This window comes from Strongylocentrotus purpuratus, unplaced genomic scaffold (genome assembly GCF_000002235.5).
Source record: "Strongylocentrotus purpuratus isolate Spur 01 unplaced genomic scaffold, Spur_5.0 spur5_scaffold_8, whole genome shotgun sequence".
Lineage (NCBI taxonomy): Eukaryota > Metazoa > Echinodermata > Echinoidea > Camarodonta > Strongylocentrotidae > Strongylocentrotus > Strongylocentrotus purpuratus.
Genome location: NW_022145614.1, coordinates 24,102,457 through 24,226,799, shown reverse-complemented (window position 1 = coordinate 24,226,799; position 124,343 = coordinate 24,102,457). Strand labels below are relative to the sequence as shown.

Genomic DNA, 124,343 nt, shown 5'->3' with positions numbered 1-124,343 from the left:
ATTGAAATTACGTAAGGTTAATTTTTTGTAAGTTTATGCTATAGGGCAATGATCAACATGATCAAATTGGTATGGTCTCCACAGCTTCCTTCTTATGGTTGGGGCAACCCAGCACATTGGCCCCAAACCATTCCCAACTGAGTTACAGTGACGTATGTATGAAGTGAAGACGAATCTCAAATGATTCAATGAGGTGTGGTCCGTCTCAGTGCGCCCCCTTTGGCGTCATCAAAGAACCCTCCGCCCATGAAGCCCTTGATCATCGTCGGGATCACCCCTATTCGACGAAGACAAAAACAACATAGACGTCTCCCATGGGAATAGAGGCGTCTCTGCAGGGCAGCGATGTACGTCTTGTGCACCACATCCATCGATATAACGTACCCAATCCCGATACAATACGGAGGGTAACTATCATCTTCGTCACCGAGTACGGCACGTAGAATTTGTCGTACACGTTCGAATGATGTCGAAGTTGAAGGCGGCTTTGCCGGCGACGAAATTCCTTGAGGGCGCTGTTCGGAGGTACACCAACATCTTCATGGTATTCACAGCCATGTCGTCGTCTGTCTTCATAACGAACTTGGCGTTCTGGCAGTACCTACTGGCCCACTTTATTCCCATCACGGTCTTGATCGTGAGGTTGAGGTAGGAATCGATGAAATCCTCTTGCACGATGTCGCCGTAGTTGACGAGCTCACGCCTGAGGTCATCGGTGACTTGCCTGTTGGACACAGCACCAATCAGGAAGACTGTTTCGAGATGCATGGCGGTGCTCCGTGCTGCCATACCCACGTCCGTCTTATCGCGTCGCGCCGATCGAAATTCTTCGGCGCCGAGGCAACAATCATCAGTAGAGATATACGCTTATAGGTCCCTTCGTCTGTCATGCATTTTCCTTTGATTTAAGATGTACTGTACTCGTGTAAATCTATATACGACTTCCAAACTGTTGAATTTAACATTCCAGGTGTTTTTATCATCTTAGCCCTCTTCAACTTTTCTCGATGCGGTCGATCTGGTCGTACCATCTGTTCGTATCCACGCCTAGTTCTCTGGATTCGTCTGTTTCTTTGAATTCCTTAGCAAAATCAAGCATAGGTCCCAGATATGTTTCATCGGTCGGTAACACATGTGGCTTGGTAACCAAGACCTTGGTTTCTCCTCGCTTGTTCTTGGCAACGACCGTGCCCTTCTTGGACGAGATGTTGTACTTCTTGTAGGCTTCTTCGTAGATGTTGATTCGTTGTGCCTTCGACATCGTGGGTAAAACTGAGATGACCTTTTCTTTTTTCTCCAGTTTCTCAGCAAGCTTGGCGTAAAACTCCCTCGCGATCTCGTCTATCTCTCCTGGGAGAAGTATTGAGGAATTTCTCATTAGCCTCTTGGAGGCATACTCATTGTTATTAACCCTCACTGGCATTATTCACATCCTGAACATTTAACTCGACAACGCCATGTTTCCAACTGTCAAGGGCCTCGTCTCGCGGCTGCCATTGATGCGAAGCAAGCGCAGAAATGCCATTTTTCTTTAGTTCATATAACCGCTCGAGTGGTACCCCCTCTTGGACCTTGCCATCCTGCTCCACCCCTTTGAGTTGCCTACTACTGCCGAAGCTGGTGGCGTGGTAGTTCTTCTGAAATAGGAGGTAGAACTGACAGAGAACCGTCACGGTCATCGACGAGATGATGAGGATAAAGAAGGACCGGACGATCTCCGTCATACGCATGGTCGTAACCCTGTTCGAAGTCCTCAACACTTTATAGCGACTTGGGCTGCTTCATGTGATGGAGTCATGTTGAGGGCGTGGAAGCAGAGGGTGGGGTACGTCTTCTCATCTATTCAATGTCAGACCTGAGAGCCTGTGGAGAGAATTAAGAGTGGAAAGTAATCCCAAAATAAAGTTGTCATGGTAGGCCTATATCATGTAGTATAATTTGTTGTTATCTGAGTTAAGTTTATTAGCATTGAATTTATGATGCACCTTCCATTGAACCTGTCGAACAATGTGTAACGTATATAAACATCAATGCAGGCGCGTACGCAGGGGGGGGTTAACTCCCCCCCCCCCCCCTTGAGGTTTTTTCTGTGTATGTCTTGTGTATGTTTTTTTGGAGGGAAAAAAAAAACCTTCTTGATTTTTTTTTATTTTTTATTTTTTAAATAATTAAAAAAAAAAACCTTACCCCCCCCCCCCCCAACGGAACAAAATGTCAAATTTTCAAATTTCGAGACCAAAAAAAAAAAAAAGTGTCCTCTTACCTATTATTCTTATCCGATCCTACAAGAACCAATGAACAGTGGTTACTGGAGCAACTCGCCGAAGGGGAATAAAATAAAATTGACCCTCAGAGAAAAGGCATAAAAATAGGTGTAATAGATCATTGGAGAATGCCTGTTAAGATTCATTGAGCACTTAAGGAACATTACATGTCGGCTTCTGACTGTATTACATAACTATGTTTAAAGGAGAGAAAGTTTCAGTTTGGAATTGAAACAAATTAATGATGAGATGTGATTTTAGTTCATTCCAATACTTTGGACCCGAAGAAGTAACAGTTTTCTTTGCAAATGATGTTCGAGTTCGTGGCAAATGAAAGAAGTTACATTGACGTGTGAGGTATATAGGGCCTATGGGTGGATAGCATTATTTTTAACAAACAGTAAAGAAGCAATCGCGGCTCAAACATTCATAGAATTTATTCTTTAAAAAAGAATTGCTAAATGAATCCAGCATTGTTGATACATCTGACGGCTCGTTTGATGACTATCTTTTCAAGTTAAATTTTGGTCCCATTCCCCTACGGAAAAATAACGTAATTGAGAATTAGAGTCAGTGGTATCCAAGGATAATAAGATTTTGGAATGGAACTCATGTTCGAGTTTATTTAAGGTACATGTTTAAGGTACCTGTTTAAGGTACAATTTACATACATGATTTACGTGTACCAGGCGCGGATCCAGGATTTCTTAGTCGCTCAGTGGGGGGGGGGGGGGGGGGGGGGGGGGGGGGGGGGGGGGGGGGGGGGGGGGGGGGGGGGGGGGGGGGTAGCGGGAAGCGGACACATTTTTTTTTTTTTGTCCTGGAAAATTTTAAAATTTGCACCCCCCCCCCTTGAGCGCCAGGGGGGGGGGGGCCCATTCCCCCAAAAGGTACAAATCGCGTGATTTTACATGATTTTTTCTCAAGGGAGGGGGGGGGGGGGGGGGGGCCGGGCCCCCCGGGCCCCCCTGGATCCGCCACTGGTACTTTCCATGACAAGTCACTGTCATGTAGATACCATGAAACTTAGTAGATTCAACATGAATTCCTTGTAAGGATTTGATAGAACTAATGAACAACACAAGGGGTCCGTTGCATAAAAACTTACCATTGATGGTAACTTTGCCATTAATGGCAACTACCATGGTAACAGGGCTCAACAAGCCAATCAAAATCAAGGTTTTCCATGGTAGTTACCGTTGACGCAAAGTTACCATCAATGGTAAGTTTTGTGCAACGGGGCCAAGGTCTTTATAATATTCAAATGATTTGTTTGTACTTTCCCAAGCTTGGACCAGTTTCAGTTCGTCGACCACAATTTCTCATTTCCAGATATGGGTAGTTTCTTATATTTTCGACAATGAACACATATCGACTGTGAGAACTTAGATACCAAATAAATTCCAAACTATTGGGAGTTTTGTATGAATTTATCCACCGTAAAAAAATCGGGCCATTTTCGATGTTGACTTTCTAAATAATAATTATTGTCAAAGAGCAGCCGTACAAGTCGTGGTTAGGGCAAGTTAATTCTTCTGTTTGATTTGAGTACACAGTAATTGCACTTTGTATACAAATAAAAATACAAGGTCAATCTGGGTAGGAGAGATTCTGATTAAATGATATCTTGACGCAATGGGGTTTGTGAGAGGGTTACTGAATAGTTGATCATCTGCTAGCAAAGCGTGATCGTCACAGGGAACGTCGAGGTCGTGACATCCAGTAACGTCCTGGTCATCATCCTTTCGTAGCTCAATTTGATTGGAAGTTCCTTATTGGACGAGGAGCATCGATATTGGTGAGGATTAGGTAAGTAAGTGGTTCATTTTGTCTGCTTGTTTCATGAATCACCTTTGAGTGATTCTGTGATTACAGTAGTTTAGTTTTCGAATGAAAGTTCAAATACATATCGACATAAAATATACCCAAATGTATAGAATTGAAATATGTTGGTTAGCTCCGCTGATGATTTTGTTTTTACCGACTTCTCTAAAAGCAAGTATTTCCGTGTAGGTAATAAGAAACCAGAAGGACCTACGGTTTTACATCATGTCCAAGGGACTTATATCAAAGGGTAGGCCTACTTACCCTGATAGCAGAGACTGGTAAATATCACGTCATATTTACGTCTTGTACTACGTCTTTAAGACGACATAACACGACGTCAAAAACATGATTTTGCACCCGCGCACGTCGTCACGAGGACGTCATATTTTGACGTGATTTTTACGTCTTATTAGTCAAAGAAAGACGTCTTTAAGACGTCAACTTGTACTATAGGAAGACGTCATATGGACGTCATATTTACGTCTTTTAGTTAAAGAAAGACGTCTTTAAGACGACGTAACACGACGTCAAAAAGACTTGATTTTGCACCCGCGCACGTCGTCACGAGGACGTCATATTTTGACGTGATTTTTACGTCTTATTAGTCAAAGAAAGACGTCTTTAAGACGTCAAGTTGTACTATAGGAAGACGTCATATGGACGTCATATTTACGTCTTTTAGTTAAAGAAAGACGTCTTTAAGACGACATAACACGACGTCAAAAAGACTTGATTTTGCACCCGCGCACGTCGTCACGAGGACGTTATATTTTGACGTGATTTTTACGTCTTATTAGTTAAAGAAAGACGTCTTTAAGACGTCAACTTGTGCCATAGAAAGACGTTGTATGGACGTCATATTTACGTCTTTTTAGTAAAAAAAAGACGTCAACTTGTACCATAGGAAGACGTCGTATGGACGTCATATTTTGTCGTGATTTTAACGTCTTATTAGTCAAAGAAAGACGTCTTTAAGACGTCAACTTGTACCATATAAAGACGTTGTATGGACGTCATATTTTCTTTTTAGGTCTTATTGGTTAAATAAAGACGTCTTTAAGACGTCAACTTTCACCCAAGAAAGACCTGTATATGTTGTATGGACATCAAATTTTGACGTGATATTTACACCTTACTGGTCATTTCGATGTACCTTTTATCCTTACATGATCTTTACGTCTTTGTTGTCCTCTAAATAACATCTATACGACCACCTGATCAAGGAAGAAAGTGTAAAAGTCACTTCATGTACACATTCTGAACAATCACACATAAAATCAAAGCAACAAATATTGCATCACATAATATATATATACATGCCAAACAGAAAGTAATTTTCATATTTTTAATGTACACGTATATGGTATGAAAATGGATAACAAAATATAAAATACGTATTTCTATACCTTCTTATTCTATCTAACTTTGTTTTCCATTGGTACAAAATCTTTTCATCACTATCCTGACACTTCTTCCAAAACATGCTGTATAAATACCTAGTGTATTTCTGTCAGTCTCATAATTTATTTTAAGAAAGTTAACAGGCCATCACAAAGATATCTGTTTCGTTATAAATGTGCTACAAGAAACTATGACATATTGGCTAAACTTATAAGTCTTACGGTTGTGGGAAGCAGGTTAGCAGCATAGAGACTAGGTAAAGCTATACTGATACCCGCAGTATTTTAGTAGACAAGCAAACAGCACACTGGGGAAGTTCCTCATATTCAGCAAAACAGCATAGTGGAAAGCTAGGCATTCATCAGTGCAGCTCTACCTCCTCGTCTCCATGCTGCAAAACCGCTCCTGACAACCCCAAGACTTTAATGCAGATAAAGACTATCACATAAAACAAAAGGTTGTTGGAAAGAATTTCTGAGCATGAAAGATCAATTCTTGTTACATACAAGGGGAATATCTAAGTTCATGGCAAGAATTCAGTATAAAGTATAAAACTATACAATCTAAATCACACACAGGAGAAAAATGGCACAAATGATAAACACATGGCTTAGCTAAGTTATTTCTTACACTCAAAGGAACAAGTTGGCAGCAAGGGGAACAGGGAGAGCTTCACTGATACCTGCAGAGTTTTCTGATGATGGTTGCTTGCCCGTCAAAACCATGATGTTCACATTTGGCGATACAGCATATTAGAAAACTGTGCAGAAATCAGCTCAACTGTACCTATTCTCTCTGTGCTAGAAACCTGCTTCTTACGGGCACATGACTTAAATATAAGAAAAGGCATTAGTGGCAACATTCATCTTTATAAATATCAAAAAATTAGTTTTGTTGCAAATACAGAAGCTGAAGTTCCAGTATAAAATACAATTTATATCAGATAACATTCCCGCCAGTACGATTGGCTCAGTTGGGCAATTCCAAGGTGACGGTGGAATAATTATTCAGAAGATATTTCCCAGTTTAAGATAAAATAGCAAACATGCTGAAAAAGTTTAGCACAAAGAGATATATTCCATTGCTAATGTCACAACATTCATTTGGCAAGTCCCAGGAGTTTCACAAAAGAATTAAAATTTAACTTAAATTTTAACAGCAAATTCAATATACATGTAGGTAAGCCATATTGTGCTTTCAAAATCACAGATACAATCCAAGAATTTTATACTTTTAACTACCAATTTTTTTTCAAACCACAAGGTATTTATGGTTTTCATTGAAGGCGCTACTGTGTGTCACTCTTTAACAGTTAATTCTCCCAACAAAATTTTCAATTTTCCCCAACCGTTTTTCCATGAAAATACGATATAAAACAGGCCTTTAAAAATCTTTCAACGCCTAAATTTGGAAAAGGTATTGGAGCTAATTCGTTGCTTTGTGTGATGATTTACACTCACTTCAATTTAATCAAATTATAAAAATATAGTTGGGAGAATTAAGGAATGGATTAGATCAGTTTTCCCAATTTTAATCATCAATAGTGGTCTATTTTTAACTCAAATGTTCAGATTATCTTTAAGTGTACATACAGTATAGCATTGAAGTCAATACCTTAGCATCATTTTCTCTCATATGAACAATGTTACCAAGTCCCTTTAAGGCTCGTTCAGATATGATGCTGCAAAACAAAATCTCAGATTTTTTTAATGTTGACATAGAGTTCAATATGCTTTACATTTCTGTATATTATTTTTAAAAAAAGAGCTCACTGAATATGCGCAGTCCAAACATACAAAGACTTGTTGCCATTCGCTTTACACATAAAACCAAACTGCATCATTTTCGAAAATTGTTGGCGGTTCACGTTCCGTATCTGAACAAGTCTTAGTTGCTTAATAATGGAATCGATTTGTATTGTATTTAACTCACTCAATTTTTCTCTATTACCAACTTATATATAATTTGCAACAGGTTTTAAGAACTGATAAGAAGTGGATGGGGGGTGGGGGTGAGCATGAGACTGAGCATATCAAGTCTACTACATTTAAGCATTATGAAACAGGTCAACCTCATAAATATTAATTACAAATATATGCAAAATACTGGAATCTTTTACTCAAACTGTTATTATGTCAGTTCGTACACCCTGTAATTCATTAAAATTGTAAGTGACATGAATGGGAATTTCAGTTCCACAGCTTAGCAATTCAGGTTTGTGGCTACACCTCACCTCTCCCCCTCCCCTAATCTCTCTCTATAAATTATAATGAAGTGAAAAAAAAAAACCTTTTTCTAGCAGTTTAACTATCGGGTGAGTGTAGATCTACATGTAATTTTGGACATATTCCTCTTCAGCTTGGACTCATGGGTTAGCTTTTGGGTGGAATCTCTGGCATTATGCACTGCTTTCAGATCCAGGGAACATAGACGCAAGGAATTCTAGTGCATGAATAAAGCAAAAAGAAAGGAATACAATTTGAGACAAACTTTTATATATTTTAAAACTGGAACGTAAACAATGAATTAAATAATGAATTATGTCAGAAAAGTACTGCTTGGTAAGATTTATCAGAAATAATTTCTTATTGCTCACAAACATAAAGTCAACACACCTTTGATTTTAAACATTTGTGGGCAATGCAAAACGTGATTCAGGATTTCGTTTGGTAAATTATCAATACAATTGTAGTTTGCTGATGAGGGCCATGACTCACCAATCGGATTAGTGGAGCCATCGATTTGGAAATATTCCTCTTCAGCTTGGACTCATGGGTTAGCTTTTGGGTGGAATCTCTGGCATTATGCTTTGCTTTCAGATCCAGAAAACATAGACGCAAGGAATTCTAGTGCATGAATAAAGCAAAAAGAAAGGAATACAATTTAAGACAAACTTTTATATATTTTAAAACTGGAACGTAAACAATGAATTAAATAATGAATTATGTCAGAAAAGTACTGCTTGGTAAGATTTATCAGAAATAATTTCTCATTGCTCACAAACATAAAGTCAACACACACTTTGGATTTTAAACATTTGTGGGCAATGCAAAATGTGATTCAGGATTTTGTTTGGTAAATTATCAATACAATTGTAGTTTCAGGGATGCCAGTTAGAATTGATCAGAGGGCCTGAAAAATCACCTAGAATGTGCTAGCTTGTACACAAAAAACCTAAACTATGGTATGAAAATAACTCGCCAGGGCCTGAATTCAGGCTATTGCCTGAAAACTGGCATTCCTGTAGTTTGCTGATGAGGGTAGAATGAAAGCTCCTTGACCTATGCTGAAGGGTAAAAAAACACTGTTTGAAACTCACATAATATTGTCGGTTATTGCAACATACCTGCAGGTTTTAGTGATCTAAAATTAATTGAATTATAAATATATTTGAAACTCATGACAAATAACTGAAATAAGCCTTTCAAATGAAATGAACCATTATGTAGTGTCTAATTGGTCAGTGTCTCAGTGATCATGCACAATATGACAAATAAATGTACAGAAATAATACAAGTACATGTACACATTTACCGATGATGGCTTCAACTGTTTCAAGAGGCTGCTGATCCTTAGGGAAGTAGGGAACATCCACAAGGTTGAGAGAGAGTAGCATTTTCTGCATGGTTTCACATCAATATACTGAGGCCACAATGTGCTTTGAATCCACTTCTTTGACGAAAGATGTTAAAAAAGGATGCCTACAAATAAATGAGAAAATGAATAAAGAACAAAATGAATGGTTGATAATGTATGCATGTGCAACACATATACTACAAACTTCTTTGAACAGCCTGTGGGGAAAGAATTTTGTTTACCATTTACAGGTCTAAACCGATTATTTCCAGATAAAGATTTCTGTATACGCGGTAGCCTATAAGATAAATTTGCTGTCTAAAGACTATAGAAACGACTTGTTTAAGGTTACATGTTTGTGACACAAGTCACTGCTTTATTCCTCTACGTATCGACACGTAATGCTCAATTTCCAGACATCTGGGCCCGGGCCGGTAGTACACTTTCTCACAGGTTTCACTTTCACTGCAAACCGCTGCACATTACAAGTGCATACCGATGGTGGTTGCGGGCGGGCGCACGCCTGTGTGAAGTTATCTACCGTACAATGAGGAGGTAGATCACTTCACGCAGACTTACGTGCCCCCGCAACCCTCGATCTGTATGCACTTGTATTGTGCAGCGGTTTGCCATGCAACCTGTGAGAAAGTGTATACTACTATCAATGTTTTTCCGAAAAAATACTCCCCCCCCAAATAAGAAAATTGACCAGAAACAGGTTGGAAACATAACGACTTTTAAATCATGACCGGCATTATTTGAACATTTCATGAATATTTGCTTGATTTGGGGTAGGCCTAGACCGAATTTTCCGTCTCTTTCGTTCGTTAGCCTCTTATTGGGGTAGGGTCGGCCGGCTCTCTCTTTAGAGACGGAAACCGTCTATACACATTCCCTTGATAACGCCACGGCCATTTCAGGTCGTAGGGTTATGCCCCCAAAATCCCCCAAATGTCATTTTACCTCGTCCATATCCAATTGTAAATTAGGCCTAGGCTATAATACATCGGTTCCACTTACTAACTTGATTGAAATAATCCGTTTAATGGTCCCTTTTAAGGAAATTATGGGTCAAAATCGACATCCATGTTGAAAATCTTGCAAGCCGTGTTAAACTCTCGCTGCCGGAGTCATCTAAATCAATCTCATCCTTTCTAGTCTACGCCGAAGGCAAAATGATTATGAAGGAAAAACTGTGCGCCATCTACACGTTCGTAATGGCGTTAATTTACATCTGATTTAGAAATCAGGAAATTAGATCTAAAAGTAAACAAAGAAAATCGGGGAGAAAATGTCGTGGACGAAAATATGTACATAGCCACCCCCACGGTACGAGATCTCTGGGTTGCCATCTGTATTGGGGAATGACAACAAATGTCAGTTTTATTAAAGAAATGACCCAATGAGATGGCTATTGCTGTCTAATCTAGACGAGTCTACCTACATTGTAGATCTAGTGCCAAAGCTTTCATCAGTTTGCTTCTCTTATTTTTCTGCTTTCTTTTAGTTTTAGTCTTTTAGAGCAGTTGTATATTCGAGTTAGATTTCCCTTTAAAGCCATGCAGCCCATGTGTAGGCAAATGAGTAAACTGTTTTGCTTTAAATGATGCCCCATGCCATGCATACCTTCAATCAAGACCCTACATAAAAATACATATATGGGATCATACATTCCAAATCTTGTCACCAAGTGTTGAAAGTCCGAGCTCACTATCACTGACATTATAGTGACATAAGATCATACATTGAGTCTACATATCAACTTTTCAGAACAAAAAACAGTAACTATAGATTTATGTACTTTTTGTAAATAAATTAGGTAATTCTAGGACTTACCCATACTGTAAATTTGCAGGAGAAAACGAGAGTATTCAGGAGGATGATACTTGATGCAACGGCTTTTTTACTCTGAATTCAAATACATTACATACACATCGCATAGTGCATGTAGTCCTACGCCTTGCATGCCTTGAGTACTATGCATCTGTACACACACGTACACACTCCCGTTTGAACTAGATGCGAGCATGTTTAGTCTTGATCGATATTGCAGACCTTGGTGCGTGTTAAGATGTTGCACAATCTATAATGACTAATGACATTTGAGGGGGGGGGGGGGGAGTTGTTCCCTAATTTCAATTCTGATAATTGCCCTATTTACTTTGACTTATGCTCATATTAGATGTTGTAGTCTTTACTCCGATTATTATCTTGGAAATGATTAGGTTATTAGAGACGTCATAATGACGTCGTTATAACGTCGTCCTTACGACAAAAAATATCTTGGAAAATATAGTCTTTAAAAGAGGTCATAATGACAAAAAATATTTGAAAAAATAGTCTTTTAAAGACGTCGTAATGACGTCGTCGATACGACAACAAGTATCTTGGAAAAAATAGTATTTTAAAGAGGTCATAATGACGTCGTAATGACGTCGTCAATACGACAAAATTACATTGGAAAAAATAGTCTTTTAAAGACGTCATAATGACATCGTTATCACGTCGTCAATACGACAACATTACATTGGAAAAATAAGTCTTTTAAAGTCGTCATAATGACGTCGTTAGCACGTCGTCAATACGACAACATTACATTGGAAAAATAAGTCTTTTAAAGTCGTCATAATGACGTCGTTAGCACGTCATCAATACGAAAACATTACATTGGAAAAATTAGTCTTTTAAAGACGTCATAATGACGTCGTCGATACGACAAAAATTAGCTTGGAAAAAATAGTCTTTTAAAGACGTCATAATGACGTCGTTATCACGTCGTCAATACGACAACATTACATTGGAAAATAAGTCTTTTAAAGTTTAAAGTCGTCATAATGACGTCGTTAGCACGTCGTCAATACGACAACATTACATTGGAAAAATTAGTCTTTTAAAGACGTCATAATGACGTCGTCGATACGACAAAAATTAGCTTGGAAAAAATAGTCTTTTAAAGACGTCAAAATGACGTCTTTATGACGTCGTTAATACGACAAAAATTATCTTGGAAAAAATAGTCTTTTAAAGACGTCATAATGACGTCGTCGAGAAGACAAAAAATATCTTGAAAAAATTAGTCTTTTAAAGACGTCATTATGACGTAATCACGTCGTCAATACGACAAAAATTAGCTTGGAAAAATAGTCTTTTAAAGACGTCAAAATGACGTCTTTATGACGTCGTTAATACGACAAAAATTATCTTGGAAAAAAGAGTCTTTTAAAGACGTCATTATGACGTCGTCGAGAAGACAAAAAATATCTTGAAAAAATTAGTCCTTTAAAGACGTCATTATGACGTCGTTATGACGTCGTCAATGCGACAAAAATTATCTTGGAAAAAATAGTCTTTTGAAGACGTCATAATGACGTCATAATTACGTCGTCCATACGACGTACGACGTGTTTACCACTTTACGACCAATTTATGACGTCTTTAAGACGTCAGTCTGCTATCAGGGTAAGTGCATCAACATGGTATAAACCTGGGACCTTCCGGTTAAGAGACTGCTACTCTCCCACTGACCGAATATATCGGCGTAGCCTGGAACTTCTTTCAGCTGAAATACACTGTTGGTCATAATGGTGGAATAATTTTTTTACCCCAGTTTAGGGAAGGATTTAAAAAATTATTTATTTCTAATAGATCTAGATAATGGCATACATTCTCAGATTTTATTGAATATTAATTTGAGAGTGTTCGTTTTTCGTGACTGCTAAATCATATATGTGCTACTATGCTAATCAGCTAGGGAACCTACGTCCTTAATCATAATTGACAGTAATGAGGATTAATGCCTCACAAAAGGGCACTAATATAGCTGATCGACACGATTTATATCCTGGGGCCTCACAGTAACGAGGCCATTGCTTAGCCCCTGAATCATGACTGTACGCAGTGTTTGCTAGGGTACGCGGCCCCTTCCACAAATCCCCCAAAATGAAGAAAATGCAATAAATTGTCAAAAATTAATTGCATTTTTTCCCCGGCCCCCAACAGGAAAAATTCCTCTGTGTGGCCATGCCTTGAACCATAATGCATGGCCCTACAGAGAAGTTTTTCCTGTTGGGGGCCGGGGAAAATGCATTGAATTTTTGACAATTTATTGCATTTTCTTCGTTTTGGGGGATTTGTGGAAGGGGCCGCGTACCCTAGCAAACACTGCGTACAGTCATGATTCAGGGGCTAAGCAATGGCCTCGTTACTGTGAGGCCCCGGGATAAAAATCGAGTCGATCAGCTATATATAAGTGCCCTTTTGTGAGGCATTAATCCTCATTACTGTCAATTATGACTTAAGGACGTAGGTCCCTTAGCTGATTAGCATAGTAGCACAATTATGATTAAGCAGTCACGCAAAACAAACACTCTCAAATTAATATTCAATAAAATCTGAGAATGTATGCCATTATCTAGATCTATTAGAAATAAATAATTTTTTAAATCCTTCCCTAAACTGGGGTAAAAATAGATATTCCACCATTATGACCAACAGTGTACAACACCACCCCTCCTGCTCCTTCGACCCCCACTTCCCAAACTCTTCCTACTCACTCCTCCTTCTACTCCTCCTCCTCCTCCTTTTCCTCCTCCTTCTCCTCCTCCTTCTCCTCCTTCTCCTCCCCCTCCTCCTCCTCCTCCCTCCTCCCCCTCCTCCTCCTCCTCCTCCTCCCTCCTAACCTACCCTTTCTCCGGCCATGCTTCTCATCATCTACCACCCAATCTCATGAGTTGCTCTGTTTTTATTATTTAGTTTAAAATATTACCTTTGTTTCTTTCTATTTGTCTGTTTCTTTTGTGTGTGTCTTCTTTGGGTGTAATATGGGTTCTGTTTTCTTTTTATTCTGACTTGTACATTTTCAAACTAAGGTGAAAAATAATGCTCTTGGTTCAGTTGTGTATGTGTGTGTGTGTGTATTACAGACCATAGTCAGATTTTGATTATCTTGTCAAGATTAAAAATGTAAGCCTATACTAATTATCAGAATCCACAAAGTATGCTCCTCTGCCAAATATGTTGGTATTTTATTTTTACCCCAATTTATGGAATGATTTTGACAATGATTTTATTCCTAATAGATCGAGATAATAGTATACATTCTCAGATTTTATTGAATAATAATTTGCGAGTGTTTGTTTTACGTAACTGCTAAAGCATATGTGTGCTACTATGCTAATCAACTAGGGGACCTACGTCATTAAGTCATAACTGACAGTAATGAGGCTTAATGCCTCACAAAAGGACACTAATATAACACATCGACACGGTTTTGATCGTTGGGGCTCACAGTTACGAGGCCGTACGCGGTCGCCCCCACAAATACAACAACAAAAAAAACGAAAATGCAATAAATTATCAATCAATCATTGCATTTTGCCCCGATCCCCAACAGAAAAAAATCCTATGTGTGGTCATGCCTTGAACCATAATGCATGGTCCTAACTACAATACAATAATCAACAGGCAAATGTCTATAAAAGGAAATAAATATAGTTTTCCATAAATAATTAAATACGGGAGAAAGGATTCCTTTTTATATTTTGATCAAAGTTTCACTAAAAATCGTGAAAAAGAAATTCACATATTCCAATGATGATTGCATCAACAAAAGCATAGGTCTACGAACACAATATTTAGTATTTCGTCCAAAAGGTATATTCTATTTTATATTTAAAAAAATGAATATCAGAGACTTATAGAATACACACTGTAACATTCATTGTCCAGACATGTGGATCTCGTGACTATGGAATTTAGCAAGTCGGATTTAAAGAAACCAATAATCTGATAAGCCAGCATCAAGACGTCTTTGAAATAAAATTGTCTGCTTTTAATGATTATCACAAGAGGAATGCTTTTCATTATTTAGATAAGATACGTGACAAATAAGTGGCATAAAATCAGATGCTTGTTTATTATGTTGACCAAAGGTTTAACATAAACATCGCTGGAAACACGTATGAAAGAAAAAGATGAATCAAAACATGAAAAACGTACGTACCTTCTCAAATAGTTATGTCGATCCTCCAACTTGAAAACGCAAAAGAAATCATTTCTTGATGGAATAAACTATGAACATAATACCGTTATACTAGCTTCCTCATAACAAGCATTGTGTAATAGGCAAGTATGTATATATACGGCCAAGCATACATGGCACGGCGATGAAGGAGGGGGAAATCGATATCAGTCGTTGTTCGATTTCTTCATTGTGTTTGTTTGGAATTTTAGGGGAGGTGGTCGATTCATTGATATAGTTGGTCCACCCATCAGTTTACCAGGCCCTATAAGGTAACAAAGCGTGGCATATTATCTGGTGTATAGGCATGGACGGGTTGGGGGAAGGGGAAGGGGGTGAGCTTAGGGAAGCAGCCACCCTTTTAAAATTACCGATGTTCTGTCATCCGCCACCTTATATTTGGGTAACGAGTTATGCTATATTGGTCTCTTGTACATCTGCAATTATGCAGTTCTTTTACCTATTCACAGAAATTATACAGTTTTTTTTTCAACTTCCCCGTCCCTCTCTTTTCCACATCTTGTGCTTTCTCTCTTCAGTCATCGGATTCAGGCTTGCCAGCGCACAACGTAATATGCACATTCTCTACTCCCTGAGGAGCATTCCCGTCAGGCGCCTTTTTACAGACGCCACGCTCACAATACTAACCGACACCTCAATGACTCTCGCATCCTACCCGGAACCACTTTAAACCGTGGGTGGAGAGAAGTACATTTTAATTTACAAAATGTCGCTTTTTTAATCTTGCCTCGGAATGCACACATCTTTTCTATCAGAATCATGTCCCTATTAACATAATGGTCCAAAAATGGCATATTTTGTGTCATTCTGAAGAAGAAAAAAGTTTTTTGTGATTTATTTGAGGGACTATACGCAATCTCGATTTTCTTTTTTTTTTATCGTTAGCTTGACATGATGAAAGGGCATCCACACACAAAAAACAAGAACTCCCTGTTTCGAGTAAAACCCTTAACAAACTCATATAGTCGGGTGAATTGCAGTCGAAAATATGTATTTTTACACCTAAACTGGAGTACATGACCAAGCATCACATTTGTTACCGCCTTTGGTGAGTTTCATTTTACTCGATGTTATATAAACAAAATCAATTGAACGAGTATTCTCAACTGGTGTAGAAAAAAGTGAGTAAACATGCTCATGTTCTCGATGAAAATCATGTTAAATGAGTAAATCTACTGCCTAGTCAGTAAACCAAGTCATTAACGCATCACTGAGTTTTCATTAAACTGTGGGATATTTACTCATTGACTCGTTCTTCGAAAACTTCCAATACTATGTTACTTGTCAAGTGAGTGATCTCACTCATTTCATGTGTATAGGATCTAGAGTCGGAGAAAATCATCCACGAATCTGAGTACGACGGCCACATGCGCGAGCTCGCACATGCTTATGGAAAGCCGTTGGTGACTTTATTCACGTGCCCCAGACGTATGGAACGCGGCACACGTCTGCTAAATTGACCAATCATCGCCTGTTATTTAGCAGGCGCGTGCAAGGTGCGATAGCACACGCCTGTTACTTTATTAGCACACGTGTGCCTTTTTCCAGACGGATGCTGTTTACTGCGCATGCGTCTGGAATTGATTGACCAATCAGATATCTTGTTTAATATGGAGTTTAATGTGTGTGTGTACGGTGAGTGCATGCAGCGCAGACAAGCAAAAATGTGCCTTGCACGTGGTGATCGACGCACGTGGTACTCTTACCGTTCTTAAAAGTATTGACTTTGATTTCTATGTCAGAAAAGAAGTATACATTGTACTTCCATTGAGGTTGGAACTTTCTGATGCAAAGAATAGTATGCCAAATTATAAACGAGGTACCGAACTGCTATATGAACGTTTATCCTCCACCTAGTATTGGAGTTTGTAAATACTATAAAGCTATAGTCTAGGGTTGATAAAGAAAAGGTAAGTCTAATATCATGAATGGTAGTTTCCAGATTTACAATCTATCATTCAGAACCTACTCTAATTGCAAATTAGGTTATATACTATGCAACAGTGCCATTGTGATAATGTGTATGAGCCAGTGTGATAAATAGTGTTGGAACAACAGAGTGGATCTCTCCCCCTCTTCCATCTCTCCTTTATCTCTCTTGGGTCACTCTGCACAGAGGTCAACCTCACTCGTGGTATAGGGAACACACACACACATTCTCTCTTTCTCTCCCTTTCTTCCCCAATATTCTCGTCCATGTTGTGTTGTTGAGCAACACTCTCCATTGGGCAAGGACAGGGGGATTAGTGATAGGAGGCATGTTTGCTTAAGAGCTCAGATTAGAAGTTGGAAACAATGTGAAGAGTTTGCATTTGCTTGGCACAAGGGATTGTCTGACCATTATTATTTGGTAGTTTTCAATCGAATAAACCTGCTCATAATTATCCCATAGGCCTAATTGTATTTAAGGGTTGATGTTTGGATGTTGATTGGCTTATAATACAACATGTATTGCTGTATATTGCATAAGTGGAAGTTATCACATTTCTTAGAGGGCGAAAAGCTCTTACCCCCCCCCCCCCCCCCCCCCCCCCGCCAAAAAAATAAATAAGAGAGAGAGAAGGGAAAGGGAAAAAGAAGAGGAATAAGAAGGAAAGAGGGAAACGGGGGAAGGGCGAAGGGCTCTTGCCTCCTCCCCCCCCCCCCCCCACCCTTGCCAAAAATAAATAAGAGAGAGAGAGTGAAGGGAAAGGGAAAGAAAATATAAAAGGAAAGAAAGAAGAGGTATAAGAAGGAAAGAGGGAAACGTGGGAAGGGCGAAGGGCTCTTGCCTCCTCCCTCCCCACCCCCCGCCAAAAAATAAATAAGAGATAGAGAGAGAAGGGAAAGGGAAAGAGAAGATAAAAGGAAAGAAAGAAGAGGAAGAAGAAGAAGAAAAGAGGGAAACGGGGGCGAAGGGCTCTTGCCTCCCCCCTCCCGCCAAAAAAATAAATAAGAGAGGGAGAGGGAAGGGAGAGGTAAAGAAAATATAAAAGGAAAGAAAGAAGAGGAAAAAAAATAAGAAAAGAGGGAAACGGGGGCGAAGGGCTCTTGCCTCCTCCCCCCTCCGCCAAAAAAATAAATGAGAGAGAGAGAGAGAAGGGAAAGGGAAAGAGAAGATAAAAAGAAAGAAAGAAGAGGAAGAAGAAGAAGAAGAAAGAGGGAAACGGGGGCGAAGGGCTCTTGCCTCCCCCTCCCGCCAAAAAAATAAATAAGAGAGGGAGAGGGAAGGGAGAGGTAAAGAAAATATAAAAGGAAAGAAAGAAGAGGGAAAAAATAAGAAAAGAGGGAAACGGGGGCGAAGGGCTCTTGCCCTCCCCCCCCCCCCCGCCAAAAATATAAATAAAGAGAGAGAGAGAGAGAGAGAGAGAGAGGAAAGGGAAAGAGAATATAAAAATAAGAAAGAAGAGAAAGAAGAATAAGAAGAAAAGAGGGAAACGGGGGCGAAGGGCTGTTGCCTCCTCCTCCCCCCCCCCCCCCGCCAAAAAAAATGTATAAGAGAGAGAGAGAGAAGGAAAGGGAAAGAGAAGATAAAAGGAAAGAAAGAAGAGGAAGAAGAAGAAAAGAGGGAAACGGGGGCAAAGGGCTCTTGCCTTTTTTTTCTTTCTTTTCCTTTCTTTCCTATTCTCCCTCTTTTTCGTTTTTCTCTTTCTTTCTTTTTCTTTTTTCTCTTTCTTTCTTTTTCTTTTTCCTTTCCCTCTCTTTTTTCCCCTCCCCCTTTTCTCTTTTTTCCCGACGGCAGCGCGATTTTACCGACAATATCCTGACAGGGGGGGGGGGGGTGTCGCACCCCACACCCCCTTTGGAGACGCCCCTACCTACGCCACTGTTGGCGACCACAAGGCTATCAATACAAATTAAGACATATTAATGAAGATTCTTTTTTAATGTTGCAGAGAGATAAGTATTTTCTCTATGAACTTGTTTAATGGAAGGATAATAAATAATATTAAAAACATGAATACTATAGCGGTATAATGATGAGAGAGATGATTTTTAAGTCATACTTTTTTTCAATGTTGAGGGTAAGGGAATCCCCCTCCCCCTAAGATCTCGGCCGTTTCACAACCGATCGCCGCGAAAATGTGCATGCATGTCAAGTGAAGTGTATAAAAAACTATGGTAATTTCAATTTTTTGAAAAATTCACTCATTTGCATATTTATGGTAATTTATGCAAACAAGGTCAGAGAATTCACATTTTTACCCATAAATCATATATAATTCATATTCAAGCGTTCTTTTTCACTACATATATTCGTTAGAATAATAATACAACAAAGTTGGAAGAGCCAGTTTTATCCCTATATTATCTCTTGTTTTGATAATTTTTATTTATGTATTATATTGTTTTTGTTGTTTTATTTCATTTCTAACCACAATTCAAATTTTGACCCAAAAACAAACACATTAACTTGAAAACAAGACCAAATAACCAATGTTTTCTCTTTTTTTAAAAGAATAAATGGTATTTCCATATGTTTGGTACATAAATCACAAAAATGAGCGATTTTAGGGCTGACATGCAATAACAAAAGGTCACGTGACTCCGCAACTGTACGTCCAATTTTTAACAAAAAAATGTTTCAAAAGATGCGTAAGACTCGAAAGAAAAAAGTCATGAAAGAAAAACTTTATATCTGCCGCGGTTCCGGAGTAGTCGCGAAATTACTTGAGAGAGCACTAATCTTTTTGGGGGGCCCTCGAAAATTTGAAAAATCGTACCCCTCCCCCCTTGAACGCCAGGGAGGGGGAGCCTATCTCCCAAAAACGGTAAAATTAACGTGTTTTTTTACACGTTTTTTTCACAGGGCGGAGCCCTCAGAAGCTCAGGGGTATTAAACATCAAAATTAATGTCGGATGAGCATAATTTTATACCTTATTTGTGACAGTGGCAGGACACAATTTGGTGTTGGGTCCAGGGGGCGGAGCCCCCAGAAGCTCAAGAGTTTTGTACATTAAATTATTATTATTTCATACCTTATTTGTGACACAGGGGTCACGAATTGGCGTGGGGTCAAGGGGGTGGAGCCCCCGGAAGCTTTTTGGAAGGGTTTTGGGCAATAAATAACGGTCAGATGAGCATATTTTTATATCTATTTGTGACACTGGCAGGACACAAATTCTTCTTCCTCTTCTTTCTTTCCTTTTATCTTCTCTTTCCCTTTCTCTTCTCTCTCTCTCTCTCTCTCTCTTATTTATTTTTTTGGCGGGAGGGGTGGGGAGGGAGGAGGCAAGAGCCCTTCGCCTTTCCCACGTTTCCCTCTTTCCTTCTTATTACTCTTCTTTCTTTCCTTTTATATTTTCTTTCCCTCTTCCTTCTCTCTCTCTCTTATTTATTTTTTGGCGAGGTGGATGAGGAGGAGGCGAGAGCCCTTCGCCCCTCCCGTTTCCCTCTTTTCTTCTTATTCTTCTTTCTTTCCTTTTATCTTCCCTTTCCCTTTCCCTTTTTTCCTTCTCTCTGTCTCCCCCATCAACATAGTAATAACGAAAGAGACCACTCTGTAATCAAGACCATTCCATTTTATTTAATACATTTTCGATATACTTAAATTGGCAACTATTACCTTCTGTCCCAGATCCTCATTTTAAACGACTGATGCGAAAGACTAGTCGACGCACCCTTTCGAGAAAAGGCCCCCCGCTTTTATCGAAAGGGTGTGTTAAAATGGTACTCCACTCTCAACGCACCCTTTCGAGAAAAGCCCCCCCCCCCCTCTTTTATCGAATGGGTGCGTTGAGCACACCACACCGCGCCGCACCGCACCGCACCCTTTCGATGAAAGCCAAAAATTCCGCCCTTCGCGCGGAAGGGGAAAACTTCATTTAGACGAGTCGAGAACGGTACAACGAATCGTCTTCTTTCTCTAATAATTTAAGGAAACGTCAAAGCTTCCGCGCTTCGCGCGAGAGGGTGAAACTGAATTCAGATGAATAGGGCTTAATAAGAGTCGAAAACGGTACGACGAATCATCTTCTTTTCTCTATATTGTGATGGAACGCCAAAAAATCCGCCCTTCGCGCGGAAGGGAAAACTTCATTCAGATAAGGATTAAGAGTCGAGAACAGTACACCGAATCGTCAGCTTTTTCTCATAACTTAATGAAACGTCAAAGCTTCCGCGCTTCGCGCGGAAGGAAACCGAATTCAGACAAGGATTAAGAGTCGGGCACGGTTTAACGAATCGTCTACTTTCTAATAATTTAATGAAACGCCAAATCTTCAGAGCTTCGCGCGGGAGGGGAAGAACTGAATTCAGATAAGGATTAAGAGTCGAGAACAGTCCACCGAATCGTCTGCTTTTTCTCATCATTTAATGAAACGTCAAAGCTTCCGCGCTTTGCGCGGGAGGGGGAGAAACTGAATCAGACAAGGATTAACAGTCGAGAACGGTACAACAAATCGTCTTCTTTTCCTAATAATTTAAGGAAACGTCTAAGCTTCCGCGCTTCGCGCGGGAGGCCTATCACCCACACCCCCGCGCTCTTTGAGTGATTCGCTTGCTCACTCACCACCCCTCCCTAAAATAAGATCCTAGCTCCGTGTCTGCATTAAAATATATAGCTATGAATGCTGACTAAGTTGACGAAATAATTCGTATATTTGTGTCGTCGTGGAAATTGACCATTTGCACATACGCAAGTACTATAGATAGTCCATAGGAAAAACAATTTAGCCTTCGGCCCCGGGTTTATAGGGTTAAATTTGTAGATATTGGAAATTTAATTTTGTCGGTAATTGGTAGCTAGTTTTGTCGGTAATCGTCGGCCTCTACACCCCCCACCCCCCCCCCCCCCTCCCACTCAAAAAGGTCTAGCGACGCCCCTGATCACCATATTAGATATAAGAACAAAACATATATAACATTATCTGTATGTAAGTGTTTATTCGATTTGATAATGAAACTGTTCTTATAATTACTGTTGTTAGTTAGTTAAATAGGAACTCTGTAGGACCATGCATTATGGTTCAAGGCATGCCCACATAGAGAATTTTGTTATGTTAGGGGTCGGGGCCAAATGCAATGAATTATTGATAATTTATTGCATTTTCTTCGGGATTTTTTTTTTCTGGGGGCGGCGACGTACCCTAGCCCCCGCTGTCTACTCGTACCAAGGGAATACTGCGGGGAGGGTGGACTGAATGGCGCAGCGTGGTCGTAATTATTATTTTGTTGGGGGGGGGGGGCAGGGGCAGGATAATGGGTCGCGTACATTATTGAGGCACGCCTTTTTTCTTTATTTGTTCAAAAATGTACGTTTTCAATAAATGTTTTCTACAAATATTCGGGGCCATGTTCATAGATGGCGTTGCCTGTGTGTGTTTCACGGGGGGGGGGGCGGTGGGGTGTAACAGCGTTGCCATCTAGGGGCTGGTGTATCATGCCCCTAACCCACAGCAAAGGAAGGAATCGACAGAGAGGGTGTTGTATGGACTTAAAGGGCAAGTCCACTTCAAAAAATAATAACAAACCAATCAAACTAAAAGTTTGCAAAATCGGATAACTAATAAGAAAGTTTTGAATTTGTAATGACATGAAAAACTTTGAAAATCACAAGAAAAATTGGCAACTCACTTATGAGTCTGTGACGTCATTCAGGCGCGGATACAGGATTTCCTAGGGAGGGGGCCCAAATTTGAAGTCATGCGAGCCAAATATTGGTACGTAATGGTGACCAGCAGTGACGTAATAGGGGTGGGTACAGGGACGGGCGAGCTTCCCCCTCCCTCCTCCACGAAGTGCGGAAGCTTTGACGTTTCAATAAATTATTAGAGAAAGAAGACGATTCGCTGTACCGTTCTCGTCTCTTAATCCTCGTCTAAATTCAGCCCCCCCCCCTTCTGCGCAAAGCGCGGAAACTTTTACGTTTCATTAAATCATTATAGAAAGAAGACGATTCGTTGTACCGTTTTCGACTCTTATTTTAATCCTTCAAAAATCTTCTTTGTCTGCTTCTTTTTCTTCCCAAGTCTTCTTCCTTTTCTCTCCTCTCTCTTACTTTTTTGTTTTTTTGGGGCCAGCGTTTAAGGGAGGACCGCCCCCACTGCCCCACCCCGGCGCCGGAAGCTCATGGGTTTAAGGCAATAAATCACCGTCAGATGAGCATCTGAGGGCCCGCCTTAGGGCCCTAGGTGGAATCCAGGGGGCAGAGCCCCCGAAAGCTTAGGGGTTTTATAGGCATTTAATCACGGTCAGATGAGCATATTTTGATACCTCATTACCATTTTTTCTTTCTTGCTCTCTTTCTTTCTATTTTTCTTTAATATACTTTTTTGTTAAGTGTGTGTGGGGGGGAGGGGGGAGCTCGAGGATCCCGATCCCCACCGTTCCGCGCGCCCTGACATGTAGGCACCTCAAGAAGCATATTACTTGCCTGGCTGTAAATCCCTTTCTCTCCTCTTTACCTTTCCTTCCCTTCCTTTTCTCTCTTATAGGTTGACCGGGGGGGGGGCAAGGGCCTTTCGGCCCCCATCCCGCTCCGCACGCTGTTGGCGGGATTAACAGCAACTGATCTTCCCTTCTTTTCACCCTTTTCTTTTCTTCTTCCTCTTTTTTGTTCCTTTTAGCTCTCCTCTTTCCCTTTTCCTTCCTTCTCTCTCTCTTTTTTTTTGGGGGGGGGGGGGGCAAGGACCATTCGGCCCCCCTGGATCCGCGCCTGACGTCATTGCCTCGCTATCCTCTTATTGTTTTCTTTCTATTGGTAATATACATTTCTCACTTTCCCTGACAAAAAAAGAGGGAGATGAAGGGAAATGAGGGAAAGAGGAGAGAAAGGAAAGAAAGAAGAAAAAGAAGATAAGAAAAGAGGTAAAAGAAGGGGATCGGGGGAGGGGAAAAAGGCCTTGCCTTCCCCTCCAGCCCTCCTTCGCCCCCCCCCCCCAAAAAAAAAGAGGAGGAGGGAAAGGAACAGAAGAAAGCTATAAGGAAGAGAAAAAAAGAGGAAGAAGAAAAAGAAAAGGGTGAAAAGGAGGGGAGATCACTTGCAATTTATCCAGCTAACGACGTGTTGCTCGCGGGGCCGAAAGGCCCTTGCCTACCCCCCCCCCCCCCCCCCCCCTCAGCAAAAAGAGAGACAGAGACAGAGACAGAGACAGAGAAGGAAGGTCGGGGAAGGGAAAGAGGAAAGAAAGTGAAATAAAATAAAGAGGAAGAAGAAAAGAAAGGGGGAAAAGATATGCTTTTGCGCTCCCCCCCCCCCCCCCCCCCCCCCTCAAGCGAGACCAAGCGCCATATACGCCACTGGACACTACTGGCGTACTCCCCCAAATAAGAATAAAACGAGGCTTATTTCTAATTCGATTTCGGTGATTTACAAATGTTGTGAAATGACATAATGTTTAGTAAATTATACTGTTTTATGAGTTTGTTGGAAAATGACGAATTCCCAAGGTTACAGTCAGGCGAGAAGTATGCTTATTTAGAGGTCTACATGTCAAGGCTCGCGGCACAGCGGGGCTCGGGGGCATTGGTCCCCCCACTATTTAAAAAAAGTATATTCAAGAGAAGTAGGGAGAAAGTAAGAAAATAAATTGTGACCTGCCAGTGTCACAAAATAATGAAGTCTCAAATATGATCAACTGACCGTAATTAAATGAAATTTTGGAGGCTTCACCCTTTTGACCCCACCAAGGGCCCTAAGGCGTGCCCCTGAATGCTTATATCCGACCGTTATAAAATGGCTAAAAATCCCTGAGTTTCCGGGGTATCAAAATATGCTCATCTGAACGTAATGAATGCCCCGATAGCCCCTGAGTTTCCTTGGGCTCAGCCCCTGGACCCCACGCCAATTAGTGACCTCCCCGAGTCATTAATAAGGTATCAGAATATGCTCATCTGAACGTAATGAATGCCCATTGCCCCTGAGCTTCCGGGGGCTCCGCCCCTAGACTCCACACCAATTTATGTTCCGCGAGCCTTGACGTGCAGACTTCAAAATAAGCATATATTTTCTCGCCTGACTGTAACTTTCGGAATTCGTCATTTTCCAACAAACTCATAAAACAGTATAATTTACTAAAAAATTATGTCATTTTACAACATTTGTAAATCACTGAAATCGAATTAGAAATGAACCACTTAAGGGGGAGGCTGCCCCCTTCGAATTAGTACGCCAGTGGTGTCTAGTGGCGTATTTGGCGCTTGATCTCGTTTGGGGTAGGCGAGATGAGCGCGAAACCATATCTTTTCCCCCTTTTCTTTTCCCCTTACTCTTCATTTTCTTTCCCTTTCTCTCCTCTTTCCCATTCCCTCCCTCCCTTCTTTCTTTCTCTCTCTCTCTCTCTTTCTTTCTTTTGCTGAGGGGGGAGGGGGAGACAAGGGCCTTTCGCCCCCGATCCACACCTTGATGGCGGTAAAAATCGCAACTGATCTCCCCTACCTTTCTTCTTCCTCTTTTTTTCTTTCCCTTTCTCATCTCTTTCCCTTCCCCTTCCCTTCCTTCTCTCTTTTTAAAGTTTGCTGGGGAGGCAAAGGCCTTTCACCCCCTACCCGAACCACATGTTGTTGGCTGGATTAATTGCATCTGACCCCCTCCATTTCTTTTCACCTGTTTCTTTTCTTCTTTCCCTTTTTTGTTCCCTTTAGCTCTTCCCTTTCCTTTTCCCTTCCTACTCTCTTTTTTTTTGTCCCCCCCCCCCCCCGAGGATCAACAAATATTGTTGGCGAGAAAATCGTAACTGATATCCTCCTTCATTACTTTTCTTATTCCTTTTCCCCCCTTCCCTTTGACTCCTCTTCTCCTTTTTTTATTTCCCTTTCCTTCCTTCCTTCTCTCTTTTTTGGGGGGAGGGGGAGGGGAGCAACAGCCTCGGAGGCAAGGCCCTCAGTTGCCCCCCCCCCCCCCCGCGCCAATCTCTTTTCCCCCTCTTTTCTTTCCTCTTTCCCCTTCCCTTCTGTTCCTTCTCTCTCTAGCTCTCTCTTTTTTGGCGGGGGAGGGGGCAGGCCCCTTCGGCCCTCCCCTGGATCCGTGCCTAGCCGTGGGTGTGACCCCCATCCAATATGTACTGAGCAGTTTTGTAATAGCGAACAGGCCCCGTACGTACTGATCGAGCTGAACAGCTTTGTAACAGCGGACTTGATAGGTTGCCTTAAAAATCAATTTACGAGCGTTCTGCGCATCCGTCTGGCAAAGTAACAGGCGTGTGCTATCGCACCTTGCATGCGCCTGCTAAATAACAGGCGGTGATTGGTCAATTTAGCAGACGTGTGCCGCGTTCCATACGTCTGGGGCACGTGAATAAAGTCACCAACGGCTTTCCATACATGCTGGGGCCAAGCAATGCAATGCACATGGGTGTCGATCCGTAACTGATACCTATTCATCAGGGGGGGGGGGGATGATCTATTCATTCATCCCCCCTGATGAATAGGTATTACGTAAGGATCGACACACATGGCAATGCATATGCATGCAATAATATACTACAGCATGCAATGCCGAAGAATAGACTCCATCGAATCTTTGGCTGACGTGCATGGGAAGAGCGAAGGCGTAAGTAAGAGTTTGTTTCGTTTTTATTTGAATACCCGTGAGTTTGTTTGATGTTTGCGTTTTAGGGGGAAAAAAGACGTAGACTCTACTTCTAATTGTTAGGTGAGCACTTATTCTAACATTACTAACATTTCTAACATTTCTAACATTACATTAAATTACTCGTGAATGAGTTAAAGAGAAGGTTGAGTTCTGGGAAGAGGTGAAAAGTAATTTGTGAATATTACTCATTCTTATTATGCAAGTATGGAAGTTAAGACATCTTCCCTGAAAAGCATGGCTCTTCAAATGCCTTCATATTCTAATTTGCATGTAACATCGTAAAAATCGGGGGGCCGACTTTTTACGCCACGTGTTCGTGTAGTCCCATATACATCTTTCTGTGCAAGTGTTTGTAATTTTACCAAGACTTGGCCAAATTTCTTATCATTTTGATGATTCCAGAACCTTGCAATACACACAAATTCTTATGTGCTAGATGATCAACCTCTTCTGGTCGGTTCCACACCGTTTCTTTCACAATGCAATCGCATGACCAGAACTCAACTTCATCTTTAAATGATTAACTCACAGGTGCATGCCCATCATCATTAATCACCAAACCAAATTATTTTATTGACTCGTAATGGTGTGTAAACAAGATTCACAATCATGAGTATGTTCAAGAATACTCATGAAGAATACTCACTTGTGTGTCATTATAGTGTCAATTGTAAAAACTCACTTATCTGCATTACAACAGGAACTAACATGGTGAGTACCAAGAGAAAAAACTAAATTGGATGAGTAAATTTTACTCATTTAGTGTGTCATTATAGTGTCAGTAAATTAACACTTGTTTATGAGTAAACTTACACAATTTTTTTTTTGTGTGCATCCTTGCCTTATCACACCACTGGTTCTCGATTTCCGGACATTTTAGCCTAGTGCAGGGGTTCTCAAACTTTTTCATTTTGACGGTCGAGATTTGATTTCTATAAAAGCTGTAAGGTCCGAAACATGGGATGCTATTCGCCTGAAAGTTCTTACGGTCGATCGTATATACTTCCAAGTCAGGAACAATGTACAATATGATTGCTGGAAAGCCGGGCACCACTCAAACATTACTCAATCTTGTTCCTAAATTAGACAATTTATTCCTAAATATTACAGTAATGACATTTGTATACTGAAGATAATGAGGCTCATTTTGGGTCTTACTGATCCAAGGAGAATTGTAACAGTTTTAAAAATAGAGCCGCCGGTGCTTCCGCTCGTTTAAATAGAGTTTCGTGAAACAGAACACCCATTTTCCTGGAATTTGATATAACTATCAAAAAGCCATTTATGTGGATTTATTTTTATTTTGATGGATTGTTATGGGGAGACCAACGTCATACGACTTGTCGTACAGTACCAGATTACGAACTTTAAATGTTGCGAGCGAGCAACAATATTTATACTTATTTAGAGGAAATGGGGTATAAAACTATATCACAGCGGCGGAATCAAAAGTCTGTATTTTCCTTTAAAAAAGGCAATTGGAGACTCTGTCCCTGGCGGTCCTGATCTTGTGGATACCTTTCACAAATTTACAGCCAGTCAAAATCAGGAACCCCCCCCCCTCCATCCCACCCCCACGGTGCGTGCTGCTATAATGACTTGGAATTTCTGAATGGAGACCTCGCCTACACCGCCAAATGAGAGCGGAATTTTATTGTTGGGGTACGTAGTCTAGCTCTCCTGGCATCACACTTAAAAGATAAAAAGAAAATATTGAATCCAAAGTTTAATAGCTCTTCTCCTTTTATGTATATAAGTAGTCAGATACTGGAACTCTCCTTATCACTTCAAATTTGTACATATTTACATTAATATCTTTTTTGAGGGCATGTACCTTGTACCTTGTACCTTGTGTTCGTCTCTTCCAAAAGGTCCGCTAGGAGCTATAACTTGAAGTATAACTTGAAGTATAACTTGGCGTGACGAGAGTATAGATTTGTGTATTTCAGGGGTTATGCTATTTGGTTGAGTTTTTGGGTTGCAGATTTGAAGACTGTGCTGGATTTGATGTCCACGTTTTGTTGAGGTATATACAGGTCATACATAGTTTTACAACTTCAGGGAAGACGGATGTGTAGCTAATCTAGGGCTTAGATAGTATAGAGACCCGCAATACGTCTGACACGGCTTTGTATCTGCATGTAAACTAGTTTATTGGCGGAGGATATTAGATACTAGAAAGGAGTCGGAGGAGGAGAAGGAGGATGGGGCTCATGACTGGAAGATAGGGAACTAGGGTTAGCTAGGGTAAGGCGGGGTAAGAGTTTATAACGAACGAGGGGGTGAATGCTACAGTTTTAAAGAAAACTTGAAAGTAGAAATTGAGAGAGAGAGAGAGAGAGAGGGAGAAAAAGAGAGGCAAAATAATGAGGGGATGAATGTTATAGTTTAAAAGTAAAATTGAATGGAGAGTGAGAGAGAGGGGGAAGAGAAGACAAACTGGGAAAGAGAAAACAGAAAGAAAGAGAAATAGAGAGAGAGAGAGAAATAGAGAGATTGAAAGAGAAAAAGACACACTCACACAGAGGAAAAGAGAGAGATAGAGAGAGATAGAGAGAGAAAGGGAGAATGAGACGAGACGAGACAGACGAGATATTGATAGAAAGAGGCAGAGAGGTGGGGGGGGGGGGTATAATGAGAAAAAAGGGGGAACAACTAATTAACTAACAAAAAGCCTTATGGCATAAAACTAAGGAATATACACGCTTCAATCATTATCCGAAGTCATATTTCACCCAAGATAGCTAGGTAACAGTGGACAGGATGTAGAAGGGAGGATGCAAAATGTGTAATGGGGGAGGAGGCGGCATTATGTGTCCCATGCCCCCCACGACCCTCGGTGCCGCCTCTACATAACAACAAGGAGTGAAATTACCTCATCATCTATCTTCCCCTTTAGCATCTCGACTACAGCGCCTAAGGTCACTTTGTAGCAAACAGCATGCAGTCGAGCCCGCATCCTTCCCATTCCATACGGGCAAGCATTCGTATAGCTAGAGAGAAAGAGAGAGAGAGAAGCAGTGAGCAACAGGGAGGGCAACGGAGGAGGAGTTGTGTGTGTTAACTTATAGAAGGGCACTTGTACTGTAGACAGCATGGCTAGGAGACGGTAGTGCTATCAAGTAGCTTAGAGATCGGAGATTGAGAACCTTTCATTTTTTCTTCTATTCTACGATCTTGTACATGTCGGAATCACAGGTAAGAAGATGTTGATTTTGTTTTCCGTATATTACTTTTGTTTCTCCTGTTATTTTCTCTTTTATGATGCTCATGGTAGCACAATAACAGATACATTGGTGTTTTTCGTTTTGTGGGGATTTGTTTGTATTTTTGTATGGCATTTTTTATTTATTCAGGACATTGGCAAGTAACCAGAAAGCCCTTAATAAAGAGAAGAGAGAATTTAAATAAGGAAAAGGAAGAAAAAGGCGGTTACACAAACTGGGAAGTTGAAAGCAACGCTCAATACAGGATTCTGATTGGTTGAAAAACTGCGTTTACTGTTTTGAGCTATGTCTGTTTAAATTCCCACAACAATGATAATGTTAAATGATGTTTACAGAAAGTATACGATTCTGTTTCGGTGAACTATTACAGCCTCATGGAAAGCACTTAGTATACTGTAGGCCTAACATTACATTGTCTACTCCGACTTATCAACCGTTCCTCCTTGCGAGGCAATAGTGGCTCATTTATCTTATGGTACGAAAACTTTCACAGATAGCCTCCCATATTCTCATTATAATCCATCTTAATTCATCTTAAAACTCGGCCAAATTCTTTCCAACTACTAAGAACAAATGAACAGCCCAAAACCCGGTTGGCGCCACGTAATGAGCTATGCCATGTGTTCGGATATCAGGTCCCGATGTGAACATTAGGAGTCGTTTGACCTCTTGACCTATGTGAGGTTATATACACACTCGTGCACGTGTGGAAATACCTCAGCGCTATCACGCGTGCTGGGGATACGCCGAAACGAAAGCGGTGGACCGTGCAGTCGGTATGACTGGTCATTGGGGAAACTCTGCCAGAGTGTCCTATCGTATTGTAGTGTTGGATCGGATACAGGTCTAGCTACACAGAAAGGATGAAATGGGGCTAGTAAAATTTGACAGCCGCTGATAGGGGCTGCGATCTGTGGGGGGGGGGGGGGACGGGGGGACACGTCCCCCCCCCCCCCCATTTTTTAATTTTTTTTGTTGTTTTGTTTAGGGGGGGGCGGAAAATTTGAAAAAGTGCAAAAATAAAATGCATAGCAAATACTGACTAAAGACTGCAACACAACTCTGGAGGGCTACGCGCCCTTGCATATCCTTCACAATGTACAAGTAAATATTGCAATTCGTCCCCCCTCGGTTATGAAAAGAAATCGCCGCCCTGCTGGCCGCTAATGTCCGCCGGATGTCCGCAAAGGTGACCTACAGATAGCAAAACAGCAACTAATATAGGGGGGGGCATAATTTCCAATAAGGATCTATCTTTTGTATGTAGCTCGATAACAAGTGACACAAATTTAGCTTGTGTGGAAGGTCTAGGATTACATCTCTCTGGTAAGTGATAGTACATATGTATCTACTAAGGGCGCGTTCATGCTTGATTTTGAAGGCAGAATGAGCGATTTGTAACGCTCATCGTAAACGCTCATCGTAATCGCAGTTCCACGGTGCACTGTTCATGCTCACTTCTCCAGGCAATTCTCCTTGGGTGGCCTTCAGCTGGATTCGCAAACCTGTGTGCGCATGCTACGTAGACCCACTAGAGGTCAGTGCGTTGACCCCATTTAAACGCGTTTACAAATTGTAAACGCATCTTTTTGTGAGTTTACGATCGGCGATCGTGATCGCCGTTTTTCGGTGATTCTACAAAAGTGAGCATGAACGCAATCGTGTTTTAAACTAAACGCGTAACATATGCCTGATTCTGGCCGTCAAAATCAAGCATGAACGCGCCCTTAGATATGCCTATGCTCGGTTCATGTATATACGTCATACATATCAGTTACATAGCACATGATAAAATACAAATATATACTTCCATGAGAGGCTCTGGTTAGAACTATAATGGTCCCAAGGTGACTGCAATAATGCTATTGCAGTCCCAGAGGTCGAGGGACCATATATCGTTTTAAATCCAGAGACTCGAATAAAGCTTAAAGGCAGTATGTATTCGTTTTACATACCTCATTCATTCATTATATTCACTGTCCATTGATTGGTTAAAAGATTTTGCTGTAAGAATTTTCACCGGTATCCATTTTGTTGTTGTTTTGATTTTCGTTGGTGGGAAATGCCCGAAATGAACTCTGCACCATCGATCGTCTGCGCGTAAGGCCAATCACAGGGCCGACATTGCAAGCCTTAAAGTTTGCAGCGATCATTCATAATTATAGGATGTAAACAGAATGTCGTATTCTCATACTCAACGTCAAAGTTCGATTTACTTTTATACTTTACGTACTGCGACACGAGTTAATGTGTTTTTGCTAGCCGTAAATAGTACTTTTTGCACAATTGTGTGTTTATTTTTGATCATGTGAGTACATGTGACACACTTTGAACCAATCAATAAACAAGAATATATGAATTACGATATACTACATTTATAACGCTCCACGAAGAGAGGAGAACGGTCGAGGGTTAGAAAATATTCACATCATGGCCCATCATTGCTTTATGTCAATATGTCTCTATGCTTGCTGCACGAAGTACATTTTCCGTCTAAAAAAACACAAACTTAATCGCGATATTGACCTCGAAGGATAATTTCTTTATTTTGTCATATAGTCCGTCCCTGCTTGAGTTTGCAGGTACCCAATTGAATGAAAAATCAGACGATTTCGTTCGGACGTGGATATATTTCGCTGAGACTAAGTTTGGCTCCACCGAACCCCTCAAGCCTCAAAAGTGTTAAGAAGCCAGTGTACAATCGCGAATAAAACTCACTTGAGGTCACATTATTGATGTCAATTCGTCGCGAAAGCAGGTCCTGGAAAATTAATCTTAAATAGGTCGATAAACTTGGTTCGCTGCTGCTCAGATATACTGCAGGCTTCCTTAAATTTTCTAAGCAATATAGTTTTTGTAGACTTTCCGGGCCTTTTCGAAATTTCATAAAAAGTTCTCTAACTCACTGAGTTTTTTTTGTGCGTACAATACCTGCCAGTATCAATATCTTTAGTTGGAGAGAGTAATGAAAAGTCACCTCATCAAATTTCACCCCATCTGTTACGGACATCGGCGGTCATGGCTCTCCATTTCTGTTTATTATCTGTTATTCTTCAAAAACTGGTATTGCTGATTTTATTATCATTGACAATTTGTTCAGGCTTTACAAAATAATATGTGAGGCGTCGCCTTGCCCTGCTTCTCTTTCCAGCAATCTTCCCTGTTAATATTGTTTGTTAAAGATTATTCTTCCTGTATGATATTATTATGTGGCCCACAAATTGCACTTGCCTCTTTCTTACTGTGTTGATGAGTGATGATTTTACTCTTGCTTTTCTAAACGATTCTCCATTTCTTATCTTTTCTGTACATTATTCAGTGCGTCCCAGAAAAAAGGAAACCGAGAAGTATCGATGTTCTATCATAACTTAATCACAACTATAATCAATAAATGATACATATTTGGAAAGCTTAGAGTCTCCTCTTTCATGTGATGCTACTCAGATAATGCATATTTCACGCATGAGTGATTAAAAGCAATTTTAAGGAAGGAAACCAAAAAGACATTTGGCGGGCGGTATCTGAATTTCGAAGAAAAATGTACATTTCTAGAAAGTTGAGTTTCTGCCCTTTCATATGACACCTTAATCAGAAAAATGAGCGAGGAATGACAAAGTCCTGTTTTTTTAAAGTAGTGCTTGCATTTCCATAATTTTATTAAACGAATTCGTTTTCACTGGCTGCCTGCCGTATCAAAAAACGAAATTAACAAAAGACTTAACTCCGTTTCGTTGACAATCAGCCGTAGACGAGAGTCTTCATGCATGGCTGATTGTCAACGAAACGGAGTTAAGTCTTTTGTCAAATCTGCTTTTTGCTACGGTAGGCACCCAGTGAAAACGAATTCGTTTGTTAAAATTATGAAAATGTAAGGGCTACTTTAAACAAACAGAACTTTGTTATTCCTGGCTCATTTTTCTTGATTGAGGTAGCACATGAAAGAGCAGAAAATGAACTTTCTAGAAATATGAATTTTTCTTTGAAATTCAGATACCGCCCGCCAAATGTCTTTTTGGTTTCCTTACTTCAAATTGCTTTGAATTACTCATGCGTGAAATATGCATCAGCTTTCCAAATATGTATCATTCATTAATTATGGTTGTGATTAAGTTATGGTAAAACATCGATACTTCTCGGTTTCGTTTTTTCTGGGACGCACTGTAATTATATTTATAATGTATTTTTCAAGAACCAGATATTTGTAGCCTCTAATCTTCTTTCAAGCTCTTTCTTTATCGTCCAACACTCACGTCTGTAGAGAAAACTGATATACGACTTTAAGACACGGATTTTGGTTTTCATAGTAATGTTCTTGTATTGCATCACGGATTTCTGCATAAAGTAAGGCCATCGTATGAACATTGCTATTGATATGCTGCAGAGATGTCCACATGGTAACGGTGATGATAAATCGCAAATAATTAAATGGTAAGCCAGACCACCGAGTGAACATGGCTATTGGATAGCTGCAAGGTTAAGGGTGTCTACACGGTGACTTCCAAGTTATAACGGGCATTCTAAATCATCATGAACACGGCTATTGAGATTCTGCAATGGAAATGAACATGTTGGCAGTGCCGGTGTCGTGCGAGTAATTAGAGCTACGTGATTGTAAACAGGTAAAGTTAAACCATCGTGTGAACACGTCCACTGAGATGCTGTAAGGATAGACACACGATGACGCATAACTGAGATGCCATCACTATCGGGGACTCCCACATGGAGAATGATTTAACGAGAGTACAAGGAGGAGAGGAGGGTGTAACTAGAGAAGGGGCAAAAGGTGGGATGGGGCGATGCTGAGGCGGGGATACCCGCCGTCTCGGGCCGGAGGTGTTAATTGCCAGCGTGTATGTTTTTTGTTATTGGGGGGGGGGGGGGGGGGGGGGAGGAGAGGGGGTGATGTCGGGTTTTAACTAAGCTACTATAAATCAATGAACTGTTAGTGAGATTATTCCTTCCTACACCAGTGTACATATTCCTTTATCCCAGAGAGGAGGGTAACTAGAGAAAGGGTAAAGGGCGGGATGGGGGCGATCGATGCTGAGGAGGGGATACCCACTGTTCATAAAACCAAGGAGGTAGGATTATAATGATATAACACGTCGTCTCATTGCATAGGTGCCACTTGCTTAGGCCTAAGCGAGATGACGGTGATGTGTATGAGAGTGAGTAGTAAAGATGTATAGAGGAGTATAGGAAGGAAATCTGGTGGACGGGAGCAGCGTAAGGGGTCCATGTACTGTCTGGAGCTTGGAGGGGCGGATCAACACCCCCATGGCAAAAAATCTCTCCAAATACACTGTCGCTCATAAAGTTGGAATATTTTTTTTTACCCCAATTTATGGAATAATTTTAAAAAATAATTTAAAAATAATAGATCTAGATAATAGTATACATTCTCAGATTTTATTGAATAATAATTTGACAAAGTGTGTTTTGCGTGACTGCTAAAGCATGTGTATGCTAATATGTTTATCAATTAGGGGACCTACGCCCTTAAGTCATAAATGACATTAATGAGGATTAATGCCCCACAAAAGGGCACTAATATAGCACATCGACACGGTTTTGATCCTGGGGCCTCACAGTTGCGAGGCAATTGCTTTGTCGCCGAACAATGACTGTACGCAGCGGGGGCTAGGGTAGGGGGCAGTTTCCATAAATAAAAAAAACAAAGAAAATGCAATGAATTTTCAATAATTTATTGCATTTTACCCCGGTTCCCAAGATAACAAAATCCTCTGTGTGCCCATACCTTGAGCCATAATGCATAGCTGTCCAGAGGATTTTTTTATGTTGGGGACCGGGGTAAAATGCAATATATTGTTGAAAATTTATTGCATTTTCTGGGGGGGGGGGGGGTAAGAGGACACTTTTTTTTGGGGGGGGGGGTCTCGAAATTTGACCATTTTGTTCCAATGGAATGCCTCTAATTCCATAAAAACTTTATTGTCTTAACAATATTTTGCGATCCAAACAATCGAATGCCTTGCTAAGGTCTACATACACTCCTAAAGCTATCCCTTTTTTTTCATAAAACTTGTACAAAAGTTCGGATGCAAAAAGTAAAGCTGACTCTGTTAAATAACATTTTCGAAACCCAAACTGTTCCGAAAAAATAATTGAATGCTTATGAAGGAAAGTAGATAATCGATTGTACATTAGTCTTTCTAAAATCTTAAAAACAGTCGAAAGAAATGATATTGGGCGATAGTTCGATAAATCATGTATATCACCTTTCTTTTAAGGTATGACTTTTGAAACTTTCATTGATTCAGGAAATGTTCCAGACACAATTGATAAATTAAACACATGGGTTAAGTGTTCAATAATATACGAAATTAACTTCTTTATAACGTATGGTGACATATTATCGACCCCACATGAGTGTTTATTTCTCTGATGAAGATCAAAAAGTTGTTGTTACAACTCTGAATTCCAAACTTACCAAAGTGAGTAAATGGATGAATCTGTCTAATAGAACACAATTTGTAAAATTTAATGAATCTAACTCTGAATTGCTATTAATGAAGCAAGGTGTTCCTCAAGGTAGTATCTTGGGCCCGTTATTATTTTTGCTCTTCATAAATGACATTGTTGAGTCTTCAAGGAAATTACATTATGTACCGTATGCCGATGACACAAACATCTTCTATTCTGGTAAAAATTTGAATGACTCAATTTTCGAAGCCAATGTTGAACTTCAAAAGGTTGCTAGCTGGTTTTCAGCAAATAAACCAAAACTTAATCAGACCAAAACAAAGTTCATGATATTTAACTTTGGCAAAAACATGATACTTTAATTGAAAATGTTAATCTTGACCAGGTACAATTTGCAATTTTTTTAGGAGTTGCCATTGACAACAAATTTACATGGGAAAAACAAATTGAATTAATTTCCAAGAAGATTCGGTCCCAAGTTGGTGTAATGAATAAGCTCAAAAATTTTCTACCATCCTCTATCATGCTTTCCCTATACTATTCACTCATATATCCTTACCTTACGTACTGTAATTTAGTGTAGGCGAGAACGTTTAATAAATTATTAAAGCCCCTTATCATACTTCAAAAGCGGGCTGTTCGGTTGTGCTGCAACGCTTCCTTCAGGGCGCACACCTCTTCATTGTTTAAATCCTTAAATTTACACAAACTTCCAAATATTCTTTCTCAAGGGACTTTATTGTTTATGTACAAACTCAAAAATGATTTGTTACCAGTAACGTTTCATGACAGTTTTCATTTGAACTCGGATGTCCAATCCTTTAATACTAGAAAACAGAATGACTTCCATCCACCAAAATTCACTAACTCATTTTTGCAAAATAAATCAATTAGATATCAAGGTCCTCACAAATGGGACTCCATGTCAAGTCATTTAAAGGGTGTTACGAACCACAACGCATTTAAACTTAAACTGAAAAGAACAATACTTGCCACTTATTGATTTATTGAAATACATAATTGATTCATATATTTTGTTAGTATGTAACATTATTATTATTGTATTGTATCGTATTTCATCGTATTGTATTGTATAGTATCTATATGTTTTTATAATTGGGGTTGCTTGTTTACAAGTTTTTAATTTATTTTAGCAATCCCGGTATTTATAATGATTTCATTTGTAATGATTTCATTTTGATGTTTTTATCTTTTGCCGAATAAATGTGAATTTGAATTTGGAAAACAAAAATTGAATTTGACATTGTAAATGAGTAACTGATATCGGCTACTATGTTTATTTTATTAAGTATAATCACACTCTGGCCAACGTACGTATGAACCTGGTCAATTTTTAATGACTTCGTCGCTTTTTGGGCTAGGTGTCAAACCGTTGTCCCCACGTCTTGTTTCGTTCAAAAATCATTTATCTTTCGTGGATTATATTTTAGTTGAGATCAGACCAGGGGGTGTTTCACTAAGCCCTAAAATCGATCTAAAAATCGATTTTATCAATTTTAAGGGCTTAAAATTGATAAAATAATCAATTTCTCTTCTTTGATATAACACCCGAAACATGCTCTACGAATCACTGCCAGAACCTCACTTTTTCCAAATAAGTGGATGGTTTTTTACCTACACGTAGGGGTGTAGCCCAACCTCGATATAGAGGCAGCCGAATATACCAGTGTCAGAACTTAGGGTGTCGGAACATAAGGTTGTTGGAAAAAGGGGTGTCGGAACAAAAAGAGGTGTTAGAATAAAGGGGTATCGGAAGACAGGGGCGCCGAACATACGGATGTCGGAACAAAGGGGGTCCGCAGATAGGGGTACATGAGGTCATCCTCAATCTAAGAGCATCGGAACTTCCGAGTGTCAGAATAGAGCTGCGGAAAATAAGAGGTGTAGGAATAGTAATGATTCAGTGAAATGTGTTCATCATATCCTTTAAGAGTCAGAAGGCCGTTATGTGTTAAATGGTATTAGTTAACGCCCTTCTGCCTAATAGATGGCACAATGTATATTAAAGGTAAAGACCAGTATTGGAAACGCCCCAATTTCAAAAAATGAAATGGAAGCTCTCATTACCAATCATGTGAAAGAATATGTTTTGACTAATACATGATGATAACAAATTTGCCGGGAAACCGCCTACTAATTCATATATTTGGTAATTTTTTTCTCTCATAGTCTGTGAGAGATATAGGGTAGTCCCATATACATCTTTCTGTGTATAGTGCTTGTACCTTTACGAAGAATGGGCCAAATTTCTTATCATTTTGATGATTCAAGAACCTTGCAGATGCTAGATGGTAGATGATCAACATTTTTTGATCGATTCCACAACGTTTCTTTCACAATGCAATCGCATTACCATAACTGGTCTTTACCTTTAATGTTTGATAATAATTGCTTTAGGATAGATGGCGTGTTTTCCTGGCCGAGAAACTGGTGGCGGAACCATATACTTTACACGCATGTATAACGACGACTTTGCGAGATGATCTAATGCAAGACGACCTTCTCATCACGTCGACCGGTATTGAATGTTATTTGTGTGCATGGGTGTCGGTCCTTACGTAATACCTATTCGTCAGGGGGGGGGGGGATGAATGAATAGATCATCCCCCCCCCCCCCTAATATCAGTTACAGATCGATCGACACCCATGTTTGTGTGCATTCGCACACCATATCGTTGCTCTGTCTGTCACTCTATCGTCTACTTGCCGTGTCATTTCAAGAGTGTCGGCTGTCTCACTTTCCATTCTGTTCTTTATTTTTATTCTTCCAGGAGACTTAGACAGTCGAGTTGTTATCATCAAGAATGGTCGAGTTACACCCGGCAATTGAGCTGCCGCTAGCTGCGGATGAGCTAGAGGAGCTAGCAGGGGACATGAAGGATCGGGCCTATGCCATGGGGGTGTTGATCCGCCCCTCCAAGCTCCAGACAGTACATGGACCCCTTACGCTGCTCCCGTCCACCTTTCCGAGGGACCTCTTCCACAAGGCCATGGAGTTACAGGCCGATATCAATCTACTTATGCTGGGAATAAGCAAAGACGATGCCTTCCTTTATTCAGCACTTAAAAGGTATAGATTCTCAACCAAAATATTGCTTCCCCCGGGAGCCCCTCAGTCTTATATTTTGACCACAATATTATTCCCATTTGCAGGCCAAAAAAATTAAAAGCTTAAATTCCGCCGACATTTGAAAGACAATACGTATTTAGAACTTCCCTCAAAACGAAAGGGCTTGAAGATGGCTTTTACTCGGAAAATAATGACCGTTAGGCAAACAAAAACAAATAATTTGGTTATCCTCGCCCGCCAGCTCGTCATTTTCGGGCCGCTCGTATTTTTTTATTTTTTTAATTCAATATTTTTAAATTCATTTTTTTTTTTGAGGGAGCTATCTTAAATGCCAAACATACCTTTTCGTGCATTTGCAAGGGTCAAAATGCGTCCCGTTGCCAGTTTGGTCTTTTCAGTACGCAATTCTGTATTTATTAAACTTGCCATATTTATTTTTCTATGTCAAAATGCCGTTCTTTCAAATCAGGTTCTGAGCATTCTTAAACTCATTTTAAAACCCATCTGTACTAGTTTACAGGAGGGATTAGACCACCCTGCAAGGGCACTGGACAGGTGATTATCTCATAAAATCAGCTCTCAGTTAACATAAGATAAAGAGGATCATGGGGGAGAAATGGTCACCGATTAGAGGGCGCAAGTAGCTATAAGTAGTACAATGGAGATTTAAAAGGTGCTTAAACTAGTCTTTTACCATATTAATGTGTTTTATAGACTTTGTTTGTTTGTTTTTCATGGAAAAAAATCATTTAAACAAAAATTTTAAAATGGGGGGGGGATTTTTTTTTTTTTAAAGACACACAACAAATGAAGTTTAAAAAAAAAAAAAAAAAAAAAAATCCGCCCGCCCCTACTCCAGAAAAGCAATCGAGGACAACCAAAACATTTTTTTGTTTGGCCTTAGTTGTCGAATCGACTTAAGTGATTGCAATCATCTAAGTAATAGTCTGATTTTCAGACCCTTTTACTGAATGGTCGTACGTTATGTGCTGCACAAAGTTTCAATCAATTTGATCTTGGCCATTACAAGTAGAGGTTATTGATGTAGACAAATGCTCATATAGCTGTTGCAGCTCACTTTATGTATGTTATTACCAAAGAAAAAAGATGTCAGTCAGTCACTCAATAGTGCCTGGCAGTGAAGTCTAGAAGGTGAACGGGTTTTCTTGCATAATTTGAATACTAGAACACTGCTAATGTTTAAATTTCACAGATAGGACATACATGGCATATTCATAATGCCAGCAAAGTTCTAAAGATCTGAATTTGATGTTGGCTGCAAAAGGGACATAGTATCTTTAAAAGAGGGAATCACATTTTTTCTTCAAAAGACACATTAATAATCATCAAAATTGTCATGGAAGGCTCGCATTGAATCAATAAATCCTCAAACTTGTGGCAAGTAAGTCCTAATCTTTCATTCCCCCTATACGTCTTCCGTCTATTTTACACAATTATCTTTTTTGATGATAGGATGTGCGAATGCTAATTATGATAATCTACATTCGATGTAGTGGCGAGAAGGACGTATACAGTTTTTTTTGTAGCAGGCACCAGCCCATATTTTCCCTGCCTATTACGCAATTCTATTTTAACAATCTCACGCCCTTTACAATACTGCATCAATTCAATACTGCGCTTTAATCAATTTGGTGAAATCACGTTGATTCAAGGCCATGACTATATGCACTCTTCAGTTTGTCCAGTAGTGCTGTGTTTGTGCCATCGAACTGGATCGACCAAATCAATCGATTCATAATATATATATATATGCAATATTTTTTCCCGTAACATGAGAGTAATTTTAATAGTTTCATACTATTGATTAAATGTAATGTTAACTGTTATTGTATAATTGTTTTAAATGGGAGAACGCTACAAGAGTCCTATCTCGCACCCCGGGGCAACGTGTCTGACACGGCCGGTTGTAGCAACTACTCCGAAGATCAAGATTACATTAATCTTGATCTAAGGAGACACGAACGAACGAAGTTTGCAATGACTTTTTTATTCGTGAGATTTCAGTCTCACATGCGTCATAGTGCGTCAAAGCCCGCCCCTTTTAAAGACGCACCCCTACGTCAGAAAAATGACGCTTCATCTGCAGCGGACATTATCCGTAATTGTCGTACGTCACACTGTTTAGATATAGATATGAATATCAATGGTATCTTGCAATTAGAAAACAACTCTTCTTGAAAATAAGGGTTATGAAGATTTCTCATGGAAAGAATAGAATTCAACTTAGAAATGCGTTTCGGCCTTCATTTATTTGTAAATGTGTTACAGTTCAAGTTTTACTTGATGGGTAAAAACGAAACAATTTCCTCGAACCACCTTATACACATCAATTAAAAAATCTGTAAACAAATTAATCGATAGATCAAAAAACAAATCAGTAAGCTAAGCAAATAAAAGATAATTAAAAACAATTCACAAATCAATGAACATTTCCTAAAGCATTCAAGTACTACTTCGACCACTTCAAGACGTTAGATAATACCTTTCAACCATTTTACTTGACACCTCTTTATGAGCAGACATACTCAAACAAAATTTCGTCTTGCGACACATCAGAGTAGATTGTAATGATAAAGAGAAAATAATTTAAATCCATGTTTTATTTTTTGCAGTGTTGTCCCAGTTGACGAGTTCACAAGACGTCTGTATGAGATGCACTTACAAGTAAAGAAAGAAGGAAACATCAAGGTGAGTGACAATAAGCAAGGCTAAACTGGCTTTTAATCGGATTTCACGTTTCGAAGTTTTGTTGTTTTGTTACTTTCCTTGTTGGGGCTAGAAAACACATCATTGTAAAATATCCATCGGACAATTATTGTTGAGTAAAGCACAGTGTAAATACATATTAACAAATAAATGGTGAAATCGTGATAAAATGGTTGTGAGAAGCACAATCATTTTGTATTGTGGTATTGAATTCCTATGGGATCACCCGTGTAAGGTTTGAGAATAACGATGGTTTTAGAGTTATTCGAACCGGTGTGCCCCCCCTCCCCCAATTTGTAGGCGCAGAAGAAAAAACAATATGCAACGTACAAGGGCAGTGGGTCTATAATGATTAAGGGCTGAAAAAGATCGGTACATTCTCGTCACCATCGTCATCATCATCATCATCACCACCACCATCACCATCATCACCATCATCATCATCATCATCACCATTATCATCATCATCATCGTCATCATCACCACCATCACCATCATCACCATCATCATCATGATCATCACCACCATCACCATCATCACCATCATCGTCGTCGTCGTCATCATCGTCATCATCATCATCATCATCGTCGTCATCCTCGTCATCACCACCATCCTCATCATCATCTTCACCATCATCATCAGCATCACCATCATCAACATCACCAACATCATCATCATCACCATCATCATAATCATCATCATCGTCGTCATCATCGTCATCATCAAGAGCAAGGTCTAGTACAGACATCGGCGGTCAAATAAGGTGTAACACAACTTTGTCTCACGCGTCTCATTATTGGTATGAACTGATTGATATATTTCCACCAGTATGGTGACGTCTACCCCCAATACGCTTTTAACAGAAACCGCATATGTCTTCCCCAAAGTCTCTCCTTTCTTTCCCTCAAATAAATACAAGTTCTACGGGTCACGTCCTTTTCAGGTTGCATCAGCAGAGCATTGGAATAAACCGCCAGAATATTTTCAAAAATTGTGATACTGTTGAAAACTTCCAAACACGTCTTAAAATGTTTCTTTTTAGATAAAATTTACTAATGTTAACTAATGACTTAAGAAAGTATGCTAAGAGTCTCTCTTCTCTATTCTTTTTGTTTCCTTTTCTCCATTACAGCGCACAGGGGCATATTTTTTCTCCATAAATTATACGCAATAATAGTATGGATTATATTATTATTATTACTTTTAACATTTTTATTATCATTATTATTCTGATTAATAGATCACCCCAATAACCCAGTAACAGTAGATAATTACGAATGCATTTGCCATGCAATGCCGTTGAGAATTCTGCTCCCCCCCCCCCCCCCCCCCCCCGTTTACCAATTTCTGGAAACGCCTCTGTCTGCACCAGTGCCTCCTACTCTATACTTGTCGTGTCCAGATCGAGCTAAGTGAAGACCCATCTGTGTACGTTTAGTGATATGGGCAGTATATGTTTGCTTTGGCCATTATAATCCCTTCTTGTTTTGCTAAGCTAATTCTTCCTGACATATCCATCTATCAGATTTTAGATGACGACAGATACAATCAGAACGCCCCCTCCATGACTGTATAAAGCACGGGAAGGTGGGTGTGGGTGGGAATGTGTGTGGATGTTCCAAGATTGGTAAACTCGGGAAGTTCTTAACCAACAGTGCATGCAGCAGAACGACTCGTTCATGCCTTAGTGTCCTCCCACCTTGACTATTGTAATTTTGTTACTATTATGGTTTACCAGACTTATACATTCTGCCTTTCAACGTATCCACAACACCACTGCAAGATTAATATCCCGTACCCGAAATATTATCACGTTGCCCAGTAATAATGCGTTCTCTTCACTGGCTCCTGGATTCTCAACGTTCAGTTTTACTCCTCACGTGCATACCAAAACATGGACATAATGCCCCTTCTTACATCATCGATCTCTTATCCCTCAAGACACCTGCATCTTCTTTATGAGACTTTGCTTCTCTTCCAATGCGGGGTCCCCTCGCTAGTCATAAGGACTGCTATTCATAACGACCGCTATTTGTAAGGACCGCTATTCACGAGGACCGCTATTCATAATGACCGCTTTTCATAATGAACGCTATTTATAAGGTCCGCTATTCGTAAGTACCGCTATTCATAAGGACCGCTATTTATAAAGTGTCCCTTCTTCATGTTTATGAATAGCGACCCCGATTTCGTATTATGAATAGCGGTCCTTACGAGTAATATATATAACTATTATTAATATTATTATCATTGTTATTATTATTGTTATTATATAAAGGGTCCTTCTATTGTCATTTATTAATCTTTTCTCTTGATCTTTTCAATAGCCAGTGAACCTTTGCATCAATCGGACGGATTACATGCTAGACTGCTGTAAGGAGATTAATGATGGTCCTGATCTTGATCTGTCTATGGTAGAGATTAACACCATAGCAGCAGGGTGTCCGGCTCTCAGTACCAGATTAGTAGATGTACACAGGTAAATAATTAGAATAATGTTGATGGTGATAATAATAATAACAATACCACCACCATCACATCTACTACTTCTACTACTACTAATACTACTACTTCTACTACTACTACTACTACTACTACTTCTACTACTTCTTCTATTAATATTACTACTACTATTACTACTACTACTACTACTACTACTACTACTATTTCTAATAATAATAATATTACTACTACTTCTACTTCTACTACTACTTCTACTACTACTACTACTACTTCTACTACTAATGTTGGGTTTTTCGAATATGCAAACTGCGATTGGAGATTACCGACATATGCATGTACTATTGAACGAAAGTGTTAGGGTGGGGCACTCTTCGCCTTCTAGCAGTGCGTTTAAGCAGTCTGCAGACACGGACTCTAATTTGACCCTTTACCTCCGTTCATAACGCCTTGAGCAGAGCCTACTTGAGCAGAGCTTACATTGTAGCTCTGTCAGTCTCTGGTTGTGTCCGGAGCAGCTACAGTAAAGAGTCTTATTATGCTGTATATAGCTTACAGTGCAGAAAAGCTAAGGGTTTGTGCCTTCAGACTAACGATTGAGCGCGGTCGAAGCTTATAAAGAAAGATGGAATTTTCCGGGGAATTTTTATTACCCAAAAGGGTCGGTCAAGGAATGCAATGAGAATAGGACCATGAAGTTAGCGCTCCGTGCCAACACTACCTAAGTCATTTCAAAGTGATTTTGTCTCTCAATTGGTTTTTGAAAATGGTGAAATTGTTTTGATTGTAAACTACGTAAGTCTACAGGAGTAACAGGAATATTGAAAATACACGAAAACATATTTGGCTATGTAGGCCTACACATATACGATTTAAATTCCTTATCAAGTAGGTTCTATTTCCTCGGTATATGCATGAAGTTACCAAGATTGATTAGCACATATACGTATTGATATATATATATATATATATATATATATATATATATATATATAGCGTTTAGAGACTTCGGTGGTAAGCGCTTTATAAGTAACGTTTTTATTATTATTATTATTATATGGTTTGAGTAGAGTTGGCTACTCACGAGGTGAAAACCCGGTAGACCGACAGCCCACGAGACTGACAGTCTACCGACGACCAACAAGACCGACAATATTAGTCTCGTTAACCCTCTCAAAGGGTTCATGAAACCGACATGGCAGCGTTGTCGAATGTTGGTCTTGTGGGCTGTTTTGAACCATATAGATACAGTTAGTTTGCGACTCCCGAAATGATCCTTAAAATATATTACACGACTGGAATGGTGAGTCATGAATTACAGTCTCGATTTTTAAACAGACACATATTTTCCTCCTGCAATGTAGATATAGTTTAGAGCAGCTTGGTATGAACAGAGAGAAGGTGTTAGACCGTGTACCAGGCAACTACGGGATGGAAGGGGTCGCAGATGGGATGGTGACGACATGGAGATTATACGGTGAACCCAAGTGAGTTAGACATTCTTCTGAAATTGTTGTCCCCGGAAATATTTAGGGGTGAGCCAACAAAAAGCCAACATTGGCATTGGCTGGAATAAAACGTATAAGGCGCTATCTCGTTTTTTCAACGGCTGGTTCAAAGTTATCGAATATTTGTGGGGCCCCACAAATATTAGAAATTGCTATATTTACGGATAATTCAGCAGTCTCTGAGCCGATTATGATCAAACAAAGATGATTTTGTCGTTTAAATTGTATTCTCTTTCAAATTTGACACTTAGTTTTTCATTATCTCATAAAAAATATAAAAATTATTTTGTGTAGCGTCCTTTATACCCAAACTCAACTATCCGTTTAAGGCACCAAAACTTAATGTAGCTTTGAGGTAAATTTCCATTCTTCTCAAGGACTACTGAACATAATCAGGATATTCAGTTTTATGAAAAGCTCTCTTTCCACGCTTTATTTGACTCTTAGAGCAGTCATTGTATTCATTGTGACATCGGAAGAAAGCAACAAATTTGATCAGAGGTGGATGGAGTATGGTATCAAGGCAATGGATGATGGGGCGAAGGTCATTAGAAGGACACTCACAGAGATAGGCGAACGAGCCGAGCTTCGGGGAAACGATAGACGATTGTTCATGTGAGTTTAAACAATTTCATCCTTTGTGTTTCAACTTTCAAAGCTTGTATTTCCCTTCATAGGGTATAGAGTGGTGAAGTGTGACGTCATCAAAAAACTATTTTTAGAATTTCTCATTTTTGTCTTCATTTTCCGAAAGAGCATCAAAAATAATGTCTGAATGCCGTAAACCAATTGAATATGTTAAGTGTTGGCTGAGATATGATTATCTGAATAAAAAAATATCCTATAGGAACTCAGTGTTATTTGCTCTGGCTCCTAACCATAACGAGCCAGAGCATATAACACTGAGTTCCTATAGGAAATATATGAAGTAAGAGAAAGAACTCAAGAGAAGATGAAAACACTGGCACTGAAAATGTGTGAGATGTCATGGGACATCGTCTGCTTGTGCAAGTCATGTCCATACTGTGATCTCACACATCTCAGCAGCGTTCGTAGAACTCTTCAGGTGCTATGCCGGGGCTGTATTTAAGCGTTTTGTAATTTATAATAATCATTACTTCGAATGTTTCCAAGCATTGAATTTTGATAACCTTGTCGAATCAAAGTTTCAACTTTGCAATAATGAAAATAAAGTTAGTTTTTAAAATCAATGAATATCTACTTTAAGATTTCAAAAGATTTCTTTGATCTGTGTCGACTCATATCGAAGGATAGCCAGCCCCGCCGATATACTAGGGGCTTACGTGTTGTGGTTATGGCGGGCGGAACGTGCCATATTCATTACAACTATACATCCATCGAGTAGATGTATAGTTTTAACCAATCAGAACGCATGAAACTGTAGTACTATACGGCCATGCATCCATCGAACGCATGTATAGTTTCCAGCGTGCGGGACGACTATACGACTATACCGCCATCGAATGGAATTCATCATAGTTTGCTAAGCATTTATGAGCGTCTGTAAATTGACGCTTGGCTAGAATGCTCACCAGGGAGTGAAAATGTGTGTGCATTGAGATGATTGTGTACGGCCAAGCCTGACTCCGATTACGGGGTTATAGTCAAGGGCGTCGAGACATCGTCGATGTATTAAGCGCTAATCAACGTGGCAAGTAGATAACATCAGTCTAACAAATCATATCGTTTCTCCTCCTCTTTCACTATTTCAATATTCCATTCTAAATACAACTACCATTCAAAGAAACTGACGGGCAACTTTGTGCTTCATCTTCGCCTTTTCTGGAACTCATGTATTGTTTTAACCACAACGTTGGCATTTATCTCTTAGATTTGATTAAGTTGAGGATATTTTTTGTCTTTTTTGCAGAGACGATATGGAGGTCGCGCTACTTTACTATAGAACGGGATACTCACCACGTCAATATCCAACAGAAGTGGTATGATTATAGTTCTTTCAGCATGTATTTTGCAGTTGTTTGATGTTGATATTGATGGTGTTGACGTCAACGATGATGACGACTGTAGTGATAGCTACATGTAGTTTAACAGAGTCTGCAAATACAGACTAGCATGTATAACTAAATATAGAATGACCTGCAACCCATGACTCATGCCAGGTCATGTTATGAAACAATAAGTACTTGTACAAGAGATGCTACAAAGATGTCTGACTGACATAGAGCCTCAATAAAGCTATACAACTTATTAGTTCAATCAAAGCTCTCCAACTGGTCTTTTATAAGAACATAATATGGTGTCAGAACTTAGCAGCCAGTGTTTGTGCTGAGCAACCCAGCCTACAGTATATATATATATGGAGGAATCATTGAAATCAGGCCAGTTCAATCCAATTCTTTGTGATGTGAGAGATGATGAGAGCTAGAGGGCTTAGAGTCTAAGTGTATGTCCAGTGAATGAAGTTATGTCCATAATAGTTAGCGCTGTCGTTGTATGGATTGGAGTGCATAGTTCTGTGCCGGGCCAGTTCCAGTATAACGGGCAGTAAGCGTGACATATATGGGACATGAACATGAACATGAAAAAAAAAAGCTAATTGTTATGCTGTTCATGTGAGTGACTACACTAGGCTAAGAAACAAAAAGAAACAAAATGGCAAATCTCAGTCAACCTCCTCCACTCGACTTAAAGGGAAATATTTCCGAGAACTGGAGAAGATTTAAACAGAAATTCACTCTATACAATGTTGCCTCAGGAATGTCTGAAAAAGATGAACAGTTACAAACATCAATGCTTCTACACGTGATTGGCGATGCTGCCTTGGAATTGTATAATACGTTTGTATTTGCTGAGGGTGAGAGCATGAAGCTTGAGAACGTGTTGAACAAATATGAGGAATATTGCATGCCGAAACGTAATCTAACGTATGAGAGACATAGATTTTCCACAAGATCTCAGTTAGTGCATGAGAGTGTTGATCAGTACGCAACAGAATTGCGGAGTCGTGCTCAGTCATGTGAGTTTTCCATGTTGAAAGAGAGTCTTATCCAGGACAGAATTATCTGTGGTATTTTAGACGATGGTCTAAGAGAACGTTTGTTGAGGCAAGATGATCTTACATTGGTTAAAACGTTGCAAGTATGTCGTGCGGCTGAACAAACTCGAACGCAGACACAAGCGTTGAGTTCCGCAGGGGAAAACGCCTCAATTCCGGTAGATTCTTTCAGCAAGACTAAGAAGAAATTTCCTGGTTCAAAGTCAAAACGGTCAGAACCTCAAGGTCGTACTAAAAGTGATGCATGTAGCAGGTGCGGAAACCGACATAGCAAAGACAAATGTCCCGCACAAGGTCAAACATGCAAGAAGTGCGGTAAGCAGAATCATTTTGCTAAATGTTGTAAAACCCCAGTAGCCAAGGTCAATGAACTGCAGCACTTGGAGGTAGATTCAGAAGGTTTCATGATTTGCTCTGTTGAATCAAAAGAATCCAAGGATGAATGGATAGTTAATCTACTAGTCAATAACCAGCCGGTTGACTTCAAGGTTGATACTGGTGCTCAGGCGAATCTTCTTCCTGAGACAGTATTTCACAAATTGAAACCAAAACCAAAGCTACAAAGAGCCAAAGTGATGTTGACAGGTTATTATGAGACAGATATCCCGGTCAAAGGTCGTTGTTGTGTACAAGTTGAGTACAAAGGGATCAAACGCAATGTGCCGTGTCTAGTCATTCCTGGAAATCGTCAGCCTTTGTTAGGATTACGGACGAGTGAAGACTTGTATCTGGTGAAACGGGTGTATCATGTTGAGAAACAAACTGAACACGGAACGGGTAAAAGTGTAGTTCAAGACTATCAAGATGTGTTTGTAGGTCTAGGTTGTCTTCCTGGTAAACACCACATCACATTGAGAGAGGACGCACATCCTGTTCAGCATGCATGTCGCAAAGTTCCATTTCCACTTAAAGATAAACTCAAAGACGAGTTAGATAAGATGGAACGAATGGACGTAATCACACGAGTTGATGAGCCAACTGATTGGGTTTCTTCTCTCGTGGTGGTGATGAAAAAGAACGGTCAGCTCAGGGTCTGTCTAGATCCAAGAGACCTGAACCGAGCAATCAAAAGAGAACACTATCAATTGCCATCAAGAGCTGAAATAACTGCACATTTTGCAGGAGCCAAATACTTCAGCAAGTTAGATGCGTCTAGTGGTTTTTGGCAGATCCAACTAGATGACGAAAGCTCCAAGCTTTGTACGTTTATCACGCCATACGGAAGGTACAAGTTCTTGAGACTACCTTTTGGTATTTGTAGTGCTCCGGAAGTCTATCACAAGATAGTGCACCAACTGTTTGCACACATTCCGGGAGTTAACACAATGATGGATGATTGTGATTGTATGGGGAACTACCCAACAGGAGCATGATGACAGGTTGAGAGAGGTTCTCAGCATTGTGAGAAAAATGAATCTCAAGTTGAACAAAGACAAATGCGAGTTCAATGTCAAGAAGCTCACATTCATAGGTGACTTGATCAGTGATCAAGGAGTTCAACCTGATCCAAAGAAAGTGTCTGCTATCTTGAACATTGAGAGACCGAAATGTTGGAAAGATGTCCAACGGTTCTTGGGTATGATCAATTACCAAGGGAAGTTCATTCCAGATCTGTCGACCAAGTCAGCAGCGCTGAGACATCTACTAGACAAAAAGAATGTATGGACATGGGATCATGCACAAGAGGATGCATGGAATCAGCTGAAACAAGCTCTGATACAAGAGCCAGTCCTACATTTCTATGACAGCAAGAAACCAACCAAGCTGTCAGCAGACGCATCAAAGGATGGTATTGGTGCAGTGCTACTACAGCAATATGATCAAGATTGGGTTCCGATCGCATATGCATCTAGATCAATGACTGATGCAGAGACTAGATATGCACAGATCGAGAAAGAATTGCTGGCAATCACATACGCATGTGAAAGATTCCATCAATACATCTATGGACAACAAGTAGAAGTGGAGCCTCAATAAAGCTATACAACTGATTAGTTCAATCAAAGCTCTCCAACTGGTCTTTTATAAGAACTTAATAACGACGACAGTGATGAAGAAAGTCATCATCATCATCATCACCACCGTCATTATCGTAAGCATCATCTTTATCTACATGGTGAAGATGATGGTGTCATTGAGGATGTTGTGATGTTGGTAGTGGTGGTACTAGGGTTCGAGGCGGTCATTGTGAAGATGATGATGGCGGTGGTGGTGGGGTGGTAGAGATGATGAGATGGGTCCAAGCAATGTATTGGTCAAATTCAATATGGAAAGACATTTTTTCACCCAGTCTCTCGTCGACACGTTGAATTTAAAAGAATTTTTTGGGGGGACCAAGAAAATAGATTCGGACCAAATTCTTGTTAAAGCATTGAAAACAAATATGTCCTTTTGGTTATCTGATATTTTTAAAATCAAAGATATAGGGTTAAGGCTTTGGTAGAAAATAAGATTTAGGTAATTTAATAAGTAAAAATGATAGTGTAGTGTCATGGATTGAAGTTCAGCATTTTTCATTGGAGACCGTACGTCACATGATATTTCAAATCTGATTTTTGTTTTTTAAAACTTTCCTTTAGGAGTGGAATGCCAGGTTAATGGGCGAGAGATCACGGGCGGCCGTGTGTCCGTCAGTGGCCATGCAGCTAGCCGGGACCAAAAAGATTCAGCAAGTACTCTACGAGCTTGGCTCTATCGAACTCTTCATCAAAGGAAAGAAAAGAGTCAATGATTTACGAAGCATATTCACTGGACACTACACTCTAGATCTTGTAAGTAACCAGGAGGCGATTGCCCCTTGCAATAACAAAATAGACTTATTGACTACTTAGAGGGGCACGGTTAAAACTATTGCCCTGTGTGATCTCGAAACTGAACTATAAACAAAATGGATCCTTTGAATTTGTGTAGGCTTCAGTCTTACATTCTTTGTATGTCGTGCGCTCATTTGCTTTGGCTAGCCTTATAGCAAGATGTAATAACGCTCGCAAGTCTGGTCATAGCTTGGAGGGGTGTAGGAGCTCCACATACCTTAGCGGTTTTTTTCCTTCTGTTTCTTGACTAATGCTGTAACCCTATATAATGCAAATGTTGCTTAAATTCATATAAGCTTTGTTTAAATCATGATTATTATCCAGCGAGTACAAACTACAAAGAGATTTTTTTTTAAATATTCCCGTAGGGTTTAAGACCCTAAGAACCACTACATTATTATTTTTGTCTGATTATTTTGTCAGACACCTGCTGGTGACGAGGCTGCAGAGAAAGCCATTGCTAACCCGATGAAGTATGTTATGAAACCACAAAGAGAAGGAGGAGGTAAGCAAAAGTGGTCGAGGAAAACAGGGATGAGGATAATGAAACGTTACAAAGCGTCAATGATAGTAATTCATTTGAAGAATATAATAGGTTTAAGTTATTAAATCTTGTCCTAAAAACAACATGAATAATCTAATTTCCTCGGATAAAAAGATAAGTGGCTTGCATGAGACAAAAATGTATACCGAGGCGTTCAACGTCTCTTAGTATACGACTCCTGTCTGCCGGTTTAAATGTGCTCATAATTTTGTGCTCATCTCTCATTTCCCCGGAAATACTTGGATTATTGAGGGGTAAAGGCACAGAAATTGCTAGTTTAAAGACATACACAAATAATTATTTTCTTCATGTCCTTCATCGTAATATAAGGCAATAATCTGTTCGGGGAGAAGATGAAGGATGCATTGGAGAAACTTCGAGGATCACCGGAGAGGGCGGCCTATATGCTGATGGACAGGTTCAACTCTCCCGTCAATCATAACTATTGTATGAAGTACGGGAGCGCTGATCTAGAACTCATGACTGTGGCCAGTGAGTTCGGTCCCTTCGGAACGTTAGTAAGGTAGGCAAGTTACAGGGTTGTGGGGAACGATGCATCTCAGATAACATAGGCCATACAGAACATGCTGCTATGTTGCAGAGTCGTCAAAGGAACGTGTTTACAGAGATTACTGTTTGCACAGAGAAACAGCTGTGTACATGGTTCCTTGACAAGGTATACTTTGTTGGCAAGGAAGACTAGATCGTCTATAGGAATTAACAAAAGACAGTGAGGGAAAACTGATATTATAGAAAGCAGGTATTTGGGTAATTTTAAGGACTCATGAGGTGAAAAGAAGTTCCATGTTTACCTTCCACCTCAGTTTGCAGTGATTTGTTCTTATAAAGCGCCATGTAACCGTTCGATTGTATAAAGTGCGTCAATAAACCCACTATGCAGATAACAAGGACGCATAGATAATGTCCAATAAATGTACTCTAACAAGTTTTCAAAATAAAACCCGTGTATTCCTTTGCCCAGGGGCTTGCATTAATTTTTTTCACGGCGTTATATCTCTGTCTAGAACGCAACAGATGGACCACGCAGGAATTAGACTGTGTAGGTGACCTGTTGATCGCCAGATTACAAATAACCACCCCCCCCCCCTTTCTCTTACAGTTACAACGACGAAGTAGTGTTCAACAAGACAACAGGCTATCTCTACCGTACGAAAGACATCCAGTTGGATGAGGGAGGTTTGATGGTGGGTACAGGATTCCTGGACACACCCTATCTATCATCTGCAGAAGTCATCTGCCCCACAGCAACCCAAAATGGCTTCCATTAACTGACAAACCTCCGGGACTATATTCTACAACGTAAAAACCTAACGCGGGGCTGATCTTAATTCGAAAAGGGTACAGTTCACTAAAAATGTGTGTGTTTAATTGGTCGTTTTGAAATCTGCCAGTGAGGGTTGTCTTATCAGGTCATACGCCGTTATTTCTAAGGCTTAGCAGACGTTTTATAAAGAGAAGCTTCTTGACATTATTTTAAAAGTAGGGGATATAATTGGAGAGCTCCCTTGAAAATTCTATTTAATGAATGTCTATGATTCTCCTCACTTTCTCTGCAGGAAAAAAGGTACCCTGTCTTTTGTGGAATTTTTAAACGATTATATTATACGATTTCAATTATAATAATTCATCAGAATATTTCAAAATTTACAAATGTATATTGTTTGGGTTTAAGAAAAGTCAAATGAGAATTTAGTGAAAGTAATAACATAGACCTATGGCTTAAGTTGTACCTTTCGTTAATTCAAATCAGAAATGGCTTTATTAAGGGGGTGAGTGAAGAAGAATATGACAACCGTCGATTGTTTCCGTTAATAAGAGATCCTTATTGTAATTATACGCAAACAAAAACTATGCAAATTTAGGAATATTCATTACATTTTATAAATCAAATGAATTTTATATATTTTCACATTCAATTTTATAATAATATGTATCTGTAAATGCACATGTGCAATAAGAGACATGCTTTTAGATATGTATGACATTACTTGCCTTTAAAATCATACATGATTGTGTGTGTAATTTTGAAACTACGTGGACGGTACTTGAAACAGCACGCATGATTACGAAGAACCTATAAAATAAATATTTCGTCACTGCGAAATTATTTTGGTGAATCTATTCACGATTTTAAATATTATATATGTATCTCAGGCTATAATAGTTTATTCAGCAAAGCATGGGCATCAGAATATAGCTGTATGCTCCAAGTTTAGTTTAGACAGTAAAGGAGAAATTGTATTATTTCTCTTACGCGTGTGAATATGTTATTACGTTGTAAGGCGAAAATAGTTATAGGTTAGCAAAACATGATGAAATATTTAAACAGAAAGTTCGTAATACATCATGTTTGTCTGTAATTTCAAAGACGGATTCTGCTCGGAGAATTGTTTTCTCCGATAAAAGTGTTTTTAAGTGACCTTTCATTGTAAACTTGTTTGTTGTGTAATTTTAACGAAATACTTTCTGTTTAACAAATGTTGATGTCTCATATAGCATTTTTTTTAACGTATGAAGTAAATTAATGTGCATTCTGTTGTTCATGGTGTAAAACGCCCTTCTGATGGCCCAAATTAACCTTCACATTTTTGTCAGTTTTAGTAGAAATATAAGATTTTAAATTCTTCAAAGTAATGCATATTTCGTGTCACATGAATCAACATTTAATAACCCCGGCTTTTGAAGTATTTCATCAGGAACTATCGAATAAAGTATCCACCTTGTATCCGCCATGTCGTAAACCTATTGTACAGTACTAGTTGAGAGCATAACAATACGCGTTGCTATATGAGGTTTTAGGAGGGGAATGGAGCAGCTCGAACTAATGTGCTAATGAATTGATCAGGAAAACATGTATAAGCCTTACATTTGCCGATAAAATGCTGAAAGTACTAACAAAATCACTATATTGATATTTGTTATCTGTGCGTACGCGCGCATGTGTGTGATTGCGTGGGCGTGTGTCTGTGGAAAGGGGGTAATAGCCTCCCTATCCCTTGTATTGCTCCAATGTCTCACCTAAAAGTAGGCATACTTTTACGGATAGCCCACCACGTGGATTTTGATACCTTTGAGGCAGATCCAAGATCCAATACTGGAACTTGAAAGCCAAATATCCGTTTTTAGAATATAATTTCTACTTGAAGATCTGCAATATTTCCGCCCAATATATTGGAATATACCTATGCATTCTTTGACCGGAAAAGCTCGTAATTCTTAATAGTACCTTTTGAAAGTCTGTGGGTTTAAAACACACACAAACAAAATCATTTTTGTTGTATCGGGATTGTATGAGAAAATTTGAAAAGACCACGTCTGTCATGTAATTTCGCTATGCAAGTTAATAGGATTGTATAAATATGGTAAAATGAATAGTAAATGTTTACTAGAATAGCACTTAGATTGTACATAGAACACTAGAATAGAAAGTAAAACATGCAGTATCACTTGCATTTTTGTAGATATCTGCATCATTTATATGAGCACTGTGTGCTCTGAAGATTTACTGATATATTAGACGTTGTATATTTTTTGTGGTATTTTGAAGTGTTGAATAATGAGTTTTGAACGAAGTATTGATTAATAAAAATGAGGTGCACTTTTTACTAAAGGACATGTGTGAATTATCTCAATCATTACTTTCCCGTCTGTTTACAGTAAAATATAACTGTAATGAATAACGACAGGGGCATTTCAGTAGATCGAGAGTTCGCGAGACCGGCGGCCGAGTGACCAACAAAACAAATAGATATACGGAAATTAGACATTTTAGCATGTTCCAAAACACCCATGAAAACTGACAAAACAAAGAAAAGAAAGAAAAGAATATCGGTTTCATAGATTTGTCTTAAAAACCCTCTTAAAAGTCGCTAAAAAGCCAGTTATAGATCGACACTGTCGGTCGGTTGGATGGGGGTCTTACGGGCCTTTGGTCTGATGAAGTCCAGGCGCGGATCCAGGGGCGGGGGGCTAGCGGGCCTTGCCCCCCCCCCCCCCCCCCCCGCCAAAAAAAAAAAGGGAGAGAGAGAGAAGGAAAGGAAGGGAAAGGGAAAGAGGAGAGAAAGGGAAAAAAAGAGGAAGAAGAAAAGAAAAGAGGGAAGAAAGAGATCGGGGAGGGGGGAGGACTTGCCTCCCAGGCTGTTGCCTCCCCCCCCCCCCTAATCAAAGATACAAATTTAAAAAAAGGAGGAAGGAAAGGGAAAGAAAAAGGGAAAAGAGGAGATAAAGGGAAGGCAAAAAGAGGAAGAAGAAAAGAAAAGAAGGAGGATATCAGTTACAATTTTCCCGCCAACAAGTTGTTGATCCCCCCCCCCCCCCCCGTCCCCGCTAGGGCCCTAAGGCGGACCCCTGAATGCTAATCTGACTGTAAATTATTGCCTTAAACCCCTAAGCTTCCGGGGGCGGACAAGGCAGGCGCGGATCCAGGGGGGGGGCCGAGCGGGCCTTGGCCCCCCCCCCCCCCCCCCCCCGGCAAAAAAAAAAAAAGAGAGAGAAGAAAGGAAAAGAAGGGAAAGGGAAAGAGGAGAGAAAGGGAAAGAAAGAAGAGGAAGAAGAAAAGAAAAGGGAGAAGAAGGAGATCGGGGGGGGGGGGGCGAAAGGGCCTTGCCTCCCAGGCTGTTGCCCCCCCCCCCCCCCAATCAAAAAAATAATAGAGAAGGAAGGAAAGGGAAAGAAAAAAGGAAAATAGGAGATACTGGCGTACTGATAGAGAGGGGGGGGGGGGCTTGGGGAAAATCAAATTTAAACGTGTTTTATTTCTAATTCCATAATTGTGGATTACAAATAATGCTGAAATGACATAATTTCCGAGATTTTTCCTCACTTTTTAGTAAATTATACTTTTTTATGCGTTTGTTGGAAAATGACAAAATGACAAATGATGAATTTACAGCCAGGCAAGAAATATGATTCTTGAGATTCCTACATGTCAGGGCCCGAGGAACGGCGGGAATCGGGAGCCTCGAGCCCCCCCCCCCCCCACACTTTAACAAAAAAAGTATATTAAAGAGAAATAAAAAAATAAAAAAAGAGAGCAAGAAAGAAAGAATAGTTAAATGCCAGTGTTAACAAATAAAGAGGCATCAAAATATGATCATCTGACCGTGATTAAATGCCTAAAACCCCTAAGCTTCCGGGGGATCTACCCCCTGGATTCCACCTAGGGCCCTAAGGTGGGCCCTTCGATGCTCATCTGACGGTTATTTAATGCCTAAAACCCCTTATTGTGGGGGGGCTCCGCCCCCTGGATCCCACGCCAAATAGTGTCCTGCCAGTGACACAAAATAATAAGGATTATAACAAAATGCTCATCTGACCGTAAATAAACGCCTAAAACCCCTGAGCTTCCGGGGCTCTGCCCCCAGGATTCCACCTTGGGCCCTAAGACGGGCCCTTCGATGCTCAGTTGACGGTAATTTAATGCCTAAAACCCCTGATTTTGGGGGGCTTTGTCCCCTTGACCCCACGCCTAAGTGTCCTGCCAGTGTGACAAAATAATAAGGATTATAAAAAATGCTCATCTGACCGTAATTAAACGCCTAAAAACCCCGAGCTTCCGGGGGCTCCACCGCCTCGACCCCACCAGGGGCCCTAAGGCGGGCCCCTGAATGCTTGTCTGACCGTAATTTATTGCCTTAAACGTCTGAGCTTCCAGGGTCGGACAAGGTATCAAAATGTGTTAATCTGACCGCAGGCGCGTAGCCAGGGGGGCGGTGGGGGGGTGGGGGCGGTGGGGGCGATGGGGGCGGTACCCAAACAATAACCGCCCCCCCCCCCCTAAAAAAGAAGAGGAGAGAAAAGAAAGAGGACGTAGAAAGAAAAAGGAGCAGACAAAGAACATCTTTAAAATTCAGACAAAGATTAGTGTAGAGAACGGTACAACGCATCGTCTTCTTTCTCTAATAATTTAATGAAACGTAAAAGCCCCCGCGCTTCGCACGGGAGGGGGGAAACTGAACTCGGACGAGGATTAAGCATCGAGAACGGTACAACGAATCGTCTTGTTTCTCTAAAGATTTGAAGAAAAGCTTCCGCGCTTCGCGCGGGAGGGGGTAACCTGTATTCAGACGAGGATTAAGAGTCGAGAACTGTACAACGAATCGTCTTCTTTCTCTAATGATTTAATGAATCGTAAAAGCTTCCGCGCTTCGCGCAGGAGGGGCCGGGGGGGGGGGGGGCGGTGAAAATGAATTTAGACAAGAATTAAGAGTCAAGAACGGTACAAAAAATCGTCTTCTTTCACTAATGATTTAATGAATCGTAAAAGATTTCGCGCTTCGCGCGGGAGGGGGAAAACTGAATTCAGACGAGGATTAAGAGTCGAGAACGGTACAACGAATCGTCTTGTTTCTGTAATGATTTAATGAAACGTAAAAGCTTCCGCGCTTTGCGCGGGAGGGGGTAACCTGTATTCAGACGAGGATTAAGAGTCGAGAACTGTACAACGAATCGTCTTCTTTCTCTAATGATTTAATGAATCGTAAAAGCTTCCGCGCTTCGCGCAGGAGGGGCCGGGGCGGGGGGGGGGGCGGTGAAAATGAATTCAGATGAGGATTATTTTCGAGAACGGTACAACGAATAGTCTTCTTTCTCTAATGATTTAATGAATCGTAAAAGCTTCCGCGCTTCGCGCGGGAGGGGGACAACTGAATTCAGACGAGGATTAAGAGTCAAGAAATGTACAACGAATTGTCTTGTTTCTCTAATGATTTAATAAATCGTAAAACCTTCCGCGCTTCGCGCGGGAGGGGGAAAACTAAATTAGGACGAGGATTAAGAGTCGAGAACTGTACAACGAATCGTCTTGTTTCTCTAATGATTTAATGAAACGTAAAGTTTCCGCGCTTCGCGCGGGAGAGGTGAACCTGAATTCAGAAGAGGATTATTTACGAGAACGGTACTATGAATCGTCTTCTTTCTCTAATAATTTAATGAAACGTCAAAGCTATTGCGTTTCGAGGAGGAGGGAGGGAGAAACTCGCCCCTCCCTGCACCCACCCCCCCCCCCCGCATTACGTCACTGCTGGTCACCATTACGTTCCAATTTTTGGCTCGCATAATTTCAAATTTGGGCCCCCCCCCCCCTAAGAAATCCTGGATCCGCGCCTGGGACAAGGTATCAACATATGTTCATCTGAACGCAGGCGCATAGACAGGGGGAGGGGGTGAGGTGGTTCCCCCCCCCCCAAAAAAAAAAAAAAAAAAAAAAAAGAGGAGAGAAAAGGAAGAGGACGTAGGAAGAAAAGGGAGTAGACATAGAATATTTTTGAAATTCAGACAGAATTTAGAGTCGAAAACGGTACAACGAATCGTCTTCTTTCTCTAATGATTTAATGAAACGTCGAAGCTTCCGCGCTTCGTGCGGGAGGGGAGGGAACTGAATTTAGACAAGGATTAAGATACGAGAACGATACAACTAATCGTCTTCTTTCTCTGATGATTTAATGAAACGTAAAAGGTTCCGCGCTTCGCGCGGAAGAGGGGAAACTAAATTCAGACGAGGATTGTTTTCGAGAGCGGTACAACGAATCGTCTTCTTTCTCTAATGATTTAATGAAACGTAAAAGCTTAGCGCGGGAGGGTGAAACTGAATTCAGACGAGGATTAAAAGTCATAACGGTACAACGAATCGTCTTCTTTCGCCAAATGTTTTAATAAAACGTAAAAGCTTCCGCGCTTCGCGCGAGAGGGGGAAAATAAATTCAGACGAGAATCATTTTCGTGAGCGGTACAACGAATCGTCTTCTTTCTCTAATAATTTAATGAAACGGCAAAGCTTCCGCGCTTCGCGTGGGAGGGGAGGGAACTGAATTTAGACAAGGATTAAGAGTCGAGAACGGTACAACGAATCGTCTTCTTTCTATAATGATTTAATGAAACGTAAAAGCTTTCGCGCTTCGCGCGGGAGGGGGGAAACTGAAGTTAGACGAAGATTAAGAGTCGATAACGACACAACGAATCGTCTTCTTTCTCTAATGATTTAATGAAACGTAAAAGCTTCCGCGCTTCGCGCGGGAGGGGGGGGATGAAACATAATTCAGACGAGGATTATTTTTGGGAACGATACAACGAATCGTCTTTTTTTTCTTCTTTAATAATGTATTGAAATGTCGAAGCTTCCGCGCTTCGTGGAGGAAGTAGGGGAAAAACTCGCCCCTCCCTGCACCCCCCCCCCCCATTACGTCACTGCTGGTCACCATTACGTACCAATATTTGGCTCGCATAATTTCAAATTTGGGCCTCCCCCCGCCCCTAAGAAATCCTGGATCCGCGCCTGTGATGAACCCTCAGAAAAGTCTGTTGTCAGAAGGCCCGGGAGTATACCAGAAATTGTTAACCAATCAAGCATCAAACTTAAGAGCCAACAAAAACAGTCCAAGGGTGCTGTCATGTTCTCCTGTTCTTTCTAATCTCAAGACTATTTTTGATAGCAAATATTTATGGAATATCGTCTCAGTTCGACACACTTCTATCTTTTTCTCTGCCTTGAAATTTGCATAGTCCCTATTGTGATTTTTATTATCGAATATCTCTCTCTCTCTCTCTCTCTCACACACACACACACACACACTCGAAAACGCACGCAAACACACACTCTCTCTCTATCTCTCATTCACACACACACACACACGCACACACACGCACACACCCGCACTCACACACACACGCTCCCTCTCTCTCTCTCTCTCTCTAACTCACACACACGCACATACGCACACATCCTACTTTTAGGCCTCATTTATATAGCTGTGTTTATGTAAAGAGTGTCTGCAGCCAACCGGCGATCAGTGTTACTAGATTTAAAGCCCCTCCGCCCTCCCCCTCCACCATTACGCACATTGTAGGTCTACGAAATGACTGAACAATTTGCAAAGAACTTACTTATGAAAACTCAAACATGTAAACTATTCTCGAGTGAGATTCTTGCTAGCCTCATACTAGTTAATATGATAATTGAACGTCCGGTTGTTTTGGGCTCAAGTACGGTTGCGAGTCGTTATGGAGTCAGACTCATGAACACACGGCTGCATGCGTACGATTTGAAACCGATTTTTCTTTTCGATTAAAGGCCATCAATAAACCCGCAATATTTACTCCGCCATCCAGTTAAGAAACTGACCAAGAAGACATTAAATTTTAGAATGTTCAAATCTGATAATATTACAATATCTTTGTCAATAATAGCAATTAAGAATATGCGCAGTGGGGTTTGTAAAAATGGATGCACGTCGAACCTACCTGTAATGCCATCGGAATACGCCCTCTACAGTAGTAACTGCTTATCAGAATCATTGCAATCATCTCCTGCATTTGCAACCGACCGGGCGCTACTCCTTTCGCATAAGATACAATTTTGTTTCACCAGTAATTCATCAAAGACATTGGCAGGCTCATATCCCGTATATATGGATTGATTTGCGAACACAATAGGGCTATAGAACTCAGGTTGTCACAGCGATCGAATATCATCATGTCTGCTCACGGTAAAAAAGGATGGACAAGTATCATGAAGGTAAGAATAAAAGTTTTCTGATTATTTTTTATAGAAAAACAACCTATGAAAAAATATGTATCAGAGGTAATGCCCGGTTTTGGAAGCTAAAAAAAGGGTGCTTTATGTTATGTTTCACAATTCTGATAGTTAATTTCGAGGGTAGATCGATCATGTACGAAAAATTTTATGACATATACCCCCTTTTTATATTTTTTAATTGAGTTTATTGTTTAAATTTTTTTAAAGAGTTATTCGAGGTCGCTGACAAATGACTTTTATTGTATTAAGGATCTCACTAGTTTCACTGGTTATACCTGTTACACTCATGTTATATTAAAAGGATCGGATGTGTACATATGCCGACCACACACAATGAAACTTTCTTATGATGATAGCTCACACACAAATATTGGAAGATGGCACAAAAATTGTTCTTTTTAAGGGGGATGCGGATATTGACGATAACGGTCAAGATGTCGGCATACAAACTACGTTGTAGCTATGGCGTACTGGTTTTGTTATGTTGATTATTTATGAGGCTAGAGTATTTTGCATCTATACCCACTATATTGATTGCCTACATTAATGTTCTTCACACATTGAGCGATGAGATGATAAGTTAATATCCCACCCATTATTCAGCGGCGGTGGAGCGTCTTCCAAAGTGGAAGGGGGGCACCAACAAAAGGGGCACTTTCTGGAAAAATGGGCACCTACAAAGGAAAACCTCAAAGTGAAAATATGCAATTTTAAGACATTGGTATATACCCCTACATTGTGATTACATTTTTAGGGATGATTTCAATGTTTTTTCTCTCTTTACATGGTCCAAGATACTGCTTAAGCATCCTAATTTGAAGTTGGGTGTGATGGTCTGAATATATTTATTTGCGAGCGAGCGAATCAAGTGAGCAAAAATATAAATATTTTTGAGGTCGCAGTGCGAAAAACTACATCTTATAATAAAACGGAAAATCAAACAATTCTGTTTGGGGTTTTAAGCACATTCTAATCATGAAAGACTGAAAAGATATTTAATAAGAAATATAATTACATCAACTGTAAATGCGAGCGAGCGTAGCACGCGTGCATTGGGAGAAATGAATGAAATTTTTTTAAACATACGATAGTATTTTTATTTAAGTGAGAAAAAACCGGAAAATCATGTAATTTCAGAAAAATTTGTAAATCACTGGAATCGAATTAGAAATTTACCTGGTTTGAATTACTTTATTTGGGTGGGGGTGGGGGCAACTACCCCAAAGTCCCCCCCCCCCCCTCCCCCTCTCCATCAGTACGCCAGTGTGTACGTGTGTGAATGACTGAGTTGTAGATATCAGTGGGTTTTGTTTGGGGTAGGGTAGTACATTAAAACTGATTTCATTCATATTTTTTTTTCGATCGTCATTTATAAATTGTACATGTATTCAGCTATTTGTATATGTTTTCACGATGAAAAAGAAGTATATTCTCAAACAATCATTTGTATCGTTCGATATTGAATAAATCTAAAAATTTATTACGCAAACGTTTTTTTCTCTCTCTCTCCCTGCATATAGACGTGTGTTGGTGAGGGTGTGTGAATTTTGTAATGATTTTTTTTCTACACAAATATCATATGCCTTTTTCTATAAAACTTCGCCTTTTTTTGGTTTCATGTACCGTGCGAACTAAAACATTCTTATGCTCAATGCAATTTTTGTGACTCACCCAAAGATTCCTCACTGGTTTGTTGTATATAGGCTTAATAGAGTGATAATTATTTAAAACGTTTCCAAATTGTTTTAATTTGCAGGCTAACTATTCATTTACTTTAAAATGTATTTTCATAATAGTTAAATGTATAAACAAGTGAAAGTTTTTTATAAATTTGTATGTAAATCAATCCAAAGGTCGATACACGGGTCTGCCTATAGTGGCCTATAGTCACGACCATATACAAAATATGCCGATTTTTAAAGCTTTGAAGTGCTTTTTATATCAATTATACGGGAATACTGATGCACGAAATGGCGGAAATGTATACAATGGAAAAGTATATAAATGTTATAAATCAAGAGAAACAAAACTTAATTCATCAAAGAAAGTATCGGGAGTTTTTATTTCATTTTTAAGACTATTTTACTTTTGTACATATTTTGTTGATCATGTACAAAGTTGACTCAAAGTATTCACCGCAATGGAAAGAAAGATTCTTGTAATATGGTAAGCTCACCGCACAGTGTACGTTCTTCGCGCGATCCGAACTTCAAGATATTGGTTTTATGAATAATGGTAAGAATACTAACAACCGGAATTTGACTGCATTTAAGCCTTCTAGTCAGAATAAAAGCCGAATCGGCTTCACATCGTAGACAAACGCACTACTGGTATGACGCTACTACGATTGTTTCCTCCAAGGAAGCTTGAAATTAATTGAAATAATAATTTCATTAATCGTATGACTGTTTAAATAATCGATCATTAAGATTTTAGAAGTTTGAATGTTCATATAAAATGCTATTGTAAGTTCTTCCAGAATGGGACCGTGGTGAGATCGTAAAATGTGCGGTGGGCTTTGGAAGACTCTTCATTAACTTACCCTTAGTTTACGCAGAAAGGCGAGCATAAAGTAACAAACGGGCAGGGTTTTAGGCCTACCATATACAGTGTGAGTCCAAAAAAGTTTACACCTAGAAAATTGCTAATTATTTCATAAATCATCTATGAACAGTAAAGTATTATACATCTGAAAGAGTGTTTTATCCCGAATCATTAGGTATCATTTTTGTGTGGTATGTGTTCACGCTTGGATGAACAGGAGGTATTGTTTGCGAGAGTGCAAAAATCGACTTGCACAAAAGTTGCTTATGTGATGTTTGAATCAAACAATTGGGATTTGGGTATTAATTCGGTCTTTGCAGATCCAAATGACATCCCGAACAAAATTAATCATGCCACACATATCAAATATCGAATATCAACGAACATTGTTGTGCGCGCGCGTGTGTGTGCGTGTGTGTGTGTGTGTGTGTGTGTGTGTGAAAAAAGCATATGCAATGCATCTCATTTGATACATTCAATTCATTCTCTCACTTTAATCCCAAGTCGATTTTTGCACTCTCGCAAACAATGCCGCCTGTTCATCCAAGCGTGAACAAATACCACACAAAAATGATTCCAAATGATTTGGGATAAAACGGTCTTTCATAAGATGCATAATAATTTACTTTCAAAGATGATTTCTAAAATAATTAGCAATTTTCTGGGTGTAAATTTATTTCTTTTTGACTCACACTGTATAACATTGTTGACCAAGGGAAGTCTCATCAGCTTCAATACTGTTCTTCCTGAAGGCCCTGCAATTATTATTACCAAAGCGATCGGGTTTTTAGTCAATTTCTCGACTTTATACTCGTATTATCGACCCATCTTATAAAATAATTAAGATTGCGCACGAAGGACATGCATTGCACTTATTGATTAGACGGTCAATCAACGCGACAAGTCTAGCTAATTATTTATGACTTACATGGAGAAAATAGGGAAATAGATAGATAGTTAGAGAGAAAGAGAGAGAGAGAGAGAGAGAGAGAGAGCAAGGAAAGCGAAATCATTTTACTTGAAAAAACCAACAAGATCGGAGAACAAAGAAACGGAACGGGCAATTGAAGACTGAAGAGGGAAAGGAGAGAAGTCAAGATGAGAGGGTCGAAAAGATTAAGGGAGAGAGTAGAGAGTGAGAGAGAGAGAAAGAGAGAGAGAGAGACGGGGTGAGCATAAATGGAAGGAGAGGGAGAGAGAGATTTTTAAAAAAAGAATGCAAAGAGAATGTTATGCACGAAATGAATATTTCAGCTTCACTGATCAATTTCTTTTCGGTAGGCCCATATATAATTCAATGTTGCAATGTTTCATTTTTCTTTCACCAGACTTACTCTTGGACAACCTGTTTCCTCATCGTGAACATATTATCTCCTGCAACAGGTAACCTCCTAAAATAATTCTTGAATAAAAACATTCTAAAACAGCCTTTGACAACGAATGCAAATAATAATATTCAATTTAATTGCCTTTTATTGTCCATTCAGGAAAAAGAAATTATCACTGGTTTTACATACATTGTACATGTACATAAAACAAGAAGAAATACACACTACAATATTAGTAAATGTACTTCATCAGAAACATAATAACATTCTGAAAATAATTATCACATTGGAAGACAGACAAACATTTATACATTAATTGCAGTATACTTATAAACTACATCCATGTTACCATTTCAAGTTGATTCAAACCTTTAAGCTTCCTGTGTGTTTATTTGAAAATGTGGATAATTTAAGTGTTATGAGCCCTGACATAATTCCGAACAAATACATGAATTGAAACTAGTATTTACGTTTGAGGTGACAAACTCCGGACTTGGGCGGTAAAGGTAGTGTTTCCATTTTGCAGCCAACATCAAATTATGTAGAACTTTGCAGGAATTATGAATATGTCAAGTATGTCCTATCTGTGAAACTTAAACGTTAGCAGTATCCTAGTGTTCAAAATATGCAAAGAAACCCGTTTAATTCCTAGACTTCACTGTCAGACATTATTAATTGACTTTTTTTTACTTTGAAAATAACATACATAAATGAGCTGTAAAGGGTACATGAGCATTTGTCTACATCAATAACCCACTTCTTGTAATGGCCAAAATTAAACTGATGGAATCTTTGCGCAGCACAAAACGTTTGACCATTCGGTACAAGGGTCTGAAAATCAGACTATTTAATAAAACGACTGCAATCCCTAAATTCGATTCGACAACTATCAGTCATTATTCTCCCACAAAAAGACATTTTCAATCCCTTTCGTTTTGAGGGAAGTTCTAAATTAGTATTATCTTTCAAATGCCGTTGGAAATTAACCTTTTCATTTTTTGGGCCTGCAAATCATGGGACATAGTACCTTTAAATAGATGAATGGCGTTAGGGACAAATGATTGCGTGAAACAGGTTTCCTGTTTGCGCGGTGCATGCGCATAGACGTAAACCTGAACAGTTAAATTGAAAGTTCTCGTTGAGTGGGTGGGTGGTTGGGGTCCTGCATAATTTAGATGAGGCTCTGTATTGATAAAGGACTGGTAGATCTATCCCTAATGACAATTAGCAATCAGCATTAGCATTAACAATTAGCATTAGCAATGAACGAACACCCTCATGTATTATTTTGGACGTTATTGTCAGGAGCCGCCAAACTAGTGAGGGTGTGTGTGCGTGTGGGGGTGGGGGTGCACTTATTATTTTCCTATATTATTATAAAAAAGTTCTATCTGTAGCTACGTTTCATTTCACGTCATTGCAAAATATATTATGCTCGTTCAAATACCCATCTTCCCCTCTTCACACACACACACACACACGCACACATCAACTTAATGGGATTAAGGGACAACTGAATGATAATTTCCATGTAACATAACAAAAATATCCGTATGATATAGAACGTCATATACATACATTAGATTTTTAATAACCTATCAAATACATTCTTCTAAGTTGTGTTTTCACAGTGGAATTATTAATCGAATTGCCATTAAAAATTTAATAAGAATTTTAATGGCAGACCCAGGTATAAGCCTTTCATAGACCAGCATATTTTCAGTATAACTTGCACATTAATTCTGTCAAGTTTATGCTTATACTAACTCATGTCTATGAGCGCAGTACAGCATGTTTATATGGTAGCTGCGCTATATAAATGGACATCTTGATATTATTATTATTCTTTTGCTTCCTCGTTTATTTTTTTGTTATTTTGAAATACATGTAAGTTCAATCATTTTCACGCGTAGATATTCAATAAAAACCAAATTATCCCAAGGCAATAGCGTTAATTTTTCTTTCATGAGTGTATTTCGTGTTATTTTTAATTATCACTTACTTATCTTAACAACTAGAACAAGACAATTGTCGTTTCCATACCCCTTACATAGCTTAGTCATTTTGAATTTGTTTATATTTATTCATACTTATTTAATTATTTGTTTATTCATTACTATATATTTGTTTATTTATTTGTTTATACATTAATTTATTAACATCTACTTCTATATTCATAAATAGGTTTAAAGGGATAGTTGAGTTCTGTTGCAGAGGGCGCTACACAAAATAATTGTTTGTGAGATAATGAAAAACTGAGAGTCCAATTTGAAAGCACATACAATTTAAATGACAAAATTATCTTTGTTTGATCAAAATCGGTTCAGAGACGGCTGAAATATCCATAAATATAACGATTTATAATACACTGTCGCTCATAAAGGTGGAATATTTTAGTTTTATCCCAATTCATGGAATTATTTTAAAAATTATTTAAAAATAATAGATCTAGATAATAGTATACATTCTCAGATGTTATTGAATAATAACTTGTCAATGTTTGTTTTGCGGGACTGCTAAGGCATGTGTATGCTACTATGCTTATTAACTAGGGGACCTACCCCCTCAAGTCATAAATGACAGCAATGAGGATTAATGCCCCACAAAAGGGCACTAATATATCACATCGACACGGTTTTGATCCTGGGGCCTCACAGTTACGAGGCCATTGTTTTGTCACTGAACCATGACTGTACGCAGCGGGGGCTAGGGTAGGGGGCAGTTTCCATAAATAAAATAAAAAACAGAAAATGTTATAAATCTTCAATAATTTATTGCATTTTACCCTGGTCCCAAACATAAAGAAATCCTCTAGACGGCCATGCATTATGGCTCAAGGCATGGGCACACAAAAGATTTGTTTATGTTGGGAACCGGGGTAAAATGCAATAAATTATTGAAAATTTATTGCATTTTCTGTGTTTTTTATAATTTATGGAAACTGCCCCCTACCCTAGCCCCCGCTGCGCACAGTCATGGTTCAGTGACAAAGCAATAGCCTCGTTACTGTGAGGCCCCAGGATCAAAACCGTGTCGATGTGCTATAAAGTGCCCTTTTGTGGGGCATTAATCCTCATTACTGTCATTTATGACTTAAGGGCATAGGTCCCCTAGTTGATAAGCATAATAGCATACACATGCTCTAGCAGTCACGCAAAACACACATTGGCAAATTATTATTCAATAAAATCTGAGAATGTATACTATTATCTAGATCTATTATTTTTAAACAATTTTTAAAATAATTCCATAAATTGGGATAAAACAAAAATATTCCACCTTTATGAGCGACAGTGTACTTGTGTACCACTACAATTATTAGATAATTTGAAAAAGCCGTTGAAAAAATTACGTCGTATTTCAGTCAATGCCGATGTTGGCTTTTTTGTTGGCATTTTCGTGTTGCTTATTATACGCCCACCAGCCGGCCAATGTATTTTTTTTTTAATTAAATAATTAATTAACGGTCACCATATTTTTTTTAAAGTGGAGCTGCATTGGTTTGATCGTATTGGCTCCATTTCACACATTTGAGGGTCTAAAATTACCTTCATAGCAATTTTAGGTTCTAAAAGGGCACTAGAAATGTCATAGATAAGAATAAGACCAATAACCATGCACTTTGAAGGCATTTGCGGTCTGAAAACAGAACTCAACTTTCCCTTCAATTATTTATTTATCTACCGATCTATTTATTAATTTATTCATTCTTTCATTGATTTCCATTGTAGCATCATATGACGTACATGACGTCTGTCCTCATGTGACCATGACGTCATGTCCTTTGATCACTCTGGAGAGCGGGGAGACTGTACAATTAATCCCGAAACTCGTGCAACCCGATCTAGACTGGTTAATATCCAACCTCCCGACAGACCTTCCGATTTCTGATGATGTCCGGCATTACTATTGCACCGAACCAGGTAGCGTTTACATGCACAATCCTCGAAATGAGGTGGCACGAAACAAGGTTGAGGCCTCGTTTTTTCGAAGGTTTATATCTCCCAAGTTTCGTACATCCGAAAAAATGAATTTCCCAAAACCAGGAAGTTCCTAATTCCATGGTTGAAAGAGCGTTAATTTTTCCTTGAGTATGTAGTTCGGAAAATGAAAAAGAGCTCGTTTTTCGGGTGGTTAGTAATTCCGATAAACATTATTGTTGGTTCTACGTCATTTTCGAAATTACGTAAGCTTTTCATTTTCGGAAGCACGAACTATCGGAATATACGAATTATCGGAATGACTACCTCCGGAATAATGCACCTTCGGAATTATAGACCTTCGGAAAAATGTACTTGAAAAACAACGTTGGAGCCGAAAAAACGCAATCGTAATTCATATTTTTTCCTCTTCTTCTTCTTCGCTGCTTCCTTCAATCTCGAAGAACTTTGGTGTAGCGTTCGTCAAAAGGATAGGGTGCATGTGCCATTAATTAACAAGGTGCAAGTAAAAGCAGCCTTGGATCTCGCTGCTGAAGCCTCTCGTCTATTGGAGACAAAAGGCTTCGACAGATAGGGCTGTCACGACATTGGATGGGGTGTTCCATGTCCTCACATTTCTAGGGATGGAGGAGTTCTGGTGTTGCTGAGTCCTGGACTGAGGTCGGAGATACCCTTGTGTGTGAACAACTCTTGTTGGTGTGATGGATTTGGTGATGTGTGCCTCTGAGTTGAATGGAACTAGCTGGTTGTGAATCTTGTAGAACATCACAAAGCGAAGGTGTTCTCGTCTCTGTTGGATTGATGTCCATCCAATCTCCTGCAATATTGAAGATACGATGGACGTGTTGCTGCCCTCCACGGGATCATTTCTAGCTTGTTATTGTATTTGGCACTGAAAAAGAACCATTTTATCATAACAAAATCCGAGCTTGTGAATTGCCATTCTATCGTGACCAGGCATAATATTACAAAAACGTTATTCATTCAATTTAATTACAAGTTTAGATTCACGTAAAGGAGTGTCGCAATAATTATAGTGGCTAATTAAATTGACTCTCAAACCAACCGTAAAGGATTCGAATCCTAGGCCGGCACTGAAATGTGCTTGGCAACATATACTTGCCTCTCTCCACCCAGATGTTAAAGGGTAATATTTTGAAATCGACAACTTACCGTAGGATAATTGCAGGGCCCCAATGAAGAATAGAATTAATGCTGAAGAGCCTTTCCTGGATAAACAAGAAATATTTGTGATATCGCCAGACAGTTATAACCTTTTGACTTCCAGGCTGTTTTTTTCTTTTCGTACCATTCTATTATGCAAAGCTTCCTCAGTTCAAATTGGCTCTTGTCAACTTTTCAAAATTCATTTTCCACTAAATGTCTCATGCATACTAGAGGCTTATCACTTTAAACTTAAAGTTTCAAATGAATGGTTGACATAATTATAAAAGAAAAGTAAACATGATAAGCCAAGCATTTTTACTATGATTTTTTCCTGATAAAAAGTGTATGAAACATTATACATAATGATACATTTTCGTTTTGGTTTGACAGTTTATTGAAGGGGTCTTTTCATTTACGCTAGGTGTTCACACGTAAGATAACACATTGATTAGGTCTGTCTTAAACCCCACCACATGCCCTCAACAATGACAATGTCAATTTTCAAGAAAAAATCCAGTAAATGGCGATTAACTGCATCTAACGTTGTATCGGATTTGATTACTTTTGAACAAGCCATCTTCGATGTATCGTATAGAAAACCGGGTAGAATTTGTGTTAGGGAAACAGTGAGTTATTAATAATGATTCGGACGAAAATAAAATGTCGACTGTAATTGAAATATAACGAATCACACCCACATAGAATCCATTCAAATCTTTATAGGAGCATATTATGTCGCATAATACAAAACCGTCTACCGAAAAGCCTGCTCTAATATTTCGAAACACAAGACGAATTTATACGTAAAAGGCTGTGAATCCATTTAAGTGTGATATAAATTATGATGTATACATTTCATTAACTAAAGTTTACTGTGCTACCCTTTACGTCCCTGCGGCAGTAGCTGTTCTACAGGGGGAAAGAGAGAGAGAGAGAGAGAGAGAGAGAGAGAGAGAGGGGAGGGGCTTAGGGTAAATGTTGATGTGGACAAACTTGTGTTCCCTTTTTTCAGAGACACTCTGTTTTTTTAATAAATGTATTAGACCCTTGGATAACCAATTTTCTTATCCATCTTTATCCCCCTGTGTTATTTCTGTTACCAGCATGCCGCTCAAACCCTTGTCTTCATGGAGGCAATTGCGGGGAGACGGAGACAGGATTTACTTGTCTCTGTTTGGATCGCTACCGTGGTGAAAGGTGTGAAGAAAGTAAGTGACAAAGAGGGAAGTAAAGCTTTGGGGGGTATGGAAGGGATGGGGGGGGGGGGATAAACCGTTGTCTAAATTGGAGATGTATGTACTTGTTAGGAGAGCGACAATGGCAAGATAAGAGTGCACGCCGCTCAAACCCTCGTCTACATGGAGGCAGGTGTGAGGAGACAGAGACAGGATTCACCTGTCTCTGTTTAGATCGATACTTTGGTGAAAGATGTGAGGAAAGTAAGTGAGACAGGGCTAGAGGCAGGTTAAGGTTTTTGTTGTACGGGAGGGATGGGGGCGGGGGACCTTTGTCTAAAATGGAGATGAATGTAATTGTGAGGAGAGCGAGGTGTGAGTATGCTAAGTGTGACATGGCAGAGGCAGATTCAGGTATTAGTAGGTGGCGAGGGGGGGGGGGAGGGTGTCAAACAGGTATTACTGTCTCTTCCTAGATCACAAATCGTTCATCAATGATTCACTAGTTACATTCACACAAACACCAAACGTGTTCTAATATGACTAAGATTTGAGTACTTAGGGACTATGATGTTAGAATGGGTTGGACAATTTAGCGCCCTACGCAAACTAATTTGTATATTCCGGTTTGATGAGAGAGCTGAGAAAGTTACATACTTTAGACACTTTAAATCGCCGTAAAGTCTTGTTTTTCCCAGGTCACTAAAGTAGTTCCATTCTCTTTCAATTTTACCCTCAATACATCTGTCATATTTTGATTTAAAACTCTTCAGATGTAACCATCCGTTCTTTAAAGCTTCTTGGTGAAAAGATAAATGAAGGAACACTTGCCTTAACGTCCCGCTCCAATCCTAACACATACGTGCTGGTACATGAAGATCATTGGAACAAGAACTTATCCCAATTGGCATGTCAGTATCTAGGGTTTGAAGGTAAGACATTATCATTATCATGTTAATGGCCCTCCATTTATGTCTATTATCTGCTTTTCTTAATCAGCTGGTATTGCTGATTTCATTTGTGGTTGCAAGTTTGTTCTGCCATTGCAAATATGTAAAGCATTACCTTCCCCTGCTTCTATTTCCAGCAATCTTCCCTGGTAATATATTATGTAAAGTTGCCGTGGTCGAGTGGTTAGTCGCCAGACTGTCGATCACAAGGTCCGCGGTTCGAGACCCGCCCCGACACTAATGTCCTTCGGCAAGACATTGACCTACATTTGCCACACTCAACCCAGATGATGTAAATGGGTACCTGACAGGAATTAATTCTTTGAAATGCTAGAGCGCCGTAATGGCTGTACAGCTAAAGCCGGGGTAATAATTCACAAGTTTGGAAGCGCTTAGTGATTGTAATAAGCGCTATATAAAAACTGACTTTTATTATTATTATTACATATTTTTCTAATTTATCCTTTCTGTATGATAATGTGAATACAAATTGCATTTGCTTCTCTCTTATTGTGTTGATGAACACTTCTTTATTTGTTATCTTTCCTGTACATGCTACATTCATAATCTTTCTCAAGAACCAGGTCCATGTGACCTTTAATCTTCTCGCAAGGTCTTTGTCTATTGTCCAACACTCACATCCGTAGATAAAAACTAATCAGATATAAACGATTTAAAGCTACGATTTTTTTTCTTCACGGTAATGTTCTAATTTTTTTATAACGGATTCCATTTGATTAGGTGTACCCTTTGCCATTTGCAATTCTTTCATTTATCTCATGAACACTTTTCCAATCTGATGCTACAATGTACCCAAGGTATTTGAAAGTGTAAAGTTGCTAAATATTGTTTCCCCTTATTTGTGAGATTCTAATGATGGATGTGTTTGGGTCTTTTTACAAATATTATAATACACTCTGTTTATATATTAAGTTATTTATTGATCTATTTAAAAAAAAGAATCATCAAACACTGGTGACACGATCAGAAGTATATGTAGAATATGGTAAAAGTTGGAGATTTAAATTCCATTTTTAGTTGATTTTCTCCCTCTTCAACTTGAATCTCTCTCTTATCCTTTCCAGTTGTCAAAACTCTTGCTTTGGGGGCATACCCAAATTATATATGTTGCATGTCGTCACAAATCAGTTCTTGTGGTACCCGATAAAGTTAATAATTTGATGTGATTTGCATTTATTTTCTTCAAAATAATATTGTGACTACTCTGGTATCCTACTTTTCACTTAAACTTTATTGAACAAGGAGTATTTGCGACGGTGAGCGGTCCACTGTACGAGTCCTCGTCCATCGATGCTCCTGCTGAAGCCGAATCAGTGAAATGCCCTGCTAATGCCACAAACATTACCGACTGCTGGTACAGTGAGACTAAAGTGGGACAGATAAACGAGAGTGAAATTATTTCCATTGTGTGTTGCCCCGGTGAGTAATAATAATAATAATAATAATAATAATGATAATGTAAGTAATCGTGATAAAAATAAATAATAATGATAATATTAATACTGTTAATCGTAATAATAATAATGATAGTAATAGCGATAATTATGATGATAGTGTTGATAATATAATGATAATATGCGTTGTCTACACAGGGTTGACACAGAGTAACTTCATTATTAAAAATTCATCAAAATGAAAACATGTTTTACATATATTTACAGGGAGTCTTAAAAATGGAGAGATATTTTGATTGGCACCATCTTTAAAAATACTCGACCATCCTCGATGAAAAAAAAATCATTGATAACCTGCAGTAGAATCCCCGAGTAATCCTGTGAATTTCAAATAATTCGAGCGAAAAATACTAACTTATAATGATTATATTTTTGTAATGACACGCAGTATTTTCAAACTCTTGTTATTTCTTATTATTTCTTAATTGCAAACGAAACTTGAGGATGGATTTCAAATACAAATTAAAACAAAAACATATAGATAACAACTGTAGAACCTTATACGTACTTATATGAATAACAACGTGCAACAATCAAATCATTAAACATTCATTAAATAAATTAATGAAAGCTCATGAGTAGGGCTACAATATTTCATAACGATTTTATTGTTACAAGTCATTGCTACGAGGAAAGTGTACTAATTTGCATCATTGCACAATAAGCGTACACCTAGCGCCTAAACGTTTCGTTGCAAGCTCTTAAATTAACATCAATTATTAGTACAAAAATGGTTAAGAATTAAAAATAATTTCATTTTCTCACACATCAATGTAATTGAATGTCTGCAGTGTTTTTTGCATAACATAAATTAAATTTAAGAGTTGAATATGAAAAATAGTTTAATAGTTTCTTTAAACAATGCCATGTGTTTCCTATTGTATAGTGATTGCTCGTCATAATGATTGAAATGTAAATGCATAGAAAAGGCACGTAACTCACAATTCACGTAAAAACCTTCTTGAAATAATTTCTTTTGCATCTTGTTCTTAAAAGATGTTTTAAATACAGGTTCATGACAATATCTTCATGAAAATATTTGTCGCGAAAGACGAAAGCGATCTCTTTGTAAACATTTCACAAATTATACATTTTGCCAAAATAATGTTATCTCTTTAGTATTTACTTGGATTGTATATCCTTATAAGATTTAAGGACAAGCTAGGGCATATTATAAAACCTCACCTACAAAATTTCACCGAGGTTGGTAAGATGCTTTTTAAGTATCATGATCTCGTTGCATTTTTGTCACGCCGTGTATACTGACGGTTTTATGACTTGCTACGGTGTGATATATAATTTTCACTCTCGTGTTTTATTTTCACTTCTAGGCCTATGTCGTTTTACTCTGTTATAACCTTTTTTTTTTATCTTGACTTAATTTTCAACAGTGAACCCATGTAATATATCTGGTCAACCACTCGGCCTTGAAAGTGGTGCTCTTCCAGATTCGGCTTTCTCTGAATCATCCTGCTTCTCGGCGTCCTATTGCAGCCGTTTTGGCCGCCTGAACGCTAAGACAGTCTGGATCGCATACCCGTCCGACCAATACCAATGGATGCAGGTCCAATTTGAGTTCAGTTACATCGTAACGGCCGTAACGACTCAGGGTAGACATAACGCTGATCAATGGGTGACGTCATACACTTTTTCGTCAAGTTTTGACAACGTGGCTTGGACTGATTATTTGAATGTATACTCTGGATCAGTTGAGGTAATTTCAAAATTGCGGTTCCTCAATTACATTACAAAAACAATTAATCAGTGGTCTTTGTGTTCAGAGATATACAATGTAACCTCGTTGGAACTCTATATGACTGTGGAAACTTTGTTAGCTTTGTTAATGTGCCATGGCTGCAAAAAAGTACCCTGTCCAAATGAACAAACAAAACGAGAAAAAAATTATATTACTTAGAAATAAACCGATTGGATTGTCTTGCTGAAGTAAAAGTTGGTAAAACAATGTTTTTATATACTGTAATTTATAAAATCAATAGTGTTATTATTATTTATATTTTATTTGGCAGTAAAGAAAATACATGAGAAATCAGAAAACAGACAACTAAGCAAGTATATATAAAATATTATACATCAAATGGAATGCCAGGGTCAGAAAATGTTAACTAATAACGGTAGCAAAAAGCCTTCTTTAATCCCCAGTTCAAGTGGTTGCAAATGTAAACTGCTTTTTTGTTAAATGTTCAAGATAAAAATATCCACCTAATGTTAGTTTATGATTAATACCGAACAAAATTAATATGCCATCAACAAAACGATTTGTAAACAAACCGGGAGAGAAAGTAAAGAAGGGAAAACAAAGGAGAAAAGAAGGAGATACAGAAAGAAAGAGCCTTCCAGTGTAACATAGATTGAAACAAAGAAATAAAATAAGAGGGATAAAACATAAATGGAACAAAAAGGAAAATCCTTCATATTCCATTATCATTATCATGCACAAAATTAATATACCGCAGCTCTCCTGGAGAGAAAAAAAATCATTAAGTTGACAAGGTTTTTGAAAAGTCACAATAAGTTTAAGTTGTGCCATATTTATTTTGAAGTTCTAAAGCTGGGGAACAGGAAATAGAGAAAAGTAACTCCCATTTCTCTTTTTATGTATGATGGTTGATTTTAAAAAAGTGTAATGGGCAGAAGAAAATTCAAAATATCAATATCATAATATAGGCCTATTTATATCAAAACATCAGAAGATCATAAAACCTTACAACCCAATACGGATTTTTTTTCTTCAATTTTAGATAAGAAACAAGAATCACTAAAATGACACCTTGGTTGAGCAAGCCATGTTGATATGGAGGTTTCGACAACCCCTGAGCGCTGAACTCAGTATAGCTCTCTTCCATTTTACACAATACTGTCTAGGATACTGAAATATGGACTTGAAGAAGAAAAAGAAGGAAAAAAAAAGAAAAGGAAAAAAAATGATATTCGCTCTGGCTCTTCTTGACTACAAGGGGTGTAGTCAGCATTGTATTAACACTCAGGCTGTATAGGGTTATGACCTAACGATGAGCTTCATTAAGAATGAGTTTGCCTTGCAATATTACTTAATGTCATTCTCATTAACCATGTTTTTGTATAGATATTTCCGGGAAATTATGACCGTGATAGCCATGTGACTCACATGCTTGCTAGGCCGATAGTCGGACGCTTTTTCCGGATCTATCCAAAGACCAATCACGGTTTCCTTTCTTTGAGGATGGAACTATATGGGTATGGACCTCTAACTGATGCTATTGGTAAGTGCAGCGTAGAACTGTTAACAAAAGAGAAGGTTTGCTTCTGGTAAAAATGAAAAAGGTGACCTATAATAATATTGATGCCATAGGTAAACGGAGAGTAGGACTATGAAGCAATACAAAAGTTGTTGTATTGCCCTTTGCGACCAAGCCCAAAATATTAAAATCTACCGTCGGCTTTTCATTAAAGTTTTTTTTTAAACCTTTTTTTGGGGGAAAAAATATTTAATGAATGAAAAAAATATGTATTAAAGCATTCAAAACTGAAAATATCAGCCCAAAGAGGGAAAAAAGCCACGACAAAAATCAACATACCGACCCAGGTGCTGGCACCAAAATGGCAATGCAACTTTTTTTGTTTGTTTAGGCATTACTAAAAGAGAAGGCTTAAATATATATTAGTAAGTGCTGAAAAAAATGAAAATAAAATTGTGAGCTTTCCCTCTCTTGGAATGTCAGTGTTGGAGAATACTATAGGAATTGTCCCCAAACTGCATTGCTCTTAAAATGCTCTCATACAAAGAAATGGTCAAAACTTGACTATTCTGGTGAAACATTTGTGTGCAGTCTCATTCACCCATTTCTGTGGGCAATGCATGTGACTTTCAACGTAGTTTAATCTCCTTTTTGCTTTTTGTTTCAAATTTTGATCATTCATATGTTTGTTATGTTCTACAAGGCCAACCTTTCACAATTGCTTCTGGACAGTTTCTGTAATAATGTGATATCATGGCCAGTTCTGAACATAATATTTCAAGACATAGTGCAGTGGGCTGTCGTGGCAAATATGACACCATTTTGGTGGTAGTCGGTAAGGCCATTTAAAGAAATATTCATGTTTAGCGTCCGCACCCGCTTCCTTTTTTGGGGCCGCCTCCTCTTTTTCCCCCTCTTTTTTTTAAAGAATAAAAAACATGAACAACGCTGCTAAAATGGATCTATTTCTGATTTTTTTTTTAAATTGTCGGCGGCCATCTTGAAAGAAAACCCAACTGTCAGGGAAAATGTACCGAGCGGCAATTTTGAGCGGCCATTTTGAAAAAGAAAAAAGGGCCTCCTTCCTATTTTTCAAAAAAGCAGGACGCTAAACATGTTTTTTTTTTCTTTGAGCTAACGGGTGCCATCAATCACACAAATGATTGAGTGTACTATCAAGACCGATCCTCTATCATGTTCAGCAGAACTGCCCCACCGCATACTACACCATCCTCCTGCGATCCGATTTTCGAAAAAATGGCAATTCAATATGTTAGATATGGAAATCTATGTGAGACAGAGATCAAAAGAAGGATAGCTCTCGCTAAATCTTCATTTTCAAAGCTAGGCAAAATTCTGACAAATCGAATAATGAGTTAGGACCAGAATAAGAGTATTGAAGAAGGGGGAGAAGGAGGATACTTTGGATGGACAGTCTGCAGATATTGTTGGAAGAGAGAGAGGAGTGAAAGAACTGAGAGTGGTACTAATACAGACGGCTAGGAACCGAGGGTTGTGGAACAGCATGATCTCCAAAGTCAATCGATATGGCACTTAGAGAGAGAGATACAAAAAACATCACCATACCAATTAAGTGCATTTAATTCTTCTAGTGAGAACAAAGCCGAATCGGCTTCACATCGTAGACTATCGCTCTACTGGCCTGACGTCACTACGAGTCTAAGCCGATTTAGCTTGTCTTTCCTCCAGAAATTAAGTTTCAAATGCCTCGAAAAAATAGATTAGATAATTCATATGACTACTCGGACCCTCGATCTTTGAGATTTAATTTAGTACATGATTTGTTTGAATGTTCCAATCAAATGTTGTTGCAAATACTTCCAAAATAGGGTCGTAGTTGGATCGTATAGTTTGTGAACTCCCGGACAGGCCGGCCCCATATTGTAGGTGATTAAATAATCATCCTCTCACACGAATGCTCGAGAAATACAGAAAGATATTGCTAAAGATAACTCATGTTTTATTGACACGTTAAAAATCAACAAACCTGTATTTTCATAATCATGATAATTATTGGTTAATACCATACCATTCATACCATTCCCCAATCACAAATTTTCCTTCTTTGTTTTCCTTTTCCATTTTTTGTTGTTGTTGTTCTGTCTTCCTTGTTCGTTTGTTTTTATTAGTAGGAAAGTTTATTAGTTACTTCATCTTTCTTTCTTTTTTTCCTTTTTTTGCAGAGTCGCTGAACTTCGATGCGAAACTTGGGTGCACTCCATCTGTCCTCGGTGAGGGGCTTGGCGTGGAAGATGGTCGGATACCAGACTCTAGTCTGACCTCGTCATCGTTCTATGGTTCCAGCCATGAAGCTTACAGAGGAAGGTTGAATGAAGTTCCTGATCCAGGGGAACCCGGCAGTGGATGGGTATCTGCCGGTGCATGGGTCGCTGCCTATAGCGACAACAATGAGTGGGTTAAGGTAACTTGCTCTAGCATGTCTAGATGTGCGTTGAGATAATTTGAATAAAGTGTATATATCAAGAAATCATTTGTGTACAGCTGAAATGTATTTAAAAAATCAACCTTCTCTTCGTGATAGGCTGCATAGCCCAAGCCCTTTGAAGATTACCAGAAGAAGAACGTGAGAAAGGGTTCACCTGGCTTTCTATATGGGCTAACTGATGAGAAGTATGAATGAAATAAAGAATAATATACTGTAATATGATATATTTCATGTGTATAGGTGAAGCTCCGCCATGTTTGGTTAGATATTTGCACACGCCTACAACCCGCCCGAAGGTCATGAATATTATTATTCTTTTTTTGTTCGATGCTTCCTATATTAGTATGCTCTTCACGCAACAAGAACAAAAAAGTGCGGATCAGCTTCGAGCATGCGCTTTATATTATTGAGTGAGGTCATATCTGCTTGATTTATTCAGGTCTGGTAAAGTATTCATCATTTTGTTGATAATGACACATAAAAATTATTGATGAATCAGTGTCCTTCGATTTCTTTACCATAATGAGAACCCAAGCTTGGATCCGTTGAGTGATCGTGACGATGGAGTTATCGTTGGGATGGTTGTTGTAAGCGTCGGTGTCGGACGGACGTTTGTCTCGTGTTTGATACCGAACATGCCTCTTATTATCAGAATCACTAATCACTTATTACCATCACTATCATTATCATTGTTATAGTTATTATTATCATCATCATTGTTGTTGTTATTATTATAATTATCATTATTATATCTTAAATAGTGTTATCATCATCATCGTCATCATCTTGATTTAATATTCCATATACATATTTTTAAAAAAGGTTCGTTATAAGCACAGCTTGAGGTGACGTCGTCATCATTAATAATAATGTAAAAAATGCACAGTGGAAAGCCAAAGGTCAACAAAGAATAATGAGAGAGAGGGAGAGAGAGAGAGAGAGAGAGAGATAAAAGAGAGAGAGAGAGAAAGGGAGAGAGAGAGAAAGAGAGAGAGAGAGAGAGAGAGAGAGGAGAGAGAGAGAGGAGAGAGAGTTGCGTTCAGATTCTATCACCTGGATCCTGTCAAGCCTGTAGACACCATACACCTTGACAGAACTCCTGACAACTCAGATGATTATGTATTATAAGGTTAATGTACAAGGATACATGCCATAAAATGATAGACGTTGGTTCATGTTCAAATACCGATGTTACAAATAGAGACATTAATGTAAAAAATGTTTGTAATAATGATAATAAACAAGTTTAACTATTAAAAAAAAAGATTTCCCTCTTAAAGTCCACCCTGAATAAAACATTAAAAGGCGTATCTTCAATCAAAAATCCCGCTATTGCTTTCATTCAAATCTGACCAGCCCTTTCAGTTTGCTCATATTGAAAACAACATTATGATTTGTTTGTATATCTTTTGATGTGTTTTTAAAGTGATGTGAAATAAATTGAATACTTGAATACATGTGTTCAAATGGCTCACATGTTTTTATATTTTGCTTGTCCTTAGCATTGTTATCAAAATAATGCAAAATAATCTGCCGTTGGATTCATTAATATTTTATCTTCTTTTCATCATTAAAATTACAAAAAGGTCGACCTCGGCGAGGATACTCTAGTAACTGGTGTTATCATACAGGGACGGATCAGATACGACCAAAGGGTTACGTCATTCCAAATCTCCTACTCCAGGGACAATACAAATTGGACCTTTGCTCTGGAAGAGCAGTGCGGGGTACGAAAAGTGAGTGTCATTTTCGCGCTTCCAGAAAATGCTTATTTCATTTTTTGTCTTCAAATCTATCATCTACCTTTTATATCCGTGCTCTTTTTATTACTTATATACTTATATATTTTCAAAAATTTTAAAATTGTTTTTGCATGCAATTGTTCTTCCATATCCACATATTTTATATTAACACATCCAAAGGGATGAATAACTTACGCAAATTTAATGGAAAGTATCGAACAAAATATGAAAAAATTCCATTAAAATAAATTATTCATGTGCCTTGGAGATAAAATCTCTGTGACTTATTGCGCTTCTCAAAGAAGAGTTATACTAATACAAGTGATTCCAGGCAAGACATTTATCAACATTTGCCATTCTCCACCCAGGTGTAAATGGGTACCAAGTTTTTCGGGGTTATATGTATTGCAGGGCCCTTGGGAAAATCGGCAGTAATACTGATGAGGCTTTGTTTGGTTGATGGAGAAAAAAAAACAGATTATCATAATTATCATTATAATTATAATTGTTAGAAATAATATTATCCTTTGTTTTCGTTATTTTTCAGACATATGCAGGAAATTTTGATGCTGCCACATATGTGACCATACTGTTTCCTGAGCCAGTAACCGCACGGTACGTCATGTTGCATCCTGTAATGGTTGTAAATATTGCGGCTATGAGATTCGAAGTACTTGGTATCAACACTCGAACCATAACGAGTTATCATTAAATTGTTTCATTTAATAATTTGTGTTCATTTATTTATTTACTTATTTATTTATTTGTCTATTAATCTATCTATATATGAATTGATTAATTCATTTACTTATTGAAATATTTATTGTGCTGTAGAATTTAAATTAAAGGTTGAGTCGATCGAAATTATAAATGATTTGAGTAAAGCGCCATAGTTTTGTCATAATAGAAAACAGAGAACACGGTTTGAAGAAGGTAGAGGAAGAATTACAGAAAAGGGGAAACAAACTTCAGGAGTTATAGATGGCAACAAACAATCTATAAGAGTACTTGAGGCGTTCATTTGTGTTGCTGATGTCGCAGATCAGTTGATCGGTGTCTTCATTATCACTCTTCTGAACACCAAAAATGAATGTGTATACATAAATAGCAATCAGTTTGTTGGAAAAGGGTGAGGCGAGAAACGTGGTGAAGAAGTAGGTTTTTAGTCACGTTTTGAATAGAAACTGGCTTGCACTTTAGGAGACGTTCAGATCTTGATATTTGTAATGATTTCATTGAGGTTCTTTTTATTAAAATATATTGTAAATATTTTTACATAAATGCCCTCTTTGTTTTTGTTTTTGTAATGCATTTGTCTGGTTTAAATTCTATATGTTGATGTTTTGTGTCATTTTAATCTTTGTATTCCTATCTTTTTTTTAGTATAAAAATGATGTTAAAAAAAAAAATGATGTAAAATTTATTATCTTAGGGAATAACCTTGATAAGCCATTGGCCTCCGTTTTCCCCACCACATTATGATTACAATTGAAGAAGTTTCATTTTAACATTTATTATTGTATACATGCATATATACTGTATTTGTTTTGTTTTTTAATCGGATGTGGAAATAAAACTTGAACTTGAACTTGATATTAACTTGAACAACGAGAAGAGCAGGTCAGTTTGTGCGAATTCCGATTACAAATAACAAATTTATTCATTTTTGAAGTTGCAATCAACCAAACACAAATTCGCAATTATGTGACGTATCTTGTGAGCTCCCCTCCCATTTGCTTTGTACGATAAAACAACCTTAATAGTTATTTTCCCTAGAGAAAATGTACAATGGTACATGCACCATATATAATGGTCGTTGCAAATATGTATCTATTACATCCCTGTATGGGGGAAAAATATATATTCCGTCATGAAGAACGAAGAAAATTAAAGTTCATGAAATTTTATGTACAGAGCCAATTCATGTTGATTGATCGCAGCTTCAAGAACTTATAACTTTATTTTTGTTTGGACTTTCACTGACTTGTTTCTATCATATCCTGTAGAGGTGGTAAGTTGAGCAAGTGTTGAGCAAGAATGTGGAGAATGTGTACACATTGTGTGCGGATAAGCCCGAGTCCGATGACCGGGGTATAATAAATCTGTAAAGCGCTTTGAGAGGGCGTGCGGTCCTGAAATGGGCTATATAAGAATAAACTAATATTATTATTTTAATTTGTTAGCTTTTATAAAAACCAACTTTCATGGTGGATTTCCCATTTGAACCAGAAATAGTGAATCCGAAGGTCAACGAGGAGTACATTTGCAGGAAGTGTTAGGAAGGTTGAATCATTCTGCAAAATGATTAATGTATGGTTGACACATTTGACTTGTGGTGTTTCGGTAGACGTCAACAGCCACTAGAGTGCACAGATATTTTCAAAGGCGCCTTGAATTTTAGAATGCGATATACATCTGTGTGTCACGTATCGACTACTACTACTTATAATGTATTTATATACCGCTTATTTTATAGACATGTTCAATGCGATTTACAATTACTCAATATGATGTTTATTGATAACATAGGATACGATACAGTCATTCTCTGCCAAATGTTTGAGATTATATTTGTATTAGATTCTGACGAACGGTATAGTTTGTTTGCCAATTACGTCAGGAAGGTAAATTAATTCGGGTCACATATATTGGTGACGAAGGCAGTTGAATATTTCGGAGGTAAAGATTTTGAATTGAGATCAAAACTGTTATTACTAGTTTTACGTTTTGCCAATACGAATGGACTTTCATGATTGTTTTGTAGATTGATTAAATCTTTCTTTATCTGAAATCTAAAGTAAAATAAAACGTAACGTTTGATTTGTAGAGGTGTCGTAATTTTTTTTTTTAATACTAATATTCTGCTTTTATATTGCGCTTAATACATCTAAGATGTCTCTCAGAGCTTTACAGATATACCATTACCCCGGTCATTGGATTCAATACTTGCCCACACACAGTGTGTGCACAATCTCCACACCCTGGGGAGCATTCCAGCCAGGCGTTACTTGACGCTCAAAAATTGTTTGGCGACAGTTATGTTCTCGAGCAAGGCATTTGTTATCTACATTGCTCCTCTGTACCCAGGTGTTAAATGGCTAGCCGGTAGAATAAACGAAGGCCAAAAGGGGACCAGCTAGAATGCTCCCCAGGGAGTGGAGAATGTACCCACTTATGTGGGGAATAGTAGTTGAATCCAATAACCGGGGTAATATTGATATTGTACGCTCTTTGGTACCATCTGTTAAAGCGCTTTTTAAAGAAACAGTTATTAGCCTACTATTATTATTGTTATTATTGATTGCATGCCTTGTATTACCATGTGTCCAAATATAAAGCAAAGGACATTAGTATTTGTTTTCAATGTGTCTAAACGTTTATGCGACTGCTGAAAATAATTGCATTGTATATACTCGCCCATTGTACTAAACATTCAGCACTTGACTAATACTTATTTCACTACGCTGGAGATACGACAGCAGTTAATATTTGGTTAGGTTGAAAGTACTTTAACAGTAGTAGTTTGATGTAATTATCATACATGTATCAAGCAGGCGCGTAGCCAGGGAGGGGCGGTGGGGGTGGTAGCCCCCCCCCCCCCCAAAAAAAAAAAAAAAAAAAAAAAACGCCGGCCAAAAAACAAAAAAGAGAGAGAAAGAGAAGAAAAAAAGTAAGAGGACGTAGGAAGAAAAAGGGAAAGGAGTCGAGAACGGTACAACGAATCGTCTTCTTTCTCTAATAATTTAATGAAACGTCGAAGCTTCCGCGCTTCGCGCGAAACGGGGGAAATTGAGTTCAAATTGAGGATTAAGAGTCGAAAGGTAACAAAAAATCGTCTTCTTTCTCGAATAATTTAATGAAACGTCAAAGCTTCCGCGCTTCGAAAGAGGGGGACTGAATACAGATAAGGATTAAGGGTCGGGAAAGGTACAACGAATCGTTTTCTTTGTCTAGTAATATGTCAAAGCTTCCGCGCTTCGCGCAGAAGGGGGGGAGGTACTGAATTCAGACAAGGATTAAGAGTCGAGACCCACCCCCCCCCCCCCCCACTCCGGGGTGGGAATGACTGCATGCGTGTTGCCAAAATATCCGGTAAAGGGGTACTTTTCGTGCGACAAAGCGGCCGGCCCGAAAATTGTAAAAAGGGGGGGTGTATTTGATTTTTCACCTGGAGATTTCTTTAAAAAGGGGGTGTTTTTTCTTTTTTCTCTCATCTCTTTGGACTCCTGAGAAATTATTCCGAATTTAGGGGGGTACATTGAGCATTTATCCGAATTTAGGGGGGGGGGGGTCTCCAAGGCAGGAAAAGCCCGCAAAAAGCCCGCGAAAGGGGGGTTTGGAAATGGTGGCAGTCCTCAGATAGGGGGTGCTATCAAAAAGAGGGAACAAGTATATGCGTACCCTAAATAACACTGAGTGGGGGGGGGGGTGGCGGGAGTCGAGAACGGTACTTTGAGTCGCCTTCTTTCTCTAATAATTTAATGAAACTTCAAAGTTTCCGCGCTTTGCGCGGGAGGGGAGGAAACTGAATTCAGATAAGGATTAAGAGTCGAGAACGGTACATCGGATCGTCTTCTTTCTCTAATAAATAATGAAAGGTCAAAACTTCCGCGCTTCGCGCGTGAGGGGACTGAATACAGATAAGGATTAAGGGTCGAGAAAGGTACAACGAATCGTCTTTTTTGTCTAATAATACGTCAAAGCTTCCGCGCTATGCGCAGGAGGGGTGGACTGAATTCAGACAAGGATTATGAGTCGAGAAAGGTACAACGAATCGTCTTCTTTCAAAGCTCCCCCTCCTTGCACCAACCTCCCTAGGGAGCGCGCTCTTTAAGTTATTCTCACGCTTTGCGTGCACACTACCGCCCCCCCCCCCTAAAATGAAATCCTGGCTACGCGCTTGGTATCAAGTATGCTGTGAATTCAGCAATGTGTGCATTTCATAAACCTAATAAGTAGGGATACATTGTCATTTAATCATTAGTCGCACTTTTTCTTTGTTATCAACAATTTAACAAAAGGAAATAGGGGAAAGGTAGGGAATTTTCAGAGTGGTTGAAGAGAGTTTGAGACGATGACTTTTGAAGAAGTGCTTCAATACCAGATTCAGATGACTAGGTTTTGTTCTATTTCATAACTTAGAAATATATTTTTTGTTATTTACGTTGACTTGGTAATCGAACAATTCATCATTTTCTTGAGCCAAAGTGTATTTTTTTGTTATTAGTTAGCATTTTCAGTTTGCTCTGTGTTTAAAACTACTGAAACTTTTAAATTGACATTTTAGGAATTTCACGCAAACATTAATGTCAAGGTTAATATGGTTGGTTTGTTGGAAGTGTTGAATTAAAAATGATCGTATGTGCAAAAGTCAATAAATTCAACTTCGTGGAGAAAAAAAAGGTGGAAGATGTAAGTTGTAGCGACACCTCTTATCGGAGACAGGACGAAATTAATTTATTCAGACTAAGACGATGTATAATATTGTGAAATGTCATTGTTATTTTAGGTTTTTAAATAGAAGTGAAATAAACTTAATTGAGTTGAATTGAATCATCTTTATTGTCTCATCTGTGTACTAGCCTAACACTTGTTCAGATATGGCGCGGTGAAGCACCGCAAAAATGAAAGCCGCCATGTAAATGAATGGCAACTGCGGGCCATATAGGACTTTCGTGTATTCACTGAGCAATTTGAAGTGCATTACATTTTTTCGTTGTTATGTATATATTCAGAAGAAGAAAAGAAGACAGACAAAAAACGCTGCGATTTCGTTGTGTCATATCTGAACGACGCTCAATATTAAGAGTAACCCGATTGGCATGACACACTAAAATTACATTTTACAGCCAAGACTGGCAGCACGAAATAATAATCAACTGAGAGCCTGTATAGCCTTCATCTCGCTTGTGAGTTGTGTTGCGTGTATGATTTGGTAAACAACTCTCAGTAGAATTGGGGACGGGATCGAAATAATTTTAGCGTCAGAATATGACGCTCAGGCGCGATCTCGAGTCTTGTCAGCTTCATAATAAATAGATATCTGCTATTTTTGCGAGATATTCGGCTCGCCTTGAATAGATGTGTTAAAACTCAAATGTGATACCCCCCCCCCCCCACATTCGTATACACCAGTGGTTATTGAGCGCATTGTGACCAAAGTGTAAAATGCTTCAAAGATCTCAAAAGATCCACTAAAGACACTATTCTAATACGAAAACATGGAATGAAAACTAATAAAACAAGCCAACATCACTTGTGATTTCATGTGCTCGTATCGAAAGAAAACCGATCTACAGAATTGTACTATATAGAATTACAATGCATGCCATACTGTCCACATTGCTTACAAAGTGTAAAATGCTTCAAAGATCTCAAAAGATCCACTAAAGACACTATTCTAATACGAAAACATGGAATGAAAACTAATAAAACAAGCCAACATCACTTGTGATTTCATGTGCTCGTATCGAAAGAAAACCGATCTACAGAATTGTACTATATAGAATTACAATGCATGCCATACTGTCCACATTGCTTACAAAGTGAAATACATAGGATAGGAAAGACAGGAAACTGAGGTTATAATAGTGACATAACAGGATATGAACAGGATGTGTTTTCCTGCAGGTATGAATATCAAGGTCAATTCAATCAGATATAATGCCATTTTAGAAAAATACTTGACACTGTTCATACTTAACAGCTATACAAATATATTTCAAGAGCGAATTTTACATGATGGTCGGACACTTCCGATAGTTGGAAGGTCCAATCAAAAAGCAGTTCCTGTTCTAGATGCAGTTTTTTTATCGGATGTGTAGGATATGTAGGACATACACAGGAAGAACGACACAGATTGCAGTCGAGCATTGTGAGTAATTTTCTTCCTATCCACCAATTAAGTAATACTGAGGCATTCAGAAGTCATACAGAGTGTCCTACCAAAGCTACTAACGTACTTAAAGCCTGTGATGAAATGTATACAGTGACTGTCCACTAGACAACATCATACTGAAATGTTTTAAAGACTCTAAAACATTTCTAATTCTAGCTGGGGAAAAAGGAAAATAGATTTGTGTTGCGGCAAGCATCTTTACTCACGAATGGGTAAGAGAGAAAATATTTCGAACGATTGACTCAAGAAACATAAATGTATGTTTTAGAATGTTTTCAATATACAAAATATACAAAATATTTGAATCACTCTTAACAATTTTGTTGTAATTTGTAATTTGACGTATTTTTTGGTGTACATTTTTGTTTTAAGGAAACCAGCCTGCATGTGAATCATCATGGATTTCTTGACAACAGACATAATAGGGAGCACGTTGAATGTCACTACCACTGCAGAACCAACCATACCCTTGATCTACACCAGTCAAACAGATGCTACAATCATCGCCTCTTTGGGGATCACCATAGGAATACTTGGTATGATAGGTAACTTATTGGTGCTCCTGGCCGTCTCTCTCTCCAAGGACCTCCAGAACTCCACAAATGTTTTTGTGGTGAGTCTCTCTATATCTGATTTCATCTCATCTGTCTCTCTGCCATTCCAAGGCATATCAGTGCTCTCTGAGTCTGGATGGCCTTTTGGGAAAGGGATGTGTGATCTGCTGGGAACGATATTCATCTGGTCTAACCCAACCAGCATCCTGACTTTAACTGCAATTGCAGTCAACCGTTACATTATCATCACCAAGGGTAAGAGAGTACAACAGAAGATCTACACACACCGTGGAAATGCCTTCATGGTAGCACTTGTGTGGCTGTTTCCGTTCCTAGTTCTGGTGATGCCTCAGCTGATTCCCGCAACGGGTGGGATAGTGTATGCTCCCAACTTCAGATCCTGTATGTGGGATTTGGAACATCCTTTAGCTATCGTCTTTCAAAGTATAGCCTCGATCATCTTTACTGGTTGTACCTTCATCATATTCTTCTGCTACATTGCAATCTACCGTTTTGTCCGGGGACATGTCATCAACACACGCAGCAGGCTGAGAGAATCCAATGACAACCTGGCAATCGATGGCAGAACCAACCAGCAGTCATCGCGAAAGGGCCCAAGTGTCAAACAGATCAATATCACCAAAAATTTGGCTCTTGTTGTGGTAGTCTTCTTCATCTGTGTTTTGCCTTTCGCACTGAATCTGTATTCACCACACCTTGGATTACACACAGCATATCTAGCCGGTCTTGTGCTTCTCCCTAACTGTTTGAACCCTATGATTTACGCAGCGCGTCATCCCTGCTTCAAGGTCGTCTTCAGAAGCATGTTTACATGCAGGTTTCACAATATTCCTCATCCATCGGAATGGCTCAAAGCCCTTCTTCACGACGCAGGTTCAGTGAACAGAACAACACAATCAAGCTCTACAGTTTGATGCATGTCTAATGTGTGCCTTCTTGAAAAAATAAGAAAAGATATATACCTTTCTGTCAGGGTGTTCATAGAAATCACACACAAGATGTCTTTAGAACGGTTTGAAGCCCATAGTACACACAGAGAAAAAGAGGTGTAAATTTACTCCCTATAGGGAGTAAATGCTTGTCGCATAAGTGACACCCCTCAGGGAGTAAATCTACTCCCCAATGTAGGGAGTAAATTAACATCCCACAAGAAGGTGTAAATTTGCACCCCATGGTTATGATTTTACTCCCTTTAAGGAGTGAAATTTGCACCCAATGGTGCTTAATTAACACCTTTTGGTTCCATTTTCATGAAAAATGGGTTCAAATTTACACCCGTGGGGTTGAATTTTATACCCTATATGATCGATTCCACACCCTGTGAGAAGTAAATCTACATCCTTTTATTGCACAGCATCAACCCTCGAGCAATCAATCATCCATGCTTCGTAATCACCTAAAAGCAGTGGCGGATCCAGGGGGGGGGGCGGGGGTTGATGATTCATGGTAAATAAAGAGATAAGAAGGGATAGATGCAATAGAAATGTTTACAATTTATTTTGTATTTTCCTATTCCTTAGCCCTGTCTTATGACATTTTAAAGGAAAAGTCCACCCTGATATAATTTGATTTTTATAGAAGTAGAAAAATGAGAGGAGCAGGTCAGTGACAGTTTGAGCAAAGACCCGCATTCAAAATAAGAAAGTTCCTAATTTTTTCAATTTCAATTTCAATTTATTCATGTTACAATAAAACATTAAACATCAATTAAAAACATTTAAAATAAACGTAGAAATACATGTTGAAAACAGAGGGGTCTTCTAAAAAGCCATTCTTGTACAAGTGTGAACACCTCAAATGATACTTAGGAATAATGAGTAATTAAAAAGTCCGTAAAGTTCTACAAAGGGAACTACAAAATAGGGGGAAAGGGGGATGCCAACAGAGACGAGAAAGGGACGAGCCATCGTCACCTATAGGCCTTTATAGAAGCAGCCGATGGTCTCTTTCAGTTATTATCTAATCTAAAAGTATATACCTAATTTAAGGATAGATAATTATTGAAATGATCAATGTATATAGAACACAAACAGTCAATGCTATCTAAATACGCTTTATTTTTCTCTCACTCGCTCGTAAGAATTTAGAAGCTAGATAAGTCATAATATGTGCATGAGACGTCTAGTAAATCATTGTTTCTTGTATAACTGTATTCGACTGTGTTTTTTTTGCTTTCAGCAGAAATATTAAGGGTAAATATTCAGACTGCTCCTCGGACAATAAAAACACAATCATCATCAATCATTTACAGGAACTTGGATGATTCTTACTACTGTATGTCGGCATATATCTTCAACTGGTGTATATTTCTGTACATGTTTTACATATAGGTATTATATACATTCTCTTTGTTAAGTCTCGTTATGGTCTTAATTAAAAAATCTTGAATTAAAACAAATATTTGCGTCATCTTCATCAATTTATTTATTTATTTATTCATTAGTCATAATAGGTCCATGATATTTAAACATACGTCGATCTGACAATGGCAAGTTGGTGTTTGTAGCTTGAATGCCTGAGGTGATCCCAATAAAAGAAGTAAAACCAGAACAAAAGGAATTCTCAAGGTGGATTCCGTGATAGAAGCCATAGCCTATTGTCCAAGACAATAGGCTGGTTAACAGCTGCACATAAATCCAACGAATAGAATCCAACTCCAAAAGGAATCTGCATTACACAATCGTACATGTTGCAAGCATAGTAAAACACAGTGCACAAAACATATAGTGCGGTATGGTATGTAATCCCGTAGGATTTTTGTGCCAAAGTTGATTTTTTTTTTTTGTTGCTGTTTTGGCTTCAAAAGGGTCCCAATTGGCCAAAAATGATGGGGTTCAAATTTTCAGACCCCTCCTTCATTTCCTGGGGGGTCGTAGACCGGGAGCCAGGGGGGTCAACCTAGCTTTTCTTTCCTTATCCTTGCATTTTTCATCAAAATAATACCATGCACAGGGTAGAGTGAGGCAATAGATTAAACATTTCGCCTGAGGGAAGTGAAGTAAGAGAAATAACTGAAGAAAAGATGACAAAACAGGCACTGAAATTGTGTGAGATGTCATCGGACATCGTCGAGCAAGTGCACATCATGTTCAACATGTGACGTCACACATCTCAGCAGTGATCGGAGAGCTGTTCAGGTGCTATGCCGGGGCTGTATCTAAGCGTTTTGTAATTGTTGATCATCATTACTTCGAATGTTTCCAAACATTGAATTTTGATAACCTTCTCCAATCAAAGTTTCACCTTTGCAATAATGACAACAAAGTTAGTTTTTAAAATCAATGAAACTTCTCTTTAATGATTTACATTCTACATAGCGTATCGAGTATATTAGTCGAGGGGTGTTTCATCAACTAAATTTGATATTGATCTTTACAAATAAATATTAAGGCTTAAACAATTTTAGCTTAAAATTTATACTTGTGAGCTGTTCCATCAAATCAATTTTAAGCTAAACTTTGATTTTTATTTGATTGATGAAACAGGGCCTTAAATCGAAATCAATTTTAGGCCCTTAAAGTTGATCCGATCAAATAAAAGATCAATTTTAAGGATTGATGAAACACCCTCGGGATCTAGGTTGACACGAGTGTTGTTGCCAGACTTCAAAAAACCCGTTTCGACTGGATCACAAAAGACAAACGAAAGCGAAAGGAGTGGACAAGTTAAGCCTTCAAAATAATATAAAACAAATACACACAACACAAAAACCAATAAAACACTGATTTGCCACAATCAGGGTCTGCATGATGTCACTTCGATTTTGCAGCGGTATGGTATGGATATTGCTTTTTTAAATGTACCATATTTCATTCTTTATCCTCCCAAGGGGCGGATCTACCCCCCACCTTGGGCTGACAAAAAAGTAAAACATTTCTATTTTTTTTGTCGGGGGCAAAAACAAAAATGTTAGTGCTTTCTACCCCCCCCCCCCCCCCGAAATATTGGTCGGCACTTTTGGCAAATTTCGGGGGGCAAAATGAAGAAGAAGAAAAAAATAAGTGCTCACTACCCCCCCCCCCCCCCCCCCCCCCCCGTCAGTGTAAAGATGGCACACTCTTTATATTAAAATGACCTACATAGAGAAGGGACATTATAGCGTTGAAAATGAGCACGATTATATTCTAAAAGGAGCACAGTTCGTTCTTGCCCAACCCCTCAACGGGGAGCGCCGCATCTGATGCTCAGAAGCCCTGTGTGCAGCGCTTTGTCACCGCAAGGTAAAGGCGTTATCAATGCATTTTGGAAGAGATAAAATTGGCTTGGATGCAAAAGGATTTTAAATACTCATGTAATATCAATAATATCAAAACAATTATGTGTATAAAGTCCTCCTTACATTCCTGCAGAGCTTTGGCGCTTTGTTGGACAATATCATTTACCCTGTTTCCGAGTGAAATTAACCATCAACTCTCTGGAAGAATCCTGGTGCGATTCGGTTCGTATCCCAGGAGTTGCAGGACATCCAGGCACTCCTTTACGATTTGTCTCTCTTCCATATCTGTCAAGTACTTCATCCACTTATTGGCTGTTTTGTGCGCATCCTTTGAAGTTGAAAATATAGATGTGTCACTGGAGTTTGATTTAGTCATGTTGTGGACAAACTTCTTGAGTTCTGGTTTGAGTGGCATCCCGATAAAGTTGTAAATCTTTTCAGCCTCTGTCAAAGGGGCTTTGGCGAAGTCCTCGTAAATAACAAGATGGTATCGTCCTTGTAACCATGGAGGCAATGGGTCGGATGATCTCTTCGTGTTCTCCCTGATCCACTGGCACAACCCTCGAACTGTAGGGTTGTTATCGTTTATCTCTTGAACGGGAAGCATGTACTCTGGAATATCATCAAGAAGACCAAGCGGTTTAAGGCGGCCCAAGTTCGGGAAGAAAGGCCGTGCTTTAGCCACATTTCGCGGATAATTGAAGTTCAGGTACTCTATTCTGGACGAGGTAGCTCCACGGGGATCCCGAACAAGGTGGATAATTTTGAGATTGATACCGTCCTCATCCACCAGCGGCTTCAGAAGGTCTAGATCGGCGTGGAGGATCTTTGTGGCTAGTCTACCTTTAAATTCTTTGCAAAAGTCCCCGAGAGCGCTTGCTGAGTGCATTCTGCAAGATTTACTGTTTAAACAGAGTCCTCTGTTATGGCCAGAATTAGCAGAACCATCCCAATTACTTAAAATCTTCACATAGTCCGTTTTGAAATCGCACTTGGCGAAACCGCGAAGTATATCTCTTGCCATTTCTTTGTTTTCCGGAGTGTTCTGCGTTACATTCTTTAATTTTCTTAATTCTGTAGTTGGCCAGAGTGATTCGAAGATGTAGAAGAGTTCTTGATTCTGGTTGAAAAGCTCTCCAAGTGCAGTAGATCCAAAACGCCATTGCGCCATGAGAATAATAAACGGAGGGGGCTCATCGACTTTGGCAGATTTCCTGACATCACTCGTGCCCGTAATTGCTTTGAAAACTGGATTTTCTTTCACGGTGGATAAGTTTGTCCAATAATGTTTTTGTGTCCCGAATAAAATACAAGCAGACAATGCCAGGACTGCCAAAGAGAAGCTTCCAACGCGTGTTTTATGAGCTAACGCTGAGGTAAGTTGACGGGAAAACATTTGCATGATCTGAAATGCCATTTTTAAATGCTTCAGCTCAAAAAATGCCCAATTAGTACAATGCCGAGCTTGGTCGCATCTGTTAAATAATAATTGAAAATAATCGACTCACCGATAACATATGGTAACTAATTTTCCCGTTCAAGAAATATTCATCTCATCCTCAGCAAAGTTCAATATTGATTCGTTCCATGCACAGCTCGGTCCTTTGGTATTCACGAATTAGAACGATCATATACAGATGTGTCACTGTAACCGGCCGCGATTCTGTTAACGTGTGAAGATAAAAAAAAACATATGGAAAAGATTGGAGCTCAAAATGGGCTCTATTGGATCTGAAAAAAATGCATCAGTCATGCTCACAAGAGATTACCTTTCCCGTATCTATGTGCAGTGGCGGATCCTTTTTTTTGAGATGCCCCCCCCCCCCTGGCGCTCAAAGGGAGGGGGGTGGGTGCAATTTTTAAACTTTTCGAGGGCCAAAAAAAAAAAACTAGTGCTCACACTACCTCCCCCCCCCCCCCCCCCCCCCTGATGGGATTTTCGGCCGGCGCGATTTAAAAAAATTGGGAGCAAAAAAAATACCTGGATCCGCACCTGCCTAACACTTAACAGTCACTTATTATCATCACCCTTTTGTCTACATACGTTTCACTGCTCTAAAGAAATCAGACCAGAATATGGGGGTGAGGCTGGCCTGGATGGACGTATCGGATCAAATGTAGTGGAAATATCTAAATACACAATCCTGCCTTACCGTTGTTATTGTTGTTGGTAATAGTTTAATGGCGTTTATTCAGTATTGAATATATACGCCATATCTTCAGTCTTATAAGAAAATCAGTTATACATAAGAAAACTGAAAACTAAGATTTGTAATGACATAATTAATTAGTCAGTAACGCAATTTATTAGGAGTCTCTGGATCGTTTTCAACTTCGTGTTTCTGCTTTTTTTTTATAAGTTTCATCTGGTCAGCCCGTTTTCGATTGCATGGAAAACTAGTTTTGCCCGATTTGAAACAGGCTTCGCGGCTACTCGGCGTGCGTGCGCAGTGATCTTTTTATTTTGTAACGCACGGTGCCTAGACCACTCAGAAACCCTAAATTGAGACACATCGTACAGGGGCGCTCCTGAACCGAATTTCCAATCCGTTAAAGTAAATTGTTATCCTCATCTTATCATATTATCACTATTTCTTTGTAAGCAAACATTAAAGTGGGCTTTTTGTTAGTATCTATGCATAAAAATAGAACAAATTGAAATATGAACATTTTTCTCTCATATTATATAGGGCCTATATAGGCCTATATACCTGCCTTACCGACTACCTTCCCTTTACTTACACGTATACGAAGGCAATTATGTACTAGTTAGAAAAACAACACTTCTGCTAATTTCATTAAATTATCAAATATAACCTTCGATACAACCCCTTATTCTTGATCAGATAACTTTCTCACAAATAATATGCCCAAATGAAACATGATAAATCTCGCTCATTCGATCCTTCAGACAGGCCCGCCCCCCCCCCCCCCTAGTCCCCCAAAATGTTTTTTTTAGATAGGATAGTAAAGTAAATTTTACCTTTTATTAAACAAAAAACAAAAGCGGCCCCACTGTCGACCCTCCAAAAAGAAAGAAAAAATAAAAATAATGTATTTTTATAATTTTGCCTCCCCCCCCCCCTCCCGGGCTGAGTCGGCGTAAAATTTTTCCTCAAAAACTGGACCCCCCGCAAAAAAAAGGCCTATGTAAATGCTCTTACCCCCCCCCCCCCCCACTCCCCTTATTCGGCAGGATGATTCGCCACTAAATATTTTCCCAATATTTGGGCCCCCCCCCCCTTTTTTTTTGCCACCGGCTGGATCCGCTCCTGGTACGATCTGTCGCAACCCCAGAACAATAGAGCGGCCTCCATCAAGCTCCAACACATCAAGGAGATCTTTAACATAATGAAGCAGAACCAGAAGCTGTGGGGTGGACTGGGTTTGAAGTCTCCATTTTCGCCCGCACCCTATCAACGGCAGTTAGAATCTTCTGCGACCGTCGTCCCATCGATCTAGAGGAATTCGTCAGTCCTATGGTGCGGATAAAGAGGTCCATCACCACTGCCGACTACGTCAGAGTGACGCGACGTCTGATCGGGCAGGCAGAGCTTTTCCTCCGCCATGCCGGTGTCACCAGCCACAATGCACGCGGAGAGCCGGTAACCCAAGCAGTCCAAAAGATCTTTGGAGAACTCAAGTCATTGATGGGACACACAACTCATCATTGCATTAAGACCGACATGCTTGGTGAAGACAGAACCTGTACGATGACCTGGAAAGCGACAGGGAAGACACACACCCCACCCAAGGTAAATGAGGGATGCCTCACACTATTTTATAACATAATCTTAAGGACTTGCATTGTGGTAAAAGTTTTAAAATGTATTTGATAATTTATGTTTTCCCTCTTTTGTTCTAACTAGATATGATTTTATCATTACAACTAATATATTATTTTTATTATGCCCTTTTATTTTATCCAGCCTCATGTAGTCCCGCTAGCTCCACCGAATGCTGTCCCGCAATCTCCACCGGATGATCCTCAACCTCCACCGGCTGTTTCGACTACTCCACCGACTGTTCTGCAACCGCCATCTCTACAGGCTGCTCCGCAACGTCGACCTGGTGCTGTTCCTCGACGTCGTGCCGCCTCCCAATAAAATTCAAACGCGTTTTTTTCTTCTAATTCGATTTCAGTGATTTAAAATTTTTGCTGAAATGACATGATTTTCCGGGATTTCTCATTTTGGGGGGTAAATTATACTTTGTTATGCGTTCGTTGGAAAATTACAAATTCCAAACTTTACATTCAGGCTAAAAATGTGCTTATTTAGAAGCCTTCATGTCAGGGCCTGCAGAAAGGCGGGGCTCGGGGCTCCAGCCCCCCTCACTCTTCAAAACATGTATGTTAAAGAAAAGGGAAAGGAAGAGAGAAAGAAACTGCTTCCGACGCGCCAGATGAGACATGAAAAAGGAATCTAGAGAAGTGTGAGGGAATATAGGTCAATTACAGAACCAAGTTTCATTCGAATCATTATCACCATCGTCATCATCATCATTATCATCATCATCTTCATCATCATCATCATCCTCCTCATCTGCATTGTCAATATCACCATCATCAAAATTTGTATTTTCAATTACCTATCCATTTCTGCTTAATAAAATGTGTTAATCTATTTCATGAGTTTTGTTTGGGGCTGTCGTATTATCGAGCAATCTGCTTACAATGACAGTCCTTCTTCCGCATATAATTTTAAACTGTTTTATAATGTATGAGGAAATTTAGTATTTTTGAAAATAACAATTTATATATGTATATATGTATTTCCTTATTTATGATAAATTGTCAGAAAAATACTTATTGTACTTTACCGTATATTATTATTGTTATCAAAAAACAGTGTACTTACATAAATGCATAAGAAAAGAAAATCAAATCAAAATCAAATCAGAGTCAACGGAGGAGTAAAAGATACAGCAAGACTTGCAAGTCTTGAGTTGAGAATCTGATTACGATGTTATTTGAAGTGTAACCCTCAAGGTTAAATTTTATGAAATTTACATAATATTGTATTTGGTCTTGATTATATTTCTTTGTTGAAATATCAAAACTTATTCACTTTGCTTACAGTTTGGACTGCATGGTGTATACGTATGGTTACTCAGAATAAACTCAGAATAAAATGAGGGTATTGCTGTATTGAAATGGTAAATGGCATGTAGCTGCAATTACTTTGAGTTACCACGTGACACGCGAGAGAATGCCCTTCTCGCTCTCAACAGACTGTATGCAATATAATACATGTATATCTTGTCATTTATGGTTCTATCTTGGTGATGAAGAATACACTTATTATGATAGAAGAATGCTGCAAATAGTTACATTTTATTATTGTTTTGTTGACCTTTTAAAACGAACTCATTTATAGTACACTTTTACCTGAAAATCGAAAGCTATTGTACATAGACCATATTGAAAAACCCAACTCTACCAAGTTTCCCGATTGTGTGTATGTAGTACCGACAAAAAAATATAATAAAGGGGCGAAAACAAGATTGTTGTTTTTGTCTCATTGTGCTAGGTTAGTTATTGATTGATTGAAAACTGAAGTGAAAGTACTGAACGAGTGGATGACTTATGATCAGAACAGTGTTTGCGTGTGTAAGCTGACAACCTTTTGGCAACTGATATTTCATGAATAATTCTTCTTCTTCTTATCGAGTCACTACACAAGTCCCGTCCAGTGGTCCACTCAGGCTATGGCACGGCAATTCACGGCTTCCAGGTCATCTTGGGTGCATGGCTCTGGCAGAAGTGGGCAGACTAGCAGGTGTTCCATTGTCTGTTCCTGGCCGCATTCACATGCCGTTTGTTCGTCTCCTAGACCCCACCTCTGCATTAGGACTCTGCGTCGACCGTAGCCAGTTCTTAGGCGGTTGAGGCTAAGCCAGGTAGGCCAAGTCTCACTGGAGCCGGTTGCGAGGGATTCCTTCGGGCTGAGGGAGAGTTTATGTGGAGTGGTCTGAAGGTGGTTAGACCACAAAGTCATCCTTTGGTTGTGATGAGGGCTAGTATTAAGAGGCTCTACAGAAAGCAGAAAGCTGTGTCTGGATTTGAGCCGCTTGCCCACTGGCTGTTGTTCGAAGAGTGGGTGGAGTGGATTGTTTTCTTGTTTGTCCTTTTCTTTCTGGGACAAGACCAACCTTCTGACGTGTGGAGGGGCAATACCGCAGAGCAGGTAGATGTCTTCTACTTTAGTTGGCCTAAGGCATCCAGTGATCGCTCTGCAAGATGAATTTAGAGCTGGGTCAATCTTGGGTGCATGGGCCGACCTACTCCATACTGGTGATGCATACTCCGCAGCAGAGAAGCAAAGCGCGAGGGCTGTCGTCCGGATTGTTCTGGCATCAGTCCCCCAGTTGGTGTTGGCTAGCTTCTTGAGGATGCTGTTGCGGGCTCCAACTTTTGCCTTTGTGTTGGCAATGTGGTTCTTGTAGGTAAGGGAGCGATCGAATGTGACGCCTAAGTAGACTGGGTTGGGAGTGTGCTTCAGACTTTTCCCATACCAGCTGATCCTTAGTTGATGGTTGGCATCCCTGTTCTTGAGGTGGAATGCGCTTATCTGAGTTTTATCAGGGTTAGCTCTCAGGTGGTTGGTCGCATAGTATGGGATGAGACCGGCCAGGGCATCACTGAGGGACTCCTCCAACTTCACAAAAGACTGGTTCGTGGTGGCGATGCAGAGATCATCGGCGTAGAGGAAGCTCCTGGTGTTTGGGTGGATCGGTTGGTCATTTGTGTACACGTTAAAGAGTAACGGTCCGAGCACACTTCCTTGTGGTAGGCCATTTTTCTGTCTGCGCCATCTGCTGCGATTCCCATTGAGAACCACAAAATATCGCCGATTGGACAGCAACGTCTGGATGAGTCCAGTCAGTCTCACGTCCTTTGTCAGCTCAAAGATCTTCCTGGTAAGGATTCTGTGGTTCACGGTGTCGTAGGCAGCAGAGAGATCAACGAAAGCAGCTCCGGTGATTAGCTTACTCTCATACCCGTCCTCAATGAACTGAGTGAGGTTTAGGAGTTGGCCAGTGCATGATTTTCCTGGCCTAAACCCTGCTTGTTCTGGAATGAGATGTTCATCCACGAATGGGGCGATGCGGTTGAGAATAAGCCGCTCGAACAGCTTATATGTATGGCACAGTAGGGAGATAGGCCTGTAGCTCTTTGGACTGGCTGCGTCTTTACCAGGCTTCAACAGGGCAATAACTTTGGATTTCCTCCAGAGCTTTGGGATGTTGTTGGTGCCCAAACATTCGTTGAACATTTTGAGAAGCCAGTTGAGGGCGCCTGGACTAAGCTGTTTGATCTACTCGCAGAGGATGTCATCAAGTCCAGCAGCTTTGTTGTTTTTCATTGCTTTGATGCAGCAAGCATGGTGAACGGTCTAGTGAAGCCTGGGTCATCTTTAGAGCTTGGAGCGTCTGGGACCTTAGGGAGTCTGGCTCTTGTGGGGTGATGGTCAGGGTTTCCCCGACCATTCAATAGGAGTTGATGGGCAACTTGGTCAGCAGTGACTTCAGATCTTGGTTGGGCCTTTGTATAGTCATTGCCCAGTATCCGGATCGTTTTCCATGCCTTCCTGCTGCTATGTGTCATGTCAGTGGATTAAATGAATTCCTGCCACTTCCTCCTTCTAGATTCACCAATTTCCTTGGTCAGATTTTCTCCAGATTCCAGTGTCTCCTCACTAAAGGGGTCCATCTGGAAGTGTTCGATGTAGTCTTCATACATCACCTTGGAGTGGTCCGTCAAGCCTTGAATGTAGCTTGTGCGACATCCTCGGGGGATGTTACGCCTTGACGATTTCTTCATCAACTCTCCAAAGGTGTCGTAGTTTTGGGGGGTGGCAGGTAGGTCCTGAATGTAGGAGTCAAAGTCCTTAGCAAACTTTTCCCAGTTTGCCTTCCTCAGGTTGAAACGAGGTCGGAAGGGTACTGCTCGTGGCGTAATGACTGCATTAACCTTAAGCCCTATCGGTCGGTGCTGGGAGTGAGGGATTGGGTCGAGAATGACAATGAATAATTCATTGGTGTTCAATAAAAGCATATCATTTATGCACAATCATACACGTATCATATTGCGCATTCGTGGAGTTTGCGCCAATTTATTAAACGATGTTTTATTATCATTAATTTTAATGTGGTTAGTTTTAAAAAGGGAGGATAGGGAATATAGAGAGCGGGCGGGAGAGGGGAAAGGCAGGATTAGTTTATCTTCCTAAACTGGCTGTGGGGTGAAGGAGAGAGGGAGAGAGAGAGAGAGGGAGAGATGGGGAGTAAGGGGGAGTAAGGGGGAGGGGGAACCAATGATTGACAAGAAGAAGAAAAAGAGAGAGAAATGCTTATCAAATGCTTATCAAAGAGAAAACACTAAAATGTATTATTTTCGAAATAAGAACAAAGTTTGTGGGACGAAAGAAGTGAAAGAAAAAACTTGCCGGGGAGGAGGGAGGTGGGAGGAAACAAAAGAGAATAGGAGAGAGAGAGAGTGGTCGGGAGGGGATGGGGGGTGACAGAAGAGCCGGGGTCAGGGAGGTCGCGCATGAAAAATGCTTTATTATTACGTAAGGAGGCACGCGTTTAAAGTGCGCGTGCGAAGTAAGGAAACTACTGAATATTTATCAGGCTTCATGACGTCTCAAGTGATTGCGCACGATATGGGAGTGAACCCTGTCCGCTGATTGGTTGAAAGTTATTCTTCCCAAGTAATTTACGTCATTACCAGCTCATTTGCATACAACCGCTGTGCGGCATGGAGACTAGTTAAGTTTTATCAACATACTCTGTTTATATGCCGAACAAGATAAAGGTGCGCAGAAATTCTTCTGAATTTTCTCAACTTTTAGAGTATTTTAGACACTTCTGACGAAAAAAAAACTTTATCAGGTAAGAAAATCTATATTGATCTATTTAACCAGTTTTATAGAGAGAGAGATGGAGAGAGAGAGAGAGATTAAGATGACAAGATTGAATGAAACACGCGACTTCGGAAGTCAAGGTAATACTGTGCGAAGAAAAGAAAAATGATAACGAGAGTTTGAGAAGAAGAAGAAGAAGAAGAAGAAGAAGAAGAAGAAGAAGAAGAAGAAGAAATTATTATGATATAAAAATTATGTGAAAAGGAGATGGTGAAAAGAGAGAGTTAGATAGATAGAAAGATAGAAAAGATAGAAAAATAAAATAAAATAAATAAAGAATGAATGAATGAGAAAACAAATAATGAATGAATAAATAATAATGATAAGAAAAGGAAATAACCAAGTAAACAAATATGTATATGAATAAATAATCAAATAGATAATTAAGCAACAAATAAAAAAAAAAGATGAATGATTAAATGAACAAATATTAGATAAATATACCTTGTTTTCAACCTGGTAGAATGTCTGGATTTCTTCGCTTTGTCGGTGGGATGGTGAGAAACTCTTCTAACCGTCCCATTCTCAGTCGAGACATCATCAACGAAGCTAAGATCCGAACAAAGGTAAGTTAGATTTATCAAATTATTACATTTAAACTTTTATGACTAATGTTTCTCTCACTTTGCATATTATTTTGGCAATTATTAGTGTTTAAAATGTCAAGAAAGTTAGAAAAGGATTTTTGTGTGATTATCACCAACTCAAAATTATTTGTTAATCTTCTATAAGTTCTAAGGCTCCTAAAAATAAGGCATAGTGAGAATGATGTCATTGACTCCCATTGCTTTTCAGAAAATGCATGATCACATCATTCTCAAAACGGTTGTGAACGAATCCCTGAAATCCCGGCCCGTTCCTGAGAAGGTAGAGGATGTGGATCAAGTATACAGTATCGAACATCGAATCAAGGTATCTTGAGACTCTGTTCAATTTCAGTTTGCTTGATGCAATCGACAACAATTCTACCACTATATATCTAGTTATAACTGGTTGTAACAAGAGTTATGGGGTGGAGAATGGGAGATGGAGGTGGGATGCTTGAATGCTAAAATTCGTGAGGGAGGGGGGGGGGGGAGGGAGAGAGAGAGAGAGAGAGAGGGGGGGGGTCAAGTCATTACTTGTTGTTAGTATCCCTGCCAATAGTCTGTTCCTGTATAATATTATATATTAATCATCGGCAACTAAAGAACCTAGAGCAATTAGGGTTTTAAGACGTATTCAAGGAACAATTATTATTGTGCTCGAACTTTCGAACAATAATCGTTTCCAAGTGCCCTTTCCGAACCCACCAGCTTGAGGTTTCCTAAACGCACTAATTGGGGAAAATGGCACGTTCAGTGCACAGCTCCCTACATGCAGGTCAATCAAATCTCAGAGTAGATGAATAACCTAGTACATAACTTAATTTTGTGTCATTCTCAAACAGGAGCTGGCATCCTTCCTTGGTGTGAAAACGCCTGTCACCGAGTCTAGCATATTCGATGACGTCATGGTCAGATGGACAGACCAGCAGTCAAAGTTCAATGACCTTCAGAAGGCGTTGCAGGAGAAGCAGGAGGATAGTCGAGAGGCATCCCAAGCTTTGCAGGTGATTAAAATACAAACAAAATTACTAATAACAATTTAAAAGTACAAAGTGTCATTAATTCTTTTAGGTAAAATTGAATTGTTTTCATTGTTGTAAACATGGTGACAAGACATAACCATGCCAGTAAATGTATTACGAATATACTGCTTGTCTGTGGCAACATGTGATTTTGGTTTTTCCTTTTCTTTGTTACCGAAATGCATTCACCAAATTATTTAGGACTGCTTTGTCTTTGCTCTATAAGTTACACAATGTCTTTGACCTAAATATGCTTAATTCAGAAATGTGATATTCTTTCAAAATCATGCCGTGAAAACAATTTCTATTCTGATATTTTTCAAGTTTGAACTTTTTGTGAAAATAATTGTTAACCAACCAGAACATCGCAAAGCTGATGGGCGTGGTACGTCCTGAGAAGAAGGACGCCCTCTCTGAAAGCATCGGAGAAATCTGGACCAGGAGCCAGAAGAAGATCACTGACCTCCAGCAGGAGCTCTTCCAACAGAAGGAGCAGATCCAGCGATCTGGAGAACAACTCCAGGTACAATGACACAACATTTTCTTTTGGAAATTAAAATAAATAAATAAACAATCACACACACCTATAAGTCAACTTCTTTCATAATATGATCCCTTCGTTATTTGTTTCGAAGGTTTGTCGTCTTTAAATGGTATTCACAGGTATTCCAGAGTTACATAGCACTCTTGTAATATCAGCAAATTTACAAACATTACAATCTGGATGGTTTAAAAAATCTATAGACATGAACCAAAAGTTAATTTTGTCTTTGGCATGTTCCAGTGAAGGAAGTACATGTAATAACTTGTAGTCTAGAAGCAAATTCAAGTGTATTAACAAATCTCTCCTTCTGCGTCATCTTCATCCGAACTATATCAGTAAAAATTAATAGATAGTGAATAAATAAACAAGTAAATGAAACAAAATAAATTAAAACATATGTGGCCCGAGGTGGATTAGAATATGAATAATCATTGTTTTTCTCTTGCAAACAGAACGTGGCCATGATCTTTGGAGTGGCATCAACCTATGTAGATGGAACGAACATTCTGGATGCTATCTTAGTAAAATGGGCGGAGATGAAATCTCTCACCTCTCAACTCAGATCCTCGCTACTTGTTGAGAAAGATCAGAACAACAAAGCTCATGAAAACTTAAAGGTACAAAGTCTTTAAAAACATTAATGGTTTAATTGATGATATTATCAAATAGTGAATTATAAAAATATGCAAATGATAATGTTTATAAAACATTTTTTTTTTAAGATATACTCTCCTTGCAATTCGACACTATATCAGGTGAAAATTTTCTTTATTCTTTTATTCATTAATTCGTTTAATCATTTATGTTTTTGTTTGTTTTGTTTTTTGATGTTTTTAAATAGGACTTGGCAGATTTCATGGGTATAAAAACGTCTGATTGTGAGTCTACCATTGTTGGCGGTATAATGGACAGATGGACGGAGAACAGACGAGAGGTCATTGAACTTCAAAGAGCCTTGAAAGAGGAAAGGGAGAAGACCAAGCAGGCTCAACAAGCTCTCAAGGTAATTTTCATGTCAAAAATATAAACAAACAACAAAAATATGCAACCAAATAACAAAAAGAAAAGAATTAAAGAAAAAAAGAGTGTCCTAGATAAATATTAGGCCTACCTATAATCTACAGCCAGTTACTAATAAGTATAACAAATGGCATCCTGTATACTACAATCAAGACAACAGTAAGTAGTAATCCAATCTATTCAATAAGTAAAGTCCGAATCTCTCCTCTCTCTAATGGGGCTTTCACATATACACTCCGGGGCCCGTACGGCTAGTAAAAACAGACATTTTGGGAATTTTCGGCCGGTGTCCGGCCGGCTACCGTAAAGATCCTACGGGCGCCGGGACAGTTTTTGAAGCCGTACGGGCGCCGCGGTGCTGAGTCGGCTGCTCCCAATTCTCCCGGCGTTTTTATCTGACCGTTAGGTCGTAGAGAGCCCGTGAAGGGCCCGCTGGGCACCTTATGGGTCCCGTGCGGGCTCCGGACGGTGTCCGGACGGGCCCCTCACGATTTTGGGGGGTCAATTCTCATGAAAAATCTTTACGGGAACCTTGAGGTGCGGATTTCAGAGGACACATCGTTAAGTGCACCGCACGGGACCCGGCCGGGCGCCTTAAGGACCCCGGCCAGTCCCCGGCAGGGCACCCTGAGGACCCCGGCCGGATCCCGGCAGGGCACCTTCCAGGAGCCACGGGTGCACCTGCTCATCGGACGGAGCACGTAGCTTACCGGCCGGCATCCTTACGGGCGCCTTGCATTTCACTCGACCAATTTTCACCGGGCACCTCCCGGGCGCCGCAGAATATGTGACCGCACATGCCGTAGAAAAGAAAATCGGAAGGTTCCCGTACGCGTTATTTTTTTATGCGGCACAGATTGGGGCATGGCGCGTGTTAAACCTATGGGAAGTACGTTCTTTCCCTTCTGAATAGTGTCTGCACGTACGTGAGACTAGTCATGTTCGCTAGCGCATTAGCGCTGCGAAGAAGTTTGTATATCCATCGCGAACTATGTGTTTAGATAACATTCCTCTTTGTTTAAGTTTTATTGACTAATTATTGTGATGTTCTCCTTATTGACGTGCTGCCTCCTCTTCAGATTTCCAATTTGATTTTAATTGTTGATGTAATGATTTTCCATGCGGTAGTGGATTACATGTAACACTATTAAAAACAGACCTCTACTACTTATACGATCTAGTATACGCACACGACCAGTATTAGTCTGTAAATCAAGACCCCTTTTAAAAAAAAGCCCCAATCTGTGCCGCATAAAAAAATAACGCTTCCCGTACGGTCTCTAAATCCACGGCAAGCCGCCGGGTAGGGAAAATCATACGGGGCCCGGTTTATATGTGACCTAGGCATTACTTGTGCTCTTCAGGCCCCCTTCTATCCCTCTCTTTCTCTCTCTCTCTCTCTCTCTCTCTCTCTTTCTCTCTATCTCATTCTCTATCTCTATGCCCATCCCCCTTCTCTCTCTCTCTCTCTCTCTCTCACTCTGTATGTCTCTCTTTTTCTCTATGTCCCTTTACCTCTCTCCCTCTCCCCGTCTCTCTCTTTCTTTCTTTCTTTCTCACTGTCTACTTGTCTCCGCACCCTTTTGACTTCACACCTATTCAGTAATGTTGTTTCCCCCCACCATCCTTATTTTTGACAGGATCATCTCTCCCGTCCTGGTCCAGTGCTTGCCTCAGTAGCCACTCAGACCGATGACCACCAAGCCCAATCGGAAGGCCAACTTTGTCACAAGTCAGTCCAAACAGATCGGTAAGAGAATTATTTTAATCATCGAAATGTACAAAACAGTAGATTCATCATTTCAAAAGTAAATTGGCTTATGATTTTCATTTCGCTTGTCTCTTGGTTATAAAAAGAATCATGACCCCCATCATGCCAAAAAGATAGAAATGCTTAAAACAGAACTTAGCAGGCTGTCCATGTATGCTTGTGGTAACTCTGCCTTTTTAGATCACTCTTTTGATTCAGTAGAATATTCTTGATTGTAATAAAGGTTGTGATTATTGAACTATTTTCTAAATTTTCTTTTCAAACAGAGACCCCTTGATTTTCGGTAAGACCGAGCAGGAGCTACAGCAGATAAAAGAACACCTTTCTCTGAGCATCTCCTACCGAAGCCATAGCTTCACGTTATCTGCATCTCGCGATCTCATTCATCTTGGTCCTCGCTGCAGAAGCCTAGAGACACTCAGAGCAGGGGATGCCTTCAGACCACCAAGTAGGACATCTCTGCTTCGAGGTGTTTCTGCAATCGCCAGTACGATCAGCTGTTTGGAGCCACCACGTAACAGCAACATGATGGTCTCCAATATGTCCGACCTCATCCCTTGGGCGGAGACGAGATGCAGCATCGAACTTGGAAGAGGTGTCGCAGGAACTGTCTTCCTCTTCCGTCACGCAGTCTCGAAGATCCCCGTCGCTGCCAAGCTCGTGGAATACCCAGGAGAGTGCTTCAGGAACGAGGTCAGGATTCACCAAGCAATCAGTGGCCTCCCATCGTTTCCTACCTTCTATGGAAGCTTTGACATCGCAGATGACCAGGCAGTTTTGGCCATGGAGTTCATTGGGAATGAGTCTGAGGATCGTAGCTACACCATCACTGACTGTCTCGAGAAGTCCATGTTGAAGACAGGACCGTATCTCACCAAAGATGAGTGGTTTAATGTCCTCAAAGATGTTGCAGAAGGACTGAAAGCACTCCATTCCAATGGATTCCTGTGTAATGATCTCAAAGAAGACAACGTACTGGTTGTCGAGGAGTCTGGACGCTGGCGAGCCAAGATCATCGATCTGGGATGGGCTTCTGAAATCGCCACTCCTTTTGTAATGCCTCTGGATGAAGAGCAAATTGATTTTTACCGTAGCGGCCGAGGGTGTGACCATATTGCCCCTGAATGCGTGTTGGACGCCAGGCCTTGCTCAACATCCAGCGATGTCTACTCCTTAGGCAGATTGCTAGCGATCGTAGGTCGCGCCATGAGGTATGATGATTTTGAGTGTTTTGGTACGCAAATCTACCTGGCTGATGAAGACCAGAGGCCAACTGTGCAAGAAATCATCGACCAGCTTAACGATGTGCAGCTGGTAGAAGAAGGGGAAGATGGCCCCGGGTCATCCTCTTGTTAGTTTAATTCATCGGAAGGGGAACGGGGGAAGGCCAAAACCATGTATAGCAGATACTGTAGCATATTTAACTTGAATGTAGATCTTGTAGAACTGCAGAAGGAGGAGAAGGGATAGGGGATAGGGGAATTGAATCCAGAACTACATGGTCTATAATAGATGGATATAGGAAAAGAAGGATGATGGAGTAGAAATATCATTCAATAATTATGAAGAACGATTAAGACGGAAAGTTTGATAACATCAATGAAGACTGTAGGAGGGGAAGGGGGAGCAGGAGATGATGACAGAGGATCAGGCCTAAGAACAGCTAAAGGCCGAGGATTGGTAGATTAGAAGTAGAAGTAGAAAGATCAGTGTGGTGATTTAAATCGGGGCAAAACGATGAAACTGTACATAACATTTTTAACGTATATATACTACCGTTGATTTGCTAGAAACAATCTGCTTTAGAAAGTAATCACTGTGTTTAATATGTATTGTACCATTGTATATATTGTTATCATGACTAAGCTATCTGGGCAATAGACACAGAGTAAGTTCGATCTTGTAGAGCGCATTTCATGACCAAAGGAAATTCCAATGCGTTTTACATTGCTTATTACATTATCTGCATAAACGTAACATTTCCATCCTAGAAAGTCTAATTCAAACTACAAATTGAAATTGAAGAGCATGAATATTAGGTGATATTAAGGTGGAACGAGATATCACACGGTGAACAATAATGCAACAGAATGTTGGTCCCAATGCTATGTTTGCAAAAGTTGGATTATATCGAATCCACTCTTATAAAACTACCGTGTATTCTTTAATATCAACATATCTTTACAAATACTTACTGAAATATAAGCTTCATAGATATGTACATAGTATTTAGTGATATATTCCACAGGTGCATTTGAATTCGTATTTGGATAGAAACAAAAAGGAAGGTAATGAAGTAGAAAACAAAGTCAAGAAATTATTATGCTGTAAATATTGTATATATTATATTAAAATAAAAGTTATATATTGAATTAGCGTTTGTTTGTGTTTATTGTTATTCTTGATATTCAAAAAATAGAAGACAGAAATGGTGAGCGAGAGAGAGAGAGAGAGAGTGAGATAGAGAGAGAGAGAGAGAGACTGAGAGAGAGAGAGAGAGAGAGAGAGAGAGAGAGAGTGGAGAAAGGGGATGGAGAGATAGTGGAGAAAGCTGATTGTTTTATTTTATTTACATATATAATTAGGAAGCACTTTGAAAACGACCTGAAACCAATACGGTTGCACTCATTATCTGTACTTCTTTATGTTCAAAAGTTATAGTACGAACTGGAAGTGTTTTCACTTTTGATTAGCGTCATAACTCAAAAAGCTTTGAAGAGAAGGAAGGATTAAGAAAGGAGCACATATTTTTTTTTTGTGTCCCGGAAATTAAAAAATTTGCCGACCGATATTTCGTTCAGTGGGGAGGGGGGGGGGGGGCGGGCGGGGAGGTTAGTTTTTGAAAAACTTGAAGAAAAAATTAGGGGGGTATCCTCCGATAACCACACCGCGCCTGCATCATAGTGTGATTTGTAGCGACCACTTCGTTAGCGTTTTAGATCTATAAGTGATGCGTGAACGTACACGATTGTTGTACATAGTAATGACAATAATGATAATAATATTATCAATAATAGTAATGATGCTAATTATATTATGTTTCTACTTGTTTCCTGGTCATTGGATTCAACTACTGATCCGTACCTCATATAGTGCATACGTACGTTCCGTATCATTTTACAAGCGCACACATGCTAATCCAATCACATTCGCATCCTACCGGGTACCATTTAACACTTGGATGGAGAGCAGCAAATGTAGAACAATGTCTTGCCAAACACATTAGTGCCGTGGCGGGAATCCATCCGTGAACCATGTGATGCACAGGCCGGTACACTTATAACTATCATATAACCTAGTAACGTCTTATAGACGTACCAGACTAGTATTATCATCATTACATTATTATTGTTGTTTTTATTATCATTACTATTGTTTTTATTGATGATAAAAATGGTTTCAGTGCTGCCAGATAATGACACTAATTTTTATTCAGACCACATGCTACAAAAACTGAAGAGTAGTCTTACGAATCCAGAGCAAATTTGTTTTAAAAACGCGTCTCAAACGTACACATTAGTAACACTATCATTCTTAAAGCACCTCCTCATTAGATACCTAGCACATGGCAAAACATACATGAGTACATGTAATACAGTCAGAACCATAAGAAATATATATATTTCTTTTTAAGCCCCTCTGCACTAGTTTGGCATGGAGGGATTAGACCTCCCTGCAAGGTCGCTGGAAGGTGGTTATCTCATCAAATCAAAGAAAAAAGGCATCATGGGGGATCAACGGGTACCACTTGGGCATTGTTGGCTGTATAGAGGGCGCAAGTAGTTATAAGTTCTGCTGTGGGGCTTTAAAGACACTTACTGAAATATTTAGACAAGTCACACTATTGCTGTTAGTTAAATAAATCATGATTTATTGGCAAATATATGAATCAAATATACACATTGGATGATGAATCACAGTACAATATAAAGGCTAAGCCACTTACTCATGTAATTTTTTTGCACATAACAAATCAATAATGTGGAAATAATTGTGAAAGTAATATATTCTGTAAAAGTATTGGATACTACCACAGATAAATCATGATTAATGCTAAAGTTTAAGCATAATAATAAACTTAAAATAAGAATCAACTTAAAATTCTCACTTGACAAGTCGAGTCTCATCTTGACTACTAAAAATGATAAAAGTCTGTTCCAAATATTGCACACCCAGAGTTACAGTTGCATAACACTTTTATTTGAAACTAAGGGTGTCTCTTCACATAATGATGATTAGTATAATGATGTTTACATTTTCAATCATAATTACTCATAATATTCTATATGAGGTAAATACACTGTATACATTCAATCTTGTATATAAAGGCCACGAAACAGAATGAATGGCATTTGTAGACAGGTGGCCTTTTTACACAATCAATACAAAAAGTCACCAGAGACACAGAACTTGATATTCAAAAGACTTGGCCTTATAAAGGTTTTGACAGTAAAGTACACATCTGTTTGATGCTAGAAGGGTGTTCACACATATACTTGAACATGGAGTTAGAGCCCTTCTTGCTCTCAACAGACAATTAAATCTATAACTTTGGAAAATGACTCTCACAAATTATCTTTGGAACCAGAAAATTGCCCTAAACCTACCTCGAAACCCAACTGCAACTCTAACTCTAACCCCAACACCTATGATTTAGATGAAATAAAATCTAGAGCAAATAACAGATCACCTGTAAGTACAGTTATAAGCATGTATGATCATATATTTGTTTTATTCTCACAAATTAAATGATTGTGTATTTTCATCTGATCATTTCCTTTTATTTTTTTATAAAATTTCTTTATGAGAAAATAGGACCTGTTTTACAATTGGCCTTGACATAAGATTTGAAATTTCGGAAGCACACCCGGCCAGGGAGCTGGATGATTGGCATGACCATCGTCAAGTTAGGAAAGGACTGTCCACACAGGATGCTCCTGCAGCCACTCCCCCTTCGTTCTCATCCGTGTGCTTGGTCCGCAGGAGATGGCCCTCACTTTCATTCAGCACAACTTCACCATTATGACTGTTTAAAGAGAAAGATGCAAGAAGACTTTTGGCTCAATGTCGAGTTGTTGGTAAAAGAAATTTCTTGAAAGTTGCTGGTTAAAAACAAACCAAGACTCTTGACTCAATAATGGGCTTTGGTTGAATAAACAACTAAAAGTTGCTGCAAAAAAGACAAAAGAAAACTTCTGATTTGATGTTCAGCTTTTGGTCAAAAAACTGCCTACAAATTGCTGTTGCAAATGAAGAAAAACTTCTGACTTAGTAATGTGCTTTTGGTAAAGAAACTTCTAAAAATTACTGTTAAAAAAGCAAAACAAGACTGTTGACTCCATAATGAAGTAATATATATTTTCAGCTGCCAACAAGAAACTGTTACTGCCACTGACCATACATATCTCTTATGGCCTTTTTGCGGGCAGCAGGCGATACACACTTACCTTATAATCGTCCCGTATATTCCCAGCTCGCTCATGACCTTTGACAGTTTGAGGTCATCGAATACCCCGCATGGCTGCAGGTAGTTCTGATGGATGGGGGGAAGGATGCGATCCATCAAGATAAAGCCCTCCCTCTCTTGGTTGCCTGCCAACTTCTCCAACATGGTCCGCACCTCATCATCGTAGATATTATTGCCTGGTGCAGGGGAAAAGATGATCACCAATAATTACCAATGTTAATCAAGTAATCTTTGGTACTAGCACACCTTAGAAAAAAAATCTTTGTTTAAAGGATCAATCATTTAGAAATTAATTTACATTTGCCACTCTTATAATAAGTAATGCTGTTTTTTATTGAATTGCCAAAACACTCGAGGAGGAGATATGGCAAGCATATTCCCAAAGGAGTGAAGGCTTTGCACCCCTGTGAGAAGTGATTAAAAACAGTGATATGAAACACAAGATCATCATCATCATGTACGTACCTCCACCCTCTCTCTGAGGTTTCATGACATATCTCCTTGGATTCTCTATACCTCTTCGGGCAGCTTCATCCCCCTCGGGAGTCTGCAATGAGACGAGTGAGAAAACCATACAAGTAGCTGTTAGTAACGACCGATGCCTGATGCGTTATACATCGTGAGTACTCATCTGCAAGCTCAGACCCTAATTTGATACTTGACCACAATTTCTAAAGCCTTGAGCAGAGCCTAGGTCTGTCAGTCCCTGGCTGTGTCCTGAGCAGCTATAGTACAGAGCCTATGCAGTATGCAGACACGATTACGCACACCGACCGACAATGGTTAGTGCCTGCAAACTACACAGTGAGTGTTGCATGAACACTGCAACCTGCTGTAGGTGAGTAAACACACAGATTGCAGGTTATGGGTTAATCAGTTCAGACTCTGAGACACCAGTACCACTAAATGCTCATTCATTCAAGTATAAAGCGGTAAAACCATGGTGGTTTTTTCTTTAACGTGTTAATAAATGAGGAGTACACGCAAAAAAGGTCCTATTCATCTTCACCGAGCTCTGTGTTATCAGATACAGAAACGTGAAGCCTATTATGATTATGTTTCAATAAGAAAATTAAAAAAGAAAGGCAGGGTTTGCCATGTCATATCTAAAAGAGGCTTAACAGTGTCTAGACTGAAAATAGATAAAATAAGACCAACTCACCAGATCTAGGGAGTACTGGCCCGCAAACGAGGACCTGATGAAATCTGTCACCTCCTGGTCCTCAACAAACTGTTCCAGGACCCCGGGCTTGGCTAGTTCCTGCTGGATCTTCTTGGTTCCAACGAGATGCCATGAGATCGACGGGCTGACGACAGCTCTAGACTGCTCTCCCATTAGTTTCCCCTTCCATTCCTGTCATGAAATGGGGAATCATAATTTAAATTTGTTACAAATCAATTGTTTAAGATATTAAAGATTTGGGAAGAAGCGACTTAATCGCTGTAACCCTCAGGTCTCTCCTCCCAGTAAAACTGATTAGGAGGAGTAGGTGTACCACTACATCAGGGTTTCCTCCCTAATCTTATTTGAATACTGCAGTTGGTACCTAATATGCATAGGTAATGACTCTATTACACATGGGACCTCCATTTAGCATCCTATCTGTGGGACAGAGTATTTTCCACTGTAACACAACCTGCATCTATGGAACAGGGTAGGGACACATCGAAACACAACACAGGCTTCAGTCATCTGCCTGGGCTGGATCATAAACCAGTATCCTTGGGTCAACGGGGCAGACGCTTTACCGACTGAGCCAACTCGCCTCCTTCAAATATAAAGTTGAGTTCCTTTCATTGCATGGTGTCAGAGACTGTTCAGTAGTAACTGGGAAAGGCAGATTTTAGGTACATAACTGTATACCGAGAGATTTTGAATCAGCAAAGTGATAAGATATTGACTCACACATAATGCCTATTCTTTAAAGCCCAACTGTACTACTTGTAGCTACTTGCTCCCTCTATATAGAGAACAATGCCAAAGCGGTGCCCGTTGGTCCACAATGACCTTTTTCTTATGTTAATTGAGAGCTTAATTGATGAGATAGCCACCTGTCAATGACCTTGCTGGGAGGTCTAATCCCTCCTGGCCAAACTAGTACAGACAGGCTTTAATGACTTCAAAAAACTAGACTGAACAAGAAAACTTCGACTTGCTTTGCTTTACTTACAAACTCTGTTGGAAATTGGTGAGGAGTATAGCATGATCGGTAATACAAAACTGCGACTTCTGTGCCATCTCTGTAAAAACAATGCAGTAGTTACAAAAAAATAATCTTTGTTTGAATTTTTTCTCAGATGTACTCAATGGCTGCAAATTATATATGGTACCTGGGTGATATGTCACAAAAAAGTTCCTTATAACTTATTATGGCAAAATGAAACTTCTTTTTAGCACAGAATTATATTTCAGACCACAAAAACCCTGTTTTTATATAATTGAAAACCTGACAGGACAAGTCCCCCCCCCCCCCCCCCCCCAACCCGAAAGACAACTTCTCTCTAGGGAAATTACCACCAAGAAATAAAACTGCCTGTATTAATATCCCTTTAAATATAACCCAAGATACTTTGCAAACAATTTTTGTGTGATTTAATTTATTTAGGAGGTAATAATTTTGGAGGGGGAAGGGGGCATTGAGGGGAGTAGTTTTCACAGGGTATATTTCCCTTTTTCCACAGCATGCATAAATGGAAAAGACCCTTCATCTCTAACCTTTAACCTTTCAACCTCTGACTCACATGAATAACCTCCTGTCCTTTGTGAGTTCACCTCTGTGCCCGATGTCACCCAATGTTTTCCTCATGACTTTGATCTTGTGGTCGCAGTCTGTGATGGCATACTCCAGGAACCTTTGGTCAAAGATGTTGGGTTCTTTGGAGGTGACGATGAAGAATACTGCAGCACTATGTTATAAGAAACATGACAAAAATCAGATTAATTGTATGGCTCCCAACTTCTAAACTTTGCCTAAAACCCAACTGCAGCTCTAACCCCAACCCTGCATCTTCAAAAACATGAAGCCTAGAGCAACTGTCGCCAGAGCCTATGTTGGAGTGCAATTTCAGTTGTGGTCCTGCTCATACAACTTTTGATTTCATTATTTTCAGAACCCTTTCTCACACAGAACATTGGGATCTACAACCTTTTTCACAAAAGATGAACATTTGTAAAAAAAGAAACATTGAATACAGACAGGGGCATATGCACAAGACCAAGTCATACAAATAGTAACTCATTCTTAATGTTATGTTACAGATTGTAGTAATAGTGGAGATACAATGAAACTCGCTTGATTGCAAGTAGAATTTTCATGTCACACTGCACTGGTCATACAAATAAAAATATCACTATTAAAGAAACTAATATGAGAGAGGTGCAGAAAGGGGGGGGGGGGGTACTCACCTGGGTTGACCATAGAGGTGGAATGCTTTGACAATGGCTTGGGCCAAACCTTTGTTTGCTTGATTATCTGGTATACAGGACGGTTCAAACTCTTTGCGGCATAGTCCAAGGACATACCTAAACAAAGATGCATTGCAATATAAACCAGTCAGGACATCACACAATATACTGCATATCATTGTAAATTAAAATATGTTTGTGTCTCAATATAAGTATAATGTAAATAAATAAATGCATGTATCTGTCTTTAGTGTATATGTACTATCAAATATCATCCCAGTGCTCTTTAGTATTATTACTCAGTATACATGTATTTCAAGTTCATAATAACCATATTCTTTTAGCTTCATTCATTTCTTCTTTGTTTGAATTCTTTGTTCATTAAAATAGTCATTTTGTGCCCAGGGTAGCCTATTCAATGATTTTAGCTTGCACAAAAACACATGAAAATGTTTTATGATATGAATATGAAAATGTATGCTTAAAATCTGTTTTTAAGAATTCAGAAAGTAATTTATTCCTTCTGGATGATGTTTTATTGGGAGCATATTAAAATTCATCCAATTTTTATATCAAAATTTTTGACCTGCTTTTAACAATCTCAGGAGTTTTTGACTAACCTGTGTAATGGTGTTACATTAGTTGCTAGGGCAGCAAAGGAAGCAGCCATTGTGTTCATTTCAACCATTGACAGCGCAAGATTACCAGACTCACCCCGGGCAGTATCAAGCATGTAGTCTGTTCTTAAAAGGCCTAACTCAATGTCCTGTAAATAAACAAAACAACAACAATAACAAAAAATAATCAAAATAAAACAAAATAAGCCTCACAATTTATAAAAGATTTTTAATCAGACTATTTACTAAAACAATTGCAATCCCTAAAGTCAATTAGACAACTAACAGTTGTTATGTTCCCACATAAAGACATTTTCAAGCCCCTTCGTTTTGAGGGAGGTTCTAAACTAGTATTATCTTTCAAATTCATTAATTTGGCCTGCAAATGAGACATAGTATCTTTAAGAGACAGGACATCATCCCCATGATCAGTTTAACATATTTTACTTACTTTCGGTATTTTTTCATCATGCACTTGCTGATATATCTTGAATAGTTTGCCTGTGAAATCATCCCCTTCTATTGTTCTGTAAAATAAAAAGCAACAAAAAATATGTATAATTGATACATGCGCTATTATCTTAATGTAAATCAAGATAACCTTTTCCCCCATACATCCACACATATGTTGAAAGTTAGGGGAACTGTTATGTTAGTAAATACATTTTAAACCATTTTTTTTTTTTTAAAGTGCTACACACTTAATTTTGAGATGTTTCTAGAAATTAAATTCTTCACAGATGGTTACATAATTACACAAGTAGCAAACCCTAACAAACTATAGGATAAGGTGCCGTCATTCTGTTTTCATTTACCAAAAATTCACAATAACTACACTTGAAAAACATGAAAGATAAGTCTTACTTAAATGCCGATATTAACCATGTCACTATACTACATACAACCATGTGACTGGATACACCGTCACAGTATGTTCAATTCAATTTAAATCAAATTAATTTAAAATGGATAATGAAATGTTTTTATCATAAATCTTAGGCATTGAATGATGCCATAATAATATGATAACAATAGCGGGTTCTTGTATACAGCACTCATGTCTCTGTCAGACTTGACACTCCACAATCATAACATTTACGTTAGCATGGCTGTTATTACAGTGCTTCAGCATTTCAAGGAATTAATTCCAGCCAGGAAGTTACCCTGGGTTGAGTGTGGCAAATGTACAACATGTCTTGCCAAAGCACATTAGTGGTGTGGCAGGGGGTTTGAACCCAGTACCTTGTGGTTTACAGTCCGGTGACTAATCCACTAAGACCAATAGATTACAAGATCTCTACAGTTGTGTTGAAAAAACAGTACAGCTGACTGTGGTGGGAATATTGATTTCCAAGATTCACACGGCTAAAAGGAATGTTTTACTATTGATGAAATATCATGCACAGTTGCACATAATTGATCTGATTTGAAAAGGGTGTAAATCATTGAGAGAAGAAAAAAAATACTGTTCAACATTTGAAAATAATCCTTAAAGTAAGTGCCCAGACAACAAGGTATGGGGTTCAAATTGCTGCCATATCACTAATTTCTTTGGAAAGACATTAATCTCCATTTGACACTCTCCAACTAGGTGAGGTAAATGTCAAATGGGTACCCAGTATTAAGAAATTACTTGAAGGGAAGTCCACCCTGATACTGATAGTGATATTAAGTAGGGTGTAATAGAAGCAGAAAATGAGAGGGAACAGGTCATTGACAGTTTGAGCAAATTTCGATTAAAAATAAGAAAGTTATGAATTTTTGAAGTTGCGATCAATCAGATCAGAAATCGGAAGTCTCTGATTAGATATCGGAAATTGCTAAAAACTTTCACTCACCTGTTCCTCTCATTTTTCTGTTTAGATCTATTAAAACAAATTAATATCAGGGGGATCATCCCTTTAATTTTGTTTACACCCTATAGTGATGGCTAGGCTTAAGCCTCATGATACTTTGTATACGGTATATAGTGCAGAAGAGCTCCCGTCTAAGGTACCTTATTTCTTTGAAGTTCCTACTTCACAATCAGTATAAAAATTACTTGGCTTGGTAAGCTTTCATTTCAAAAAGTTGACAGCATAGGGAGCAAGAGCTTATCAAAACAGGTCAATTTTCTACTGATTGTGAAAAAAAACAAATTTTAACATATTTTCTTTTGCAGGAGTCAATCATTCAAAATGTACATGTACTACTCAATCAAGCACTGAAAGGGAAACTCCCTTCTTTTCACAATTTGTTTTTCTTTCTTCCTGAAGTTAACCACATATAACACATTACCACACAAGAAGGTCATATCATTTCTTTGATCAAAAAGAAACCTCACCCCAAGAAATCCCTTTTGGGGCAAGATATTGTAGTTCCTACCCACGCTTCTAAGGCTGATCTATAAGGTGCCCTCGAATCAATAGCACCTAGATTACCACTGATTTTGAGCCCTGACAGAGCTCTCTTTCATCATATTTAAAACTTCTTTTTTTTTAATCAAAAAGATATGAGAGGGGTTCTTAGTTCTTACCTGGACAGTGTTTGTGTCAAGAAGTCTCTGTTTTGACTCACTCTATACAAGAGCAAATTAATGGCCTGCTGAAGCCTCTTGGCTTTCTCAAAGAACACCCTCGGAAATGGAGACGGGATCAGTGTGTACGGAGCATGACAGATGACCTCTGACCTTTCTGGCCGGTGGGGCATCCTCATGACCACACCATGGCTGTATGCAAAGTCCCTTGCTTGGTCCTGCACATCTTTCAATAGTGCTTGGTCTAGAGGTAACGGCAGGATGGGGTCCAGGGATGGAGCGGACATATTGCTTCCTTGCTTCCTCTATAAATAGAAACAGTACAGTCATGTTTGAGATGCGAAGGATAAAGTTCAATGTTAAAAAGATTGAAATGTATAACATGATTTCCTTTTAATCCTAGGGTGACCGAGGCTTAAAATGAACTAAATACTAATTCAAAATCATGCATTAGCCATATAACAGAGTACCTCAGACCTGTTCTTTATATTAACAAAATACAAAAATCCATCTCTTGTTATGAAACCAAACACAATCTCTGGTATTAGTGGCCATGATGATTGTTGTTGTGTTTGGCTTATTGGTGATTAGTCAGTAATTTGATTATTGTTGCCAACTATACCTATGGTGCTGGTAAATTACAAACCCTGTAGTACAGTAGAGAAACCATAAAAAGTACAATTATATGGTACAGCTGATGTCTGATTATTGATTAGTGAGGATTTCAAAACTAAAGATCTGAACACAACTACTGCAAATTTACCAAATTGGGTTGTACTGACAGACAGTGCTGTCAGTGCACCTATCCCGTCAAACAGGGCTCAAATTAATTTTTTGTCCACGGGGGCTCTTCCAAAATAAAAAGCGCCCCTGTGAGCCTTCTCTTTTAGTACTGACGGGGGCTTTTTTATTAATAAAAATTTTCATTGAATTGGGGGTACCCATGAAACTCCTAAATTATTTGCTATTTTATCATTATCATTAATAGTCGGCATTATTTTCCTCTTACAACTTTACAAGTTATAACAGGCAGCTAATGGTCCGACAAGCAAGCGCGTAGCAAGGATTTCATTTTAGGGGGGCGGTAGTGAGCACGCAAAGTGTGCGAATCACTTACAGAGCGCGCAAAGCGCGCTCCCTAGAGGGGTGGGTGCAGGGAGGTGAAAGCTTTGACGTTTCATCAAATTATTAGAGAAAGAAGACGATTCGTTGGACCGTTCTCGACTCTTAATCCCTTATCTAAATTCAGTTTCTTTTGACGTTTCATTAGAGAAAGAAGACGATTCGTTGTACCGTCCTCGACTCTAAATCCTTATCTGAATTCAGTTTCCCCGCTCCTGCGCGAAGCGCGGAAGCTTTGACGTTTCATTAAATTATTAGAGAAAGTAGACGATTCGTTTTACAGTTCTCGACTCTAAATCCTTGCCTGAATTCAGTTTCCCCGCTCCCGCGCGAAACGCGGAAGCTTTGACTTTTCATAAATTATTAGAGAAAGAAGACGATCCGTTGTACCGTTCTCGACTCTTAATCCTTTTTCTTCCTACGTCCTCTTCCTTTTTTTCCTTTTTTCTCTCTCTTTCTTATTTTGGCCGGCGTTTTTTTTTTTTTTTTTTTGGGGGGGGGGGGGGGCGACTGCCCCCACCGCCCCCTGGCTACGCGGTCAGATCTCTTCCCTTTGTACGAAATTTCTGGTTCAAGCCCGTATACATTTGCCTCCTTGCCAACAGGTCTCCTTTTACTAATTTTAGCTTTCGGTTGATTTACTGGTCGAGGTTCATTATTTGCTGATGTTTTGGAATTAGATTTCAGAGGATTCACGTTTTTAAAACGAAAAACTTCTTCACGTTTCGGTCCTTGCGCGATCGCCTCTATCTTGCTCCAGCAGATATGGGGCGGCATGCGTGCACACCAATATACTACCGGCGCAGCCAGTAAAGCCGCTCTGCTGACGACCGCAGTGAACTGCGATCTTCCGTTGTTTGATTGTATCCGTAATACTCATAGAGATGTGGAGATGGGAGATATAGTGCAATCTTGCGGCGAAAAGGTGTTTATTCCTTCACAATGTGGCAGCCTCTAGACACCGAAGAATTCGAGCAAGAAATCCTGCACGCTATTAAAATGTTACTTCCATAGTTCCATTTCATTGATTTAAGGTTTGAAACTTGAAACTCAACATTGTGTGAAAATTATAACAGAAAGGATCATCTTTATTATATATTTGTTATTTATATTCCACGGGGACGATTTATAATTTTGCAATCGCCCCCGTGAGCACTCTGACGGAGGCGATTGTGTAGCTCACGGGGGCGAATCGCCCATCGCCCCCCTATGTATTTTGAGCGCTGCCGTCAAAAGTAACAGTTGACAGGAATGAGACACCCTGGATAAACTCCTCAATTGAATGTACAGGTACTACATACAAGAGCAAACAAATTGCTTATAATAAAGCAAAGAAGAGTAAAAAAAAAAAAAAAAAAAAAGCAATAAGGAAAGGATATGTTTGAAAAAACGTCTACCGGTACAGAGTTAGCTAAAACCTTCTGGAGTTTTATCAAAACTTTTAAGAAAGACTCTTCTGGCATACCTGACGTCAGAGATGTGGAGATAGGGACACTGACAGATAGTAAACAGAATACATGTATCTGCTACAACAATTCACACAAGAAAGACTGTCAGACCTACCAACAGAAAAAGAAACAAACATTCTACCCATGCCCGAAATTGAAGTAATAGTAGGGGGAGTTGTCAAGTTACTGAAAGAGATCAGCCCATACATTACAAATCTCCAGGTTTCATTTTGATGAAATATTCCCTTGGGTCTTGCGAACAACAGCGGAAGAAATCAGGCCTGCACTTACCATTGTCTTTCAACTATTAATTGAAACAGGAATGGTCCTGTAGACCAGTTGTTTGAAAGGTGACAAGACACAACCTACAAACTATTGTTCAGTGAACCTTTGTGTTTCAACCATTGTCTTTTAGCTATCACTCAAAACAAGAATGGTTCATGAACTTCCTGAAGACTGGCTGTGTGCTAACATACATGTAACACCTTTTGTAAGAAAGGTGATAAGACTCAACCTACAAACTATCATTCAGTAAACCTGACATCTGTACGTAGTAGAGTAACGGAAAACATACTCTGCTGTAATGTAATGTCTCACTTGGATGCACATAACATCCTGTGTAACCAACAGCATGGGTTTCGCAAAAAATAATTCTTGTGAATTGCAGCTAATTTCCACCATTCAAGATACCGGTAATGCATATGAAGTGGAACAAAAGTGCCAAGTGGAAGTGATAATTATGGACTTTCAACAGGCATTCATCAAATAGCCTCACAGAAAACTATTAATTACTAAACCTTAGGCGCTATGGTATCAGAGCCTGAGAGGGACTAAATGTAAGCAAAGGGCAGTAAAAGATGGTGAACATTCTGATAGGGTCAATGTTGACTCTAGTGTGCCACAGGGCACAGTCTCAGGTCCAATAAACTTGCTTGCTCCTTTTTGTAAATGACCTCCCTGATGGACGGTCTTGAATCTGGAAGTCATTTATTTGCAGATGACTGCATTTTGTACACAACAATAACGGGCCGTAAAGATGGCGATAGGTTACAAAGACACCTAGACAGGCTAACAAGCCTAACATCCTGGCAAGACAAGTCTAAAATTGCCAAGTCATGCCTAAAAATGCCAAGCCATGCCCAAAAGTGCCAAGTCATGCCCAAAAGTGCCAAACCATGCCCAAAAGTGCCAAACCATGCCCAAAAGTGCCAAACCATGCCCAAAAGTGCCAAACCATGCCCAAAAGTGCCAAACCATGCCCAAAAGTGCCAAACCATGCCCAAAAGTGCCAAGTCATGTCCAAAAGTGCCAAACCATGCCCAAAAGTGCCAAACCATGCCCAAAAGTGCCAAGCCATGCCCAAAAGTGCCAAGTCATGCCCAAAAGTGCCAAACCATGCCCAAAAGTGCCAAACCATGCCCAAAAGTGCCAAACCATGCCCAAAAGTGCCAAGTCATGCCCAAAAGTGCCATGCCATGCCCAAAAGTGCCAAGTCATTCCCAAAAGTGTCATGTCATATTTCATATGCCACAGAACAATTTGGCCCGAATTCACAAAGCAAGGTTTGAGCTCAAACCTCCTTTTGTTTCGCCAAACCTCCTTTTGTTATTTACAAACCTGGTTTGGCGAAACAAAAGGAGGTTTGAGCTCAAACCTTGGTCTGAGCTCAAACCTTGCTTTGTGAATTCGGGCCATTAAGTTTGATCACACTCTAAATAACACTACATTACAAGAGACTAAAACTCACACATATGAAAGAGTAGATAAGTAGTGATTTAACTGGGAACTGACACGTTGGCAGAATTTTCTCCAAGGCAACTAAAACTCTAGGTTTCATCAGAAGGAATCCGTAATATTAATGTAAGAGTTAAAATTAGACTTATTTCCTACTTGTATTTGTCACAATTACTGTTTGTTTCTCTAGTCTCTTCTATATTCATTTCACATCATTTGCATATCCTCCATTCATCTCCTCCACATACCAAGTCTTAAAACAGGTGGTACATGTATGTTCTTTTCTCATTTAAATATTTCCACTTCTTACTTATCATTGGTTCTCTTCTCCTTTGTTCTTATGAATATTCAGTTTTATCCTTGAATCTTATTTGCTATTGGTTGATGAGTGATATTTCATTTGAATATTCTTTGCATGAGG

At 39.3% G+C, this 124,343-nt stretch overlaps 6 protein-coding genes and 1 long non-coding RNA gene across 10 annotated transcripts in view; 4 read left to right on the top strand and 3 right to left on the bottom strand.

Annotated features, from left to right (window-relative positions):
- Window positions 1-921: 921 nt before the first annotated feature.
- On the bottom strand, window positions 922-15,183 carry LOC105437068. Its single transcript, XM_030975833.1, has 2 exons — window positions 15,070-15,183; window positions 922-1,863 (listed from the first exon to the last, which is right to left on the bottom strand). The coding sequence occupies exon 2, from the start codon at window positions 1,421-1,423 to the stop codon at window positions 995-997; it is 429 nt and encodes a 142-aa protein (XP_030831693.1). The 5' UTR covers window positions 1,424-1,863; window positions 15,070-15,183; the 3' UTR covers window positions 922-994.
- An 11,250-nt stretch (window positions 15,184-26,433) lies between these two features.
- On the top strand, window positions 26,434-54,316 carry LOC105437067 (glutathione synthetase-like). Of its 3 annotated transcripts, none has more exons than XM_030975360.1 (11): window positions 26,434-26,579; window positions 39,085-39,383; window positions 42,017-42,092; window positions 44,438-44,589; window positions 45,935-46,057; window positions 46,526-46,693; window positions 47,970-48,039; window positions 51,695-51,886; window positions 52,352-52,433; window positions 52,803-52,995; window positions 53,593-54,316. In XM_030975360.1, exons 2-11 carry the CDS (start codon window positions 39,118-39,120, stop codon window positions 53,759-53,761), a joined length of 1,491 nt encoding a protein of 496 aa, XP_030831220.1. In that variant the 5' UTR covers window positions 26,434-26,579; window positions 39,085-39,117; the 3' UTR covers window positions 53,762-54,316. The 3 variants fall into 3 exon arrangements, with proteins under 3 accessions (XP_030831220.1, XP_030831221.1, XP_030831222.1); XM_030975361.1 differs by having other exon boundaries at window positions 26,544-26,583; XM_030975362.1 differs by lacking the exon at window positions 26,434-26,579 and adding an exon at window positions 29,255-29,819.
- Window positions 54,317-61,962: 7,646 nt separating this feature from the next.
- Window positions 61,963-77,192, top strand: LOC115920385. Its single transcript, XM_030976108.1, has 7 exons — window positions 61,963-62,004; window positions 72,109-72,232; window positions 72,313-72,444; window positions 72,954-73,112; window positions 74,394-74,570; window positions 75,997-76,319; window positions 77,175-77,192. The coding sequence occupies exons 1-7, from the start codon at window positions 61,963-61,965 to the stop codon at window positions 77,190-77,192; spliced, it is 975 nt and encodes a 324-aa protein (XP_030831968.1).
- A 2,675-nt stretch (window positions 77,193-79,867) lies between these two features.
- On the top strand, window positions 79,868-84,072 carry LOC115920145. The gene is made up of 3 exons (XR_004062199.1): window positions 79,868-80,284; window positions 81,895-82,044; window positions 82,598-84,072. It is a non-coding gene; the product is annotated as an uncharacterized LOC115920145 (long non-coding RNA).
- A 4,681-nt stretch (window positions 84,073-88,753) lies between these two features.
- Window positions 88,754-91,348, top strand: LOC754285 (octopamine receptor beta-2R). Of its 2 annotated transcripts, none has more exons than XM_011667579.2 (2): window positions 88,754-88,924; window positions 89,321-91,348. In XM_011667579.2, exon 2 carries the CDS (start codon window positions 89,346-89,348, stop codon window positions 90,435-90,437), a length of 1,092 nt encoding a protein of 363 aa, XP_011665881.2. In that variant the 5' UTR covers window positions 88,754-88,924; window positions 89,321-89,345; the 3' UTR covers window positions 90,438-91,348. The 2 variants fall into 2 exon arrangements, with proteins under 2 accessions (XP_011665881.2, XP_003725101.2); XM_003725053.3 differs by lacking the exon at window positions 88,754-88,924 and adding an exon at window positions 88,934-89,160.
- A 2,581-nt stretch (window positions 91,349-93,929) lies between these two features.
- Window positions 93,930-94,910, bottom strand: LOC115920384 (carbohydrate sulfotransferase 3-like). The gene has a single exon (XM_030976107.1). It carries the CDS (start codon window positions 94,908-94,910, stop codon window positions 93,930-93,932), a length of 981 nt encoding a protein of 326 aa, XP_030831967.1.
- A 16,551-nt stretch (window positions 94,911-111,461) lies between these two features.
- The window catches only part of LOC591446 (glutathione synthetase), a 15,609-nt gene continuing 2,727 nt past the window's right edge, over window positions 111,462-124,343 (bottom strand). The window contains exons 2-11 of the mRNA XM_030976106.1: window positions 119,619-119,923; window positions 117,551-117,630; window positions 117,107-117,311; window positions 116,487-116,603; window positions 115,823-115,987; window positions 115,252-115,321; window positions 114,243-114,434; window positions 113,546-113,627; window positions 113,061-113,256; window positions 111,462-112,639 (exon numbers count right to left, since the gene is read on the bottom strand). Coding sequence (XP_030831966.1) covers window positions 112,516-112,639; window positions 113,061-113,256; window positions 113,546-113,627; window positions 114,243-114,434; window positions 115,252-115,321; window positions 115,823-115,987; window positions 116,487-116,603; window positions 117,107-117,311; window positions 117,551-117,630; window positions 119,619-119,905 — 1,518 coding nt within the window. The 5' untranslated portion in view covers window positions 119,906-119,923 and the 3' untranslated portion in view covers window positions 111,462-112,515. The remainder of the gene's footprint in view (window positions 112,640-113,060; window positions 113,257-113,545; window positions 113,628-114,242; window positions 114,435-115,251; window positions 115,322-115,822; window positions 115,988-116,486; window positions 116,604-117,106; window positions 117,312-117,550; window positions 117,631-119,618; window positions 119,924-124,343) is intronic.

Bases quoted from the DNA above. Each gene is read 5' to 3' on its own strand.
- LOC105437068 (XM_030975833.1), bottom strand. From the start codon at position 1,423: ATGCCAGTGAGGGTTAATAACAATGAGTATGCCTCCAAGAGGCTAATG.
- LOC115920384 (XM_030976107.1), bottom strand. From the start codon at position 94,910: ATGGCGCAATGGCGTTTTGGATCTACTGCACTTGGAGAGCTTTTCAAC.
- LOC754285 (XM_011667579.2), top strand. From the start codon at position 89,346: ATGGATTTCTTGACAACAGACATAATAGGGAGCACGTTGAATGTCACT.
- LOC115920385 (XM_030976108.1), top strand. From the start codon at position 61,963: ATGTCTGCTCACGGTAAAAAAGGATGGACAAGTATCATGAAG. The intron at 72,445-72,953 runs GTAAGTGAGACA...AAAACTCTTCAG, and splicing joins TGGTGAAAGATGTGAGGAAA to ATGTAACCATCCGTTCTTTA. The intron at 73,113-74,393 runs GTAAGACATTAT...TTATTGAACAAG, and splicing joins TCAGTATCTAGGGTTTGAAG to GAGTATTTGCGACGGTGAGC.
- LOC105437067 (XM_030975360.1), top strand. From the start codon at position 39,118: ATGGTCGAGTTACACCCGGCAATTGAGCTGCCGCTAGCTGCGGATGAG. The intron at 44,590-45,934 runs GTAAATAATTAG...CCTGCAATGTAG, and splicing joins AGATTAGTAGATGTACACAG to ATATAGTTTAGAGCAGCTTG. The intron at 52,996-53,592 runs GTAGGCAAGTTA...TTTCTCTTACAG, and splicing joins CCCTTCGGAACGTTAGTAAG to TTACAACGACGAAGTAGTGT.